This window comes from Mesoplodon mirus (assembly GCF_964341445.2).
Source record: "Mesoplodon mirus genome assembly, chromosome: 18".
NCBI lineage: Eukaryota > Metazoa > Chordata > Mammalia > Artiodactyla > Ziphiidae > Mesoplodon > Mesoplodon mirus.
Genome location: NC_138994.1, coordinates 39,131,598 through 39,258,634, shown reverse-complemented (window position 1 = coordinate 39,258,634; position 127,037 = coordinate 39,131,598). Strand labels below are relative to the sequence as shown.

Sequence of the window (127,037 nt, the reverse complement as noted above, 5' to 3'; positions counted from 1 at the left end):
TGTAGCCCAATCACTGTGACCAGGGGAGGCACAGAGCAACGTGGCATGTGTGGTGACCCAGAAAGAGCTGAGGGTTTGTGACGCTTTAACTGCAATTGTGTGTGTGTGTTGGGGGTGGTGGTGGTGGTGGTGAGGTGACAGCAAAGGAGCATCAGCTTGGCCACCACCTGGGAAAGTGTCCCTCCAAAGGAGAGCTCAGCTTTCCAGGCCTTGGGTGGGCACCTCCTCCGATAGGACTTTCCCGACCACGTTAGGAAGAGGGGTTAGGGGTCTCAGCCCTTTACCCCCAGAACCTCCTGGGCTTTGGTACAGGTCTGCCTCCCTCCTGGACTGAGAGCTCTGAGGCCAGGATCTTAGCTTTCTTCACAACTGTGTCTCAGGCTCAGAGCAGCATCTTAGCTTCCTGGGCTGCCGTAAACAGTGCTCCAACTGGGGGGCCTAATGCAACAGAAATTTATTCCCTCACAGTGAGGAAGGCTCAAAGTCAGAAGCCAAGGTGTTGGCAGGGTCCTTCTCCCTCTGAAGCCTCAAGGAAGGTCCTTTATTTTTTTATTTTTATTTATTTTTTTTGGCACAGGGATGTTTTGTGTATGTGTCTCTGTGTCTCTCCTCTTCTTCTAAGTACCCCAGTCATACTGGATTTAGGGCTCCCCTACCCCAACATGACTTAATTTTAACTAAGTACCTGCAAGGACACCGTTTCCAAATTACGTCACATTTTGAGGTTTCAGATGGACATGAATGGGGGGCACTATTCAACCCAATCCAGTGCCCAGAAAGTTTGTTGGAAAATGCCTGCCATTCCCTGTGCTCTGAGCTGGCGCTCACCCTGGAGCCTGCTGCTGGCTTTGGTGTGACAGTCACTTTGGTGGTGGGGGGGGTGTCCAGGAAGTCTGTTAGATCATGTCTGCTGCATGCAGCGGTGTCCTGGGTGTTCAGTCTATTTTCTCCTAGAATCAGCTCCCCTGGGACGGCTCTGGACGCAGTGAGTCACTACACCCCAGTTTCCCTCACCTATTCATTTCAGACATTAAAAATAATAATAAATTTATTTATTTATTTATTTTTGGCTGTGTTGGGTCTTCGTTGCTGCGCACGGGCTTTCTCTGTTTGCGGCGAGCGGGGGCTACCCTTCGTTGTGGTGCACGGGCTTCTCACTGCGGTGGCTTCTCATTGCGGAGCACCGGCTCTAGGCACGCGGGCTTCAGTAGTTGTGGCTCGCAGGCTCTAGAGCGCAGGCTTCAGTAGTTGTGGTGCATGGGCTTAGTTGCTCCGCGGCATGTGGGATCTTCCTGGACCAGAGCTTGAACCCACGTCTGCTGCATTGGCAGGCGGATTCTTAACCACTGCACCACGAGGGAAGTCCTCAAACATTTTTTCAATACACAGATAACATGGTGATTTTTATAAACTTAAAATGTTTTTGTTTTCCTTTTTATTCAGACATTTCCTTATGTATCCACAAATAATGCATGGTGATATTTTTAAAACTTTTTAACCTTTTTTTGGTTTCACTTTTCACTTCAAACATTGAAAAAAAATACACAAATAAGGCACAGTGTTGTAAAATGAAGACAAGTGCAAGGAGATAGCACAAAGAGATAGCTAGTTGCCAACCCCAGGATCTGTTATTCCCATCTTAAAGCCCCTGATTTTCAGCTGGTCAGTTGGTCACCTGGAGTAGAGCCTACACTTCTCACTTCCTAGGTGGCGGGGGAGGCCGCATGAGTAAGTTCTGGCCAATGGGATGAAACACAAATGTTACATGATGGTTTCTAGAAAGCTTTCTCAAATGACAGCTCCTGGGTGCCCTTTCTTCTCTGTTGCTTAGAAATGGGATGTGGTGCTGGAGTGCCTTCTGGGATTATGAAGTCAGGGATGCACCCTAGGGATGAGAGAGCACAAAGCGAAGTCAGCCTGAACCATGGTTGTCTGTGGAGATACTATGGCCGCCCTGGGCTATTCACACTTGGCCTCTGATATGTAGGAGACACCAACCTCTGTCTTGTTCAATCCATTTCTATGTGTTTCCTGTGGATCGCTGCACGCGGGGTGGCCTACAGCAACAGGCATTTATTATCTCACTGTTCTGGAGGCCAGAAGTTTGAAGTAAGCATCGCTGGGCCACGTCAGGTCAACAGAGCCTCTCTCCCTCCCTCCAGAGAGGCTTTAAGGCAGAATCTGCTCCTGGCCTCTGTCAGCTTCGGGGGCTGCCAGCCTTTCTTGGATTGTGGCTAAATCACTGCAATCTCTGCCTCAGTCTACACACTGCCTTATGTGTGTATGTGTGTTGAATCTCCCCCTGCCTCTCGCTTAGAAAGATATGTGACTACATTCAGGGTCCACCTGTGTGATCCAGGAAAACTTCCTCATCTCAAGATCCTTAACTTGATTATATCTGCCAAGACCCTTTTTCCAAGCAAGGGAATATTTGCAGGTTCCAGGGATGAAGACTTGATATCTCTGTGGGGGCATTGTCCAGTCTATTACACCACTGTTATCCATGTCCCTGTTACTTAGCCCTGAAGGGAGACCCCAGTGAATAGAAAAGAATACACGCAAAAGAATGTTCTGGGCAGCAATCTGTGTTGTAGCGATAAGGATGGACATGATCTCCATGATGAGCTGACTTTGGGGAACATACAAACAGATCATGGTCTGATATCATGGGGCCTTGTACAGTAATGAAAAGGAATGAGCTGTGGCTACATTTATCAGCCCGGTTAAATCCCCTGCAGGCTATGCTGAGCTCCATGCTGGGGGTTGAGGGCCAAGAGTTGAATTAGACCCAGTCCTCCCCAAAAGGAGCCCCCAGTCCAGTGATGGACCCAGACCCAGACCCAGTCATAACAGCACAGTGTATACACAACGGCAGTGTGTCCTGGGACCTGTGGTTGTGCTGGGAGCTCAGGGAAAGCTTCACTGAGGAGGATACTGGAGGATAAGTAGGTTTGCACCAGACGGGCTTGGGGGAGGGGCATTCCAAGTGGGGAGAAGTACAGGGGCAACAGGGTGGCTGTGTGAGAGGAGTGAGGGGAGCAGCTGCAGGCAGGGTGGTGCCAGGGTCGGGCAACAGAGCTCCCAACAAGAGAGGGGACTTCGTGGCCCAAGTGACTGAGTGTCACGAGTGGTGTGACCAGGCTCTGCCCACCCCTGCAAGTGTCAGCGGTCACCAGGGTGACAACCTTCCTCATTCAGTCCAGGGTGGAAAGATGTTTCCACAACCAGGGATGACAGTCCTGAATTTTCCCTGTGTGCAGCTGTTTTCCCTTTGCCATGCGCTTCCCTCCCCCAGCGACCCAGTCATTCCCCACTGTTCTCTGCACGGCTCTGCATCTGAGTAGCTACACAGGTAAATACAGAAGCCACTATTGTTGCATTTTTGGTTGGTAACTCCTCTCCTTTTTCGTATCTGAAAAAGACAAGTACATCAAGCAATAGTTAGAAATCCATGAGGCTGGGCACGTAATGTGTAAAGATGAACGTTTTGACAATAGCAGCATGAAGGGGGGAGCGAATGCAGCTACTTAGGAGCAAAGTTTTAGTAAACCATCGAAATGAACATTAATCTGGAAAACATTATGTTAAGTGAAAGAAGACAGACATAAAAGGCAACGTATTTTATGATTTTATTTATCTGAAATGTCCAGAATAGGCACATCCATAGAGACAGAAGGTAGATTAGTGGCTGCCAGAGTCTGGGATTGTGGGGGTTTGGGGGAGAGAGGAATGGGAGTGACTAACTTCTTTTGGGAATGAGGAAAACTCTCTGAAATTGGATTGTGGTGAGGGTTGCACAACCTTGTGAATATACTGAAACCCACTGCACTTTATACTTTAAATTAGTGAGTTTTACAGTATGCAGATTATTTCTCACTTAAAAAAAAGAAACCAAAAACCAACCCTACCACCCTGTGTGTAGCAATAGGAATGTACTCGGGTGCAAGTAATGGACAAAAACAAACCCCGAGAGCAGCTGCACCCGGGTGTCTACTCCAAGTGCCCCTCCGAGTAGCAGCCAGGCTGCACGGAGCATGGTGTGTAAACGTGACTGGAGGTCAGGCTGCAGTGCAGATTCAGATTCTCGGTATAGCCCAGAGAAGCAGAATTTCTCGTGCTCTCCCAGATGATGCTGGTGCTGCTGGTCTTAGGACCACACTTCCTGTAGGAAGGCAGTTCTGGTTATCTACTGCTGTGTAACAGTCCTTCACAAAACATAGAGGCATAAAACAATTGTTTACATGTCACGGTTCTGTGAATTGACTGGGCTCGGGTGGCTCCCATGGGGTCTTCTCATGCAGTTGTAGTCAGATGGTGGCTGGGGCTGGAATGCTCCAAAGGCTGCTCACCTGGGCTCACCTGTCTGGTACCTGGGCTGGGATGGCTACAACCGCCAGGGGCTGGTCAGGCCTTGGCCTCTCTCTATGCAGCCTTCTCACATGACTACCTTTCCACATTCCTTAGAGTAGTCTGCTCTGTGACATTCGCAGCTAGCTTTCCCCGGAATGAGTGTTCCAAGACAGGAAGTGGAAGCTGCAAGGCCTGCTGGCCTGAGCCTAGAAATTGGATGTTTATCATCATTCTTTGGGGTTCTAATGGTCAAAGCAGTCACAGGGCCCGCTTGAATTCAGGAAAGATCACATAACCCCTTAGTGGGAGGGATTTTAAAGAGCTTCACCTCCATTTTTAATCCTCCAAAAAGGTTCTGCTAGGTTCCTCGGGAAGAGCTTGTAGGTGCACTGTTCCCTCCTGAGTTCTCGTACCTTCATGGCAGTTTCATTGCCACCTGGTTTTGTTGTACATGTAGTCTGTGAGATTGGGTGTGCTATCCTGGCTGAACTGTTTGTATGTAGGAATTTGTGGATATTGAAATGCTATACCACCACTGACACCATCATCCAAGACTCTTCCCTCTGTGTTTCAATTTGAACCTGTATATTTTTTTCATTCCTGATACAGGTCATTACCCAGTGTGGGAGCCACAGGGCTCATAGAACATGTAGGAATATTCTGGCCAGGGAGCCCTCATCTGCCTTTGGCTGTGTGACCTCTAGAGACTTGAACTTTCTGAGTTTCTTCATTAGAAAATGAAAATACTTACTTTGAGGAGATGTATTAAGAGATGGCAGATTAAAAAAAGAGAAAGAGATAGCAGATAAAGGCATCTGGCACATGTTAGACAGCCAGTAAAGAGTAGACATGAGAAAAATAAAAAATGAGACAGTTGCCAACAGATTGAAGAGGAAAACAAAGACAGATTGGAGGTGTGGGCAGGATGCTAACTCAAGCCAATCCTTCTAGAGCAATTGGTAATATTTTACAAGAGCTGGGCAACTATTCTTTCCTTTGGCCTGGAATTTCCCCATCTGGGAATAAATTCCAAGGAAATCATTCCCAAGGGGAAAATATGCAGTTTCTCTGCAGATGTTTTTAACAGCACTATTCACAATAGGAAGTAACTGGAAACAAAACAAGTGACTAATTTAAAAAGTCTTGAAAAAGCAGAAGAAGAGAGCAAGACAGCAATAGAAAGTTGCTGTCTTGGGAGTTCAAGGGGTTAGTCCCTCCACTAAAGCAACCATTAAGCAAAAACAGACAGAACTAACTTATTTTGGAACTCTGGAATCCAACCAAGAGCTTACAGCAACCAGGGGAGTGTTTAATGAAGGAAAAAAAAATGTTAAGTTTCAGTAAGAGGGGATTGTGGTGTTTTTTCCTTCCCACCCACCATCCCCCATTGCCCTGACACAGGTGGCTGTGGAAATGGCAGCCCATGTCCCTGGTGTGACATGCTGAGCCAGGGGTCAATGTGGACTTTGTTTTCAAACACTGTGCTGGAAAGTTTCAACCAATTTGGCAGTTCCCTAAGGTACTGGTGCTGAGGTTTTGCTTGGTTTTGCGCCCCCTCAGGTTGAATCCACTTTCAGGAAGTGACTGTCAAAAGCATTTAAAGACATAGAATCCCCTTAGCCATCTGGGGCAAGGGTCAGTGGACAAGGATATCAGCAGATGTACTAAAAGACCTGGGAAGAAGGAGGCTGAGGAGGAAGATACTGGGTGGAATAAGGGCTTTGAAGGACTGTAGCATATACCACGGTATTTGGACTACAATGAACATGCCCAGGGCCAGATGCATACACAGAAGGGATCTCATAGGATCCTAGGCCTACAAGTCTAGCTGACCTGTAGGCTCTGCATAAGCAGGAGATGAAGCAGAGTCCTAGGTGGCCTGGCCAAGCATTGTAGGAGCACCCCACGTCAGATCCAATCTGCAAAGACTGGGAGAAGGGTTATTTCTTCTTCTTTTTGGCTCCGGGCTTTTATGAAAATTTCTGTCCACTGAGATAATAGAACAGAGAGTTCAGTGATGACACATGGCAAGAAATACAGTTTTTACAAAATAGTTTGGAAAAGTCACCAACAAACCCCACACAAAACAGAAAATGTCAGTTCTCCACAATCAATAGCAACAAACTCTGGGGAGAGGGAAGAATCTGATTTTCAGAGTTATCATGTTATAAAATTCAAAGTATCCAGTTTTCAACAACAACAAAAAATGACGAGGAATGCAAAGAAAGAAAAAAGTATGTCCCATTCACAGGAAAAAAAGAAATTAAGAGAAATTGTCCCTGAGAAAGCTCAGATATTCAACTTACTAGACAAATACTTTAAATCAATTGTCTTAAATATGCTTAAAAAGCTAAAGAAGTCCAGGAGAATGATGTATGAACAAATGGAGACTATTACTAAAAAGATATAAATTATGAAGAGGAACTATACGGAAATACTGGAGATGAAGAGTACAGGAGTTGAAATAAAAAGTTCGCTGGGGTATCAGAACCAGATCTGAGCAGAAAGAGGAAAGCATCAGCAGACAAAGACAGAGCAAGTGAAACCATCCAGTCTGAGGAGCAGAGAGAAAAAATCATGAGGGAAAATATTCAGAGCCTGAGGGATGCGTGGGCCATCGCAAGATATACCAATATATGCATTATGAGAACCCCAGAAGAAAGAGAGAAAGAGAGACAGAGAGGAAGGGGCAAAAGAATATTGGAAGAAATTAAGGCCAAACACTTCTGAAATTTGGTGAAATCATAATCTGCATATTCAAAACCTCAATGAGCTAAAAGTATGACAAACCCAAAAAGATCCACAAAAGACGTATTATATTCAAATTCTCAAAAGCCACATACAAGGAGAAGGATTTGGGAAAGTTAGAGGGGTAGCAAGCACCAGAAACTTGTCTCCCCACCTAGACAAGAATTGCCCAGGCAAAATCTGTCTCTTGTAACTATTTTGGAACTCTGGAGTCTATTGGAGGCTTGTAACTTCCAAGTAAAGTCTTGGACAGAAAAGGGTGGTTAATCTCAGTCAATCTTAGCTCTTAGCAGCATATTAATTCCTCCTCCTACCCCTCAGTGCCATGGCAGGCAGCTGTTCATGTGTTCTTGGAGCAGCTTGTACAAGGTTGGCAGAAGCCAGGCAGAGGGGAGGACCATGTACTTCAGATACTGCACATCTGCCCTCTAATCACTGATTGCTGCTTCTGATCACACAGGTGCAGACCCAGAGGCAGGGCTATTGTGGATCCTCCACCTAGTGTTGCAACCCACACGCTCTCTGGCTGAAGTGACTTCCAGGGGATGTAAAGGACCAGGCCTTTTTTTTTTTTTTAACTTTATTTTTCTCTTTTCCCCATTTTGGGAGCCAGACATTGAAAAATAAGACATTCAAAAGCACCTGCAATACAGAAGAAATTAGAAAGTCATTGTGCGTGACCAAGGGAAAATGCAGACTCAAAAAACAACAGACAAGGGATTTCCCTGGTGGTCCAGCAGTTAAGACCCCATCTTGCAATGAAAGGGACGCTGGTTCAATCCCTGGTCAGGGAACTAAGATCCCACAAGCCACAGGGCAACTAAGCCTCAGTGACGGAGCCTGCGTGCCACCACTAGAGAGATGCCCGTGCACTACAACGAAAGATCCCAGGTGCCGCAACTAAGACCCGACACAGCCAAAATAAATAAATAAATAAATAAAAACAGAAACAAACAAAAAAACAAAACAAACAAAGAAAACCACCAGGCAAGACTATAAGTTTACACCTCAGGCTGATCCTCAACAAAGAGACAGCTACAACAACTAAAAAATCAAAATCAAAACCAGCAAGTTCTGGGGAAGAGAGGGAATCAGATTTCCAGAAGTATCACATTATTAGGTTCAAATGTCCACTTTTCAACAAAAAATCACAAGGCATTAAAAAAAAAAAAAAAAAGGACAGTATGGCCCATTCAACAAAATAAATAAACAAACAGCCAGGAGAAATGGTTCCTGAAAAAGACCTGGTGGCAGATTTACCAGATAAAGACCTTAAAACAACTGTCATAAAGATGGTTGAAGAACTAGAGGAAGATGTGAAGAAAGTCAAGAAAACCATGTATGAACAAAATAGAAATATCAGGACTTCCCTGGTGGTGCAGTGGTTAAGAATCTGCCTGCCAATACAGGAGACACAGGTTCGAGCCCTGGTCCAGGAAGATCCCACATGCCGCGGATCAACTAAGCCTGTGTGCCACAACTACTGAGCCTGCATGCTGCAACTACTGAAGCCCGCTCACCTAGAGTCCATGCTCCGCAACAAGGGAAGCCACCGCAATGAGAAGCTGTGCACCGCAACAAAGAATAGCCCTCACTCGCCACAACTAGAGGAAGCCTGCATGTAGCAACGAAGACCCAATGCAGCCAAAAATGAATGAATAAATAAATAAGTAAATTTATTTATTTTAAAAAATAAATAAAGCTAATGGGGCAAAATATTAGCAATAGGAGAATGTGGGTAAAGGAAAGGGTACACGAGTATTCTTTGTATTATTCTGATTCTTGAAACATTTCTGTACATTTGAAATTATTTACAAATGAAGTATTTTTAAGGTATCTGTGTACACGGATAAAGTTTTCGTCACTTACTCATCCCTTCACTCCTGCAGTGTGTACTGAGTTCCTTCCATGGGCCATGCGTTGTGTCAATGCTGGGGATCCCCCTGAGCAGCCCCAGTTCCTGCCTTCGAGGCCTGTCCTGTCTCAGCAGACGTGTCAGCAACACATCGCATAGATGAATGGCTCCGTGCAGTTATGGTGTGTGTGTATATGGGTCCTAGCCGGGTTTTCTTCTCACTACATTTCTCTGACTCCAGCCTCTCCAGGGGAGAAGCTAGCCTTTTATCCTCATGGGTTTGGGGCTGCTTGGCCATTTTAGAAAAGGACCAGGGGAATGGCCTTGGGCAAAACAGGCCTTGAAACTAAAGAACAAAGGCCCTGGGGGCCTGAGTCCCAGAGACAAAAGCCAGGCTCACAAGAGTAAAAGATTAACTTTGTCTCTGTTACACTCACAAGTATACCTAGTTGCCACAAGACAAGAAGCTCAATTATCAATTTTAACCTTATCTGTTCCTGTGCTTTCTTGAAGAAAATTCTCATTCACTTCTTTCCCCTCACAGAAGCAGTCCCTATTCCCGATAGGTAGCCACCGTGGCTGCTGATCCAAGAATTCTGACGATTTCTGAAAATTACCAGTGATCATGAGACAAAACCTCCCTTTTGTTATAAAAGCAACTCAACCCTTCTGCTCAGGGAGCTGGCACTTTTTTTCCCGCCGTCTTCCTTGTGCACAAGCTGTCTCCTTTAATAAAAAGCTTTGCTCAAGAGCCTTGTGGAAGCGATATTCATTTCTAGGGTATTGCTGTCCAAGAATCTGGAAAGGGCCCAGTAACAAGGACACTTGAAATGAAAATCTTCCTGTCTCCATAGAAATTCTGATGTCAGGGAGGACGATGATGATGAGAGTAAAGACAAGGACCACATCCAGACTGGAAAGTAAGAAGTGAAACAATTTCTCTTCCCGGATGGCATCCTCTTGAATATAGAAAACCCTAAGGTATCCACCCAAAATTATTACAACTAATAAGTCAGTCCAGGAAGATTGCCGGACACAAGATCAGTGTGCAAAAATCACTTATAATTCTACACACTTGCAACGAACAATCCGTAAGTAAAGTTAAGAAAACGACTCTATGGCATTAAATAAAAAAACAATAAAATGCTTAGGAATAAGTTTAACAGAAGAACTACAAAACTTACATTCTGAAAACTACAAAACATTGTTAAAAGCAATTAAAGAGGTTCTAAATAAGTGGAAACATGGTTTTATCGACCTCAGCTGTTTCTGGAACTCTGTGAGTGTGTAGGGTAGTCATGCAAAGCAAGGAGCAACTCGTGAACTGAGCTTTCAATAATTATCACAAGACCAAAAAAGAAAAAAATGACAAAAACCTGTGCTTTATTCTGGGAGTGATTTTGTAGGATTAATCCATGCTTTGCCCAACGAAGCTTGATGCCTGAACTTGTCACGTGTGGATCTGTATGCCCAGTGGTAGCCACACAGCAAGTGCTTTGCCAGATTGAATGACATTGTGAAGATAGTTTCTTCCTTATTAGTTTCCTGTCAACATTCTCTTTTCCTTACTCTGGCTCCCTCTGCCTTCCTGCCCTGTGTGTGCAAACACAGGTTTACAAGGGAAGATGTAGGATCTCAAATGAATTGAAGGTGAAATGCAATCATGATGCAGCATCTTTCCCCATTCTATTTTGTACCAGCCTTGCTCATTTCTCTATTAAAATCATACATGTTAGAGATGGATGAGCTCGCATAGCCTCCAGCACGTGGTAGGACCTCAATCCCCATTTGTATGCAATTGAGTCAAAGACAGAATCACAGAAGACATGGTCTCAGAGGATGGGGAAGATTTAGACAAGCATATTCCATGGAGGTGACCTCTGGGAATGTCTACTTTTTTACAAAGATGTTAAGCCCACGGGAACCATACCATCTTTTCGACTTTTCACTAAAGTAATTGACTAAAACACCTGATTATCATGAGATTTGCACCATTTTAAGCCATTAAGTTTGTGGTGATTGTGTACAATTTATACACTTTAAATATGTACAGTTTGTTATAGATCAATTATACTCCAGTAAATTTTTTTTTTTTTTTTTTTTGCTGTACGCGGGCCTCTCACTGCTGTGGCCTCTCCCATTGCGGAGCACAGGCTCCGGACACACAGGCTCCGCGGCCATGGCTCGCGGGCCCAGCCGCTCCGCGGCATGTGGGATCTTCCGGGATCGGGGCACGAACCCGTGTCCCCTGCATCGGCAGGCGGACTCTCAACCACTGCGCCACCAGGGAAGCCCTCCAGTAAATTTTTTTAATGGCAAAAGATCTGAACAGACACTTCACCAAAAAAGAGACATAGGAGGTAAATGAGCAATGTCATGAGTTCGTAGAAAGATACAACTAAGAATCACAACAACATTCCTCTACCCTACTAGGAGGGCTTAAAATAACAAAATAAACAGAAAAAAACACTGACAAAACCAAATCCTGATGCAGAAATGCGACAGCTATAACTCTCAAACCTTGCTGATGGGGGTGCAAAACGATGCAGCCACTTTGGGAAACATGTTGGCAGTTTCCTATAAGGTTATACAAACACTTATCATAAGACCCAGCCATCCCATTTCTGATATTTACCTAAGTGAGATGAAAACTTATGGTCACATGAAACCTGTACATGTGTGTTTATAGCAGCTTTATTCATAATAGTAAAAAACTTGGTGCTGAATTTGACCAATGCTTTTTCTGCATTTATTGTGAAGATCGTTTTTTTCCACCTTTATTCTATTAACATGGTATTTGAGCTAGAGGTTATCAGTTTTGTTGATTTCTCAAGACAGCTTTTGATTTCATTGATTTGTCTTCTCAGTATGTTCATGTATTGGCTTAAATGGTCGAGCGCAATTATAAAAGCTGTCTTAATGTCCTTGTCTGCTAGTTTCAACACCTCTGTCATTTCTGCATGTTTCTATTCATTTATGTTTTTTCCTAGTATGGGTCACATTTTTCTGCTTCTTGGCATGTCTACTAATTTTTTGTTGGACACAGGACATCACGGATGTTATTTGTTGAGTATCTGGACTTTGTTGTCTTCCTTTGAAGGGTGTTGGACTTTGCTCTGGAAGGCAAGTAAGTTACTTGTTGATGTGTTTGATCTCTTTGAGACTTTTAACAATAGTTTATTTCAAAATAATTACGGATTCACAGGAAATTTCAAAGATAGTACAGAGAGGGCTCATGAACCCTTCACTGTTTTCCCCATGTCTACATCTTCCATAACTATTGTACAATATCAAACTCAGGAAATATATGTTGATAAAATATGTATGTATAATTCTGTGCCATTTTATCACATGTATAGATTCATGTACAGCCTCCCACCCTTACCATGGTTTTACTTTCCAGGGTTTCAGTTACCCACGGTCAACCTCAGTCCTAAAATACTGAATGGAAAGTTCCAGAAATGAATAATTCATTAAGTGTTAAATCGCAGGCCATTCTGAGCAGTGTGATGAAATCCCCCACTGTCTCGCCCGGGATGTGAGTCTTGCCTTTGTCCAGCTTAGTCCACCTGTTAGTTGCTTAGTAACCATCTCAGCTGTCAGACCAGCTGCCTCAGCATCGCAGGACTTGTGTTCAAGTGACCATTATTTTACTTAATAGGTCCCCAAAGTGCAAGAGTAATGATGCTGGCAATTCGGATATGCCAAAGAGAAGCCCTACAGTGCTTCCTTTAAGTGAAAAGGTGAAAGTTCTTGACTTAATAAGGAAAGAAAAAAAATCATATGCTGAGGTTGCTAAGATCTACAGTAAGAATGACTTTTTTTAAAATTGAGGTATAGTTAATGTACAATATTATAAGTTTCAGATGTACAGCATAGTGATTCACAATTTTTAAAGGTTATATTCCACTTAGTTATTATAAAATATTGGGTATGTTCCCTGTGCTCTACAATATATCCTTATAGCTTATTTATTTTATATATAGTAGTTTGTACCTCTTAATCCCCTACTCCAATCTTGCCCCTCCTCCCTCTTCCCTCAACCCACTGGTAACCACTAGTTTGTTCTCTATATCTGTGTATCAGTGAGTCTGTTTCTTTTCTTTCTTTCTTTCTTTTTTTAGGCCGTGCCACACGGCACGTGGGATCTTAGTTCCCTGACCAGGAATCAAACCCGTGCCCCCTGCAGTGGAAGCAAGGAGTCTTAACCACTGGACCACCAGGGAAGTCCCTCTGTTTCTTTTTATCTTCACTAGTTTGTTTCATTTTTTTAGATTCTGCATATAAGTGATATACAGTATTTGTCTTTCTCTGTCTGACTTAATCCACTTAGCATGATACCCTCCAAGTCCACCCATGTTGCTGCAAATAGCAAAATTTCATTCGTTTTTATGGCTGAGTAATATTCCATTGTGTATATGTACCACATCTTCTTTATCCATTCGTCTGTTGACGGGCATTTAGGTTGTTGGAGATTTTCGTATTATCTTCCTGTTATTGATTTCTATTTTGGTTCCATTGTGGTCAGAGAATACACTCTGTGATTTCAATTCTCTTACATTTGTCACAGTTTGTTTTGCGGCCCAAGATGTGGTCCACCTTATTTGCAGTCACTCGAAAGCACGTGTAATCTGCTGTTCTGTTGTTGGGTGGAGTGTCTGAGAAGTGTGAATCGGGCGCAGTTTGTTGATGGTGGTGTTGGGTTCTTCAGTATCCTGGCTGGTTTCTATCTGAGGCTTGTTTTAAAGTTTTGCTAGAGGAAGGTAGGTTAGCTTTCACCCAGGGGTAGTTTGGACTTACTACTCGGACATGCTGGCTCCGGGGTGTCTGCTGTGTTCCCCTGGCCAGCACTGAGGAAGCTACTCTGGCTGCTCAGAGCTTGAACATCTTTCCCTGTGAACTCTGGGAATTTGTCAGCTCACAATTCCCTGGTTGTACGTCTCTGTGAAGTTTTACTCTGTGCATGCAAGTCACACACTCGGCAAAACTCCAAGGAATTCCACACACAAAGGAATGCCTCATTCTCCCCAGCCCTGATCTCCACCCCCTCCACCCACTGAGACCACCAGCCTCTGTGCCGTCCGCTCTCTGCACCCAGGATCGCCTCTGCTCACCCGGCCAGGGCAGACCCAGGCTACCCCTTCCCCTTTCTCATGAGTCCGAGCCCCTGACCCCTGGTTGTCCAGAGTTTTCAAAGAGCTCTTTGATAGGTTTTGCCCAGTTTCCTAGTTGTTTATCAAGGAGGGTTAAATGCAGTCCTTTCTACCATATCATGCCTGGAAGAGGAAGTCTGTTCCATATTGTTAACATTCTGAGAATAATAATGTCACATGGCAACATGGGGAAGTGATGGTAGTGGAGTTTCAAGTTCTCCTTTTATTTTAAGTGTTGCTGAATAGGGAAAAAAGAAAAGGCAGTTACATAGGCAACCTGATGTCAGGGATGAAGCAGTGGATGGAACTCCAGCCGTCCTGCATGCTCCCGCGTCCTGTCCACCTCCCTTCCACCTCCTGTCGTCTGGAGTCAGACCTGTGGGTCTGACGTGATCCTCACTCGGGGCGGGCTTCCTTGCCCCCCGCAGCAGAGTTAGTGGGTCTCTTCTTTGCCACTCCCTCTGCTGCCTCATTCACTCGCTCCACCCTCACCCCAGTATTTGTCTCCTTCTCTTCCAACACCTGTGATCCTTCACCCAGATGGTCACCTCAGCCTGGGTGTGGATGAGCTGGTCTGGGGAGAATGTGTAGAACAAAGACCATAGATGGTGTCTGGAGATCCCAACGCCTGGAGGAAAGCAGAGGAAGAGAGAGGAGCCCAAAGTGGACTTGATAAAAGCTCAGAGAGGTCAATCGACTTACTCAAAGCCACACACATTCACTTCGCATGCCTCTATGTGCCTTTGTGGGAAAATCAAGGCTAACATTAGCCAGTTTGCACTGGTTTGGCCATCCTTGTTTCTAGCTGGCATCCACTCTCACTGACCTCTGTGGCCTCTCCTAATTGGTTAGATCCACTCTGCACGAGACCTGCCCCCCACCCCCGGCCCCGGGCAGGTAACATTTTGATCTGCTTATGGAAGTGTACTCTCCTCACCCAATATTGGTTGTGACTCCAAATCCTCCTCCCGCTATAGCCTCAGGAAGAGACAGCACAGCAGAAGGCAGAGAGAAGAAAGGCGTTCTTGATTTTTGAGTCATTTGGGAACTTCCTCACAGAGCAAATGGTTTGAGAGAAAAGGGTTTGAGTGGCAGAGGGGAGGCCTTGGGCTTACAAACACCTTCCTTCTCTTGAGATTTAGAGCAAACAGGACACCTGGTGAGTAAGACAATTTCCCATCCCACCCAAGCCTCTAAAATGAAAGGAGTTTCTCTGTGCTGGAGAAACAAGTGGTCTGGAGGGGAACAGCCAGGGATGCAGGGAGCTGCTGCTCCTGGCTGTGCTGTGTGGCTGGCTGCTGTGGGCAGTGGGTAAATAAAGACCCCTGATGGCTTTGGATGGGCTGGGAGTGGAGAGGACTGTGCTCGGGGAAAGGCAGGACCTGGGGGTCTGGGTCCAGTCTCGAGTAGAGACAGTCATGTGGGCTGACTCATAGCCTAGCAGGGCACTGAGGGGGTAGGCACAGGATTTCCCAACACCGTGTGGGCACAGGGGAGGTGGGGGCGTTACAAAGCCAAAGAGGCTGGGTGGTGGTAGGGTACACAGAGTGGACATGACTGAACACCTCAGGGACCAAGGCCACGAATGCACCAAGGATGCCAGTAATTTGCGTAGAAGTGGACACTGCTGGCCCAGTCCATGCTGGGCACCACATAACCCTTGAACTTCAATGCAGCAGCAGGAATAGTGGAGGAGACTGTTGCTGACTGAGCACCAGCTCCAAACACTTGGCAAGGTGAGACTTCAACGTAAGGCAGTATCAAAAAAGAACACAGCTGCGTTTCTTGTCCATCCACATTTGTTGTTTGAGATCCGCACGCGCTGCACTCCAGTCTCAAACATTCAGATGTATTTCTTCTGCACTACTACGTGTCGTGCCGGGCTCCAGGATGGCTGCAGCACTTGCCACACAGCACTGTGGACCCAGCCAAGCTCCAGAGACTGACCTCACTTTGCATCCCGTCTCCATCACACTAACCATGTGATTGTGGGTTGTCTGACTCTCAATTTCCTCATCTGTAAGTGAAGCTAATGATATAACTTGGCAAAATAGAACTAAAAACAAAACCTTCCCCCAGCCCAGACGTCTCCACAAAGGCACTAGAAAAAGAAAACTCTTACTGTTGAATAGGCATTAAACTAGAACGTGATAAGCATCACAGACCACCCGTTAAGAGTTTGCAAAGACAGAAAGGAATCCACTCCTTACACAGACAAGCGCACTCTCCATTGCACATGTGTTCTTGAGCTAAACAATAACCAGCCCTCTAGTAAGAGGAACTCAACTGTACCATCTATCACATGTAATTCATCCTAATTTTACCTTGTAACTGGGGAGATTAACTGTGTCTCCAAGTGAGGGTCTTAGGCAGGAAAGAATTCAAGGGTGAGCCATAGTAAAGTGAAAGAAGGTGAGAGCAGCCCCAGTGTATGGGGTTGTTAGTTTTATTTATTTAATTTTATTTTTGGCTGCGTTGGGTCTTCGTTGCTACGCATGGGCTTTCTCTAGTTGTAGCAAGACGCAGCTACTCTTCATTGCGGTGCATGGGCTTCTCATTGTGGTGGCTTCTCTTGTTGTGGAGCATGGGCTCTAGGTGCACGGGCTTCAATAGTTGTGGCATGTGGGCTCCGTAGTTGTGGCTTGTGGGCTCTAGAGCGCAGGCTCAGTAGTTGTGGTGCATGGGCTTAGTTGCTTTGCGGCATGTGGGATCTTCCTACACCAGAGCTCGAACCCACGTCCCCTGCATTGGCAGGTGAATTCTTAACTACTGTACCACCAGGGAAGTCCCAGGGTTGTTAGTTTTTATGGGCTGAGTAACTTCATAGGCTAGCAAGTGGGAAGATTATTCCAACTATTTGGGGGAAGGGGCAGGAATTTCCAGGAGTTGGACCATCATTGCCCACTTTTGGGCCTTTTGTGGTCAGCCTCGGAACTATCATGGTGCCTGTATGTGTGTCATTTAGATGCTAATGCATTACAGTGAGCATATAATGAGGCTCAAAGTCTAGTGGAAGTTGAATCTTCCACCATCTTGGGCTTAATTTGTTCTAACCAGTTTTTGTTGTATCCTCAAAGGCTGTGTCATTCTTCTAATGGTTGTACCCTTCCCCCTTCCCTCCTGTCTCATTCCTCTCTCAGAGATTTCACTCCCATATTCTTATCGGAAGAAGAGGAGTGACAGTCCATCTTCTGTAGCTTGTTTCAAGGCTGAGTAGGGGTGTCGACCCTGCCTGTCAGGGAGTAAATATCTCTGGATGCCTGATCCAGGGGTCCCAGGGGCAGGACAGCTCCTTGTTTTGAGTCAGAGGGCAGCAAGGGCTGGAATCCTGGCATAATCATCATCTTGATGAGGAACTGTTGTAACTGCTCCATAGCCTTCCTACAGATCTTTTTTTTTTTTTTTTTTTTTTTTTGCGGTACGTGGGCCTCTCACTGTTGTGGCCTCTCCTGTTGCGGAGCACAGGCTCCGGATGCGCAGGCTCAGCGGCCATGGCTCACGGGCCCAGCCGCTCCGCGGCATGTGGGATCTTCCCGGACCGGGGCACGAACCCATGTCCCCTGCATCTGCAGGTGGACTCCCAGCCACTGCGCCACCAGGGAAGCCCCCCTACAAATCTTCTTGATGAAGCACTTTTGCAACAGCATCAGAGTACAACGGTAACTATCTATAGATGACAAAAGACTTAAAAAGCCACAGTTAAACACTTGATTACAATGTAATTGACAAAGAAACTTGATTACTGCTGTTACACACAACATTTTAAGATAATAACCAGAGGGACTTCCCTGGTGGTCCAGTGGTAAAGAATCCACCCACAGTTAGTTGAAGGTCAATGAACTTCAGTTAGAATTTGATATTTGGGAAGTTTGTCAAAAATATCAAAAAGCTTTCAAAGCACTTTGTCAAATAGGATCACGGGTCACTGTGAAACACTTATTCACTTAACCAAAATGACAGAATATTTCAAAAGCAAATACAGATCACTTAAATGCAAAGAACCTCATACAATCTGTCATCTAAAACAGGATTCCAAGAAAACTTTGTTCTCTTAACAGAGAGAGAACTAAACTCCAGTCTTGTACTAGCCTACTCTTAATAACAAAATCCATTTACCTAATGAAATTTAATCCAATCTTAGCCAATCCTGACCATGTACAAAAGCTTTTCTCAGGGTTCCTTTTCCATGAGCCTTCTACAACTTTTTGTATCCATACTATTTTGTCCCTTATTTTCTTTTCCATTCAGAAACAACCAGCTCTAGGACAAAACTAACCTTTTTCTCTTTAACAAAATGCATTTCCTCACACCTTCTTTTACTGAAAGCACACATCTTACTTTCCTGGATATAATGAAATGTTTCCCTTCTTGTTATTTTTAAAAATATTTATTTATTTACTTGGCTGCATTGGGTCTTAGTTGCGGCACACGGGATCTTCGTTGCAGTCTGCAGGATCTTTTGTTGTGGCACACAGGTTCTTCATTGCGGCACACATGGGCTTCTCTCTAGTTGTGGCGCGTGGGCTTCTCTCTAGTTGTGGCGCATGGGCTCTAGAGCATGTAGGCTTAGTTGTCCCGCGGCAAGTGGGATCCTAGTTCCCCGACTAGGGGTTGAACCCGCATCCCCCGCATTGGAAGGCAGATTCTTAACCACTGGACCACCCAGGAAGTCCCCCCCTTATTATTTTAATAGCTTTAATTACATACATTATAATTTTAACCCTTAAAAAGCTTAATCTCCAGTGAAAATCAAGAAGCAAGTAATTGTGATCTGTTTCTCATACCAGCTTCTCCTGATTGGGAAACTTATGCTTTAGTTTTCCTCTTCTAAGAAGGCAAGCATAGGTAAACTTAGACCTGCCCAGCAATTAATGTTCTAGTATTTTATCCTATTTGAAATGACCCAGATAGTCAATGAGTTCTCTTCATTTAACTTGGTTTAGTTTCAAGTTATCAAAATCTGGAGAGACCATATTAGACATTCCCAAAACATAATTATTCCTATAGAGTTTACCTAAAAACTCTTATCTCATTTACATTTACTTTCCTTAGAAGTTTCTTGGGAGTTCCCTGGTGGTCCAGTGGTTAAGACTGTGAGCTTCCGGGACTTCCCTGGTGGCACAGTGGTTAAGAATTCACCTGCCAATGCAGGGGACATGGGTTCGATCCCTGGTTAGTGAAGATCCCACATGCTGCAGAGCAACTAAGCTCATATGCCACAACTACTGAGCTCGCATGCCACTACTGAAGCCCACGTGTGCTCCACAGCAAGAGAAGCCACCACAATGAGAAGCCTGTGCACCGCAACGAAGAGTAGCTCCTGCTTGCCACAACTAGAGAATGCCTGTGTGCAACAATGAAGACCTAACGCAGCCAAAAATAAATAAATAAAATTAATTAATTAAAAAAAAAAAGACTCCGGGCTTCCACTGCAGGGGGCATGGGTTTGATCCCTGGTTGGGGAACTAAGATCCTGCATCCCATGCAGTGCGGCAAAAAAAAAAAAAAAAAAAAAAAAAAATCAAGTTCCTTAAAAGTTTCTTCACATTGAGTTACTTTCCTTGTTGGCAAATTTGCAACAGGCATAAGGTCTTATTTCACCTCTAGTAAGCCTAGGTACAGCAGAAATAGTATACTTAACATTGTAAAGACACATCTGTATTAATCAAACCAACAAGCTTAAGCAAGCTTCAATACCAGATATAGATTCAGTATTGAGTATTTCCCAGTTTCATTCTGAAATTCATTCTGGCCAGTTTCTTTTATATTTCTGAGTATCTATATAAGCGCTTAATTTCCTTTAAGCCACTTAAAAAATATATTTATTTATTTATATTTTTTGGCCGCGTTGGGTCTTAGTTGCGGCACGCGGAATCTTTCGTTGTGGTGCGCTGGCTCTTTGTTGCAGCGCATGGGCACATTTCTAGTTGTGGCATGCAGGTTTTCTCTTCTCTAGTTATGGCCTGTGGGCTCAGTAGTTGTGGCGCACAGGATTAGTTGCCCCGTGGCATGTGGGATCTTACTTCCCGGACCAGGGATCAGGGATCAAACCTTGTCCCCTGCATTGGAAGGCGGATTCTTTACCACTGGACCACCATGGAAGCCCCCTTAAAGCCATTTAAACAGAGCTCTTTTACAGATTAATTTTGGTAAGATACATACAAATATGCAAACAAACAGAGACATCATAGTTCCCATTCCAAAGTTTTAGCCATGAATCAGGTACAACAATGTAAAATCCATCAGTTGCAAAAGAGGTAGAATTCAAATCGGGTTTCTGGTAGATGGAACAAGTCAAGGTCACCGGTCTGGATGGTAATCCCTTTTAACTAATATTTATGAAAGACACTTAAGACCTCTATTTGTCCTTGACAGTCAAGCTCCAAATTACCTACCCCCTTTCCTGAAATTTGCATTTTAAAAAGAAGGCAGAGATAAGGGTTCCAGGAGAAGATCAGGTAGAACATTTGCATCTCAAAGGCGTGAAGAGAAAGGCATGTTCCTCCTAGGATAATTTTGTTCCCTTAAGGCCAGAAAAAAATTTTTCCCTCAATACTTACAAGCCTCTTAAGATAAGTAGGGGAGGTTTGGGGAGTGGTAAAAGGATTTGTGGGTTTCGGATTATTTGGAGCCACACCTCTGGTCCTGTAAAGACTAGATTTGTAAAATAAGGACAGCTTTTTGTGTTTTCTCTCAAAGAATTTGGTGGCCACCTCAACGATACCAAAAGACTGACACCTAGGTTGGAATGTTTCACTTTCCCTCATTTACCTTAGGGGAGAAGGCCCTCCCCACCAAAATTCCTATCAGCTATGGTCAGTTTAGTCAGACTGGTGACCTCCCATTTTGTTAATCTATTTGCAAACACTTTTGAGCATCTACCCTGGGTTGAAGACATTTTCTAATTATGGCCCTCAGTTCGGCCTTTGATCTGAAGAGGCTGGCCTACAGCCTCACGTGGTCCCACTTCTAAAGGTAGCCTGACTATTTTTAGTCCATTCCACTTATCCCATGGTTACCCTCTACTACAGAGTGGAGGCATTTGTGGCATTATGTGGTTGTCTGGATTTGTCCACTCAAAGGCAAAGAGGTATCGGGAGTCTGGGTGCAGGGGGATGCTAGAGAAAGCATCCTTTAGGTCTAGCACTGCGAACCAGTTTGCAGTCTCTGGGACTTGGGTCAATATGGTATATGGATTAAGGACTATAGGGTGAGGGTGAACTGGAACCACTGCCTCATTAACTGCCCTCGGGGCTTGAACAAACCTGTATTCTCCACTCTGTTTCTTATGGGCAGAATGGGGGTATTACACAGAGATCAGCAGGGTCGGAACAGCCCATATTTTAAGAACTTGGTTATTAAAAGTTGGATACCTGTTGAGCCTTGGGCCTCAAGGGACCCTGTCTCTTCCACGGGTAATCAGCATTGGGTTTTAACGAGATATGAACTGGGGGCACATTAGTAGCTTTGCCAGGACCTCAGTGTCCCAGACAGTGAGGTTCAGTTGAGATACAATATGGGGTGGAATGGAGACCTCCTCTAGCTCGAGACTGAGGCAGGTTCCCATGGCTGGGTGCCTTCTCTGTGAGGGTCTCCAAGTTTGGAGTACTGTTTGGAATTTAGTGAGCAAGTCCCTTCACAGCAGGGGATGGGGCACTCAGACATGAGCAGAAACTGATGCGCAAGAGTAAAATTTCCTAGCAAGCAGCTGGCGGGGGGGGGGGGGCAGGGTGTGTGTGTACTGAGTCACTTGGTTTGGGCCATCCATAAACCCCCGTTATCATACAGGATTGTACAAGGGTCCAGGGAAATCGGTCAGCACAGAGTGGGCAGCCCCCGTATCTAATAAGAAAATAACTCTCGTACTGGCCACGTCAAGGGCTGCCCGAAGCTCCTCCGGAGACATGACCAGGAGTCCTTTGGGAGCCATTGAGGGTCCCAGGCCCCATCAGTCTTTGGTCCTGTCAGCCATCGTTGGTGTGGGAGCCCTGAGTCGCCTTTAGGACTGAGGGCAGCCCCACTTCCAGTGGTCCTTGTGTTTACATTTTGGACAGGGTACTGCTGGCCCTCTTTCTCATGGGTGACATTCATCTTCCTGGCTGAACTTCAAACAGATCCCTTCTTGGCAGGGCCGTGGCTCAGATCCAGACTTCCTGGATCCTGTGCCTGCCATGGGCTTTCTCAAGGGAGGGTAACCCTGAGGTGGTGCAGGGGCTAGGGCTGCAGCCAATAACTGTGCCTTTTCTTGTTGGCCCTGATATCCCAAAAATGTAAGAAGGGAGTATGCTGCCAGAGACTCTAGTGGATGGAGCTCCTCAAGGGAGTGTCACAGAGATAAATCCTGATGGCAGTGTAGGAGATAGTATAATTGGCTTGATCCATGTTGGCCCCCAACTCCAGGGTAGGGGATCACGGCAAAAGAGGTGTTTAATTAAGCAGGGGAAACTGGGCTTGTGGCTGTCAGGCCATGAGAAAGGGTCTGTTTGGCAAAGACAACAGTGAGGTCCCTGTGGGCACCTGAAATCTTTCTGAGAAAGAAAAAGAGAAACAAATAGAGCTGAAGGGTAGGGCTGGAGCTGTAGTGATAACAATGCAAGGCAAAAGCTCCCCTCAGGATATGGTCTTTGTGCTGTTGAGGAGGGGCACCTCTTCACAGAAGTAAAGCAGAGGTAACACTCCACCTGCTGGCAAAGCCTGGCAAGGAGGCTCCAGGACCTGTAGACAGTCTAAGAAATCAGGAGGGGATGAGAAAAGGAGGATATAAGAGAAATCTGGGACAGGAGGGAAGGTGTACAGCCAGGACACTTCCCAGGCCAGAGACTCATCGGCCCACTGAGAAAGGAGCTCCACCACTACCTCTGCTCAGGGGTTGATAAAGTCCGAGACCGCCATGTGTGACCAGGGGTGCAGTGAGGCCGTGAGCCCTGAGCGGCACCCAGGGAGGGCCGAGCCACACATCTAGCTGGAGGCTCCTGTAGTGCCCCATTTGGGCCCCCTGATGCAGTTCTGGCATTCTGGAACCAGGCTGAGACTAAGAACGAGTAAGGAGGCGGAATCGGGCTTGAAGAGCCGCGGACGGGAAACTCACCCAATCAAGTTGCCAATGGCTCGCCACGGTCTTAATTTGGAAGTCCGAGTGGTGGTCCCTGTGGATCATCTCGGGTCCAAAGAGATAGAGTGATGGGGAGAATGAGGGAGATTGAGGGGAGAAAAGCCCTGGGCCTGGAAGGCTCCTTCAGGGCCAGAGAGCTGCTCTCTGCCCAATCTCGCAGGCAGCGTCAGCCGCCGCCTAAGGGACAAGTCCCGGCCACCCTCCGCAGAGGGGAGCCATAGCTCAGTAGGCGGATCAAGACTATGCCCTTTGACGTCCCTTTTGTGGTCGCCACAAAAGATGTTGCAGGAGAATGGGGGAGTGAGAGGATAGTCATGTCTCAGGTGTCGCGCGAGTTCCTGGGACAGGACAGACCAGCAAGTGAGGGTCCTTGGCTTCACACAGGAAAGAATTTAAGGGCGAGCCATAGTAAAGTAGAAGTGAGTTTGTTTAGAGAGATATGCACACATTCCTCGGGCAGAATGCAGTCCCTTTCAGGTGAGAGCAGCACTGGGGTGTGGAGTTTTAGTTTCTCTGGGCTGGGTAATATCATAGGCTAACAAGTGGGAGGATTATCCCAAGTATTTTGGAGAAGGGGCAGGGATTTCCAGGAATGGGGCCACTGCCCACTTTTTGGTCTTTTATGGACAGCCTTCGAACTGTCTTGGTGCCTGTGGTGTGTCATTTAGATGCTAATGCATTACAGTGAGCATATAATGAGGCTCACGGTCTACTGGAAGTTGAATCTTCCACTATCTTGGGCCTAATTGGTTCTAACCAGTTTTTATTGTATCCTCAAAGGCTGTGTCATTCTTTTGATGGTTTTGCTCTGCTCCTTCATTCCTGTTTCAGGAGGAACAACAAACTTCTCCTATCTTTATGACAGGAGGTAGTTTTGCAACTTAGAAGGAGGCTCCTACCCACCCACAGTCACTTGGAAATAGCTGTGCTGGATCCTTCACGTTTCCGTTTCAAAGAGATGGCTCCCAGGTTCTTGAGAACGACATTCCTGGTCATAAATTTGACAAAAGACCTATCTAGTCTTCAAAAGGATGTATATACATTTCAAAGAGATGTTACCAAACTGAACTTGCATCTGCTCACCTGATGCACAGCAAAGCCAACCTACTGACACAGGGTTGTGGTGAAATAAAGTATAGCATTTACCGCAGGGCCAAGTAAGGAGAATGGCAGCTCATGCTCAAAAGACCCAAACTCCCCAATGGTTTTCAAAGACAGTATTAGGGGTGAGGGTTCAAGGGTGGGTGATCAGCTCGTGACCATTCTTCTGATTGGTTGGTGGTGAGGTAACAGGGTAGTGTTTTGGGAATCTCAATTATCAATTTTTTGGCTCTAGCTGGTCTGGGGTCTACGTGCTGGTGGGCAGCATGCAGCTAACTTCTTCCACCTGGTGGGGGTTTTAGTTTCTGCAAAACAGCTCAAGGATACTGCTCAGGATGTTATCTGTAGCCCTTGAAGAGGAACTAAAGGTTCTTAATTTGTTTATGGATAAACTATTATTATTTTATCTTGCTTGACTGCTTTCCTTTGTTTCTGCATTTTCTCACTTCTCTGATTAAATTTGCTTTTTGGAACTTGGGAAAGCTTAGGAGGCTAAAGCCTTTCTACAAACAAGAAGCAGGGGACACGGGGGTGGGGTGTCTGTCCCGTTGAAGGTCCTGCAGGGTCCTGCTTTGTTTCAAAGAAGAGAAAGCACTTACAAGTTTTCTAAAGTAAATGCTCAAAGAAAATGGAGGGGAGGGAAATCTCTTATTTAACCTGAGGAAATTAAGCCTTTTATTTAAAATTTGTATTTATCTTTACAATCTACTTCCTGCTTGATGCTCTAAATTCCAAAAATCCATGGGGGAAGGGGGGAGAATGGAGGGCAGGGGAACTAGGGGAAGGAAGGGAGTCACTAGGCAAAAAAGCATTTAACAAAATCATTCTCACTACAGTTGATCCTCGAGGAGGATGAGTTTGAACTGTGCGGGTCAACTGGTACGAGAGTTTTTTTTTTCTCTCTATAAATACTTACTACAGTACTACATGATCAATTGTTGGTTGAATCCTTGGATGTGGAACCACGGACACAGAGGGCTGATCTTAAAGTTGTAAGTGGATTTTTGACTTTGCAGGCATGGGGGCCCCCAACCCCCAAGTTGTTCAAGGATTAACTTTATATGCATTGCAGTGCATGACTCCTGGAAATAACAGTGCCTCCTCTCTGAATTGTTATGGATCCCTACTCTCTCATTGTCTTTCCCTGGACTTTTCCGAATCAGCTTTGAATCCATTCACTGTGACATCAGCGACATTTGTTGCAACATTTTGGAAGTTGCTTGACATTATAAGAGGTAAAGTGTTGTAGGTACGTTGAGAACTGAAAGATCAGGAGCTGCTAAAGAAAAAAATATTCAATGACACAGTAAGGCAAATTTTATTCAAGGGGGCAGGGATATTTCAGTAGGTGTAGGGACCACTGCCATGGAATCTTGCAGTTGGGGATAGAGATTGGGCTCAACTCTGAACACAGCAGGAGCAGTGGAAATTTATAGCCAAGGAACATGGTGAGGTTGGTGGATGGAAAATTACTAAGAGGAAACATCAGGGGGGTGGTCAGGGTTTCTGACATCACATCAAGTTTCTGATGTGATGTCAGAAACTTGATGTTTCTGGCTAAACTGACCAGGCCTGGGTGATCAGACATCACCGAGGATCGTAGAGGATGAGGATCCAATCAGATAGGGAGAATGGGGTGGGGGGTAGTCAACTGACTTAGCAGGATTCTTGCTTAATTAAATCCGACAACACAGAGACAAACAGGAAAGTCCAAAAGTCAGGCTTCTGTCAGGGAGAGAACTTTTGTCAGCTCTTTCCCTATATCGTGCAGGCCCTCGGTTTTTTAATTCTTAACAATGGTTTATATTATTGAGCCCTTACTGTGTGTCAGGCACAATGTCAAGTGTCTTAGATATGTCTATTATGAGTCCGCCCCACAGCCCTGCCAGGCAGATATAATTATCTCCAATTAAAAGATGAGAAGTATGAAACTCAATAAGTGAAGTGACTGGTCTAGGATTCTGTATGTGCAGAGTAATAGTGTCGGAGTTGGAACCCAAGTTTGTCCTATTTAAATGACCACTGTGCTAACCTGTAGGTAGGACAATGCAGAAGTTAAGTATAGCAACAGAATTCACCCCTAATCCTCGGTCTTCTCGGAAATCCCCCGCCCCTAGCCGGCAGCCCGGGCGGATGGCACCATGTCCCCTGGCCCAGGTGAGCAGGGGCACCTCGCCACCGTGCTGGGCGGAGCCCAGCCCGCTGCAGCCAATAGCGCGGGCGCCTCCGGGGGCGGGACTCTCCCGGTTTCGCGCTCTGACTGGACGCCTCGGGGGCAGGGCTCGCCGGGATGCGCGCTCTGATTGGGCGTTCCTGGGGCGGGGCCGGGCCGGGGCGGTGCGCGCCAGGTTCTGGTGCCTGCCTAACGCGCGGATCACGTGGCGGCGGGCGCGGGACTGTGGGTCTGGACTCCAGTGTCGCCGGCCGCAGCGAGGGGCGCGGTGTCCCAGGCTGCACTTAACCGCGGCTCCGAGAAGCGGGGTCGGGTGAGTGCGGAGCGCCTTGCTGGTGCCTGGAGTGAGGGGCCCGGCGGCAGTGCGCGCGCGCGGCCCCGGGTCGAGACCCGTGCGTGGGGGGAGGGCGGTGGCCTCGACCGCAGCTGCGAAGGCTCGCTTCCCGTGCTGGCGGCCGCGTTGCTCGTGGAGCACTTTAGGTTTCAGTACAGCGCGTCACCTCGCCACAGTATCCTCACGGCGGGGCTGCAGCCGAGTGCTGTCCTGTAGCCCATTTCGCAGGCGGGGAAGGGGAGGCTCGGAGAGGGCGGCGGGCCTGGGAGCCGTTCTGCAGCCTGCACAATGGCGTAGCCCGCGCGGTGCCGCTGCACGTGCGGTCGCCTTACGGGGCGGGCCTGCGCCTGGCTTCCCCATCCCTCATCCCGGCCTAGGAGACAAGCGCTGCCCTGTGGGGTTCTTGGCCCGGGGCCCTGCGCGTCGAGGTCCAGGAAGTTAAGCGACCCTTGGTCAGCTTAGGCTGGCACAAACATGCGCTTCAGTCGGGCAGAGTTGGCGGACTGGAAACACCAGTTCAGGTTCTTATGGACTCATAATTTTTTTACTTGAAGGAACATGCAGTGGACGTGGGCGATTGTGCTTTTATTTAGTGCAGTGTCACGGAAAAGAGTTGATTCTGACTCTCACTATTATAAGCCACTTAGCTTCTGAACCTGTTTCCTCCTTTATAAAGTAGGGAACACGGACAGATAGTTGTTCCCTCAGGAGACTCCTGGCTGGTCCCACTGTGTGACAAAGGCCCAGGGAAGATCTGGGGGTATGGAGAGGCTGGTAACCTTGGCAAGTGAATTCACGTACTTGGACTGTTTTGTTGGAAGCCATCCTGGAGCCATTGCACCATGACAAAGTCATGAAGCAGCGGAAGGTGAAACTGCAAGGCAGCGCCATGCCAGGAAGGTGGACTACAGCTCTGTTGTTATGTTTTATGATAATAAATTTACATATGGGGCAATTTTGGGGGGATGTTGCTCCACGTGAAAGAAAAATTCCTCTAGGACTCCCCCTCCTGAAACTACCACAGAATGGGAAGTACCCACTAAAGCCCCGGGGAAATAGGTAAAGAATTAAGAGCCTGGAACTAAGGGGATGTTTTTATGAAAAACACCCTCTAGTATGGAGTTATGGCCATGGGCCGGAGTTCCTGATGACATAGGAAATTTATGGTTCTATTATAAAGGAAGATTAATTATAAAAAAGCAAATGACTAGAGCAGAATTGGTTGCTAGGATAGGAAGAAAAACACTGTCTCAGTTGAAGGAAACAACGAGAAAGAGCATGCAGGGTATATTGTAAATATTTTCGTGGAACCATTGTAAAAGTTTGCCCATGCAAGAAGAGAAATAGGAACAAGTAGCTCCAACTTTTACAATTAAAATAATCATATAACTGCTTGGCTTGGTTACTAAGAAATAACCTGTGATTAATGGGAACTTGGGGAAATATTTTAATAGGACATCTAGAAACTAGGGGATATTTTTTAAAAAAATCTTTAGAATATTTTGAGATTTGATTGTGTTAAGATTGTTTGGCCACGTACCTGGTAATGTAATCAACTATAATATATAAACCTGTGATTGTAAACAATAAAGGAGAGGGTGAGAGAGAGAAACATGCAATGCTGATACTTTAAGAAGTGTAATAGATTTATTTCCTTCGCCGACGCTATCCATCCCTCAGGTATCCCTGGACTCGCTGGAGTTGGACTCCGGCACTGTTTCCCTGGGGTTGAGGTGAGGATCTTGCCAGAGGTGAGTGACATTTCTCCAGTGGAAGCACCAACAGTGTAACATAGTAACCGCTGCAGTGAGTTGTGGTTTCCTGGGGTGCTCAGCTGGGGTTACTGAGTGGTAGTAACAAGGCTCTAAGATCCCCAGGTGTCTTTCATAACAATAGTAGCTGCTGATTTTTGAGTAGTTACTCTGCCTGGCCCTGTCTGAGTGCTCTGTCTGGTACCTCATTTAACTCCCAATTAACTCAGAACTGTCATCCCTGAGTCATATATGAGGGGACCGACAAACAGGTGTCAGCACCTGGGGCTGCACATTAGGAAGTGGGGGCGGGGCTTGAACCCCACAGGCTGCCTCTGCAGTGAGTTCAGCACAGCTCCCCCGGGTGTGGTCTTCACCGTTGGGAAATGGAGAATGGGAGGGGTCCAGCCCGTGAGATGTCCACCTGCTCTTCCATAAGGAACCTGGATCCTCTCCAGTTGGGTTTCTCTAGTTGTTAGTTTCAGACAGTTATTTCTCAAACAGATGCACTGGGAAATAACTTGCCAGCTCTGTACTGTCAAGGTGAGACTCTGTTCTCCCATCCCAGCTCTGGCCTTTGGGCCCTCAGATCTCATCTCCTGTGTCTCTGTTTTGTTCCTGATTTGTGCCCCTCAGCAAGTGAAACCTCTTCCCATTGTAGGGCCTTTGCTCTTGGTGATGGCTCTTTCCCCCCATCTCATAAGCTTGGCTCCTTTCCGCCGTTCAGATCTTAGCTCAGACACCTTCCACGGCCGGTCTACAGAAGCCCGCCACCCATTTATTGCCCTCATAACAGTCAGTCATCACCCCCTGAAGTTATCCCGTGTATTTCTTGTTTACTTTTTTAGGGCCTGCTTTTCATAAAAGCAGGGCCTCTGTCTTTTTTTTTTTTTTTTTTTTTGGTACGCGGGCCTCTCACTGTTGTGGCCTCTCCCGTTGCGGAGCACAGGCTCCGGACGCGCAGGCTCAGCAGCCATGGCTCACGGGCCCAGCTGCTCCGCGGCATGTGGGATCTTCCCGGACCGGGGCACAAACCCGTATCCCCTGCATCGGCAGGCGGACTCTCAACCACTGCGCCACCAGGGAAGCCCAGGGCCTCAGTCTTGCTGACCCTAGTATTCTTAGCGCCTAGCTCAGTGCCTGGGATATAGGAGTCACTCAATAAATATTTGTTGAAGGAATGAATGAATCCATTGTAGGCTAATAGTAGTGAAGTAAAGCTCCTAAATACCAAAAGCTTATTTTGGATTAAACATAGAATTACTATATGATCCAGCAATTTCACTTCTGGGCCTATACCCAAAAGAATTGAAATCAGGGACTTGATATTTGTACACCCGTGTTCATAGCAGTGTTAACTCACAATAGCCAAGAGGTGGGAGCAGCCCAGGTATCAGCAATGGATCGATGGATAAACAAAACATAGTCTATCCATACGATGGACTATTACCCAGCCTTTAAAAGGAAGGAAATTCTGACACATGCTCCAACATGCGTGAACTTTGATGACGTTATGCTATGTGAACTAAGCCAAACACAAAGGAGACATATTGTGTGATTTCATTTACATGACGTACCTGAAATAGTCAAATTCATAGAGATAGAAACTAGAATAGTTTTTACCCCAGGCTGGAGGAGAAGGGAACAGATTATGTTTAATGGGGACAGAGTTTCAGTTTGGGAAGATGGAAGCGTCCTGGAGCTGACAATGGGGATGGCTGCACGACAGTGTGAGTGTATTTAATGCCACTGAACTGTGCGCTTATATCAAAAAAGATGATAGAAGTTCAAGGTGTACTGTTTTCCAGCCAACCTCCAGACTCAAAGAATAGATGGTAGGTATGTCTTCCCTAGATATAGTATCAGTTAAAAATGATCTTCCCTCTGATCTAAAAAAGCAGTCTCAGGATCTTTGTCTCACTTGTTTGCCAGCTATCTGGGTGTCCCTCAGCCCTGACAGGCTGGCACATGAACTAACCATCACATTCAGGATCTTTGCTTTTCTTACTGTAGTTTAGAATGCCCCAGCATATAATAGATTATATCTGTAATAGATAGTATTAATTTAATTGAAACAAGTCAAAGAACTTTGAAGTTATTGTTTGAATAAAGAATTCAGGCTTCTTCGTGGTTTTAAAAAAAAGCTTAATTAGAACTCAAGTTGGGTGTGGACTGAGTACTCCATTTGGGGGATGACTTGACCTGAGTGGGAACAGGATACATGGTGGAAAACTCCCCCACGGGGTTTCAGTGAGAGCAGGGGGGCACTGCCCGCCTAGGAGGGGGTGCCGGCTGCACAGAGAACCCTCCCTGGGGTCGAGAAGGACCTGGGACTCCGAGTTTGCAACTTGGGTAAGAGAAGGGATTGCAGAGAGGGCAGAGGGCCACAGGTGGTGATTCCGAGTGAGACGAGCGAGACCACAGCTGGAGAGCAGAGAGCAGTTTCTTCCTGAGCAGAGCCGGTCTGAGTGCCTCTCAGGGACGGTTGTAGATCTGACTGTCCCCGGGGGGAGGGTGGGGAGATGGGGCTCCAAACGGACTTCAGTTACTTGGGTTGAGAAATACCTGCTCTGTGTTGCTTGCCACCTTTGAATCCTCTTTAACCTTGAGTAGTCAGTATTTAAAAGAAGCTTTTCTTTGAGATTCTAGGACCAGAGGGCCTGTTTTGTCTCTTGTGCTTTTTCTGTGGGTTTGCCACCTGCTGAGGGCACGTGGGAATCCGGGCTTGAGTTAGGAGGAGCCGTGGGCAGGGTGCCCAGAGCACCCACGTCTCTCCACGTCTGGCACAACGTGGATGAGTCCCCGGCACGGTGGCCTGTGCTGCTTCTGCTGCTGAAGCATTCGTGGCATTTAAGTCCCAGCACTCACTGTTGGGTTTGTGGGAGCGGCCGTATTTCTAATCACGCTGTGCTCGTGTGTTAAAATAACGGCTGCTTCAAAAGCCCCAGTTAGGGATTTCCTGGTTAAAGTTTACTGATGGTGTCTTTTCAGTAGCTGTCCCAGAGATTAAGGAGGACCCCTGTGAGTGGGGAACTATTAGCCTATTTATTTACTGGGTATATTTGTCTAGCAAATTATACTGTCTGTACTTGTGTAGGAAAACCTGCTCTTTCTGCTGTGTCTCCCCTTTACTCTCTCCACTACCAGTCACAGCACTTCTGACACCAGACACTTCCTTACCCAGCACTCCTGCCACACCAGCTGGTGTCTTAACAATTGAACTCAGTTCTGACACTAACCAGAGTTAGCACAGACCACACAGGTCGTGTTCCGTCCCAGCAGACAGCCTCCCCCAACCCACTTCAGGTGCCGTTGCGAGTATTGGGTCCCCAGGTGACCCACAGCTTCTGTCCGGCTTGTCTACAAATCCGAGGCTCCCAGGAACCCCCTGGACTGGAGCATTTGCTAGAGCAGCTCACAGAACTCAGGGAGACACTTACGTTCGCCAGTTTATTAAAGGATGTGACAGAGGACACAGATGAGCAGCCAGATGGAGAGAGAGAGGCACGGGGCAAGGCCGGGGAGGGTCCCTGTGGAGTTGGGGTGCATCACCCACTCGGTGTGGAATGTTCACCCACCTGGTTCGCTCCCCGAACCCCGTGCTACTGGGATGTTATGGGGGCTTCTTCCTGGAGGCCCGATGGATCATTAACCCCATTTCTAGCCCCCTCCCCTCTCTGGAGGAGTTGGGGCTGGCCATGCGGGTGCTGCGAAGCTTCTCATCATGGCCTGGTCTTTCTGGTGGCCAGTCCCCATCCAGGAGCCCGCCTGGAGTCGCCTTATCAGGACAAAAGATACTCCCATCACCCAGGGAATTGCAGGGGTTTTAGGAGCAGAGACCTATATATATATTATATATATTATATATACACACCCAGTGCCCCGTCTGGTGTCCTCTCCTCCAACAGCCACTGTCCAGACTGAGCCCGCCCCCAGCTCTAGTCCTCGTGGCTCGGTTATCCACCTGCATTTAGTGCGCTTGCTCTGTTTCCTGCTCGCCTCCCCCGGTAAGCGCCATGAAGGTTTGGCCCGTTTGGTTCCCACTGTGTTCCCAATCCCAATGCCATGGCTGCTGCAGCCCTCCATCAAGTAATTGTTGAGGGAAAGAATTTGAAATGAAAACTTAACCTAATTCATGGAGAGCATTGAAAAGCTGCCAACTATTGATTAAAGGAGGTAAGTTCCTGTAAATATTTAAGCTCTCACTTGAGCAGAAATACCACTGAGCTCAAATGCTCATTCTTCGTGGGAACGCATGTTAAGACACACGCCTGTCCAGTTGGCTGTACTGCAGTGATGCCGAATCCAGGCGTGTGCCTCTGACCATGGTCCTTACGGGAGGCCTGGTTCCAGCCAGCGCGCGCTTTACCTGCAGCCCCGGCGGCGGGACACTGGGTGCGTGGAGTGTGAGCTGGGGTTTGAGTCCGTCCTTCGTGGCCAGTGGGCTCTGCAGCCCTTGGCTAAGGTACTTTTCTGAGTCTCATTTTCAGTACTTGAAAAATGGAAGGAATAATACATAAGCCAGCAATTCACTTGCTCATTTGGCAAATATTACTCCTGTATGGCTGTGCCTGGTACTGTGGAAGATTTTTAAAAAGTAACCCTCAGTCCTTGCCTTCAAGGAAGCTGGCTTAGAGCTAAGCCACAACTAGGATAAGTTCAGCTGTGAACAGGGGATGTCGGGCTCCCTGAGGCTGGTTCGGCCTCGAGGCAAGGAGGGCGGGTCTCCTGATGAACCGGTGACCAGCAGGGAGCCCTCGTGGTGGTTGTGCGACAGAGTCCTCGTGGTCTCCAGGTGTGTCAGTACTTTGGCGACTTGGGAACTGACAGGTAGTACTGAGCTGTGACTGAGGGTTTTTTACTTATTTATTTTTGGCTGCGTTGGGTCTTCGTTGCTGCATACAGGCTTTCTCTAGTTGCGGCGAGCAGGGGCTACTCTTTGTTGCCGTGCACGGGCTTCTCATTGCAGTGGCTTCTCTTGTTGCAGAGCAGAGGCTCTAGGCGCACGCGCTTCAGTAGTTGTGGCACGCGGGCTCAGTACTTGTGGTGCACGGGCTTAGTTGCTCCGCGGCATGTGGGATCCTCCCAGACCAGGGCTCGACCCGTGTCCCCTGCATTGGCAGGCGGATTCTTAACCACTGAACCACCAGGGAAGCCCCAAGCTGTGACTGAGTTTAATGTTGGAAGTTTTCCCATTTTTAGGCGACTCTGAACCAGCGCGATGGCGACTCCCGTCAATGGAGCCCCCATGGATGCCAACTTGTGGTCCTCGCATGAGAAGATGCTGGCACAGCCCCTGAAAGACTGCGACATGGAGGTGAGGCTGCGGGTCCTCTCGGGTGTTCTGATGTTGGAGGCCCTTGTTCAGACCTCTAGTTCTCACTAGAAATAAACCGTGTTTGGGACAGCCTTGTGGTTCGGGTAAGAGGGCAGATTTATAGGCAGTGGCTGCAAAGTGGCTAAAAGTCCTTTGAGGGTAAATTTAAATATTTGAGTTTCTGCGAAGTGCAGAGCACTGTGCTGGCTGCTCCCGAGGGAAGGGGGGCCGGCCGGTCATTGAGATTTGACCTTACGTTTTTCCTTACATTCAGAGGAGTATTTCAGTTTTATTTATTTATTTTTATTTTTATTTTTTTTGCGGTACGCGGGCCTCTCACTGTTGTGGCCTCTCCCGTTGCGGAGCACAGGCTCCGGACGCACAGGCTCAGCGGCCATGGCTCACAGGCCCAGCCGCTCCGCAGCATGTGGGATCTTCCCGGCCCGGGGCACGAACCCGTGTCCCCTGCATCAGCAGGCGGACTCTCAACCACTGTGCCACCAGGGAAGCCCCAGAGGAGTATTTCTAGAAGCATCTTTTATTTACGTATTTTTACAACAGCTTTATATGTGAGATGAGTGAATGCACTTACCATACGAGTCACCCATTTAAAGTACACAATTCAGTGGTTTTTAGAGTATTCACGATCACTTTTAGAACCTTTTAATCCCTTCAAAAAGAAACCTCAAACCCATTAGCAGTCACCCCATCCACCCCCCAAATTCCCAGCCCTAGGCAACCACTGGTCTATTTTCTGTCTCTGTGGATTTATCTAAACATCTTTTATTTTAAGGAAGGGGAGCAAGGAGCAAGGTTCAGGAGGGAAAACTTGGCGAACTGTAGGGATGAAAAGAACAAGATGGGGGCTTCCCTGGTGGTGCAGTGGTTGGGAGTCCGCCTGCCGATGCAGAGGACACGGGTTCGTGCCCCGGTCTGGGAAGATCCCACATGCCGCGGAGCGTCTGGGCCCGTGAGCCATGGCCGTTGAGCCTGCGCGTCCGGAGCCTGTGCTCCGCAACGGGAGAGGCCACAACAGTGAGAGGCCCACGTACCGCAAAAAAAAAAAGAACAAGATGGTATAGAATTTAAAATTCTGTGGGATATGTGTTTTAAGGATCATCTTCTCTTCCATCGTTTTGTTTTCCTTAATTGATTTCCTATTAATTCCTTGCCAGGTGCTAAAAGCTTTGAGGAAGATTTCCTCTGTTCCTTAGGTGCTGTGGGAATCACCTTAGTCTGGTTATGCTCGGCTTCTGAGGGCAGAGTATGAGTGTGTAATAGTGTCTCTTCTCTTTACTTGGTTATAGCTTTGATCAGAGCAAAACGTTCAACTGAAACGTCCCAGTGTTCATCGCCTGTTTTCTTCTCGTCAGGTGTACAGCATCATTAAGAAGGAGAGTAACCGGCAGAGGGTCGGACTGGAGCTGATCGCCTCAGAGAACTTTGCCAGCCGGGCTGTTCTGGAGGCCCTGGGTTCTTGCTTAACCAACAAGTACTCCGAGGGGTACCCGGGCCAAAGGTACGTGAGTGTCATCCAGGCCTGCCTCCGAGGCAGTGAAATCAGGATGGAGTCTAAAACTGTGGAAATTTCAGCAAACAGCTAGGTTCTCAACAGTGGGGCCTTCTGTTTCCTCTCTTACAATTCCCAGAGGGTGGCAGCACCAATGCTGTCAGGGCAGGATAGTCGGGGTCCGTTGGAACCATCCCCCTGGGGCCTTTCTGGAATAACAGCCAGGCCCGAAGGTGCAGCTGCCGGCTGTGGCTGAACCTCCAGAGGAATGTCAGTGCTTAGTGGAAGGTTGTGTGGGGAATCGCATCCGTAGCAGGAAGGGGACCCCGAAGTGAAGATAACCTCTCATACTAGAAAGCGTTTCTGCATTTTCAATGCTGGATTTACCTACCCAGTGATTTCAGTCAACTCCTTCACCCTGAGAACCACAAGAAGTCATATTCATTTTTGGTTTTTATTACGGTCATCATCAGGCAAAGATGGTGATTCCAGAATTTAACACGAGGTTTTTGCAAATTTGTACACTTGTGTCCCAAAGGACACGGAAAAGGGAGGGTCACCTTGGAGTGGAGATGCCATTCTACACTGATTAGAGGGTCAGCACTTTTGGCCCCCGATACCCAACCCCCTGGGAGGGGCAGGGCGGGGCAGCCAGAGGGCAGTGGTTGTGGCTCACACACCTCCCTTGCCTTGTCGCATGCATCTCCTTCATTAAGCTGTTCCCAAGGTGAGTCCTTCGTGATAGACCAGTGATCATAAGTAAAGCACTTTCCTGAGTCCCGAGTTGCTCCAGTGAATTACCCAACCTGAGGGGGTTGTGAGCACCCCAGAATTTGTAGCCACCTTGGGCAGCAGTGCGGGTGGCCTGGTGACCGGGGACTTTCTCCTGATGTCTGAAGTTGGGGGTAGACTTGTGGGCCTGAGCCCTCAGCCTGTGGGTCCGTGCTGACTCTGGGTGATCAGTGTCAGAACCGAGTGGAATCACTGGACACCTAGTTGGTGTCCGAGAATTGGCCGTTGATGTTGGAAAACCACACACACTCCAAACCCCAGGCTGCCCCGGGGGTTCCGGCATTTCCAGCTGACCTTGTAGAAAATGCTTAGGTGCCTCTGCAGAGAGGTGTGGTACAGAAGCCTTGCTGCTTCCTGCTGGGGCTGAGGGTGCCGTGGCCACAGCAGTACCCCCCCAGCCCTGTTCCCATGGCGACATGAGTGAGGGGCATCCGCTCTGGAGGGTCACGTCGACTTGAAGGTCGTGGCTTGGATCCCAGGCCAAAACCGAATCCCTAGCTCAGAACAGAATGGGGCGCCAGGGCAGGTGGGGGCAGGGGGGAGGAGGGGATGGAGGGGAAAGTCGGGGTGGGGAGGGACAGCAGCCGGGACCGCGTTGCCGCTCCCTGAGCACTCTCTGACTTTCTTCACCCCCGAGCCTCATTTTCTCACATTTTAGCAGCGTGAAGCGTGGTCACATGCCCTCATTTTTAGGTATCCACAGCCCGACCACAAAGTAAGCATGCTCACCCCTTTTCAGATAAGGAATTGGGGAATATGTGAAGGAGGCTGCTCCAGTCCTATGGGCCCTGTTGCCACGTGGCTCCTGCCACAGCTCCCCTCCCAGCTGCCTCTGTGGGAGACTTGCAGTGACCTCAGATCCCGTCCTGTCTTTGCTCCCCTGGAAAATGGTGCAGCCTGACATCCTGCCAGTCCACAGCTCTGTCCCTGGCGTGGGCTGCTCTCCCGCAAGCTGTGGGAGACCAGGCCCTTTGGGTCACAGAGCAGGGAGTGTGAGGCAGAAGGGACCCTCCAGATCAGTCCGCGAAGCCCCTTTCAGCTGTAAGATTAGTTCTGTGGTTCTCACTTCCTTCCCTGAACCAAATAAGACTGTTGTTAAAAACTTAAATAGGTGTGTAGATAATTAACTCATTTATTCATGGTAAAATACTCTTTTAAGAGGTGATTATTAACCATTTTCATTTTCATGTTTTGTTAGTAACGTCAGTTAACCTTTTGGAACATTATTAGTGATCAGAGTTAATATTTGAAAATAATATTGATCTAGCATTAACAGCTGCCTGATACAAGTTGAAAAACAAAGTTCTGGTTTTTATTTTCTATCACAGTTTTATTGAGATGTAATATGTGTGCCGTTCAGTCTCCCTCAGGTAAAGTGTTCAATTCTGTGGACCCCAAGAGTATGGTAGAAGGGTATCGGGGCTTTGTGCCATTCCCGACACAGCTCCCAGATCCCTTGAGCAGCTTTTGTTACTCACGATGAGCCCTCCCCACCGAACCTAGTGTGGGTTAAGGGGGTGGCACTTGGTGGCCCCTCGAGCGCTTCGGGATGGGGGCTGGTGGCCTGACTGGAGAGCTGGAGACCCAGTCAGTCGTGGCAGCCGATCTCACCAGTCAGACGTCATAGTACCCTGAGCAGCGGGGCTTGGGGACCGTGCTGCCTGGCGGACACATCAAGGTGCTGGGAGGGTGGTGCCTGGGGGGCAGCGTGGAAGCTCCAAGCCCCTTCCCCATACCCTGCCCATGCATCTCTTCATTTGTCCTGAGTTGTGTCCTTTATTTTATTTATTTATTTATTTTTAAAATTTATTTTATTTATTTATTTTTGGCTGCATTGGGTCTTCATTGCTGTGTGCGGGCTTTCTCTAGTTCCGGATAGCGGGGGCTACTCTTTGTTGCGGTGCGCGGACTTCTCATTGCGGTGGCTTCTCTTGTTGAGGAGCACGGGCTCTAAGCGCACGGGCTTCAGTAGTTGTGGCACACGGCCTTAGTAGTTGTGGTGCGCGGGCTCTAGAGTGCAGTCTCAGTAGCTGTGGTGCACGGGCTTAGTTGCTCCGCGGCATGTGGGATCTTCCCGGACCAGGGCTTTAACCCTTGTCCCCTGCATTGGCAAGCGGATTCTTAACCACCGTGCCACCAGGAAGCCCAAGTTGTGTCCTTTATAATTAACCGGGAACAGTAAGTAAGGTGCCGCCCTGAGTTCTGTGAGTCCTTCTAGCAATTGCTGGACCTAAGGGGGTGTTACAGGAACCCCAGGCTCATCACACGGAATGGGGGGGCCCGAACCTTGCAGGTCCTGTAGGTCTGGCGCTAACTCGGGGCAGCTAGGCCAGAACTGAACTGTAGGGCAATAGGGTTGTCAGAGCTGGTCGGTGTGAGGGAAAAAACCCCCACACGTTTGGTGTCTGAAGTGTTGTGAGGACGCATACCGTAAAAGTTACCATTTTTAAGTGAAAACTTCAGTGACATTAAGTACACTCTCGATATGGTGACCATCCATCTCCAGAACTTTTTCATCTTGTGGAAGCAAAGCTCTGTACCCATGAAACAGTAACTCTGGCCAACAGGCATACGCAAGATGTTTAGCATCGCTAACCATCGGGGAAATGCCAATCAAAACCATGGTGAGGGCCTCCCTGGTGGTACAGTGGTTGAGAGTCCGCCTGCCGGTGCAGGGGACACGGGTTCATGCCCCGGTCCGGGAAGATCCCACATGCCGTGGAGGGGCTGGGCCCATGAGCCATGGCCGCTGAGCCTGCGCGTCCGGAGCCTGTGCTCCGCAACGGGAGAGACCACAGCAGGGAGAGCCCCGCGTACCTCAAAAAAACAACAAACAAACAAAAAACACAGTGATATACCACCTCACACCCCCTAGGATGGCTACCATCAAAAAAACAAAATGACATTTGTTGGCAAGGATGTGGAGAAACTGGAAGCCTCGTGCACTGTTGGTGGGAATGTGAAACGGTGCTGCCACTATGGAAAACAGTATGGAGGTTCCTAAAAATAACTAAAAATAGAACTATCATATGACCCAGCAATCCCACTCCTGGGTGTTTAGCCAATAGAGTTGAAAGCAGGACTTCAAATAGATATTTGTACACCCATGTTCATTGCAGTATTATTCACAAGCACCAAAAGGTGGAAGCAACCCGAGTGTCCACTGATGGATGAGTGGATACACAAACTGGTCCATCCATACACTGGAATGTCCTTCAGCCTCAAAAAAGAAGGAAACCCTGACACTTGTTTCAACATGGATAAACCTTGAGGACGTTATGCTCAATGAAATAAACCAGTCACAAAAAGACAAATACTATATGATTCCACGTAGATGAAGTTCCTGGAATTGTCAGAACAAAGTAGAACTGTGGATTCCAGGGGCAGGAGGGGGTGGGGAGCTGCTATTCAGTGGGTACAGAGTTTCAGGTTTGCAAGATGCAAGTGTCCTGGAGATCTGTTCCACAGCAATGTGAACGTACTGTCAATGTAACACTACTGAACTGAATGCTTGAAAATGGTTAAGACAGCAAATTTTATGTTACGTGGTTTTCACTATACTCAAAAAATGTATACACGTTTAGTTTAAAATTTTTAAAGCTGTTTGTGACCACAAGGCCTAAGTGTTAAAATTTTCTTCTGGATTGAGTTAGTACAAGTATTAGTATACAAATAATAAAAAATACAAATGCATGATAAATTTTGATACGGAATTACTCAACCAAAAGTAAAATTTTATTAGAATGCAACCACTTTTCCCCACCCCGCCCCTGTGAATTGACTCCTGTAGGCACCTTACATAGGTGATCACACAGCCATGCCAGTGTCCCTAAGGTCCATCCGCCCCTCCTTACAGATGGGCAGACACAGCCCCCTGGGCACTGGCGGAAGCTGTCGCGTGGGTTCAGGGTGTGCATTCTCACCCTTGCTCCTCCGTCCTCAGTGCAGACGTGGGCTGCGTGGGCTCACGTCCCCTGCCTTCCCCGCAGGTACTACGGCGGGACGGAATTCATCGACGAGCTGGAGGTCCTCTGTCAGAAGCGAGCGCTGCAGGTCTACGGCCTGGACCCCCAGGGCTGGGGAGTCAATGTCCAACCCTACTCAGGTAATCACCACGTCCAGACAGGCCTGGGCAGACCCCTTCCTGCCAGCCTCCTGGGGATCCCGCTGGGCTTGGGGTCTTCCCTTATCGCCCTCGGCTGCTAGCTGCACGAGCGCCTCCCGGGCAGCCCCCGTCTCTGAATGTCCCCACCAGGGGCACCTGGGGCCAGAGGAGTGCATCGTGGCCAGGCCTGTTCTGGCCACCCTGGTCGATGGCCTTGTGGGCAGGAGTAATCACACCTCCCTGGTCTGCCCGCTCCAGGCTCCCCAGCAAACTTCGCGGTGTACACAGCCCTGGTGGAGCCCCATGGCCGCATCATGGGCCTGGACCTGCCTGATGGGGGCCACCTGACCCATGGGTTCATGACCAACAAGAAGAAGGTCTCTGCTACGTCCATCTTTTTCGAATCTATGCCCTACAAGGTACAAGTGCGTCTCTCCGCAGCTCCACAGCCTGTTCTCAAAGCCTCCAGCACTGGGTGCGCCCATGGGAATATGGAGCTTCGTTCCCGGGCACCTCAGGAAGTACCCATGCCACTGTCCTTTCCCTGCCCTGGGGACCCTCGGGCGCTCAGGGCTTGCAGGGGCCGGAGTGCTAGGGGCTGAGCTGAGGCGCAGGGAGACGGGCGGGGAGGCGACTGCCCAGGGCTTTCAGCCGCAGTCGGGGTGCTGGCTGGTCCAGAACCGGGGAGAGGGGGTGACAAACAGACCCCCCAGGGGTGGCCCCAGCACACAGCCCTCCACGCCGGCCGAGTCCCTGCAGCTGGGGAGCTAGAGCCGGGGCTGTGCGGCCACCCACGCCTGGCATGGTGAGAGTAGCCTGTGTCTACACCGCCGCCCCCGCCAGACCTGACTTCACCCAGCTGCACCCAATACCCACCTGTGCCCAGCATGGGACCGGCCCTCGTCATCACAAACAGTGTGGTCAAAAAGCACATGTAAGGTTGGTGGGCTCGCGGAGGCGTGGCGGCTTATCAACAGGGATGACCAGAGTGGGGTGGACAGCAGGTAACCTGCATCGTGGCTTGTGGTGCGGTTGTGCACAGGGTGCTGCTTCCTTGTGTCCGGACCCGTCTCTGGTAGTTTCTTGTCGAATGGCCGTTCTTGGTCATTTCCACGTGGCCCCCGCCCCCTCCACCGACCGAGCCACGGCAGCCGCGCAGCACTACGCTCGCTGAGCTAACTTTGCTCTTCGAAAAATCCAGCCAGCGGGTTCCCTCCTCTGCCCACCGGGCTGCCTCCCTGCCAGGTCCCTCCCCAGCCCCTGCCCTCTCTGTGGGACTGTCACCTCCCGGCAGTCGCCCCACACGGGCAGAGAGAGGAACCGCAGCAGGAATCTCTCCTCTCCACTCCCTGTTGCTGCTCTGGCCCCTCTGTAGTTTGTGATGAATGCCTGTGAATCCCTCCAGGAGCTGTTGTATTGTTGAATTTTCAAGATTTAAAAAGATACAAAAAACCTTTTTAAAAAATCCCACAAATTTAAAAAGCAAAATGTGGAGGGAGAGAGTAGCAACAGATTTTTTTTTTTTTTTGGTAATCAATCTCTTTTAAAACTTTTTTAGAATTATGTCCAATTTTTTACTGTGGGTCAGCTGTTGATTTTTTATTAAGACAACAGTTTCGGGCTTCCCTGGTGGTGCAGTGGTTGAGAGTCCGCCTGCCGATGCAGGGGACACGGGTTCGTGCCCCAGTCCAGGAAGATCCCACATGCCGTGGAGCGGCTGGGCCCGTGAGCCATGGCCGCTGAGCCTGCGCGTCCGGAGCCTGTGCTCCGCAACGGGAGAGGCCACAACAGTGACAGGCCTGCGTACTGCAAAAAATAAAATAAAATAAAAAAATCAAAATGACACTCAAGGGCTTCCCTGGTGGCGCAGTGGTTGAGAGTCCACCTGCTGATGCAGGGGACACGGGTTCGTGCCCCGGTCCGGGAAGATCCCACATGCCGTGGAGCGGCTAGGCCCGTGAGCCATGGCCGCTGAGCCTGCACGTCCGGAGCCTGTGCTCCGCAATGGGAGAGGCTGCAACGGCGAGAGGCCCGCATACCGCAAAAAAAAAAAAAGACAACAGTTTCTTCACCGAGTGCAGGTGACTGGGGAGGAGGAACCGGTTCACGCCCTTGAAACAAAGCCCCAGAGCATCCTTCAGCTGCTCCCAGCGCCGTCTCACGTGAGCTCTGTAACTGTGCTAAGCTGTAGGCACCTTTTTCATTTGGAAAGGGCACCCACCCAACCTGAATCCTACCCCCGCTGAGGGCAGGGGCTTCCAACCACCTCATCCCCAGGGGCTCCCTTGCCCCTAAAGTCTCCCTACAGCGACCCCTCTGTGGTTATACCCACTCCCCAGCACAAGTGCTTTAACACAACTTTAATAAACTGAAATTACTAAGAAATGTGTCCCCCCCCCCCACCCCGAGAAAAAAAAGTTTTGTGTTTTACATGCTGCACATGGATCCCTGGTCTGCTGGGAAGGGATTTCTGTGTGTGGGGTGAGGTCGGCACCCAGGTGACAGGTCGGCACCTATCTGGCCTAGTGCTGTGACCGGAAGGCCTCCTTCCTGCAGGGCCCCCCGTCCTCACCATGCGGGTGGCCTTCCAGCACAAGGGATTCTGCTTCTGGGCTCAGTTCTGTCCGTCAGATCATCCTGCAAGCACACGCTGCCTTAATTACTCTTTTAGGTGTTTTTAAGTTTTTCTCAGTAGTGCTTTGTGCAGAGGTCTTGTTCATCTTTTGTTAAATATTTTACAGTTTTTCGAAACTAATGTAATGATATTAAAATTTCGTTTTCTATTTTTTCCTGCTTATATATATATACACACAAATATAATTGACCTTTGTTTTTCAGCCCTCTATCCGGGGGCCTTGCTGATCCATTACTGGTTCTAAGGGGCTCACCTCTGGTGCCCAGGCCCTTGTGGTGCACAATCGAAGTGCCCGAGTAGCGTCGGCCTGGGTGGCCTTTGGGTCCCCGAGCCTTTCTTCTTTTCGCCTCATGTGTCTGGACTAGACGGACATGGGGTGAGGCGGCGGGGCCTTTGCACCTGCACACGTGCTGCGTGTTTGTCCCTCTGGTTCCTTCTGCGGCGAGTCAGGAGCAGGGCTTGCTCTTCCCCCAGGACCCCCAGGGCATCCTGTCCGAGAGCCATGATGCCTGGTTGCCTAAGCGCTTGTGCCCCGTCTCGCCCTCAAATCCTGGTTGGCCGCGAGGGCAGCAAAGGGCTCTGGGCAGGTGGAGGGAGTCCTCTTACCCTCGACAGCCAGGCAGGAGGAAGTGGCCCAAGCCCCCGTCTCCGTGCTGTCCACAGGTGAACCCCGACACCGGCTACATCAACTATGACCAGCTGGAGGAGAACGCCCGCCTCTTCCACCCGAAGCTCATCATTGCAGGTGAGGAGCCCGGCGGGGCCCCAGCCCCTGTCAAACAAGCTTGTGTGCTGTTCCCACCCTGTCCTCACTCGCTGCTGGTTTCTGCCACGCAGCTGAGCTGCTTGGGTCTATTTCCTTTTCTCTCAGGACCGTTAGTCCTGCGCTGTTCCCCAGAAGCATCTGGACATGTTGGCCCCTGCCTAGTTGGGCTGGTAATGGCCAGGGGCCGCCCCAGCCACGCAACATGGGCAGAGAGCAGGGGGTCGCCTTTGGCACAGGCGGGATTTGCAGGCGTCCCTCGTTTCCATCCTCAGGCCTTAGAGGGGGCAAGGCCGGCTTCCAGACACCGTGCCCAACCGAGGTGGCTCTGCCCTCAAGCTGACTGTGTCACCCTTGCCGTCTCAGGGACCAGCTGCTACTCCCGGAACCTGGACTATGCCCGGCTGCGCGAGATCGCTGACGACAACGGGGCGTATCTCATGGCCGACATGGCCCACATCAGCGGGCTGGTGGCAGCCGGCGTGGTGCCCTCCCCCTTCGAGCACTGCCACGTGGTGTCCACCACCACCCACAAGACCCTGCGGGGCTGCCGCGCCGGCATGATCTTCTACAGGAAGGGTGCGCTCCTGGGGGGCCGGGGCTGCCTTTCTCCTTGGGGCCCACAGTCAGTTTAGGGAGCCGGGAAGACTGAGCCAGATGCTGTAAAGAGCAGGAAGCCCTGAGCACAGCTGTCCAGGTCCGGGGGAAGGGGGAAGGGGAAGGGTGTCCTGGGGGCCAGCGTCCTGTGGCTCAACTTATCCTGTTGGGTGGAAGATGTTGGGGTGACAGGAGGGTGTGCGTGGCTGGCGGGGCTCCAGGAGACCTCGCGGTGCAGCATTATTTTGGTGAACTTACTGTAGCATGTTTCTCCCAGAGAAGGACTCAGTAATCAAACCATAAGACACTGATGTGTAAACTGTAGTTTGAGTGAGGAATTCCTCGCTTGAGTGAGGGATTTCTCCTTCCCATAATGGAGCCTACGTGTATGTGTCCCCTTATTTGGGATTCCCATTCCTGAGAAGCAGGATTAGGGTCCCATAGTCTTCAGTCCCGGTGCACTAACCTCACGTCAGCAGAGAGAACCCCCCTCTGGTGACCGCATCTCTCTTTACCCCCTGTGGGACCCCCTTGCCCAGCCGCTGGCCGGGACTCGACACACCACGTGTCCACTGGGCTTCTCTGGGCCCTGCTGCCTCTGTGCCCCTCAGAGGCCCCTCCTCAGTTGTGTTCAGGTTTCTGAGGCAGGCGGCCTTTCCCACCCGCTGGGGAGACATTTGTTTTCCCCAGTGTATGTTGGTGACATTCGATTGACCCTCCCAGCGGAGCACGTCCTGGCTCTGCCATGGATGTGCTGTGTGATCTTCGGCTAGTTGTGCAGCCTCTCTGTGCCTCAATTCCTCACCTCCAGAGTAGGGATTATAATAATAGTGCCTGTCCCTGGGGACTGCTGTCGTGAGGATCGAATGAATGAATTTAGGGAAACTGCTCAGAGCAGTTGCTGGCTCACAAGAAGCTCCATGGAGACACTGGCAGCTCTTATTATTGGTCCTTAACTTTTCTCAGAAAGGAAGCTTCTCCGTTTCTGGCCAAATGAGTCACGTCTCCCCCAAAGGAGTCATCTTGGAAGACTGGTCTCTTGGACAGTTCTTTGAGGAAATATGCCCGAGGCATATTCTTTGTTACTATCAGTGGAGGGACATTTTCATCCTTCCTTTCACCTCTTTTTTTTTGTGTGTGTGTGTGTGGCTGCATTGGGTCTTTGTTGCTGCACGCGGGTTTTCTCTGGTTACGGTGCATGGGCTTGTCATTGCTGCCAAGCACGGGCTCTAGGCACGTGGGCTCAGTAGTTGTGGCTTGCAGGCTCTAGAGTGCAGGCTCAGTAGTTGTGGCACACGAGCTTAGTTGCTCCGTGGCATGTGGGATCTTCCCAGACTAGGGCTCAAACCCGTGTCCCCTGCACTGGCAGGCGGATTCTTAACCACTGCACCACCAGGGAAGCCCCTTCCTTTGACCTTTGAAGGGTGGTTCCCCCACCCAGCCCCCCTGGGAGCAAGCACCCTCCCTGGCCTGCAGCATCGCCTCCAGGAGTGGGGCCGGGTCTGTGTCCAGGTGGGGAGAAAACGGGATCGCCTGTCCCATGTCCCGTGTTGTCTTTTGTCCAGGAGTGCGCAGCGTGGACCCGAAGACGGGCAAAGAGACTCGCTACAACCTGGAGTCACTCATCAACTCTGCCGTGTTCCCAGGCCTGCAGGGGGGGCCCCACAACCACGCCATTGCTGGTAACGCAGACCCACCCTGCCCAGGCCCCGCGGCCACACACCTCAGGCGGTTCCCCCATAGCCCGTCCCCCAGAGCGTGTGCACTGTCTAAGAGGTGCTAACGAGGCAGGGAAGGGGAGCAGTGCATGTCACCAGGGACAGAGGTGATGGCCACTCCACTGAGTCGGGCAGGCCCCACCTGAGCCCCTGAGAAACCACGGGGAGGGGACCTGACAACGGAAGACTGCACAGCTGAAGGAGCACGTGAGCGGGCGGGTGGCCCTCCCCTGGTCTCCTGGCCTCCAGCGGAGGGAACGGCGACACCTGTGTCTGACCCTCGGCCTTGACTTTGGGGCCACGCTGGTACCTCCTAGATCCTATTCCATGATGGCCCAGCAGCTGTCATAGACATACTCCTTCTCTGGTTGTACCCGAGCCTTAGAAAATCTGATGACCTCAGAGCTTTTACTCCGTCTTTGGAGCAAAGCAGTTGGTGGAGGAGCCAGGACAAAGGTGTCCCGTCCCCACTGGGAGACCGTCAGAAGTACCGGTGTGTGCAAGGGGTGCGCAGGGAGCAGTGAAGGGGGAGTTTTAGGCTCGAGTGGGCAGGGGCGGCTCCCCTTATACCCACCCACTTAGCGCCCTCCAGTGGTGGGAGGCCAGCCCTCCAGCCTCTCCAGGCCGTTTTCCACACACGGACTGGGGGCTCCTGTGCCAGGACGTGGGCACATGGTTTGCATCCTCCTCCATCTTCTGCGCCCCTTTAAGCAACCCTGGGGATCGAACAAGGTCCCAGAGGAGTCTGGGTGTGCAGGTAGATCAGGCCTGTACCTCTCATCTGGGCTCTGCTCTGAAAGGTGCATAATTTGGCATCAAAGCATCAGCAGCTAAGTGATCCGTTTACACATGTCGAGCTTAAAAAGGACATAAAATCCATCTTGCTGGGAACAGCTCTCCCCTGGTGATTTCCTTAGCCTGAAATTTCATGCTGGAGAGAAGCCGCCTCAAAAGCACTTGCTCAGAGAGAGGTCTGAGGCTTAGCCGGGTAATTGCAGGGTTAAAAGGGATCATTTTGGGAGGAGATGTAACCCACCGCCCTAGGTGACACTGAGAAGCTGGGAAGCCCAAGTGGAGACGGGTGTTTCTTTGACTCACGGTCTGTCTTCATCTCCTGCCAGGGGTGGCGGTGGCTCTGAAGCAGGCCATGACTCCGGAGTTCAGAGTCTACCAGCGCCAGGTGCTGGCCAACTGCAGGGCTCTGGCCGAGGCCTTGATGGGGCTGGGCTACAAAGTGGTCACAGGTACGACAGGAACCGAGCCCCGAGGGTGTCCTTGCTCCTTGGGGCTGCTCAAGTCTCGTCCTGGCCCTGTCAGGGTGTGGCTATAGGGTCGTGGCCTGGGCACGGTGGCCGCAGCCTTGGGGTGACTCGGGATCCCCTCAGCTCTGTATACACGACCTCGCTCAAACCTCGAGACAGCCTTGGGAATCACTGGTCTTATTTTACAAACGGGCGTCTGAGGCTCCTAAAGCCACGCTGCAAGCAAGGGGGCTGTGGGTCCAGAGCCGTGCATCCGCTTAGGCCACATGCGTCTTTGAAGCCGTGGTCATCGCCTAAGTCAGCGATGGGGATCTAGTTAACCCGGGGATTAACCAGAGTTCAAAGTGAAGATCAGGTGCTTGGAAGATTCCTTGGGCCGTTACAGAAAGTTCTTCCATATCTCTTCTGCACCACTTTGAAAATACTATCATCCTCGTAGGATTGGGGTTGAAGCACACAGTGGGCTGTCAGTGTCTGCACCTGACGTGCCCATCACCCTGTCACCTAGATCGCCCACTGCCCGCTACTCTGAGTCCCCCTTAGAGGGAGCCTTGAGGGTGGACTTAGAAGGGGGACATTCCCAGATGACGTCATCACCCCAACAGGCTTCCAGGCGCTGCCCCGGCACCTGACAGGTTGGGACGTGGCAGTGGGCCGTCTGGGCTGGCCGTTTGCCCTCAGCCCCCTCTGCATCCTCAGGTTCCCTTTTTAAACTACTCTGTGCTTCTTAAACTCTGAGGCCCTGGGGTATGTGGTCTTTAGCAGGTGATGAAATCCCCGCAGGACACGTGGTGGGGGTCACACACCCCCCATTTCTTTGGAAGAGAAAGATCCCTTGGCTCAGCACGGGGTCGGCTTCCATGTGTCTAACCTGGTTTCCAGGTGGTTCTGACAACCACTTGATCCTCGTGGACCTCCGCTCCAAAGGCACGGACGGCGGCCGGGCTGAGAAGGTGCTGGAAGCCTGTTCCATCGCCTGCAACAAGAACACCTGCCCAGGTGAGCGTCCTCAGCCCTCTCCTGTGTGCACCTCTCAAGGCCGATGGTGACTTGGCTCTGGGGACAAGATGTGCAGCGTTGGACAGGAGCCAGGCCGTGCCCCCCTGCCCGCCCCCTCTGACGCGGCGCTGACTCCGCCGGGGACGGAGAGGGAGAGGGAGGCTGGGTCCTCTGGAAAACCGGCTGCATTCCTCAGCGGGTCGTGAATAAGATGTGGGCGACGCCCCTCAAACCCAGACAGATGCTGCCCTGGTGTCAGGAGCAAGGACCACATCGCAAAAGGCGGCTCTCCTGATATTTCAAGTAGCGCAGCCGAGGTGTGAGCCAGCATCCATGGGCCTATTCCTTTTGCCCACGAGCCCCTTCCCAGTGCCCGATGGTCAGTGGGGAGATGGGTGCAGCCCAGGGACAGACCCTGTTTCTATTGAAGGTGACAAAAGCGCCCTGCGGCCCAGTGGACTGCGCCTGGGGACCCCGGCGCTGACATCCCGAGGACTCTTGGAAGAAGATTTCCAAAAAGTTGCCCATTTTATTCACAGAGGTGAGGAGAGGCATGGACACTGGCCGCGTGGGGCTGTGCGGTCGGGATGAAGGACGGCTCTGCGTCAAGGCTGGAGCAGGGCCGGGAAACAGCATCGCCCAGCAGACCGTGTGGGCTGAGAGGGTGGCGGGCGCGTGGACGGCAGAGCAGTCGGGCCCGGCCGCCGGGGGCACGTGGGCAGTGGCGTCTCTCATTGGCACAGGGATAGAGCTGACCCTGCAGATCCAGGACACCGTGGGGGTGAAGGCCACCCTGAAGGAATTCACGGAGAAGCTGGCGGGGGCCGAGGATCACCAGCGGGCTGTGGCAGCACTCAGGGCGGAGGTGGAGAGCTTCGCCGCCCTCTTCCCTCTGCCCGGCCTGCCCGACTTCTAGAGGAGTGCCCGCCCACCCAGGGACCCAGTGCCCTGGAGGCCCCACACAGGCCCCTTTTTGGACTTTGCTTTTTTTACCTTGTTCACAAACCAACATTTGTTTAAGGCTCAGTGTTAGTCGTTCTGGGACAAGTTATTAAGGAGTTTAAATATGAACCTCACTTTCTCACAGCTACGTATAGTTATCCTGGAAAAATGAAATACAATTTAGCCATTCAGCCTTAATTATCCAGACTGGTGGAGGGCAGGGTTACTGGGCTTCCCTGACTTGCTGCGGCAGCCAGAAGCACCGAAGTTCGAGCTTGGAAGAGCTGCCCGTTGCTATCTGTTCCCTGGTGGGCACCAAAGGAGGACTCAGTTATAACCGTCGCAAACGAGGAGGGAGCGTCCTGGCCCTTCTGCTGTGCTTTCAATCAGAATCACAAGTTAGACGGGTCTGTTCAGGTGCCATCCAGCTCCGTGGGAGTCCCGCTTACAGCACCTGGGCAGGAGGGGGATGTGGTCCCCTTCCCCCAGCCCAGGGCAGGCAGGCCAGGGAACGTAGTCCCAAGCCACTGAGCAGACAACCACCTCCCTCCCGTGATCAGGAAACCAGAGGTCACCTTCCCACAGAAACTTTATTTTTCACAAATCTCAAGTGCAAAACATAGATGACCATTTTTAATAAGCACAAATTTTAAACCACAGAATATCTACAAGAATTATAGCTTTAAAAAATACAACCAATTTTTATATCTCAAAAATATCTCAACTCAAATAAATTAATTTCTTAAAAAGTACACTTCTCATACTATTCGTTTGGCATGACTGGTTGAACTCTGGTGCAGCCACACCGGGAGCTGCGGACGTGTGTGGTGTGTGCAGCACGCTCTCGCTCTGGCCGCAGTGGCCACGGCTCACCCGGTGGGACTCACGCTCACACACGACGAGGAGCATGCAGTAATAAGCTTTCCAAAAAACGACAAATACGTCCTCACACACTATGCTTCTCTCCGTGGCCTTAACACAGCTGCAGTTGACGCCCCGGGGCTCCAGCGCAGCGGGCAGGGCAGCTGCCACCTCCGCAGCTGTGGAAACAGCCTTACACCCAGGAGCTTGACTCTTCCCCCCGCAGGAGACAAAGGCCACCACACAAGCACTCCCGGGAGGCTAGGGCCCAGACCAGCACTTGGTTTATGGCCAAGTGCTCCCTCCTCCCCACAGCTGAAACCAAACCTCAAAGCAGGACGGGCTCAGAAGAGCTGGCTGTGCTCCAGCCTTAGCTGAGGCTGGTTTTCCTTCCAGCCAGAAGTAGAGATGATACTTTTCTTTTGCAATGTTAATACCATCTCTCTCTCAAAAATTCCAGTTTTATCAGTTTCTATCACAATATTGGGAAAAAGCCAGAAAGCTAGCTGGTTTGCTTCAAAGCACGAGCCAAGGCACTTTCTTGAGCCTCTAGGGAGATGGGAGGTAAGATCTGATGCTGGCTTGGGGGGCTGGTGCCTCCGAAGGCTGGCCACATGGACTGATGGACCGCACCAGCCCAGGAGGGCTCCTGCCTGTGCAAAGATGACGTGGGCTATGTGGAAAAGCTGACCGGCCAGGCGCCGTCAGGCTGGGGAGGGGGGGGCCACGCGCCCAGCACTGGTGGAGTGGGTGGCGAGCTGCGTGCGAGATCTTCCAGGCCGCTGGGCCTCCGGGGACGTGTCACGAGCTGCAGCAGCCCTGATACTCGGGGGAGAATCTATCGGCCATCCTGGGATTTTGACATGGCATTTGTTACTTGTCTGGGGATGAAGTCTATGATACTTTGCACACAGTAACTGATCTGAAGCAAGAAGTTCAGAGCTAGATGGGAAATGGCAGCTGGGCTATCACAGCCCATTTCCAGATTCTACTAAAGGAGTAGGGTCCCCAGGACCACAGGTGCTATAAAAGGGTTCAGCTGATGTCTACCGTGGAGCTTCTGGAAATCACTACTGCATAAATGCCAGCCTGGGCAGGTTCTTAACTTGGACTGCTTTAAAAAGGCAGGGTGGGGGGCAGGTAATGGACTGGAAGTGAAGTTGAAACAAACCTCAAGGTTTTGGTGCCTGGGCCTTCGAGGCGATACTTAGGATTGAAGAAGTACTAAGGGCACTGACACCCTCTGATTTTTGAAGCGTTTCTCAGCATTTGGACGCTTGCTGACCTATTACCAGGGAACACCTCTTAAGATTCCTGACGAGATGAGTTCGTTGCACAGGCCCCCACCACTCAGACTCAGGTGCGTCTGAGACTCCTGGCAGGTTCCAGTCCCCAGCGTGGCAGGGCCGGGAGGGCCTGGTTCCCCTTTGAAGAGAAACATACTTGGCATCAAGCAATTCTGTGAAACTGCCACACTGCAAAGTTGGGTTTTAACCAAACTTTAAACGCTGGAGCTCAGCCACCCGTCAGCGAACACAGCTCTGCTCCTCAATGAAGCAGCAGCTCAGGAGAGGGGCTCTGGGTGCCCTCTCTGCGGCTGCCCCACGGCCAGGCCTTCTCGCACCGGCAGGGCTCGCCCGAGGTGGAGCTTCTGCACAAACACCCTCCAGAGTGGACTTTCGCTTCTAGGAGGCCAGTGTGACTGACCTGCTGCCCCCTCTGCCTTCCCAGGTGTGAGGTGTGAACCGCAGAGGCCATGTTGGTGGCCCGGGAACAAAACAGGTGGGCCCGTGATCGCTTCCCATCTGGTCATTTGGGCCCCACGGACCACTCTTCCCTCGGAGATAAGGTGTCACAAGCTCGTGTCCCAGGAGGCCCAAGTAGATGCAATTAGCCACCTACCTAGAAAACAAAGCAGCATCTGAACACAAGGGGGGCAGTGGTAACAGGAGGGCAGCCTTCCCACCAGCACACACACTGCACGTTCGGAAGCTGCCGTGTGGTCCCTGGAGACGCCTCTCTGGGGGACACAGGTGACAACACAGGTACAAAGACCCAAGGAGATGCGGTGGCAGCCCTGTCACAGCGGGCCTTGGTCACGGCCTCCGGAGCAGAATCACACTCTGGCAGGAATGGGGACCCTGACCAGAAGCCTAGGCAGGGAGGGCCATGGGAGAGAGATGATACAAAGCCTCCTTGGTCACCAGGAGGTCCTGACCGCTGTGGTGTGCTGCAAAGCTGGTGGCAGACCAGGTCTCAACAGCAGGACTCTGACGACACAGAACACGGCCCCGGCAGACACACATGCGTGCTCAGGAGCAACCACTGTGGCTGGTTCAGGTGTGTTTTACCACAACTTAGGGGAAAAAATTAAAAAGCAGTAATACCAAGAGTTCTCCCTGCTTAGGGACAAACAGCTTAAAGAAGAGAAGTATGAGATTTTCAAGATTGCAAAAAACCATCCGCCTACACACACCAGCGGTAACTGTGTCAGGAGGGTCCTGGTGGGTGAACAGGAAGTGGGGCTGGGACTCAGCTGGGGCGGAATGAACTGCTGTGAGTGCGTGTGCTCCAGGCCGGCACAGCCTTCCCGGAGGAGATCCCAGCCTGCTGGCGGCCCCGCGCCCGCGACACCCCGTGAGGTAGCGAAGTGGTAGCGAAGGTCTGCGGTGACCTCTGCCGGGCGAGCGCCAGCCCACCTGCAGACCCTGCCCGAGAGGACAGTGTCGGCGCCCCCAGGAGAGCTGGTAGCTCCTCGCCCGCACAGCGGGAAGCCTGTGCCCAGCCCCCCACGACAGCGGTTCTGATGACCAGGGGCCAGTGACTGGTCACTCCGCTGAGCCTGGGAGCCCGGCGGCAGGCCCCTCCGTGCCTGGCGAGGACGTGAGGACAGGGCAGGGAGCATCCAGGGGCCTCCCCTGGGAGGGCGGCTCCGCGAGGCCACGCGAAAGGCCCGGCTAGGGTCTGCACGAGGCAATGGACGTTCCGTCCATCCTGCTTTCGACCAAATCGTCCAGTTAACGGCTGCTCCTCTTGACATTGCTGTGCAAGAGGGCCGGCGTGGTCCTCCCTGCAGGCTCCGCCTCCCTGGCCCTCATCACACTGCCGAAGCTTTCTTCTGCCCTGGCCCCCAGTCCCGAGCCCAGGCCACTCTCCAAGGGGCTGCGAGCTGTTACCGTCCTTCCAGATGCCGCCAGGGGGCCAGTGCCCCCACCGCCCTTGCCCAGAGCCACCTGGGAACCACGGCTGCCACCTCGGTTTCCTTCCCGCCAACGACACCAGAAATCTAAACAGCTCAGAAGACCCCCCCCAGTCATGCCAACGCCCTCCCCGTACCGAGTCACAGGTCTTGGTCACAGTGGCCGGGCCTGACCTCAGATCTTGTATAGGAAACTGGGGACGTAGTCGAACCTGAGCACGGGTTGGCCGGCCGCAGAAGGCTCCCGCGTGTAGTGTAGCTTCAGCAGCTCTGCCAGGTACTGGACCACCTTGACGTCTTCGTTCACCAGCCCCAGGTTCAGCTGCAAGAAGCTGGCCCGGCGGCTGGCGGCCAGCCCCTCGGCTTCCGTGCCGCGGGCGGGAAGGTGCAGGTGGCGGCAGAAGGCGTAGAGGAAGGCCTTGGCGCAGAGCTGCGTGAGCACACTCTGCACGTGCAGGAAGTAGGTGCTGCCCCGCCTGATGTGCGTGCGGTGGTCTGCCAGCCGGGGCACCAGGGTGCCTCTGTAGAGGGGGCAGCGCAAGGTCTTCCGGTCCAGGTCCAGGATGCTCGTGTAGCGGCTGTAGCGGCTCAGGGCGTGGAGGGTGCCAGCACTGGCAGGGGATGCCACCCTGAAACACACAGGCCGAGGTCAGGAGGCAGAAGCTGGGTGGGCCCCTGCCGCGAGGCCAGCCCCCACCCGGCCCCACTTGCCGGCGCCCTCTGGAAGGCAGGTCTGGCCACCACGACTTTCAAGGCTCCTCACCCCTCTCACGACCAAGGTCAAGTGCCTAGCGTGGCCCACCAGGCCCTGACGACGTGCTTCCTGCTGCCCCTGACGCCCCACCTGTCACTCCCCAGGGACTCCCCTGCAGCCTCGCCAGGCTTTCCGTGGGGGCCCTTCTGCTCTGCCCGGAACACCCAGCCTTCCCTGACCTGTTTGCTCCTCTCGTTCTTGCTCTGTGACCTTGGTCGAGGTCCTTAACTTCCGAGCCTCGTCTGTGAGACAGGGACGATGGTCCTGCCTCTGGGGTCACAGCGGAGGCACAGGCTGTGGCGCTCAGGACAGCGCCTGGCCCTCGCCACCGGCCTGGCACTGACCGGTGTGGCGCCAGGAGCTCCTGCAGACCCAGAACCGTACCCCATGCCGTGCCCGGCACATCAGAGGCAGGCAGGCCAGGTTCACTCAGCGAGGGAAGGAGGCCAGAGTGTCGGCCTCAGTAAGCGGCCCCTGACCACCCCGTCTAGACCAGGTCTCCCAGAGGAGCTGGGATTACCCTGCAGAGTCCAGCAAATGGCTGGCTGACCAGCCACTTCACACACACTGATGCTCCTCTGGAAGTTGGGGCTTGGGAAGTACCTGTAAAAGGACTGACGGTCTCTTGGGACTGAGATCACCTAATCATACTTTCCCTTCACGGGTGCTCTCTTCTTGTAGAGTTAACACTCGTTTACTGTGCGCCTAGCGTATTCCAGGCAGTGACCTGGGGCCTGGCCTGGCCGGGAAGAAAGGACATGCACACGAGCCGGCCCAGCGAGGGGAGGCGTGGCCTCCGTATCCACAGCAGCGGCTGTGGGCTGGGAAGGCGCTGGAGAAGGGACCTCGGAGTCCCGAGAGAGGTGGGCTCTGGGGACTGCAGAGCACGGCAGGGGCAAGCGGGGCCATACGTGCGGGGCCAGGCCCCCCACCACAGGCCACGAGGAGCCAGACTTGCGGGCGGCTCCCTGCCCGCTCCTGGGTCACCCTTACCTCCCCCCGAGGGGGCTGGGCCACGAGCTAAATGCCTCACTTCACCTTCCTGCCCTGCACTCGGCTACCATCCGCCTCAGGCCAGCCTCTCCCCAGGCTCTGGCACCACCTCTTTTGTGCCTCCAAACTCTTCCTTCATTGGTTCCCCCCAAAGCTTCTCCGGAGGCCAGATGACAGGGGAGGAGGTGCGGCCGGGCCTCTGTCCCTCGGGCAGCACCTCCACCCACCCCCGTCTTGAACTTCGTTACGGCCCATGCAAAGCCAGGGTGGCGGGGGGACTCTGCACAGATGAGGACACTGAGGCCCACAGAGGGACCGTGGCTCGTCCTAGGTCACCCACGTAGAAGGCGGCTGAGCTGGGATTCGACCCAGGGCCTCTGACACAACACCAGCACCTCCCCCACCAGAATGGAGCTGTCTTCCAAACAGTCCAGGCCTTCTCACTGCTGCTTAGTAAGCAACCCGATTATCGCTGGTTTTGATTTATAATCGCGGGAAACCAACCTGATTGTTTATCCATCTCTTACACCCACAAATGTCTGATCTGACTGACAAGCATTTCCAGGCAGAGGGCCTACTTCAGTGGGAAAAAAAAAATCCAGGGCCAATGCCACCGGTGGTTCTCGGGTGAGAGTCCTGAGGAAGAGTCCTACACACAGTCCAAGTGCCTGGGGGGGAAGGGACTGTCCTAGGCCACAGCTCTCGGATCCCAGACTGACCCCAGCACCCGGGACTGAGCCCCGTGGACACACAAAGGCACCCCTCTGCTCACACCCTTAAATGCTGACCCTCAGGTGGGCCTCCACCTGCCTCTTCGTCTCAGTGCCGGATCTGCCTGCGGGGCCATCTCACCAGCCACTCGCAGCTCTGCGCACCCCCGGGGCCAGGGCTCCGCGTGCATCCCGGGGGCAGCCCTTCTCTGCTCCACGGGGTAGCAGCAGGAGCCTCCGCGCCCGACAGCTGGCGCCAAGGCTCGTCCCCTCATGGCGCCGCCCCACCGGGTCCGCTGCTCACCGCCCAGGACGCCTTCAGGTGAGCCGCAGCGAATCCAGTCCCCTCCCTCCTCCTGGCCCCTCGGCCGACCCTCCAGTGACACATGCCCTGGGGGGCAAGGCCCCTGACCCGTTGACCGTGGTGCCCGCCGGAGCAGGGCCCTCCGGGGGCAGATCTCCCGATTCCCAGCACCTGTGCGCGCTCAGGGGGTGTGGGAGGGAGGGCTTTGTGGGACGAGTCACCAGACATTCCCTAGAAAGGTCTCAGCTGTCACTGCCGACGGGCCTCCCGCTTTCCTGGAGGGACCCTCCACGGCTCCAAGTCCGGAGGCGAGGGCCCGTCTCCACCCCGGCCACCTGGCCTGCCTTCCACACGGCGATTGGCGCCCCCCTCCACTGCCCCCCAGGACGTCAGAGCAGCGCCTGCACGGAGCAGGCGTGGGTCAGACACGATGGGCCCCCGACACTCGCCAGCACGAGGCAGGTCTTCCTCGTGCAGATGAAAACAGCATGGGGGAGCGCCAGCCCACGGGGTGGTGATGCTGGGACAGGAGCGAGGGCGGCCCTGTCACGCGACGCCCCACTGCTAACGCGCCTGTATCTCGGCTCCGGGCACAGCGGCTGGCCCGTAATGGCTCTCAGTAAGCATCTGGCAAATGACCACTATTTTCCCAGGAGGGAGGAAGGCGCTGCCCAGGTGCCCACTGCAGAGGAACAGCTCACAGCCCCCTTCCAGGGACACTGCCACCTGCCGCTACCCCCGCCTGCACCCCAGAGACACCGTGATTGAAAACAGCTGGCTCCCCAGTGCAGCCACGCCGGGCCGCAGAATCCTTCTCAACACAGCACTGCAGCTGGGTGCCCAGGAGAGTGGAGCTGATGTGAAGGATGCACCTCAATTGCCTGCCGGCGCGTTCTAAGGAAGGAAGCTCAGGAGAAGCCTCTGGAAAGGGCAAGGCCATCCCAAACTTGGTGCTGGATAAACCAGGTGATGTCAATAAACTGACGTGCGTTTTAGATTCTCCACCTTTTGAGGCAAAAAAAATCAAAGGTCAGGGGTTGGGGTGAGAGGAGAGAGTTGGAGAAGTGAAGGTGTGTGTGTAGGGGCCGCCTGCCCGTCACCCCACCGAGAACAGCAGCCAAACGCAGTTCCTTAAAGGCCTCCCTCCACCCCCCACCCCGACGCCAGCTCAAACTTGGCGCCGGCAGGGGCGCGGGGGCCCGGGCACCCACTGAGCCTCGGCCCTGCGTCCACGCTCCCATGATGCCCACGGGCTGGGCTTACCCCGGTGTGGCAGGCCCGTCCTCACTGTTCCCCCACTGCGACCCCAGCCTCCCTGCCGCTCAAGCCAGAGACCCCAGACCTCCTGCGGGCACCCGTCCCATGCCTCCCATGTGAGGTGCCCCCGTCAGAGCTCTCGCCTCCCTGGGCCGCCGGGCTCTGGCCTCCGGAGCAAGAATCCTCCCAGAGCAGGGCCCCTGCCCAAGACCTCCAGCTCGTACCCCAGCCCCGCCAGCACGGCCCGAGAGTGAAGTGAACGTGGAAGCGCCGCGGGCTTGAATCCCACCACCATGCCCCCACGGGGCAGCCAGGGATCGAGCAAGTCAGGTGGCTGTGAGCGGGGCGAACACGAGGAGACTCGGGACGGTGACCTCACGGACGCCAGGGACCCGCGTAAAGGGAAACAGAACGGCGGCTGACTGCCGCGGGGAGGAAAGGCCTCCTGCCCTCTCTGTAGTCCAGAGAGCGGACTCCCACCATCACCCAGCTCGACGCGCATGAGTCTCAGGTGAGCAAAGGCAGGTGCGGGGAGAGAAGTGAGCCCAGTGCGCACGCCAGGGCAGGAGTCCCCCGAGCCAGACAAGCAGAACGTGGAAAAACCCAAAAGAACCTGCTACAGCACAAGCCGGTGACGTGGGGAAAAAGGAGAAAGCTTCCGGGGGGCGGGGGGGGATGGGCTCCTGGGGCAGAGGGGACAGGGGAGGGAGAGCCGGGGCGGCTGCCTCTCCCAGCACCCCTGCCCTCCTCAGATGGAGACCCCGCCTCAGTCATTTACCCCATAGTGTGAGTTAGAGACTCAGCAGGGACCTGAGACCCAGCAGTCCAGTTGGTCCCAAACCTCGCTGCACACCGGGCGAACTCCACGTCGTACCCTAGGCCAACCCAATCGCAACCCTGCGGCATTCTAGAAAATCCTCCCAAACCATTCTGACACAGCAGGGTGCAGACCAGGTTGGGAACCACTTAGGAACTGCAACCCCTCATGTGACAGACAAGGCAACACGTCAGAAAAGGGAGAGGATTTGCCGAAAGCAACACAGCGAGTTGGTGCTGGGGCCAATCTGGAAGCCAGGCCTCCTGGTTCTGGGGCCACCACACCGACTCGTGAACCTCACCCAGAGGGGCGGCCACCTGAAGCCTCACCTCTGACCAGCCAGGGCCCATCCCCACCACCTGTAACCAATTACCTCTGCAGACCAATAAGCTTCCACTTCTGAAAATCCGTGATATGCAAAGGAGAGGACACCCAGTGCTTCACGGGTTTGGCATGGAGGCTGTAGTTGGGGACAAAGATGGACAGCGCGGTCACAAGCTTCCTGACTACGGCCTCCTCCTCCCCTAGGATCACGAGCGTCCTCCCGCTGAGCAGGGAGTAGATGGCTGGGTGGGCGAAAGGGTACTGGCGGATGAACTTTAAGGCGTTCTGGCCCGCCCTCTTCTTATGCCTCTCGGAAGAGGGGCCAGTGGGAGGAGCAGAGGGGGGAGTCCGGTCGGAGCTGGCGGAGGTGACGCTGCTCCCGTAGCTGGTGGCGTCGGAGTGGTCATCCAGACTGGTCTTACTGCTGTCCCGGCTGGCCAGCAGGCGGCTCGGGTCCAGCTCATAAGCAGGGAAGCCTTCGGAACCGCTGTCTCGGCAAGAGGCGTTGGCGTTTTCCACTGAGAAGTCCACGTGGAACTCCTGGTCCTTCTGCCGGTAGCGCTGCGGGGGGACGCTCACTACCCCATCCTCGTCAGAGAGCGTGTGGCCCGGGGTGGAGAGCAGCACCGGCAGAGTGCCACCCTCCCTCCCAATGCAGCAGGAGTCTGTCTGTGACGGGGTGACTCCCGAGCCGCCCTCCTCGGCCTCCCCCAGCTCCGGCGGGCTGAGGCCTGCCTGGAAGTGGATGGCTCCCCCACCGTCATCTGCGTAGGACTCTTCTTCATTAATGGCACTTGGGTAACTGGCCTTGAAGTCGTCCGGGATGAGGGCCTCGGAGGGGCAGGTGCTGAGGACTTCAATACTGTCCCCGCTGATCGTCCTGTGGCTGACAGCCTTGCTCCGGACCACCTGGGGGCTCAAGGGCACCGTGAGGCTGGCCTGGCTGTCGGACTTAGACAGCACAGAGGTGGACTTCTCCGTGCCGAGAACCTCAATGCTCTCTCCACTGCTGATGCTCCCTTTCATGTCCATATCCAGGTAGTCCAAGTTCTCCTGGGGGTCAAAACTGCTTGACTCTGTCACCTCCACTTCCCTGGACCCCTCCTCCCCAAGTTCCTGCTCCATCTTGATTAGCACGGACTCCACACTGGACTTGTAGGAGCCCACGCTAATTAACACTTGAGGAACTGGACATTCTTCTACAGACCTGGAAGGCGGCCTGTCGTGACTGGGCTTAGCGGGTACGCTCTCCTGTTTCTCTTCCCCCCTGTCATCGACCTCTACCAGGTCTTCAAAGAGGAAGTTTGTGATATGCTGTTGCTTCAGGAGTGCTCTGTCGATCTGGTTGGTCAGGAGGTAGCACAGGTCTCCTCTGAAAATGTGCTCAATGTGGCTGAGCTGGGCCAGGGTCTGGGTGAAGTACTCGGTGTCGCAGAGCTCTTCCAAGGTCTTCAGCTTCTTGTCAAAACACTTGGTGGACTTTGCTTTGATGAGTTTTGGGGTGTAGGCGGGTCTGCAGGTGTAATGGTCTGTGTCAGCAGACTCTTCGGGGTCAGAGGTAGTGGCTGCCTGGCTGGGCAGATCCTGGGTGTGCTCCGTCTCCCCAGGACACAAATCGGAGCCCCTCAACTTCCGATGAGGGTACGAGCGGATCTGCCTCAGCAGGTCTTGATGTTCGATGATGGACTTCTCCACACTGGCCAGCTCATTGGCCTTCTCGATGGCCTGAGATGAGTAAAAGCCTTTGTCATTGGCTTTCTTCTGGATCTCCGTCTCGGTGTGCAGCACTGTCCTGGTGTAATCCAAGTCTTTCAGTTTTTTTTCAAGTTCCCCAGCAAATGCCTTCCTGTTGCCCGTTTTCAAGCACTCTGAAGCTTTGGAAAATTCAGCTGAGAGCTCCTGGAACTGCTGCATGATTTTGTGCTGGTCTGCTGAGATATAAGCCATACAAAAGGGCCTCACGAAGCCACGCGCCTCCAGGTCGTACAGGGTGAGGTGGTGCACGTAGGCAAAGGCTCCCTCCTTGGAGTCTCCCAGCACGACCTTGGAATCCTCCACGAAGTTCAGTTTGGGGTAGGCAGAACCAGGGGGATGGCCCACGAAGGAGGCCTGGTAATCCACAGACATGATCCGCAAAGAGAAATAATTGAGATCAAAAGTACCGAAAACTTTGGTGTCATTGGGGATGGTCAGTAAGGGCTGGGGTCCCACCTGTTCAGAGAACTCGGAAATAAGGATGAAGTCCCGAGAGAACTTGGCCCCGGACAGTTTGGACCATGGACTGGCTCCTTGGCTGGCGAAGGGGAAGAGCGGCACCGAGTACTCCTCGGGCAGGGCCGGCTCATTGTAAGGCTCCTCCTCGTACTCGTCCTCTTTGGTGAAGGCCACCACGTCAGGGGCGCTGATCATATTTCCAGGTATATGGTGAGAACATTGAGAGGAAGTGAGAAAGAATGCGGGGGTAGCCAACGCGAGGGAGCCAGGCCTCTGGGGGAGGAAGCGAAGTTCTTGCGGGCTTCTTTGCGCCCTCAGGGGTACGAGGCAGCCGGTCACACACCCGCGGGCTCGAACTCCCGCAGCCCCTCAGAGCTGTGGCTCCTCCAGAACTCTCGGAGGCCTGAGGAACTCCGCGAGTCGGGAAGACCCGGGAGGCCGGCTGCCCTTCTACTCCTCGGGCGACCACAGCCGGCGCAGGGCACCCGCAGAGAGGTCACCGGCACTCCCCAGAACCCACCGCCACGGCAACAGCCTCAGCCCTGAACAGGTGCCCAATGCAGGGGTACGGGCCGCCGCACGGACCATCCAGGCGTGGCGGCCCCCACGGCCCGAGAGCAGAAACCGTCGCGACTCCCCCGACGCCACAAGCCGGAGCGAGCTACCGCGGCGCCGCCATCTTGCTATCACATGACTCGAGACATCATGCCGCGAGACCCGGAAGCGTTCGCGTCAACTTCCGATCCGGAGAGCGGCGTCTCCCGAGGGCGGAGCGGGAAGGGAGGGAAGTGAGGTGGCCGCGCCGGGCAGCCTGGGAGTTGTAGTTCGCGGGGCTGTGCCCCTCGCGCCGACGGAAGCGGCGGGAAGGCGGGCGGAAGCGGGCTGCGCGAGGGACTGCGGGTTAGCGCGAGGCTCCGGGTCCCTGGGCTGGCGCCGCAGATGCGAGGGGCCCGGGCATGATCTTCCCTGCCGCCCGCCGTGCGCTCCGCTGGCTGCCGCGGCCTGGGAGCCGGGCGCTGACCCTCGCCGACATGGAGGTGGCCCTGCGAGGCGTGCGGAAGATCCTCTGCGTGGCCGAGAAGAACGACGCGGCCAAGGGCATCGCCGACCTGCTGTCCGGCGGCCGCATGCGGCGGGTGAGGAGGCCCCTGGGCGGGCGGGACGGGGACGAGCGGCCGCTGCTCCCACCGGGGGTCCCAGCCGTTGGGCCGGGGCCTCCGGGCGCCTCTTGCGACCGACGGGCGTTTAGAAACGGAGTTAACGTGTTTCTCGTTTGCTTGGAGACCTTGGGTCCGCCTTGCATGGCGGCGGATGCCAAGCGGGCCTGAGACTCGGAACCGCAGGCCACACTCCCCCGACTTGCTCTCGAGCCTGCGGGGTTCCCCCACCCCTGCACGCCCGGCCCTACAGTCTAGGTGCATCCGACAGGGCGACCCGCCCGAGCCCCTGTTCCGTCGCAACTAACGAATTCCGCGAGTCAGGCGAGTTGGGGATCAGGTGTGTTCTGGACACACGGAAGGCCCAAAGGAGAGGAACGGTGAGAAAGGGTTTGGGAAGGAGGTGACACGAGGCTTCAAGAGCTGTCAGGACACTCTCAATTACAAAAGTGGATCCTGAAACGGTTTTCTGGAGATTTCCCAGAGCATGGGTGGACGTTCCCTGCTCTTTTTTCTTTCACATCGCAGGGTCCTCAGGCCTCTGCTTACCGCGGTGGATGGTAGGAACAGGAGCCGAGGTTGTGCGGGTGCTGGCTGACAGCGTCACCTCTTTTCCGGCGCTGAGTCACCTGGTGACCAGCCCCAGGCTGTGCCCATTTCTAGGGCTCCAGGTTCCTTGAGACGGGCCCGTCTACACAGAGCTAACTTGTGTATCCTTCGGGCTCTGTTTGAGTATCTCTTTTTCAGGGAAACTTTTCCTCACATCCCTCTCCCCCAGCTGGGTCAGGGCGCCGTGTGATAAGCTCACCCTGTTCTACTTGGAAGGCACCTCCCAGTTACAGTTCAACAATGTGCTGTTGAATTACTCATCTCAGTCCCTGCCACCCCTCCGTGGACTCGAAGCTCCGAGCGAAAGGGCTATGGCTATTTGGGTCATTGCTGTATCCCTGGTACCTAACACGTGTCTGGAATACAGGAGGCCCTCAATCCATATTTGTTGGATGAACATTTGAGCTCAGTCTTGAAAGTTTTACCAGGCACTGGAAACACCATGTTCAAAGAACAACCCAGTGGCTTGAAAGCTTGGCAAGTTCAAAAGCTGGGAGTTGGGAGTGGGCACGGTAGGGGAAGGAGCCAGTGGGCACGGCAAGCATGGCAGTTGAAGGCACATCGTGAGAGGAGTAGAGAGCCACGTGTTTTACACGTGAGTGTCAACTTTTTTTTTTGACGATGTTGGGGGTAGGAGTTTATTAATTAATTTATTTATTTTTGCTGTGTTGGGTCTTGGTTTCTGTGCGAGGGCTTTCTCTAGTTGTGGCAAGCGGGGGCCACTCTTCACCGTGGTGCGCGGGCCTCTCACTATCGCGGCCTCTCTTGTTGCAGAGCACAGGCTCCAGACGTGCAGGCTCAGTAGTTGTGGCACACGGGACTAGTTGCTCCGCGACATGTGGGATCCTCCCAGACCAGGGCTCGAACCCGTGTCCTTTGCATTAGCAGGCAGATTCTCAACCACTGCGCCACCAGGGAAGCCCCTCAACTGTTTTGAAGTATACAGTTCGGCAGCGTTTAGTACGTTCCCAATGTTGTGCATCCGTCACCTCTGTTTAGTTCCAGGTTTTATCACACCAGGAGGAAACCCGGTAGCCATGAAGTAGTCACTCCTCATTCCCCACTTCTCCAAGCCACTGGCAGTCACTAAGCTGCTTTGTGTCCTCAAAGATTTGTGTCTGTTCTGGATATTTCACACAAAAAGATTAATACAATACGTGGCCTTTTGTGTCAGGCTTCTTTCACTTAGCATTTTTGAGATCCGTTCATGTTGTAGTATGTTAGTACTGCATTCCTTTTTACGGCTAAATAATATCCCATCGTATAGATAGATCACGTTTGGTTTATCTTTTCTTCAGTTGGTGAGCATTTGGACTGGTTCCACCTTTTGGGTCTTGTGAATAGAGCTGCTATAGACATTCATGTACAAGTTTTTACTTGAATACCTGTTCTTTGGGGTAAATGCCTAGGAGTGGAATTGCTGGGTCCTAAGTTAACTATGTTTAACTTTTTGAGGAAATGCCAAACTATTTTCCACAGTGGCTGAAACGTTTTACATTCTTACCATCAGTGTTCCAGTTTCTCCACATTCTGTCAACACTTGTTCTTTTTCTTTTCTTTTTTTAATTATCACCATCCTGGGGCTTCCCTGATGGCGCAGTGGTTGAGAGTCCGCCTGCCGATGCAGGGGAAACGGGTTCGTGCCCCGGTCCGGGAAGATCCCACATGCTGCGGAGCAGCTAGGCCCGTGAGCCATGGCCGCTGAGCCTGCACATCCGGAGCCTGTGCTCCACAACGGGAGAAGCCAAAACACTGAGAGGCCCGCGTACCGCAAAAAAAAAAAAAAAAAAAAAATTATCACCATCCTGGTGGGTGTGAAATATCTTGTTGTGGTTTCAGTTTGCGTTTCCCAAATGACCGATGATGCTGAGCACCTTTTCATGTGCTTGTTGGCCATTGTGTCTCCTTCTTTGGAGAAATGTCTGTTCATGTCTTTTGCCCATTTTTGAATTGTCTTTTTATAGGTGAGCTGTGAGAGTTCTTTATATATTCAGGATACTAGGTCCTTGTTAGATATATGATTTGCAGATGTTCTCATCCTGTGGATTGTCTTCTCACTTTCTTGATAGTGTTCTTAGATGCACCGAAGTTTTTAATGTTGATGAAGTCCAGTTTATCTGTTTTTCCTTCTTTTGTTGATTATACTTTCGCTGTCATATCTAAGAAGCCATTGCCAAACTGCAGGTCATGAAGATTTGCCCCTATGTTTTCTTCTAAGAGTTTAAACTGTTATATTTGGGTCATTGATCCATTTTGAGTTAATTTTTCTATGTGGTATAAAGTAAAAATCCAGCTTCATCCTTTTACATATGAATAGCCAGTTTTTCTCAGCTCTGTTTGTTGAAAAGACTGTCCTTTTCCCATAGAATGGCCTTGGTATCCTTGTCAAAAAGCAGTTGACCATAGATATTTGGGTTTATTTCTGGACTGTCAGTTCTGTCCCATTCTTCTGTATGTCTTTGCTTATGCCAGTACTACACTGTTTAGATTTCCTGTAGCTTGGTAGTAAGTTGTGAAATTGAGCAGTGTGAGTCCTCCTACTTTGTTCTTCTCTTTCAAAATTTTTTGGCTACTTGGGGCCCCTTGCAGTTCCATATGAATTTGCTGTCTTAATATTAAGTCTTCCAATCTGTGAACACAGATTGTCTTTCCATTTATTTATGTTTTTAATTTTTTAACGTATTTTATTGAAGTATAGTTGATTTACAATGTGTGTTAATTTATATTGTACAGCAGAGTGACCCAGTTATAGATGTATGTACATTCTCTTTCATATTCTTTTCCGTTATGGTTTATCACAAGATATTGAATATAGTTCCCTGTGCTATACAGTAAGACCTTGTTGTTTATCCATCCTGTATATAATAGTTTGCATCTCCTAACCCCAAACTCCCAGTCCATCCCTCCCCCATCCCCATCCCCCTTGGCAACCAGAAGTCTGTTCTCTGTGTCTGTGAGTCTGTTTCTGTTTCATAGATAAGTTCATTTGTGTCGTATTTTAGGTTCCACATATAAATGATATCATATGGTATTTGTCTTTCTCTTTCTGACTTACTTCGCTTAGTATGATAATCTGTAGGTCCATCTGTGTAGCTGCAAATGGCATGGTTTCATTCTTTTTATGGCTGAGTATATCTTCTTTAATTTCTTTCAACAATGTGTTACAGTTTTCATTGTGCTTTTGGATGCTGTTATAAATGGAATTGTTTTAATTTGCTGTTCAGGTTGTTCATTACTGTTGGTTTTTGTGTGTTGATCTTGTATCCTGCGACTTTGCTGACTTTGTTGATTAGCACTAATAGTTTCATTGTGGCTTCTTTAGGATTTTATCTCTAAGATTATGTTGACTGTGAATAGACAGTTCTACTTCTTCCTTTCCGACTTGGATGTCTTTTGTTTCTTTTCCTTGCCCAATTGCTCTGGTTAGAACTTGTAGTAATCTTGGATAGCAATGGCGAAACGGACATTCTGTTTTGTTCCTGATTTTAGCGGAAAAGCTTTCAGTCTTTCAGCATTGAGTGTGATGTTAGCTGTGGTTTTTTGTAAATGCCACACTTCGCTTTATGGTGAAACCTGTTGAATTTTTATCAAATGCTTTTTCTGCATCAGTTGAGATGAGCAGTGTAGGTTTTAAGTGGATCATATTTGTGTTTTATAAAGTCATTGTGGCCACAGAGGACTTGAAGAATGAAAGGCTAGAGTCCGGGAGGCAGCTGTTGGGGTTCTCCATGTGGGGGGCAAGAGGCCTGAACCCTAGGGACCCAGGAGCACTGGGTGGGAGCAGAGGGAACGGAGAGGAAGGGAATGGTGAAAGCAGTCAGGTTGTAAAAGGTGAAAGTTCACCGTGCTTTCACACGTTTTGGTCCTTCTTCCTGAAATGACATTTTCCCTCTTTTTTCCTGATGAACTCTTTACCTTTTAAAAGAAAAAATAAAGGACAACTTAAATGAACCTATTTTGTGAACTCTTTCCTCAGTGTCCTTTCCATCCATTTCCTTCTCTGTTTCCAGATACGTTCTCATCACTCTTGACGCTGGCCGCCATCACGGGTCGAGTTCTCTAGCTGCTCATCCCTCTCTCCCGTGGTGTGTCGCTCCCTAAGACAGTGACAGGTCTGCTCATTTATGTATCCCTCACACAGGGCTTGCCTCGAATGAAGCAATCCCTACCTTTAAGGGACTTAAATTCTGTGGAGGAGCTAAGACATCCACACGCAGAGCTCAGAATCAAGTGATAGTCATTGCAGCTTTGTAATAGCAAAGAATGGAAGTAACAAGGACTAGTCATGGCAGTGGATAGCAAATAAATTGTACTTTCTTATGATAGTTAGACACCTGTTATGGAAGACTTTCAAACATATATACAAATATGTATACATTTGAGAGAAATTCACCAAAATATTGACACAAGATAGAATGTCTCTCTTTTTTCTTTAAGAGTAGTGCTCAAACGCTAGTAACTTCTTCAGATAGTTGAGAGGATACAAATGTGTATCAAGTAAACCAGCCCCACTGTCCACAGTGACCACTGTTAGTAACTTATAGATCTTTGAGGGCTTTATATTCAGGAGGAGAAATCTTAAAAAAGAATCCAGTAGATTCAGTGGCAGCAATGTGATCAGTCCCTACAGAGGACTTAGAGAAGATGGGGCTGCTCTGGGGTTTGGGGGAGTTTGTTTTTTTGTTTTCTTTAGTTTTAATGGTGTGGATGGCACTGGAAAGAGATCACAGAAGCCACATTCTTGGTCTGTCTACTAGATTTTCTTCTTTCGCTAGGCTCCAAAACTCTGCTGTAATTTGGGAGCAACCCATTCCCTTGAGCACCTCACCTAAGTGGTGGAATCATACATAATTGAGTACTGTCCTCAGCTGGGAACTGCGGGGAGGCAAGTTTGAAATGCCAGGAAAAACATTTCACTTCCTCAGGACCATCCATTGGTGGAGGAGGCTGCCTGGGAGAGCCCTGGCCCCGGGTCGCACACATGCTGTTAGACAGGTCATCCACTAGGAGAGGATTAGAACAGTGGTTTCCAGACTGTTCCCGGGAGACCCAGGAGACCACGGACGTGCACCTCGGGAGCCACCTGGGGCCGGACTGGGGATAGGCTGTTAGCAGAGCTCAGCCTTGTTGCAGCCAGAGTGCTTGGACCGTGTTACATATCAGGGTCCATGGAAAAGCTTGTCTGGGAAGCTTCAGTGCTTTCTTAAAAAGAGGTAAAAACCCCAGTGATGCAACGATTTCTTTTCTCTGGTACTAAAAGGGCTTAACTAGCAACTGGAGTTTGTAGAGGGGAGTTTCCTTTCTTGGCAACACTAGATGAGTGAGCTCTTAAGATAAATTCCGTCTTTAAATTTGCCATTGTGCCTCGAAAAGAGCCTCATTCAGTGTTTGACACAGAAAAATTGTGTGAGGATGTTCTCGACATGATCCTTCTTGGCACTTGGAGGTTCCCCCAGTCCCGCTTGGCCTGTGTCTTGTCTTCTGTGCAGCGTTGGTGTGAAACTCACATGCATAGCTACTTTTTACACCTTTGTAGAAGGTGGGATCTTCTCTGAGAGGGTTTCGTTCACACGTAAGTGCAGCTGAGGAGGAGCTTTGTAGGCTGGTTCCCAGGCCTGACTGGGGCTCATAGCGTTACTGGATTTCAGAGCCAGAGGGACCTTACAGGTAACTTTACTCAGAATAAATTGAGGTTCAGAAAGGTGAAAACTTGCCTGTGGTCACCAGTTTATTGGTGCAGTTGTATGGCCAGGAAGTAGAGAGGTGTGTGTGGAGAACGGACAAAACCGTCAAGAGACAGCATGTCCTAATCCTCTCTCTGGAGTAATTGTCATGTGATCTTGGACAAGTCCATTCTCAGCTCTAGAAAGATGTTACATGGTGTTAGCTGATCTCAGGTCACCTTGCAGCCTAAAAGCTCTGTGGACTTGAGCATGTACATGCTTGTAACTGAGTTCGGAGGGGCCACTTCACAAATGGCTTTAGTGATTTCACCTTGTTTTAATCTATAGGAGGTACTGTTGCATTTTTAATATTCCCACTTATCAGGGATTTGCTTGATCTTTATGTGAGGAATCATTTGTCTTTTTTGTAATTTATAGATTTTCTTTTTGTTTTGTTTTGTAGAGAGAAGGACTTTCCAGATTCAATAAGATATATGAATTTGATTATCGTCTGCGTGGCCAGGTAGGTGCTGTAGTACTTCTATCCTGTGGCTGAAGGATGCTTTCAGATCCATGCGCCATTCTGGTGTACATTCCTTGGGTTTTTAATTATGGCTAAAAAGAGCAGCTGTTTACGACAAGCCCTCTCTGAATTGCTTGTATTTTAGAATTATTTAATCAAGGAGAATTAGCCTGGCCATTGTAGAATATGTCACTGTCTTTTAAGAAAAACTATTGTTATGACCTAAAGATCACTGGTGACAGGTGAGCATTTTATAATTCATAAGGAAGCCTCTTTTTTATAAAATAGGGTCCCAATCTTAACTCTTTATAACAAAAAAGAAGCTAATATACAATAGTTTAAATTTAAAAGGCATCACGATACCAGAATTAGAATGGTGATTGTATCGCTATAGTTTTGGCTTTGAAGAGGTATGTTTGTTTGTTTCTTCCCAATCGCCTGGTTTTGGGGTGTGTGTGTATGTGTGTGTGTGTGTGTGTGTGTGTTTTAATAGACTTCTTTTTAGAGCAGTTGTAGCTTCACAGCAGAATTGAGAGGAGGGCACAGAGATCTCCCTCATACCCCCTGCCCCGACACATGCACAGCTATACATCATAGCAGCCCCCACCAGACGGTGCATTCATTACAACTGATGGGCCTACACAACACCATTGTCACCCAAAGCCCATATTTGACATTGGGGTTCATTCCGATCATGTGCATTCTGTGGGTTTGGATGACGTGTACCTATTATTATAATATCATACAGAGTATTTTCACTGCCCTAAAAATCCTCTGTGCTCTGCCTGTTCATCCTCCCTTCCCCCCACCCCCGATGACCATTTTTTTTTCCCTTTGATAGAAGGTCCCCTCTTCTATTTGAATGATTTGGCAAAATTTAATTGCTAAAAGACTAACTTGAATTTTGTTATCATTCAGAATGTCACCATGATAATGACTTCAGTCTCAGGACACTTGCTGGCTCATGATTTCCAGATGCAGTTTCGCAAGTGGTCAGTACGATTCCTGGGGGGCGGGGGGAGCTTTCTGATTATGACAGTAAGTTGTAAAATATCACAGGAAGTGTGAGGCATGTCGGTGTTACTTTGTTACTTACAGCAGTAAGATGACTGAATCCATTGGGCTGCTGTAACGAAATACACTGGGTGGCTTATGAAGGACAGAAATGTGTTTCTTCCAGTTATGGAGGAAGGAGGTCGGAGTGCCCGCATGGTCCCTCGAGGGCCTTTTCCAGGCTGTGGCCTGCTGACCTCTCACTGTGTCCTCACATAGTGGAGGGTCTAGGGAGCTGGCCGGGGTCTCTTATAAGACCACGAGTCCCCTTCATGAAGGCCCACACTCAACGACCTAATCACTGGCCAAAGGCCCCCACCTTCTGACACCATCACATTGGTGTTGGGATTCCAGCATGTGAATTTGCAGGGAACACAAACCATAGATACCATAGCAATGACCTAGGATTAACTGGTTCGCTGTGAAGTTTTACCATATGCTTAGAATAAACAGCCACTTTCAGGTGCGTTCCCCCAAAACACCCAGACCTTTTTTTTTTTTTTTTTGGCTGTGCTGCACGGCTTGGGGGATCTTAGTTCCCCGACCAGCCAAGGATTGAATCCAGGCGCCGCAGTGAAAGCACCGAGTGCTAACCACTGGACCGCCCGGGAACTCTCTACCCAGACCCTTTTCATGCAGTCATTGGATTGCAGTTACCCTATTGCAGATACGTACGAAAGAACTCCAGAATTTCTTCTTAGCGACTCCTGTTAATCGTCACGGGGAGTGCATTGCTTGTAATCCTCTGGCATTTCACAGGGGACTCTGTCTGGGGGGGATGCACCCATGAGGGCACTGGGGCAATCTTCTCCCATCGTGTGCTGAGCTAGGATTTTGTGTGTTTTCATTTCTTTTCCAGGCAGAGCTGCAATCCTCTTGTCCTCTTTGAAGCAGAAATTGAAAAGTACTGCCCAGAGAATTTTTTAGACATCAAGGTAGGATCTTTTGGAAGACATATTGAACAACCACCACCTAATGAAACCGAGTGGTTTCTGTATTTTGACTGTACTAGAATTGAAGGATAGGTTTTCCACTAAACTAAGTACCACGATTTAAAAAAATTATTCCCACCCGTTATATGAATGAGGCCATTTCAGCTAACTGGCTGAGGGACTGAGTGAGCCTTTTTATGAAGAGCGGCTGCTTGACTAAACCCTGGGAGTAAGTGTGGTTACGTCATCAGTGTCAGCTCCCCTCCCGCCCCCCTGTTGGAGGGAAGAGACTACGATCTGCAGGTGGCCATCTGACGCTGAGGTTGGTTTCTCAGGCAGTCAGGGCACCTGTCCTTGGTTCACTGCTGACTAGCAGCGCTTTTTTGGGATGGAGCTCAATTACGGGTTGATTTTTTTTTTTTTTTTTAATTGAGGACATGATCAGAACCCCTAGAGCTGTAGGTGTGTTAGAGCCGAGTTTCAGGGCTCGTCAAGATGGTGTCGTCGTAATAAACCCCTGTCTTCTAGAAGCTCATGGGTGGGCAGGTGGGTCTAAGATGGGGGGCGGTACTAGTGACCTTGCCATCCTTACCACGCACGGCGGGGACAGTTTTCTCCGTGTCTCCTCACCAAGCTGGCGTTCTCCAAGAACCTCATTAATGCTGGGGCAGATCCGGTACAGAGCTGTTGTGCGATGCTCTGCAGATCATGCTCTCACCACTCTTTCCCCACTGGGCACTTCAGAAAACTCTGGAGCAAGAGGCTCGGCAGTGCCAGGTCCTGGTGATCTGGACCGACTGCGACAGAGAAGGTGAAAACATCGGGTTTGAGATCATCCACGTGTGCAAGGCTGGTGAGTGTCTGCTCTGGGGCCACGGCACGGGCGGCACTCTGTCCTGAGTCCCTCTGCCAGGCTCACCGGCTGCAGCCCAGGGCTTGTTGTGTGTTTGGTCCAAGTTGATTGCCAGATCCTTGAGAGCAGAGACTTGATATTCTGTTTTTAAAAATTAAATATTCACGGGCTTCCCTGGTGGCACAGTAGTTAAGGATCTGCCTGCCAACGCAGGGGAGATGGGTTCGAGCCCTGGTCCGGGAAGATCCCACATGCCGTGGAGCAACTAAGCCCGTGTGCCACAACTACTGAGCCTGCGCTCTAGAACCCGCGAACCACAACTACTGAGCCCGTGTGCCGCAACTACTGAAGCCCACGTGCCTAGAGCCTGTGCTCCACAACAAGAGAAGCCACCGTAACGGGAAGCTCGTGCACCACAATGAAGAGTAGCCCCTGCTTGCCAGAACTAGAGAAAGCCGTGCGCAGCAACAAAGACCCAACAGAGCCAAAATTAATTAATTAATTAAAAAATTAAATATTACAAAGAATGTATACACCATATGTAAAGTACAAAAAATAGTTCTAGAATGTTCTTTCTGGTTTTGTTTTTTAATTGTCTATATTCCTTGTACGATGCCTAAACATTAATAACTGTTGAAGTGAGCTTAATGATTTCAAGTAACTTAGAGGAAGTGACATACAGGCCATTCTCGGGCTTCAGAGAGTGGGGGGCTGCTCTTCTCCCTAAATGCTCTTGTGTTTCAAACTATCCCAACTCCTAGGATTAAATATATCCAGTATTGGGCTTCCCTGTTGGCGCAGTGGTTGAGAGTCTGCCTGCCAATGCAGGGGACATGGGTTCGTGCCCCGGTCCAGGAGGATCCCACATGCCGCAGAGCAGCTGGGCCCGTGAGCCGTGGCCGCTGAGCCTGCGCGTCCGGAGCCTGTGCTCCGCAACGGGAGAGGCCACAGCAGTGAGAGGCCCGCGTACCGCTGAAAAATATATATATATATACGTGTGTGTGTATATACATATATATATATATATATATATATATATATGTATATATATATTCAGCATTCACTCTCAGGGACAGTGTGCATGACCTGTGTTATATCCATAACAGGGCATGAACTTCCCCCAGGACCTTTTAATTAACATCTCCCTTTTCCCTAAAGGCCCAGGAGAGCACGAGATTGACACCTTGAAAGGCTCATGGAGAGGGTTTAGCTAATGGCTGAGATGCACTTGCTTCTGTTTCTGACACCTCTCAGCCTGGTTACAGTGAGGCTTCCCTCTTAGACAACATGTCTCTGATTTAACTGAACCAGTCAAACTGGCTGCCTCGCAGCTTCATGAACTGGTTTACCCTCCATTCACGGGGGACCTGCCCCGGTGCCCTTGTCTGTTCCGCAGTGAAGCCCAGCCTGCAGGTGCTGCGAGCCCGTTTCTCCGAGATCACCGCCCGTGCTGTCCAGGCGGCCTGTGAAAACCTGATGGAGCCCGACCGCAGAGTGAGCGACGCAGTGGACGTGAGGCAGGAGCTGGACCTGCGGATAGGTGAGGGGCGGGGCCCGGGTGGGGGGCGGGGCTCGGGCTCAGACGGCGCCGCTGGCTGTGACCTCGCATTGCACGGCCTCTCCGTCCTCTCTCAGGGGCTGCCTTCACCAGGTTCCAGACCCTGCGGCTGCAGAAGATCTTTCCTGAGGTGTTGGCTGAGCAGCTGATCAGTTATGGCAGCTGCCAGTTCCCCACCCTGGGGTTCGTGGTGGAGAGGTTCAAAGCCATTCAGGCGTTTGTGCCAGAAACCTTCCACAAAATCAAAGGTGAGGCCGCTCAGGGTGCAGAAGCTGAGGGCACGTGGGGCATCCTGGGCACTAAGGGTGTGGTTTGCATCTCTCTGCCCTTGACCCCCTCGTCACTGTGTTCAGGACCCACCTCAAGTGTCCGAGGTGGTCTCCTCTGTCTCATGGCTCTTGGCTTTCACCGTGATGGACCTTTTCCTCTGCGGGTAACGGCCTTCCTGTGTGCCCCCCACAGTGACTCACGACCACAGGGATGGCGCAGTGGAGTTCAGCTGGAAAAGGCATCGGCTCTTCAACCACACGGCTTGTCTTGTCCTCTATCAGCTGTGCATGGAGGTGAGAAGGGCTCTGAAGGTGATGATCTAGGGAAACCATCCTGTGATTTCCCAAGCCTCTCCCTCTCTGCCCCATTTCCCACCAGATTGTAGCTTTCAGTTTGCATCCAGGACATAACTTTCTGGGTGCCAGTAAGACTAGAACCCCATGAAAATAGCACTAGAAATGTGGAGGGAAAGACCTGTAGAACTTTTAGGTGAAACCGGAAATGCTAAGAAACACATAGTTAAGATCCCTCGTGAAGCAGTACACTGACACCAGAGATTGATAAGGACCAGCTGGACCAGTCCAAACCCGAGAATCCTAGAGCTGGATGGAGCTTAGATGGCGTCTGGCCCAGCTCCTTCCACTGGTCAGATGCTGAAATGCAGAGACGTGAAAGGCACAAATGAGTGAACTGGTGAATGTCGTACAGTGATAACGACAGGACAGGAAAGTAGGGTAAAGGAACGGAGAAGGGCCAGGGGCAGGGAGGGACTGCTCTAGGGCTGGGGCTCGAGAAAGGCATCCCGGGGTGACTGCTGAGTGAAGGCGGGAGTGGTCAGCATTGATGGCCACGGGAGGATCGAGACCTGCTCAGGCCTCAGGCCAGTCAGCGTCTGGTCCACCCGCAGATGTCCGCTCTGCGGTGCTGCTTCCCGTCGCTCAGCACGTGATGGCCGGTTTTAACCCAGGGGCTGCACACGGTAGTACCTGAATAAAGCTCAGAGGCCTCTAGGTTCAGTGAGTCAGGGATGCTTCTTGGCTCTGGCCCCCGGCAGGTTTATTACTGACTTGGTATTGGGGAATAATAACTTGCGCACCTGCTACAAGTCAGACGTGCTGTATGTTATGTGTTATTTATTCGGTCCTGGTGGTGCCTCTGGGGGTGGTAATGCCGACCCATGTGACAGGTGGGGAAGCTGGAGAAAGTTGAGTAACTGTGCAGACACACTCGAGCTAGTGGGGCCCGAGCTTGGACAGCTCCTGCAGACGGCGCTGCCTCCGGGTCGCCTCACCTGTCCACTGCTCTCCCCTTCGGCCCTCAAGGTTACACGGTCTGCACATTTATCTGTTGAATAAAAAGACTTGCCCGTTTTCTGCTTTACCAGGATGTGGTTCAGGGAAACATGGCAGGTGGGATGCTTGGAGCTCCTTGTCCAAGAGCACCTGGTCCCCAGTCTATTTGCAGAGAGAAATTTGGATTTTGATTTGTAAACATCCTCATGAACAAATCACTTAAGTTGAGTTCTTTATCCTTTTGCATTCCCTTAAAAATGTTAGGTTGGTCTTAAGATTAGAGTTCTCCAGTTTGTATTATGTAACTTCTCCTATTTCCAGCTCTGTATTGTCGTGAATTTAAAATAACAAAACAAAACAGTAACACTGTGCATGAGTAGACAGGAAACTAAGGAGATGCCGAGGCTCTGGAGAGGGCGCCTTGGGGCTTGTGAACTTGCCCCTCAGAGCCTTACTTTGAGTGAGAAGCAGGCGCTGGTGTCCTGCACACTGTGGGCTGCAAGCTGACGTCTTGAGGAGGGGGAGCAGGGCCGCTGTGGGCAGTGCCGGGGGTGGCCAAGGAAAGCTGGGAGGATGCTCCAGCAGGTTTAAGTGGCCTCTGCTTTTCCTGGCTTTCTAGGATCCCAGGGCGACCGTGGTGGAGGTCAGGTCCAAGGCAAAAAGCAAGTGGAGGCCTCAAGCTTTGGACACTGTGGTATGTTCTTGGGGTCTGTGCCAGCCCTGAGGAGCTCTGACTTCTGCGGCTGGGGCGGGGCTTCTGCTGCGGAGGGTGGGGCCCAGTGGCAGGAAGCACCTCTTCCCAGTGCTGCACTGGAACGCTCTTAGGAGAAGCAGAAGCCCCAGAGCGCAGGCCTGCCTGACCTCTTACATCAGCTAATAAACGCAATATAACTGCTCTGTGTGGGGTTTTGGAAACGAAGGAAGAGAAATCACCCATCACCTCTCCATCTTTAGGTAATTGCTGATGTAATTTTGGTGTCTTCCTCTTTTTTCGGTGTCCTTATTTTTTACAGCATTACTGGAATAGCTAGTGTTTTGCACCCAAGCATTTTCTTTAACGTTTTTGCATAATGTATGTAAACATCATTTTAAATATCTACTTTATTAGCCTACCCTAGAACAGGGCTTCTGAGATTTTTTTGATCCCAAGAAGAACCACCCAACGGGACACAAGTCTGAATAAACCACATTAGGGTGTCCCTTCCCAGTCAGCACTCTGTAGGAAAATTCAGGGTGTAATTACTGTCAGGGTTGCCTCTGAAGGCTGAACATGCAGAACATGCAGGGACTGGGGGGCAGGGCATCCTTTATCGCGGGGTGTGTGTGTGTGTGTGTGTGTATCTGCGTGTGTGTGCGTGTGCACACGCGTGGTGAGGGATGATGGGAGGGGGTTACGGATTGATTGTGTACAGTAGGCGTAAGTGTTTCATCCCTCACTGGTTAATACACTTTGACATGTAGCCAGCAGCATTGTTGGAGGGTCACCAAGGGGAAGGGGCAGCTGGTGATCCCCCGCGAGGCTTGGAAGAATGGCGTTCATCACCCAGGGGATGTCCCCGGGGTTCAGATGGTGTCCCCAAAGTGCGGGTCTCAGACTGCTGGCATTAGAATCAATACTTTAGATGCTTGTTAAAAGCACAGATTTTCAGCCTCTGTGCTGGCCCTCCTCTCTCAGAATCCCTAGTGCTTGGGCCCAGGAATCTGCTCGCATTCCAGGTGATTCTGGCTTTTGCACATTGGAGTCTGGGAACCCCTGGGCTGGGGCCTGGCTCTGCCCAGCAGGCCCAGAAACCTTTCCGCAGCACAGCCTTTCACACAGATGTGTGAGGGCAGCTGGAGGGACGCCAGGAAGTTCTGAAGAGGAGGCGTGTGGGCGGGTTGGGGCCTGTGACCCATGCACTGTGCCTGTGCACACATCTTACAGGAGCTTGAGAAGCTGGCTTCTCGAAAGTTGAGGATAAATGCTAAAGAAACCATGAGGATTGCGGAAAAGCTCTACACTCACGGGTAAATATTAGTCCACATTGGGGAAGAGAATTTGATGCATCTTTATCAGGGTGAAATATTTTAGAAATAGAGCTTATGAGGAAACCAGACTGTCTAGATATCACCTGGCTCTCAAGTAGAGGAATTTTGACATTGACTTCTCTTTTCTGATGGAAAAGGCATTTCAAAGTCACTTAAATCCTAAAATAACACTCCACAGAGTAAACTCAGATCCCACTCTCGACCTCTCAGCAGGCGGGGCGCCGGGGCCCCGGCAGGGCCAGGTAGCACCTTTAGGACTTGTGCGCCTGCTGTAAACCACCCTGCCTTGGGGGTCATGAGCACCCAGCGCCATCCAGGGACAGTGTGGTCCACGCTGACCCGTGTGGCAGCCACTCGCCGTAAGTGGCTGTCGAGCACGTGAAATTTGGGTTGTCCAAACTGGGATGTGCTGAGAGTGTAAACATAATGCGTTTTGAAGGCTTGTGTGAGAAAAGGATGTAAATTGTCCCCGTAATGTTTAAGTGGCTAATGGAATGTTTAAAACTACACACAGGGTCCACCTTGTAGTTCAGGGGCAGCATCGTTCTTTCTCTTCTTTAAGACAAGCCACAGAGTATGGGCCGCTCGGGTCAGGACCGCAGGGCTTGTCCTGGGGTCGTTCTGTCCACCCATGCTGGGGAGGTGGGGAAGTGCCCCAAGCCCCCCGGGGGCAGGAGGGCTGGGCTGGAGCAGGTGTGCCCTTGCATCTGTCCCCGACTGCCGGGAGTGACCCAACAGGGCGCCTGTTTCTCCTTACCCACGGGAGGGGGTCACACCTCAGGGCTTTCCCCAGCGTGGGTAACGTAGTTGCCTGGATCAGACAGGCTGTTGCAGGTGTCACCCGTGTTCTCAAGCTAATTTAGTCGTTTATAGACCAATTTAGCAATTTCTTGTTGTGTTTGTTTGGCTTTGTTTAGGTACATCAGCTATCCCCGAACTGAAACAAACATTTACCCCAAAGACTTAGACCTGACAGCGCTGGTGGAGGAGCAGACCCTGGATCCATGCTGGGGGCCCTTCGCCCGGAGCATTCTAGAGCGGGGCGGCCCCACTCCACGCAACGGGAACAAGTCTGACCAAGCTCACCCTCCCATCCACCCCACCAAGTACACGAACAGCCTGCAGGTTGGTTTCCCTGGCTGTGCTGCCGCCAGAACCCGCAAGGAGATCAGGGGTCAGGGCTGGGCTTTGAATCCAGTCTGCAGGCTCTGCCTTTAGGAGCTAAGTGGTTTCGAAATTGCCATCTCAGCAGAGAGGTCGTGTCAACATCCTCCTCTCACAGTCTGTGCCTGGCTTCCCGAGAGACCCCCATGGGGGCTCTGCTCCATCCAGCCCCCCCCCGCACTCTGTCCCCTCCCTCTGCTGCTGCCCTGACCCTGACCACAAACCAGGTGGCCTCTTCCCTGAGCCCGTGCTCGGCCGCCACCCTTCTCCCAAGACTGGGCCGGTTTCCGTCACCTTCCCGAAACTTCACCGCCACCCTCCGGCCGCACTCCGGGCTGGGGGCTTTCTCACCCAGCGCCTAGAGCCTGTAACACAGGCCAGCCGTGCTCTCAGCCAGGCACACGCTCCAGGGGCCACGGCTGCTTAGGCCTGTTTGGTGGCTGCAGGCTTATTGTTTTGTTCTTCCTTTAATAACACACGTTCTTTCTGATTCTGAAAGCCATACATGTTTATTTTAGACAGTTCACAAAATAAAAAAGATTATAGGGAAGTAAAAAATTGCCTGTAATCTCACCACTTCCTGAGAACCACGTTTTTTTCCTCTGTGTGTATATAATTCTTACAATTAAATTATAACCTTAAATAGCTTTGTAAACTAATATTTTCCATTTTATATTGCGAGCATTTCCCCATAGGCTAAATTTTTTTTTTTTTTTTTTTTTTGCGGTACACTGGCCTCTCACTGTTGTGGCCTTTCCCGTCACGGAGCACAGGCTCTGGACACGCAGGCTCAGCGGACATGACCCATGGGCCCAGCCGCTCCGCGGCATGTGGGATCCTCCCGGACCGGGGCACGAACCTGCATCCCCTGCATCAGCAGGTGGACTCTCAACCACTGCGCCACCAGGGAAGCCCCTAGGCTAAAATATTTTAACGTATGATATATAATGATTGCATAGAGGTACTGTATTTTGCTAGATCTGTTTTCAAAGGATAACCTACTGCAGTTAACATTTGTACAATAGATATTTACATGGATGTCACATTTCCTTTGAAGACATTCTTAGAAGGAGAATTTTTGGATATGAGTATGAACGTCTTACAGGCTTCTGATAGAGGGGGCTTCACTATGTCCTTGGTTACCGAAAGGGTGGAGGATCACCATCAGCCCTGTGCTCATAGGTCTGAGGCTGCCGGCACATCTTTAGTCTGTGTGTCCTACATACACTGGGCCTCTTGGAAACTGGATGCTTTCGCTTTGGTTTCTGCTCTTACTGGGTTTACATCAGAGGAGTTGCTTTCCAGTCTTGATGGCAAAGGGACTCCACTTATGAAGTTTATCGGCCTAAACCCACAAGCAGCGAGGGATTTGCCTACACTGCACGTGGGCATGGGGCTGCAGGAGCTGCGCTCTGTTGTGTGTGGAGCTTTGGGCTGGAAGGTAGCACCAGCCAGACTGAACTGCCGGCAGCGTCTAGAGGGACTAAGGCTCCTCTTCTCCCCACAGGGGGACGAGCAGCGACTGTACGAGCTCATAGTCCGCCACTTCCTGGCCTGCTGCTCCCAGGATGCCCAGGGCCAGGAGACCACCGTGGAGATTGACATCTCACAGGAGCGCTTCGTGGCCCACGGCCTCATGATCCTGGCCCGAAACTATCTGGACGTTTACCCCTACGATCGCTGGAGTGACAAGGTGACACAGTGGGGAGGGGAGACCGTCGTGTTCCCGGCCCCCACACCATGTGACAGAACGGAGCGCGGTTTGTGCCTGGGTGCGGGGCAGGGGTCTGACCACCACATCTGCTGCCCTCTGTAGACCCTCCCTGTCTACAGTCGAGGCTCCTGCTTTCAGCCCAGCACCGTGGAGATGGTGGACGGGGAGACCAGTCCACCCCAGCTGCTCACTGAGGCCGACCTTATTGCCCTCATGGAGAAGCACGGCATCGGTAAGTAGCTTGTCGTCATGGTAACCAGCGGCTCTTGCCCTCTCATGGCTGCGGGGCCCAATTCTCTGATCATCACCACAGGTCTAACGAGGGGGCTGTGTTCTCCCCACTTTGTAGCTAAAGGGAAGCTTAAGAGCAGTTAAGAGCTTGCCTCAGGTCACAAAGTGTGTGAGCTGTGAACACCTGGGTCCAGATAACTCTACAGTCAGCGCCCTGCGCCAGCCACATAGGGACACAGGTGTTTCCCATCACTCGGGAGTCTCACCTGGGACACGCTGACTGGTATTTTTGGCCAACACAGGAATTTGTTGTTTTTGTTGTATTCTTAACAAGGCACTAACATTTAAAACTGCCAGGATTCACGTAAACACTCTTTGGAAGCATCGGGAGGTCTGGCAGCCTTGAGTGGTGGCTGTTCTCTGTCGCTCACGCTCGGCTTTGCTCATCTGCTTGGCAAGTGCCGGGCCCTTCAGAGTCTGAGTCTGCCACCCGCCCTTTGCCATGGGTGGCCGTTTGCTTAGCTTCTGTTAAAGCATTTCCCATAATTGTTTAAGAATCAGAAGTTGGATTTAAAAAAAAAAAAAACTGGGCCAGAATTGTTTTTCCCAATAAGTCCTGTGGCCCAAGCTTTGCAGATGGGTCCCTTGTGACTGATCTGCTTCCCCCCTCAGTTTTCACCACTGCTCTGCAATCTCAAGGATTACCTCTGGCAGCTAAGTCCAGAAGGGCCAGCACCATAGGGCAGTGGGGAGCATGTGGAGGGGCGGCCCCCAGGCACAGCCGCCTCACTGCAGAGTGAGTTTTGTGCCCCTACCTGGAGCCCACTGGCCATCACTGTTCTACCCAGAAAGCTTGTGGGTTTAGGTACAAGTAGAGGTAGTTCACCCACCATAATTTGTTTATAAAAACTTTGGCCCACAAGAGCTGACTTTGGCCTAGACCCTGGGGACACAGTAATGAGGCCTGGTCCTTCCCTTCAAGGGCTCATCCAGCAGGAGAAATAAACCCAACCAAAACATTAGATGCATCGGGAGGGGTTCTGCAGGGACCTCAGAACCTCGTGGTGAGAACTCGTGCTGAATGAAGGCAGGGCCTGAGGAAGGACGCGGGGACCAGCAGGCACGTGCTGCAGGGGGAGGTTCTGGAAGGCAAGGCCGGAAAGATGATTTAAGCCCGACTCTGCGGGGCCTGGACACCGGGCTCAGGGGCTCGGATGTGCCTGAGGTCAGCAGAGAGCCGCCTGAGATTTCTAAGAAGGGAGCTCACAGACCTACATTGAAACAGTGGTAACAGCTTTACTGAGACATTCACACACCGAATTCACGCACCGTCCCCGTTCCACTGAGTTCAGAGGTACAGTCCCATGTTCAGTAGATTCATGGAATTGTGCAGCCGTGGCCACGGTCCATTTCAGAGCATTTTCATCACCTCAGAAGCCCCATGCCCGTTAGCTGTCCCCCTCCCCTGCAGCCCCCGCCCTCATCTTTCTGCCGCAGCGGATGTGCCTGTCCTAGACATTTCTTATCAATGAACGACATAGTGTGTGGCCTTCTGTACCTGGCGTCCCACGTTGCCTGCTCTGCAGGCTCGTCCAGGTAGTGTGTCTCAGTGCTTCATTCCTTTTCACCACCAAACCTCTTCCGTCGTGTGGATGGACCACATTTCGTTTATCCATTCATCAGCTTATGGACATTTGGGTTGTTTCTAGTTTTTGGTTACTGTGAATAGTGCTGCTGTGAATATTTGTGTAGAGGTTCTTGTGTGGACACGTTTCAGTTCTCTTGGGTACATCCCTGTTGCAGAATTGCTGGGTCATACGGTGACTCTGTGTTTAACACTTTGAGGATCCTCCAGACTGTTTTCCACAGTGGCTGCACCATCTTACAATCCATGCAAGGGTCAGGGGTTTCACCAACATTTGCCACTACCTGTGTTTTGGGTTGTACCTGTCCCAGTGAGAGTGAAGTGGTATTTCTTTGTGGTTTTGATTTGCATTTCATCGGTGGCAGAGCTACATTTCAGAAGATCCCCTTGGTTGTGGCATAGAGAGTGGGTTGGGTGAAGGAAGAGACCAGCAGCCAGGAGACAGGGGACGTTGTAATGATGTGGACGAGTGATGTGGGCTCTGACACGTGGCGGGGGGAGGGGGGCTTACAGAGGGATTTCCAAGCTGGACTTGACAGCTTGAGTGAGTGGACGTGAGGGAGAGGAGGTTGCTGTTGTGGTTTCCGCGTGGCCGGCTCTGAGTGGAGGTGTGCCACCTGCAACAGGAAGTCCAGGCAGAGGAGGGGGGCTGCGTGGGGGTGGGGTGTAGCTTAGCCTGAGTGACAAGCATGGTCTGCAGGTACCGACGCGACGCACGCGGAGCATATTGAGACCATCAAGGCCCGGATGTACGTCGGGCTTACGCCAGACAAGCGCTTTCTCCCCGGGCACCTGGGCATGGGGCTTGTGGAAGGTGAGGAGCCGGGGGCTCGAGGTTGGGCGGAGGGCGGGGTGTCACTGAAGCCCCGCGGGTGTGTCCGAGCCGCATGATGCTGCCCTTGTTCACAGGCTATGACTCCATGGGCTACGAGATGTCCAAGCCTGACCTGCGGGCCGAGCTGGAGGCTGACCTGAAGCTCATCTGCGAGGGGAAGAAGGACAAACTCGTGGTCCTGCAGCAGCAGGTGCAGAAGTACAAGCAGGTCTTCATCGAAGCCATGGCCAAAGCCCAGAGGTGAGTACGGGCCTGCTGTCCCGTGCAAGCCCGCTCAGCCCCGGTGACGGCACGCCCCAGATGCCGCTGTTCCCGCCGGGCAGCTCACCCTCGCCGGTGGCCGCGGCCCCTCCAGGCTTTCCTCCCGGGTTTGGCTGGTTCCTGCCGCAGAGCCTTGCCAGTCTGGAGACCATAACCAGAAAGACCTGGTCCAGTTTCTCTGGGCTGTTGGCTTTGGAAACGCCCTTTCCATTCCTGTCCTGAGTTAGCAGGCAGCACAGCCTCGTGGGTGGGTTCACCGGGTGCTGGTGTGCACCCCGCTGTTCTCTAGGGCACTGGGAGGTGGCTGTAATAAGTAGTGTGTGTGTATTCTGTTAGAAGTAACACGTTTCCTAACCCCGTACCAAGTTTGAAAAGCATGCGCTAGTTTAAACTTGACTCTGGACCCACATTCAGGGGTGTGTGCGTGGCCGGGCCGTCTTGTTTGCTTGCTGTGGGGCCAGTGGCGAGGTGGAAGCGTCTGCCTGCGGCTGGATCCCTCCCGGGAGCCGTGGGTCAGAGGAGCCAGCCGCTTGGCCAGCACGGCACCCTGTGCCTGGTGCTCCGCGTCAGGCCTGTGGCTGACTGGCCGGCTCCCCGGGTCATGCATGCGGTGAGCACGCAAGAACGCGGTAAATACTCTGCTGGTTCAATACTCTGCTGGTTCTTCAGGTTGGACGAGGCCTTGGCCCAGTACTTCGGGGCAGGGGCGGAGCTGGCCCAGCAAGAAGCCATCTTCCCAGCTGTTCCAGAGCCCGTCAGGAAGTGCCCACAGTGCGGCAAGGACATGGTCCTGAAGACCAGGAAGAACGGCGGGTCAGTGCCCAGCTGTGCCTTCCCCTCCCCGCCCCACCCCCCACCCCCACCCCACCCCTGCAGCCCAGCACCGGACGCTGTGCAGGGCCTATCCTTTTGTTCCCACGTTGCTACTTAGATGCAGGCCTGCTTCACCAGCCCCTGGACGGGGCGTCGGGGCTGGAATGGTGGCCCTGGGGGTGTGAGGCCCTGTGGGAATGGGCGGGGGGTGGTGGCTGGTGAGGGCAGGGCTTGTCCCCTGGGGATGGATGGTGCTCACCCTGTGTGTGCACAGCGATGCAGACCCCACTGGTTGCTGACCCACTGAGCCCGTTTTCCTTCTCACAAAGCTGCAGGGAGGGTGAGGATCGGATTCTCTGCAGCATGTGCAGCCTGGGCAGGTGTCCAGGCTGCCGGAGGCCTAGGCGGACTCAGGGAGCACCCAGGGGCCGGCGGGGCCCTGCCGTGGTCTGGGCGCTGGCAGCGGCTTGGTTGTTTTAAAGCAGAAAGAGGCTACAGCAGTGTGACTGTGGGGATGTCAGGGACATAAACGCAGGCTGGTTTTCCTGTCACACAGTGTCAGTGACCACCGTGTCTTCCAGGACCACGAGTGTCCCACGTCATCAGCTGGAGCTGTCTCCGGCATCTCTTGCGTGACCCCGGCCCTCACTCCCCAGGTTCTACCTCAGCTGCACGGGGTTCCCGGAATGTCGCTCGGCCGTGTGGTTCCCGGACAGTGTGCTGGAGGCCAGCAGGGACGGGAGCGTGTGTCCGGTGTGTCAGCCACACCCCGTTTACAGGTGAGCTGGGGGCCGAGGCACCTGCAGGATGGGCACAGGGTGGCATCCCTGGGGGCCCGCGTTCCTTGGCACCTCCTGGAGGAGCCCGGCCTCTCCCCGCCTCTCCCACTGTGGGCTGACGAGGACGCTGAGGGGGGCGGTCTCCTCTAGAAAGCCCCAGGCCCGTGCCTAGGGCTGGTCCTCAGACTTTTGGTCATGGGACCCCTTACGCTCTCAGAAATCGCGGAGGAACCCAGAGAGCTTCCGGTGTGAGTTAATGTTTATAAAGATTCTACGACATTTTCAATTAAAGTGGAGGAGGCATCGTTTAAAATGTTTATTAACGTGTTTGTAACATGCATTGCATACTAACATAAGTGAACATGTTTTAGGATAAAATGTACTTATTTTCAAAGCAAAAAAAACGAGAGGAAGATCATTGTTTTCCATTTTTGCCAGTTGAACGGTCTGGCTTAATAGGAGATGGTAGGGTTCTCAGCTCTCCATCTGCAGTCAGTCTGCTGAGTTTACTGTGTGTTTCGGAGCTTCTGGAAAACCCTGACGCATGCACACAGAAGGAGAGCCAAGCCCGCGTGCGTCCTCGTGCCGCTACCAAGTAGCGTGCCCTCATGCTGAGAGGCCCTGGGCCATGCTGAACCGGGGCACGGGGAGGTGCACCTTCCAGAGGCTCCTGGGTTTGGGCGGGTGACGGGTCTTAGAGCTCACCTCCCTCCTGCTTTGCGTGCTTGTGCGACCGCAGGGGCCGGGCTGGCTGTGCCTTGCGTGGCTTTCCTAGGTGGGGTGGGCACAGCCCTGTGTGGACCAAGAAGAATCTGGCACCCAGTAGTTAACGTGTTTTCTCATCTTCTGCCTTACTAGGTTGAAGTTCAAGTTTAAGCGAGGCAGCCTTCCCCCAACCATGCCACTGGAATTTGTCGGCTGCGTTGGCGGATGTGACGAGACCCTGAGGGAGATCTTGGACCTCAGGTTTTCACGGGGGCCCGCCCGAGCTGGCCAGCCAGTCAGCCAGCCCTCCGGCCACCTGCAGGCCAGGCAGTCACTGGACAGAATGGGCAGCAGCCAGCACGGCCACCCCCAGCCTCCTGCCACCAGGCCCTCGAAGGCTCTGGCCGGGACCCTGCCCCTGCCCGCCGCCGAGGGCGAAGGCAATTCCGTGACCTGCAACTGTGGCCGGGAGGCCCTGCTGCTCACCGTCCGGAAGGAGGGGCCCAACCAGGGCCGCCAGTTCTACAGGTGCAGTGGCGGCGGCTGCAGCTTCTTCCTCTGGGCCGACAGCGGCCACCCGGAAGCAGGGGGGCCTCCCTCCGAGGTGCCCAGACCCCCAGGCGGCTCACTGGGACGCCCGCCGGGCTCAGGGAAGCCCCTGGGCGGGCCCGGAAACCCTGGCGATGGTGGCGGTGGCACGTGCTGCCTGTGCAGCCAGCCCGCTGTCACACGCACTGTGCAGAAGGACGGGCCCAACAAGGGGCGCCAGTTCCACACATGTGCCAAGCCCCGGGAGCAGCAGTGTGGCTTCTTCCAGTGGGTGGATGAGAACGTGGCCCCAGGTGAGGGGACACGCGGGGCCTGCCTGAGGGGGGCAGGGCCGGTGGGGTGGGGGCACGGGTTGCCTTGCTCCCCCTCCCCACTCAGTCACACCTGCAAGGTCACGGACAGCTTGCTGTGTGCCCAGCGCCGCGCCGTTGTGTCTGTGTGTCTTCTCTCACTTTTATCGGGTGGCGGTTGTGATCGTGACTCACAGGAGAGGAGGGCGAGGCCCAGACGGGTGGCAGGACCTGTCAGGGTCACACGGCGACACAGCCCAGGCCTGGCTCGTGGGTCCGCCTGCTCCTGTAGCCCTGCGCTCCTCCCGCCTTTGTAAACCTGGTGGGCTCTGTATCGGAGCCTCATCCCGTAAGACGGAGGCCCTGGCCCTGATGTCTAGTTCCTGCCCTGGGTTACACAGCTTGGGTTGGCGCCCCACGGATGGGTGTGGGGAGGACCGCCGCCGGACGCTGGGTCAAGGTAGATGACGCACCTGAAAGCACCTGGCCCCTCCAGGACACACAGAAGCCTGGTCACGTGTCTAAGGGAGCCTGGCAGGAGCTTTCTCTCGGGGCCCACCTGTGTAACCTTGAACCATTTGGTGCGGCTTCTCAGCCTGTTTCCTCCGTAAGATGAGCACCTGCCTAGGGTCTCTGTTAGCCTGAAGCTGTGACTCTAGCACACATGCGGCAGGTCTGCACACACACGGAGAACCCAGAGGCTTGGGGCAGGTGGAGGCTGGAGACGCTAGTGCCGTGCGGGACGTTGTCCTTCGGTGCACACGGCAGATGCACAAGGGCTCCCGGTGGGCGGAGGTGGTGTCTGATCTCTCGCCGCCTGGTCATTTGTCCTGGGTAGTGGGGCGGCCAGTTCTTGAAGGACTGGAAGGATCCAGAGCTCAGGCTCTGCACGTGCTCAGGGGGCTGCTTGCTTGGTCCCTGCTTCTGCGTGTGAGGTGACACAGGCCCCCTCACCAGGGCTGGGGCTCTGCCATCCACACTCATTCCTCCCCTCGCTCTCTCTGCAGGGACCTTTGGAGGCCCCCACTGGGCAGGAGGCAGAGGAGGAAGCCAGGGGCCGGAGGCCAGAAACAAAAGGGCCCGGGCTGGTTCCTCGGACGCAGGGTCCATGGCCAAGAAACCCCGGAAGTGCAGCCTTTGCCACCAGCCTGGACATACCCGTCCCTTCTGTCCTCAGAACAGATGAGGGCAGGGTAGGACCAAGGGGGCCACTGCCTCCACCTGCTGCTTTTGTCTCGGGAAACGAGCTGTTTCTCCAGGGCCAGGTGGCCCTGCGCTGCCAGGGCGGCTTTGAGGAAAGTGGCTGCTCTTAGAGTGTGGCCTGTGTTCTAAGGAGTCCGGGTCCGGACCGCTCTCTCAAGAAGGCCACGCCTGGTGGACAGTGGCCCTGTGCCTGGGGCTCAGGAACGGCCATGGCCACAGCTGAGAAGCCATGGAGGGCTTCTCAGACTGCGCAGACTTTCGTCAGGGCTTTTTCTGCTTAGTAGTAGCACGGCCTGATACTACTGGCTGGGTCAGCTCTGCGATCCACAGGGGCTGTGCTGTCAGCGCCCTAGCGGGAATCAGCCCGGCCCTTGAGGGGCCTCCCTCCACAGATGTCCTGAGAAACAGTAGGATGGCAGGGAGTTCCCTGTTCAGAAGTTGTGTCTACAGAAGGTTTATCCCTCTTTATCTCGAAGCTGCTGCGGCCAGGACACCCCACAGCTCGTGTGCCTCAATAAAGGATTCTACCCCTTGACCCTGGCGGGTGATGGTGTAGCGTCTGGTTAGAGTTGGCAGGCGTGACGGGTACTTGCAGGACCCCGGGCAGTGCCTGGGTCCTCTGGCCTCCGTGGCCTCCCCCGGCCGTACTGCTGTCCTCTGGGGCAGAGAAGAGCCGCTGGTGTAAGATTCCGACGCTTCCCATCTCCACACCCTGCAGAGGTCGCCGTGCGCCTTGCCCACCTCCTGAGATCCTTGGGAGCCGAGCAGAAGCAGGTCGGCTTAGTTCCGTGGTTTAGACAGCAAGCTGGAGGACCGGCTGCCAGAGTCACACTGCTAGTGAAGAAATGAAGTGTCCTCAGGTCTTGGGACTCCCAGCCCCAAACCCTTCACTCAGACCAGTCCTTGTGCCCTGGCTGGATGGTGGGATGCCCGGAATTGCCCCTGGAGCATCCGGACAGTGGGTGTGGGTCGGCCCCGCAGCCCAGTCTATTTTATGGTTTTACGTGTACCGGACATTTCATATAAATGGAACCATGCGGCACATGGGCCCTGTGTCTGCTTTTCTCTGGTGTGTCTTCCAGGGTCACCCCTGTGGTTGCGTGTCAGTGCTTTGTGCCTTTACATGGCTGAACTAGTCCGCTGTGTGCATGGGCCCCGTTTTGAGCAGTGTGGCTGTAAACCTTCACGTACAAGTATTTGAACGCCTGTTCTATATTGTTTCAGATTTACACCTAGGAGTGGAGTTGCTGGGTCATGAAATTCTATGTTTAATTTTTTGAAGAACCACAACAGCTGCACCATTTTACATTCTCACCAGCAATGTACGAGGGTTCCTATTTCTCCACATCCCTGCTAGTACTTATTCCCCCCCCTTTTTTTTATAAATTTGTTTATTTTATTTTTGGCTGTGCTGGGTCTTTGTTGCTGTGCGCGGGCTTTTTCTAGCTGTGGTGAGCGGGGGCTACTCTTTGTTGCGGTGCATGGGCTTCTCATCGTGGTGGCTTCTCTTGTTGAGGATCACGGACTCTAGGTGCACGGGTTTCAGTAGTTGTAACTCGCGGGCTCTAGAGCACAGGCTCAGTAGTTGTGGCACACGGGCTTAGTTGCTCCGCGGCATGTGGGATCTTCCCAGACCAGGGCTCGAACCTGTGTCCCCTGTGTTAGCAGGCAGATTCTTAACCACTGCGCCACCAGGGAAGCCCCCCTTTTTTTTTCTTTTAATTGTGGCCATCCTCGTGGGCCTGAGGTGGTGTCTCATGGTTCTGACTTGCATCTTCCTAATGACCACTGAAGTTGAGCATCCTTTCATTGCCCATGTGGCCTTCCACATCTTTGCAGAAATGCCTTTTCAAGTCCTTTGCCCATTTTTCAGTGTTTGTGCTTTTGTTGTTGAGTTGAACGATGCTAAACGCATCTGTGGATTTTAGTCTCTCCGCAGGGTGCTCCTGTGCACATCAGGACCAGAACTGCCAGGTGGGACTGGGGTCCTGCTGGCCACCCCTTGCTGTGCTCCCTTGGCTGTGCCTTCGCTGAGCCTGGTGGCCTCTCTGGGGGTGAGGGTTGCCATCGTCCTGGTTACAGTGATGGAAGCTGTGAGGGGGTTTTCCACTCAGGCCTCTCAGGACACTGGGTGGAAGACCCACTGTCCTCAGGGTGGATCAGCCACCTTTCCCTCCAGGACTGCAGATTTGGGGTCCTATGCCTTGTAACGGGTGGAGGAGATGGTGAAGCTGTAGGTCAGTGAGTGTCTATTTGCCCTTCTGTGCTACTCTTCCCACCTGCCCCAGCCGTCTGTTCACTCTGGCAGGTGGAATCACCGCCGTGCTCCTGGCTTCGGGTCACTTGGTAAAGCCAGGGACGAGGACTGCCCAGTTCAGCCGAAGGGTCTGCAACTCCCAAGTCAGAACTGCCCTCATTAAAGGGGTGAGAGCGAAGCTGGGCAGCGGCCACCGTGGAGGCCCCAGCACGACCGCGCAGCAGATGCTGGCCTTGGCCGGGGGACGTCGCCCCGAGCACCTCGTTTCTCCTTAGTTAATTCTGGCTTTTTCTTACTGAAATCACGGTATGAGGGGAAACCGAGACCTACCTGAAGCAGGAGGCCGCCAGAGGGCCCGCGAGTGGGGTCGGGTCGTCTGAGAGGGGCCTTGACCCGCTCGCGTCCCAACCGCTCCCAAGCCACACCTGGCCAGCCCTTCACTCACTGGTGCCCAAGACCCCCAACCTTGGTTGGACACAGGCCTGCAGAGTTCTGGCGCGCTTGGGCTCGGTGATGCTGGACCTTGTGTCCGAGACCTCTGGGTCGGGGGTGCCTCGCTTTGTGCTGGGTTAACGCTCCCGCTGCTGCCTGTGAAGCAGGTATTCTGGGACCCCTGTTTTATAGGGGAGGGGGCCAAGGCCGCCCCCGCCTCCAGCCTGCCCCCTTGCTGTCCCTCCGCTGCCATCACGGCTGCTCACCGCCGAGAGCACTCAGGCCAGGAAGCTCCTGAATCAGGTGACCTAACGGCTCTCGGGGAAGCCAGTCTCCTGCCCCCTGGCCCTCTGCGGAGACCGAGCCTATGTCAACACCCACGAGGCAGAGGCCACCCGTGGCCCTGCACCCAGGGGTACACACTAGCACCTCCTCTGGCCCTTGTGCTGGCCCTCGACCAAGGGAGGCCTCTGAGCCTGTCCCCACTTCTTGTCCCTAGTCCCAGTTGGAAGGGGGACACGCACGGGATGGGAAGGAGAAGCAGCACAGGCCTGGCACAGCTGCAGTGGCCCCACCACCGGCGCACATGGCCCCAAGCCCTCTCCGGCCTCGTGTGCCATGTGTGGTGACAGGAAGTTAGCCACGGCCACGGCTCCTGTGGGGACACTGAGACGCGCTTCCCAGTCTGTACGACGCGGGGTCCTGCCCTCCACTTCTGGGGCCACGTTTCTCTGCACACTGACAGTGTTGGCCGAAGGGCTGTGTGGCAGCCCCGCCCGTCCCGGAAAGCACAGGGGGCTCCAGGGGGCAGGCTTTGGGGAAGAAACAAAACCCTAGCCACCTGGTTCCGTTACTAAAGCAAGACATCGCTCCAGGAATCTTGTAACGTCCTCCCTCCACGTAACCGACTTTTCTCATTCGATCCACCGCCTCCAGGCTGATCCCAAGCTCCTCTGGTCGACTTTACAGAGCCTCAAGTGGCTGCATGTAAGAACCGAACATGAGTCCCGTGGACGTTTGAATTTTTCCTTTTTATTCTAGTTCACAGTTCTTGAGGCATAGCTTTGCTTCAGCAGAAAGGATACCAGAGAGAGGAGAGACACCTGGGAGGGGAGGCAGACAACGCCCCCCCACCAGCCAGTTTCAGGGAGAGTGCAGGGTCAGCTAGTGCAGCTGGTGCCAGCACCGCGGGGGCTGGGCCCAGCAGCAGCCAGGGGACACCCTCAGCTCCGGGCCAGGTGGGCAGCACACAGAACCTCAGCTCCCCCAGCGAGGAAGGGACTCTCCCAGGGCCCCTGCTGCCGGAAGAGAAAGTGCCCCCAGCTGGAGGGGAAGGGCCTTCCCCCAGGTGAGTCCCCGCTGGCCCACGTTAGAGAGCAAGCCACACACGCAGCATGGAAAACGCCAGCCTGTCAGTCAGCCAGCCAAAAGCTGCGTCCCGAGGGTTCCAGGCGACTCCGGCTCCTGGGGGACCAAACGCCGTGTCCACCGCCCAACACCAGCAGCCTGGAGGTGCCTGCACCTGAGGGAAGCATGACTCACCCTTGGGACAGAAAAACAGAGGCAACCTTACCCCTGCCCAGGACTCACTGCGGCTACCGCGGGCCGAGGCCCTGGGATCGGCCCCGAGGCCGAGGGGTGAGTGGGAGTGCGGGCCGCCCAAGCTCGCGCTGGCCCATTCTGGGTAAAAGCAAGGGCAAGGTGCTCCCGACGCCATGGAGGGAGGCGTCCGCCTGGGCCCGCGCCTCTAGAGCAGCCCCTCAGGGGCCTGCAGGCCCCAGTACAGCGTATAGCCCATGTCGTTGATGTCCTCTTCCCGCAGGCCGTCCAGGAGATTCACGCCACGGCTGAAGTGGCAGGGCAGGCTGGCCCGCTCCAGGCTGCCAACGAGCAACTCCAGGGCCTGCAGGAAGTGCTCCCCCAAGGCCTCCTCACCCCAGTCCGCTTCCTGCTCGCCCAGGTGCAGGACCACCTGGGTCAGGGGGCTGCGGCCCAGCCGCCCCAGCGCCGGGTGGCCACGGCAGACGCCGCAGAGCAACAGCAGCAGCCGCCGGCGGGTCCCAGCGTCGCGCTCATCCAGGGCCCGCAGCTGGGCAGCCTCTGCTGGGTACCAGTCCTGTAGCCAGAGGTTGCCAGCCAGCCCCTCCAGGGGCCAGGCCAGCAGGAGGTCTCCGGCCTGGGCGCCAGCAGTGGCCAGGAGCACAGCCACGGTGAGCTCCAGACACTCGTGCTGCACCTCGAGCAGCAGTTCCTCCGAGGCCACGCGCGGCCGGATCAGGCACCCGAGGAGGCTGCCGATGACTGGCCAGTTGACAGAGGCGGTCAGGGCCTTGCGGAGCAGCTCCAGCAGGACCCGGGGGGAGAGGTAGCTGCCCACCAGGAAGCGGTCCCAGGGGCTGCTTCCGCGGGGGTGGAACTCCAGCTGAGTCCTGCGCACGGCCCAGCAGCGAGGGTCCCGGGCTACGGTGTCCACACCAGGCACCAGGCTCCACAGGCCAGGCTCCAGCACCAGGGGCACCAGGAGACGCACGGGGTCGGCGGCCCCCGCCTGCAGCCCGTCGTAGAGCGGCCCGCCAGGCACGAGCGCCCCGAAGGGCAGTTCTGGGAACTTGTTCCGCAGGTAGGCCTGGAGCTCCAGGGCAATGTCGCTGGCCAGCTGCTTGGCCAGAGCCACGTGGGCCACTGGCATGGTCACGTGGTCCCGCTCGAACGCCAGCAGCTTCTCCTGGAACGTCAGGCGCACCGATGGCGCTGGGGAGCAGCGCTGAGGTGACGTCGGGGGATCTGCGTCTGCGGGCCCCTCTGTAGAGCGGAGGGGCGGGGGGCCGTGTCAGAGGGACTGTAACGTGACCACCTGAGAAAGCACCAAGCTCAGGTCCTCACGCACAGCGAGCGCTTGATGACAGATTCCCATCCAACGCCCTGAGGCTGAGACGACTTCATGCAGAGTGGGAAACTAGCCCCCACCTGAGGGCCCCCGCCGTCCTAATGCTGCCACCTTGCTCCAGTGCCACCCGCCACGGTCCACGTGTTCTGGTGGCTGGAGCCTCAGCACCACCCAGGAGGGGGAAGGACAGACAAATGCGTCATTAAACACTCAGGGAGCCCACGGCCCTGGGGGAAGAGGGACCCAGATGGGTCACACGGTCAGTCAGGGGCAGGGCCTGGCTGCATCTCCTGAACCTGACCACCAAAAGGGGACCCACCCAGGTCAGAGAGGAAGGGGTGCCACTCACCTGGGGCTGAGGGTGATGGGGCCGGGGGCGGCACGGGCTGGCTGAGGGCTGCAGGCGGGGGCCGGGGCTGGAGGCGTGGTGTGGCCTTGAGCAGGCTCAGCTCCTGCCAGCCGTCCTCCAGGCACGTGCAGTCCAGCTTGGCGTCATCCTCATCCCGAGGGTTGGTGGCCCTGTCGATGAGCTGCAGGCAGAGTGACAGAGGAGACAGCTGAAGCCCGGGCAGGAACGGCAGAGCCGAGGGCAAAGCCAGGCTGGTGGGGGAGAGGCAGGTGCGGCCTCGGGCAGTCCCACCATCGCCGCCCCGCTCTGGGAGCCCTGGGGTCACCGGTCCAGCCCGGCCTTACCCGCTTCACAGCCAGGGTGGCAATGCCCAGCACGGCAGCTCCGCCCACCCCCAGCACCAGGCGGGCGTTGGCCAGAAGGAAGTCCACAGCACCGCCCAGCACCTCGCCGTCTCGCCGCTTGCCCCGACTCTGGGAGAACTCCGCCATGGTCAGTCTGCCTGTGAGGGAGACAGGGTGTAGGGACCGCTCAGCGAGGGGGCCAGCCTGGCAGCAGGGCAGGGGCTCTGGCTGCCATCACGCTGGGATCACTGAGGTGAGCCCACGAGGGGGCTTCCTGAGAAGGGGCCACTTACAGAGTTTCTTAGGAGGAGAATGGCAGCTGCAAACAACCCCCCCCCAGACAGGGGAGCTCACGGAGAAAGGCCCCAAGGCCCACTGCAGGTCAGAGGAAGGGGACGATCTCCCCCATCCCACCCTCCAGGCCCCCTGACGTCGCCAAAGACCATGAGGTGGATCTTATCGACACCACCCGTTCTACAAGGAAATGGGCTGCTGGCCCACACAGCAAATGCTGGGGACTCAGACCCACAACTGCAAAACCTCTGGACTCTTGCCCACCCCTATGGCCAGGTCCTAAGAGCGGCCTCATCTTGGTTCCTAACTAGGGCTGGCACTGCAGGAGGAAACCAAAGCCCAGAGAAGACCACGGCTTGAGGTCCCAGGCAGCCTGCCCCAGACAGCCACTCAGGCCTTTGGGGGGACCTCAGTGAAGCTCAGGGGGCCAGTTGCCCCCCAAATCTCAGCAAGGCAGCCCCCAGAGACAAGGCTACCAGGTCAGAAAACAGGACAAGTGAGACGGCCCAGGCTGCCCTGGGGGCAGAAGCTTCCTGTCAACAGGTACACGCCAGACAATGTTGAAGGCCCCGCTGCAGCAAGGTAACTCTAAAGACCACAAACAGGGCTAGTCCAGTGTCCTGGACAGGGGCCTCTCGCCTCTCAGGCTTGGGACAGTGGTGGATGGGAAGCCGACCTCAGCTACTGGGAGCCCAGGCAACAGAAGGTAAGCTGAGGGCCGGAAGGCCCCAGATGAGGTTCGCTCATCTGTGAGATAGAGCAGGTGCGGTGAGGAAAGTTCCAACTTGAGGAGCCCCAGTGTGGGGCTGGGAAGGCAGGTGTCCCTGCCAGGCCAGTGCGCTAAGCCCCAGCTCGATTCTTACAGGGGGACCTGCCCTCAGGTCCCGAGCACTGAGAAGATGTGACCAGGGGACAAGCCCAGGGGACCAGTCAGATGGCCAGGAAGGACTGTCTCGCTGAGGACGCCCGAACAGATGACCCTGAGCTCAGAACCAACTCAACCCCAAGGACTTCTGCCGCCCTGCTCGCGGCGGGTGCCCGGGCTCGTTGCCAGGTGGGGCCGGCAGCCCCGCACCCCCACCCCCGCTCCCAAGCTAAAAATAGGCAAGAAGGCCGGGGGGTGACCCAGCGTGGCCCCGCGGCGTCTTCCTCGTGGGGGATCAGTATTGCCACCCGCCTTCAAGCTGTAAAGTGCTCAAAGACCCTGCCTGCCTGCCTGAGCTGGGTCGCGCAGACCCCAACCAGGAAGGGGAGAGGGAGAGGGCGAGGCCGGACCTCCCCTCCTCCAAGCCCCGACCGCGAGGGTCACCGAGGCCCTGGGAACGCCGGGATGGACCCGGGACGGACCCAGGACGCGACCCGACCTCTGCCCGGCCCCGGCTCTTCCCCGGTGCCCCCTTTCCTGGCAGGGACCGCGCGGCTGGCGGAGGCCACGCCCCGTGCTCCAGCCGTACCTGCGTCGCTGCTTCGGCGCCCCGGCCGGGGGACGCAGGGGGCCGCTGGGGCCGCGCCACTGGGCCGCCTGGGAATGGAACGTGGAGGACCCAGGAGCCGAACGCCGAGGCCGGGGTCGGCCGAGAGCCCGGCGCTCGCAGACGGGCAGGCCTCGGCTCCAATCGGAGCGCTCGAGGCCCGCGCCCACGTGCCACCCTGAGGCCGCCTCGGCCAATGGCGGACGCGCGCTTTTCGGGGCGGGGCTCCCCGGCGCGCTCCGTCTTAAAGAAGCAGGGCAGCGCTCCCCGCCGCGGCCATTGGAGACGCGAGCCTTTTCCGGGCCAGGCACGCACCCAGCGGGGCTCTTGGTCACTGTGGTCTGCAGCCGCCTCTCCCGTGAAGGGAACACCGGCTCTGTCACCTACTGGGGTCGCCATGTGCCGGCCCTGGGACGCCTCCTTCGGGGGGCGAGCGGGCACGTAACCGCGCACCCGGGGGTCGCCTCCGAGCGGGGACGCCGAGGAGCGCGGGCGCTGCCCCAAGCGAGCGTCTCCCGGAAGGAGGCCCGAGGCTCGAAACGAGGACCCGGGCATCCTGTTGCCGCTTCCCCCACGCGCCCGAGCCTGGGCCCGAACCACCGGGGTCCTGGGCGCCGGCCAGCTAAGGGGACAGAGCCGCGGGCCGAGAAGGCCCTGCGGGGCACAGGCGCGCCGTGCTCTTCGAGGCCCCGCGCCCCACGGGCCGGCCCCGGGCGCGTCCGGAACTGAGGGCTGGGCAGGCGCGGGCTGAGGGGTGGGGCCGGCGCGCTCCCCGCCCCGCCGGCTCCACGCTCCCCACCCTGTGCGCCCCGCCCCACCCCGCCGGCAGCCAGCTCCCCGCTCCCAGCAGCCAAGCGCCGCCATGGAGGCCACCGGGGTGTTGCCGTTCGTGCGCGGCATAGATCTCAGCGGCAACGACTTCAAGGTGAGCCTCGGGACGGCGGACGGGCCCCCCAACCCGCCCATCCGCTTCCTACGCGCCCGGGACCGCGGACGGGCTCGCCCTGGCCCCGCCCCGAACCGACCCCCCCAGGTCTCCGTCTGGCGCCCGCGAAGGAGACCCAGGGCGGGCTGGGCGGGCGCACGCGGGGTCTCGGAGCCGCGTCGGGGTGCGTGGGGAACCCCCACCGGGCCCCTTCCTGGCGCCTGGCCCCGCCCGGCCGGCCGGTGGCCCGGTTCGGAGCTCTTGCTCCCGCCTCCCCAGCCCTCCCTCCCCTCCCCTGTGACGTCACACTCCCAAACCGGGCCCTGACTCACGGCCGCGCCGCCGGCTCAGCCCTGCCCCCGCCTGCCTCCCCCATCTTGTGTGGGCTTGGGCACGTCACTTTCCTTCCTCGAGCTTCGCTTTCTCGTCTGGTGAAGGGGCTTAAAACTAGCCCTCTGGAGGCAGGGGTTAGTTGCTGTGGAGAGGGTGGTGTCGAGCAGCTGGGCGAGGGCCTGGGTGGCAGTTGTCTGAGCAGCTGCAGCACTGATTGACCCGGGCCACCAGGAACCCGAGCGCAGCCCTCCAGCCAGTGGGGGGACGGGGGGGCACAGTGGTTCTGGAGGCCCGAGAATGAGACTGGCAGGGTTTGGGCTGGTGACCAGAGACGAGGCCCTGAAAGTTGTTGGCCTGGCTCCTGGAGGTTGATCCCGGCTGCAGGGTGGGGTGTGAGCAGGCTCAGGCTGGGCGCAGTGTAGCATGAGCCTGGGTCGTCAGCGTCCGGCGGCCCCGGCTGTAGCTGGGGTCGGGGGTTGGGCCAGGGCCGAGGAGACAGGCCGCCTTCCTGCGTTTAACCCACGTGTGCACACTTGACCCCAGGCACAGGTGGCCACTTTTCTCTGCCCCCATCCCCACCATGCTCACCTGGGGTCCCCGTGTGTCCTCTCCAGACTGGGAGAGTCTGAGTCACCTGCTGGGAATGTGCCCGGAGGGGGAAGGGGATACCAGCCAGGGGCGCTGAAGGCACACGCTGCCCCAGGTTCACTGCCACAAGGGCTGGGGGTCCCGAGGTGGGCGTTTGAATATGGGGAGTGAAGGGTTGAATGAACTAACGAATAAGGCTGTGCCTGTGCAGGGTGGGGCGCTGGGGCCTCACACGGGGAGTCGACCTTGCCACTAGCGGCCATATGCTGATGGCAGGGTGGGAGCACAGGCAGGGCCTGGACGCCAGGCAGAGGCATTGAGCTGATGTAACCACACAGGTAGGTGTGCGGGTGTCACCTGGAATAAGCTTTTTTGGGGCCGAGAACACAGCAAGAGAGACAGAGTCTAGATCAGCAGCCATCCTGACCATTAGTTGTTCTTTACGACGCTTTTGTCATCAGGGGGTTTTATTAGTTCTATTCTATGGGGGAGGAAATTGAGGCACAGAGTGGCAGAGTGACTTGTCTAGGGTCACACAGCTAGTGAGAGGTGACTGCTGCTCTCAAAGGCTTCCGTGGGCAGTGGGGGCCACTGGGCGGTAGAGCAAGGGTACCCTGTCCCAGACTAGCCTTACCACGACATACTCCTCAGGGTGGCTACTTCCCTGAGAATGTCAAGGCCATGACTAGTCTCCGATGGCTGAAGCTAAACCGCACCGGCCTCTGCTACCTGCCGGAGGAGTTGGCCGCCCTGCAGAAGCTGGTAAGAGGCTCTGGGCAGGCAGGGAGGGTCCCTGTGGATGGGGCTGGCCAGGTGGGGAGAACCTGCACAGAGCACAGACGTCACAGAGGAGGATGTTGACCACAGCAGAACTGGTGGAGAGGGAATGAGTACCCTATCCCGGGAGGTGTGCAAGAAGAGTCTGGGTCTGTGAGGGAGGGAAGGTGCAGAAATGGACTGGGCCTGTGTGGCTGAGGGCCCCCTGGATGGGGCAGCGTTGTGGTGGCAGATGGGGGCTCCGTGGATGCCCCACCGCCCAGCTGAGCCCCTCTCCCTGTCCCTGCCCAGGAGCACCTGTCGGTGAGCCACAACAACCTGACCACGCTCCACGGGGAGCTGTCCAGCCTGCCGTCGCTGCGGGTGAGTGCCGCCCGAGGCTGCAGACCTCGGGCCGGAGCCTGAGGGCCGGGCCAGCACCTCTCTGCACCCGCACACTGCGGGGGGAGAGCATGCAGTAATGCCCTGTGTTGAGTAACCGTGGGGGAAGCGCTGAAAAACCCCAAATCCCACCCAGTTTGAACAATAAGTACTCTAGCAACTATTAACAGCTGAGTGCCATTCCAGCTGTTTCACGAGGGCTTTTTATGTGATCTTCATCTCCTCCAAGTTCACAGGTGAGGACACTTGGCCACGGAGGCTGTGCAGGTTGCATAGCCGGCAGTGGTAGAGCTGGGGTAGGGCGGGGTCGGGCAGGTGGGCGGGGCAGTTCACTTGGGCCTCTGCTCTCCATGGAGCCCCCGTCCCAGACCCTCAGGCCTCCGCGAGGGTTATTCCCATCCAAGGTCGGAGCCCTGAGATGTTAAGGGCACAGCCTCTGGACTCGAGTTTAAATCTGAGCTCTGCCACTTCCTGGCCGCATGACCTTGGACGAGTTCCTTCCACTTTCTGAGATGGTCCAGCAGTGACCGCCGTGAAGCAACATGGTGGCACCACATAGACGCTGGGGCTGAGGGGAGCAGCAGCGGTGGCTCTTGTTAGTGTTTTTGTCTCTTGCAGTCATGGTGCCATCACCTGGCCTGTCCCCTCCCCCTCAGCCATCCTGCACTAACTTCCTGCACTTTTGAAGCGTGAGCAAGTTTCAGCCCTAAGGGGAGAGAAAACAGACTTGCTTTGAGTCTACGCTCTGACCTGTCTTTGGTTCAATCTTCTTCTGTACTAGAAGCTCTGACTCAGCTCTATCCCTGTCTTGCCCTTTGGGGTTGAGAGGAAGAGGGATTATTCCATCAGGAAAGGTTCTCTGAGATTCCGTGTGCTGGGCTCTGGGGCACATTTGAGTTGGGCTTTGAGGTATAAATAGGAGCTCATTGGTAGTCTAGAAAAGGCTTGCCAAGTAGAGAGATTACGAGTAAAAGCCAGAGTGGGAGAGCACTCAGGCCTGGCCTTGGTGGACTTCCAGAGGTGGTGTCCCCCAGATCCCTGTTTCTCCTGGAGGGCGGAAGCTAGGAGTCACAGACTCTCGTGTATCCCCAGGCCATCGTGGCTCGAGCCAACAGCCTGAAGAATTCCGGAGTCCCCGATGACATCTTCAAGCTGGATGATCTCTCGGTTCTGGTCAGTGGTTCCCTGCCACCTGGCCCTGTGCCAGCCCCACGGTCCAGTGCCCACCCACTGTGCTGGACCCTGGGGCCGTGGTGATCCCGTTCTACAGACGCAGGCACCTGAGACTTACAGGGGGTGGTGCCTTGTCCGAGGTTGCTGATGGAGTCAGATCCCTAACCTAGGCCCCCTTCCTCCCGGGGTCCCACTGTCTCTCTCTGCCCTGAAGCCCCTTCCTCTGCTCCCCTCTCAGTGCCTGTCCTGACCCTCGAGCCCGGCGGAGGCCTGGCAGGGTGGGACCAGCCCTGACGCCCCTGACTCGGCCTCGCCCCTCCACCCAGGACCTGAGCTACAACCAGCTGACGGAGTGCCCTCGGGAGCTGGAGAACGCCAAGAACGTGCTGGTGCTGAACCTCAGCCACAACAGGTGCCTGGAGGGCGGGCTGGGCGGTCGGGGGCCCAGTCTCGGAGGTGGGAGCACGGCCCTGACCCGGCAGCCCTCCGCCCGCAGCATCGACGCCGTCCCCAGCCAGCTCTTCATCAGCCTCACTGACCTGCTGTTCCTGGACCTCAGCGAGAACCGCCTGGAGAGCCTGCCCCCGCAGATGCGCCGCCTTGTGCACCTGCAGACTCTGGTGCTCAACGGGAACCCGCTGCTGCACGCCCAGCTCCGGTGGGCGCCCACCTGGCCCTCCCCGCCGGGGCCCCGGCCTTGCTGGGGGTCGCGTCTCGGCCGCCGTCAGCCTCGTGCTGTGGGCCCACTCGGCCCCGGGCCCCGGGCCCCAGCCCCCGGCCTGAACGCTGCGTCTCCCCACAGGCAGCTCCCGGCCATGACGGCCCTGCAGACCTTGCACCTGAGGAACACGCAGCGCACCCAGGGCAACCTGCCCACCAGCCTGGAGGGCCTGAGCCACCTCGCAGGTTGGCAGTCCCTGGGGACCCCTCAGCCCCTCACTTCCTCACAGAGGAGGGGATGGTACCTTGCTTCAGTGAGCACCTCTAGGGGAAAGGGGGTGCGGTTCTGTCACATCTCCTCCCGTTGTCACCGTGACGATTGGGAGTAACACCAAGTTACGAGTAGGCTTTGTGCATAGACACCCTGCTCTGAGAAACCAGGAGGTGAAATCTTGTACCTGAGGCTACAGAGCCAGGAGGGGGAGCCGGGGTTCACACAGGCCCGCTGCCCCTGGAGCCCACCGCAGGGGCCCCGGCTGACGTGCCTACCCCACGCCCAGATGTGGACCTGTCCTGCAACGACCTGACGCGGGTGCCTGAGTGCCTGTACACCCTCCCCAGCCTGCGGCGCCTCAACCTCAGCAGCAACCAGATCGCGGAGCTGTCCCTCTGCATCGACCAGTGGGTGCACGTGGAGACCCTGAACCTGTCCCGCAACCAGCTGACCTCACTGCCCGTGCGTTGGGGCCCAGGGAGGGCGGGGAGGCTGCAGGCCGCCCCTGACCCGCCCCTGACCCGCCCCTGCCACCTCTAGTCAGCCATCTGCAAGCTGACCAAGCTCAAGAGGCTGTACCTGAACTCCAACAAGCTGGACTTCGATGGGCTGCCCTCGGGTATTGGCAAGCTGTCCAGCCTGGAAGAGTTCATGGCTGCCAACAACAACCTGGAACTGATCCCTGAGAGCCTCTGCAGGTGCCGGGCCAAGGCTGGGCGGGGAGCATGGCGCAGAAAACCCCAGAATCCCAGCCCCACCCTTCCACCTGCCTCCGTGGTCTTCGTGCATCGTAGGAAACGGGAGGGCTTGAGTTGGCTTTGCGGTGCAATCCCCAGAGCAGTCTCTGGGGGCATGCCAGTAGGGATGAGGCCAGAAGGACTCCACTGCCACCTGCATTTGGGACACAGTGCTCTGCTTCCGTCCCCTCCTAGAAAAAAGCGTCCACCAGCGTGGTCCCCAGCACTGAGGACGGAGGGACCCTCGGCAGCTTCTGGGTTAATTTGAGGGCAGAACGTGTTTTTTGATGCCTTCTTGTTCGCACCCAGGGGCCTTTAGTTCTTGGAAGGTGCTGCCCTGTAGAAGCCGCAGAAAGACCCTCCCGGTCACTCAGCTGTGAGGAGACCCCGGCTGCTCCCGTCTTTGCTGGCACCTTCAAATTGGCTGGTTTCCTAACTAGCCAGACTGCTTAGTCTCTCTGGCCCTACTTGCCTCCCCAACCCAGGACTGGAATGCCCCCGGCTCCCTGTCTGTCACCCCCCTGAGGCCTAGCTATGTTGTTACAGGTGCACGAAGCTGAGGAAGCTGGTCCTGAACAAGAATCGCCTGGTGACCCTCCCGGAGGCTGTCCACTTCCTGACAGAGATCGAGGTTGGGCAGGCGGCTGGTACTGGGGAGAGGGAGGGACGGGAAGGGTGCAGACAGACCCCAGAGAAGACCGAGCACAGGGCTCCTGGAGGGGTGGCTGGTGCCAGGGTGAGGAGCGGGTGACCCACGTCCTGTGTCCACATCACGCTCAACAGCATCGCTTCAGCCTCATAACCAGCCAGTCTGCGAGGTCACACTTCACAGACGGGAAAGCCCAAGCCCACGAGGGTGGCTGCAGGATGAGAACCTGGGCCCTTTGGCCCTGGAGGTTGCAAAGAGCAGGGGTTTGGGGTGGCCGTGAGGTAGACCTTGGGCTCAGCGCGGGCTCTGCTTGCCCCACGAGGCAGGTCCTGGACGTGCGGGAGAACCCCAGCCTGGTCATGCCCCCGAAGCCCATTGACCGCACCGCCGAGTGGTACAACATTGACTTCTCGCTGCAGAACCAGCTGCGGCTGGCGGGAGCCTCCCCTGCCACGGTGGCCGCGGCGGCGGCTGGTGAGCAGGGGAAGGTCTGGCCTGGCAGTGGGGGCTCTTCCCTGGGCCTCAGCTTACCCATCTGTAAATTGGGTGGGATGCGCTCTCTGGATGCGGGGCGTGGGGTTGACCCGATTGGCTGGACGCCCCAGGCAGGGTAGGGGGCAGTCAGGTCAGCTGTGTACCCCTCCCCTCAGCAGGGAGTGGGCCCAAGGACCCCCTGGCTCGCAAGATGCGGCTGCGGAGGCGCAAGGACTCGGCCCAGGATGACCAGGCCAAGCAGGTGCTGAAGGGTATGTCGGACGTGGCCCAGGAGAAGAACAAGAAGCAGGAGGTAAGGCGGGCTGGGGCTCAGCCTCTGCTCAGCAGTGCAACCTGGGCCCAGCGGGAGGGGGGGCCCTGAGCGGACCAGCGCGAGTGGCTGCACAGGGTCAAGCCACTATTATACCTGCGATCCTGATCCCAGGAGAGCATGGACTCTGGAGTGCCTGGGGGCAAGGTGCGGCGCTGGGACCAGGGCCTGGAGAAGCCGCGCCTCGACTACTCCGAGTTCTTCACGGAGGACGTGGGCCAGCTGCCTGGCCTGACCATCTGGCAGATGGAGAACTTCGTGCCCGTGCTGGTGGGGGAAGCCCTCCACGGCAGGTTCTACGAGGCCGACTGCTACATTGTGCTCAAGGTGCGGGGCCAGGGGCTACGAGGCCCGACCTGGACGGCTCAGAACCGCCCGCTCCTAGCTGTGTTCTGGGGGGGGCTGGGCGGCGAGGGCTCTGCCCGGAAGGCTGCCCAGCAGAAGCCTTGGGGGGGCTGACCCGGCCACTGCCCTGGCCTCCAGACCTTTCTGGATGACAGCGGGTCTCTGAACTGGGAGATCTACTACTGGATCGGCGGGGAGGCCACACTCGACAAGAAGGCGTGCTCTGCCATCCACGCCGTCAACCTGCGCAACTACCTGGGCGCTGAGTGCCGCACCGTGCGCGAGGAGATGGGCGACGAGAGCGACGAGTTCCTGCAGGTGCGGTGGGCGGGGCCGACTGAAATGTATCAGGTGCTGAGCCCCGCGATGGCAGACAGCAGGGATGGATGGGCTGAGGTCAGGGAAGTGAGGTGAGGCCACCGGTTGGGAGCCTGGGTCAGTGGAGGCGAGTCCTGGCTCAGGTGAGGATAAGGAGACCAGGCTAGTTTGGGAGCTGGGAACTGGGTTGGCGGCGGTGTAGGAGACCAGGAGAGATGGGGAGCTGGGACCACAAGCTGCTAGAGGGTGGCCCACCGGCCGGCCATGAAGGAGGCGGGGCCAGGGGCAGGGCCAGAATCCAGTGAGCTGGGTTAGTGAGAGGTGCCGGCCTACCCGCCCGCTGGTTACACGTAGGTACCTACACGAGACGAGATTTTGGGCACTTCCATCTAAGTTTGCCTTCTTCCATAAACCCGCCTTGTCCTGTTCCCTGATACGCGTGTATCTAAGCTTGCCGTGTCCGGACACGAGCAGACGCGTTCACAGTTATGTACATCGCACCACCCCGTGTGTGTTTACGTCTGTAGACACACAGACCTTGTATTTTTAACATCATCGTGGATTCGCAGCGTCTGACTTGGTTGCACGCAAGTCCGCCCTCCTGACAGGTGGTGTTGGGCGGGGGTGGGGGGACAGCTCGGTGAAAGTCGACACGCCCCGCACGCAGGTATTTGATAACGACATCTCCTACATCGAGGGTGGAACGGCCAGTGGCTTCTACACTGTGGAGGACACGCACTACGTAACCAGGTGAGGGGTGTGTGGGCGGCACTGACCTGGACTCAGCTGGGAAGGATGGGGGGAGGGTATTGGGGTAAATCTGCCCCTTGTGCCCCCGCCAAGCCACTGTTGCTCTGGCCCCCAGGATGTACCGTGTGTATGGAAAAAAGAACCTCAAGTTGGAGCCCGTGCCTCTTAAGGGGGCCTCCCTGGACCCAAGGTGAGCCCCATGACGTGAGGTGGGGTGCTTCACCCTGAACCTTCTCCCCACCAGTGGGGGGCAGGGCTTGGCTCTAGCCAGAGAGGCCTTCCAGCCCTTGTCCTGCAGCGCTTGGCAGAAGGTCCAGCAAGGAGGGATTTGGGGTGGGGTCAGGCAAGGGGGCAGCAGTTGCCCGTGGCCACTGGCAGCCCCTCCCACCCCTCCTGTCCAGGTTTGTTTTCCTGCTGGACCAAGGGCTGGACATCTACGTGTGGCGGGGGGCCCAGGCCACGCTGAGCAGTACCACTAAGGCCAGGTAAGAGGACTGTGACCTGCCCAGGCGTGCTGGGCTGTACCGTGCAAAGGAAAACTGTCACCCAAGGAGGAGGCGTGGGCTTCATCACTAAGGCTTTGCACCTGCCCTCAGGCTCTTTGCAGAGAAAATTAACAAGAATGAACGAAAAGGGAAGGCAGAGATTTCGCTGCTGGTACAAGGCCAGGAGCCCCCAGAGTTCTGGGAGGTGCTGGGCGGGGAGCCCTCCGAGATCAAGAAGCACGTGCCCGATGACTTCTGGCCACCGCAGCCCAAGCTGTATAAGGTAAGCCGGGGGTGCGGGGCTGGCCTGACTTCACTGGCGGTCAGGCGGCGGCTGCGGTCTCCTTCGGGACCTCGGTGGGGAGAGGGTGCCACCTTCTGGGCAAGGAGTAGCTCAGCACGGGTCTGAGGCTGGCTCTGAGTGGGGCCGGGGGCACTGGTGTTGGGCTCTGTGCTTCCGGGAAGGCGGGGCTGGAGAGGGAGGCCAAGAAGCACATGGGTGCCAGACCTGGGGACCTGGCCTTCGTGCTGTAGGTGACAGGAAGGCGGGCGTGTTGTGGGCGGGAAGAGGACAGGTTAGAGAAACCCATAAGGACCTGGAGAGGATGGGTCTCCCCACCGTCTGCCAGCCCTTCTTCCACCGATAGGATTTTCTAGAAAGCATCTTGGGGTGGAGGGAGGAAGCCGGCCCGGAGAGGAGCAGGCTGTGGGCCTGGGTGCAGGGGCTGTTGTGGCCGGGGCTCATGTTCCCCAGACCCAGCCTGGTTAAGCCCACCTCTTGCTCCTGCCAGGTGGGCCTGGGCCTGGGCTACCTGGAGCTGCCGCAGATCAACTACAAGCTCTCTGTGGAACATAAGACGCGGCCCAAGGTGGAACTGATGCCTGGGATGCGGCTGGTGAGATGCACAGGGAGGAGGGCGTAGGGGCTGGATCCCTTCTTGCTGGTGGCCCTGGTCTTGACCTCCAGCCTCCGGGGCCTCACAGCTGCAGAGCCTGCTGGACACGCGCTGCGTGTACATTCTGGACTGTTGGTCCGACGTGTTCATCTGGCTCGGCCGCAAGTCCCCGCGCCTGGTACGCGCTGCCGCCCTCAAGCTGGGCCAGGAGCTGTGCGGGATGCTGCACCGGCCGCGCCACGCCGCAGTCAGCCGCAGCCTGGAGGGCACAGAGGCGCAGGTGTGCGATGCGGCGCCCCCGGAGGTCTCCTCCCCCAGATCCCGCGGGCACGTTCTTGCCCTGATCCTCTGTGGACCAGTTGGTTACCAAGCTCCACAGCTTCCCGAACCCCCCGCCCGGGCCCCACTCCCCCACTCCTAGGCCCCCTAGGTTGCTAGGCCACACCTCTTCCAATTCCTAGGCCCCGCCCTGCTTCTCCAGGCCCCACCTCTTCCACCTCCTACTCCAGCTGTGCCTTCTCAGGTGTTCAAGGCCAAGTTCAAGAACTGGGATGATGTGTTGACCGTGGACTACACGCGCAATGCAGAGGCCGTGCTGCAGGGCCCGGGGCTCGCGGGGAAGGTGAAGCGTGACGCCGAGAAGAAAGATCAGATGAAGGCCGACCTTACCTCGCTCTTCCTGCCGCGGCAGCCGCGCATGCCTCTGGCGGAGGTGGGCATGGGGCTGGGGCGCAGGGCGGGCGGGCTGGGCTGGGCTGTCCCGCCGTGACGGGTGGGGTCGCACGCAGGCGGAGCAGCTGATGGAGGAGTGGAACGAGGACCTGGACGGCATGGAGGGCTTCGTGCTCGAGGGGAAGAAGTTCGCACGGCTGCCCGAGGAGGAGTTTGGCCACTTCTACACGCAGGACTGCTACGTCTTCCTCTGCAGGTGCCTCCCCCGCGTGCCCCTGGCCCCCCCCACCCGCCCCTGGTGCTGGGGGCTCAGCCCTGCCCACTGCCCTCTGGCCCCGCAGGTACTGGGTCCCCGTGGAGTATGAGGAAGAGGAGGAGAAGAAGGCGGGGGCTGAGGACAAGGAGGGAGAGGTGGCGGCGGCCGAGGCAGAGGAGAAGCAGCCCGAGGAGGACTTCCAGTGCATAGTGTACTTCTGGCAGGGCCGCGAGGCTTCCAACATGGGCTGGCTGACCTTCACCTTCAGCCTGCAGAAGAAGTTTGAGAGCCTCTTCCCTGGCAAACTGGAGGTGTGCTGGCCACACCCCCAGAACCCGGGGAGGGGGTGTCCCTGGGACTCACCCAGGGGAGCCTTGCCCCACCCGGGAGCTGCCCCTGACGGCTTCCGTGCTCCCAGGTGGTGCGCATGACACAGCAGCAGGAGAACCCCAAGTTTCTGTCCCATTTCAAGAGAAAGTTTATCATCCACCGGGGCAAGAGGAAGGCGGCCCAGGGAGCCCTGCAACCAAGCCTGTACCAGATCCGCACCAATGGCAGCGCCCTCTGCACCCGGTGCCTGGCCGCGGGGCGCAGGCGTGGGAGGCCAGTGGGCTGTGTCCCGCCTGGGCTCCCTGCTGACCTCTCCCTCCCCCAGGTGCATCCAGATCAGCACCGACTCTGGCCTCCTTAACTCCGAGTTCTGCTTCATCCTCAAGGTGGGGCCTGGCGCGGCAGGGAGCGGGGCAGGGCGGGGCTGCGGGCAGGGCGTGACCAGGGCCCTCGCACACCCAGGTTCCCTTTGAGAGCGAGGACAACCAGGGCATCGTGTACGCGTGGGTGGGCCGGGCGTCGGACCCCGACGAGGCCAAGCTGGCGGAGGACATCCTGAATAGCATGTTTGAGGCCTCCTACAGCAAGCAGGTGAGCAGGGTGGGTGGCGCACGGTGGGTGTCTGGGGGAGGGCCTTCGGCCCCGAGCTGACCGACCTTTCCCTCAGGTCATCAATGAGGGCGGGGAGCCTGAGAACTTCTTCTGGGTGGGCATCGGGGCACAGAAGCCCTACGACGACGACGCCGAGTACATGAAGCACACGCGGCTCTTCCGGTGAGGACGGCCCCGCCCCAGCCCCCAGTGTCCCCCTCAGTCCTGGCCCTGCTGCTGTGACCCTCAGCCTCTCCATGACCCTTGACCCCCAGGTGCTCCAACGAGAAGGGCTACTTTGCAGTGACTGAGAAGTGCTCTGACTTTTGCCAAGACGACTTGGCAGATGATGACATCATGCTCTTGGACAACGGCCAAGAGGTGAGAGCCCACCACCAACCCTGCCCGTTCGGGGAGCCCTGCCGTCCCTGGATGGGAATTCTGAGGCCGGCGACCACCTCCCCCGCTGTCCCCACAGGTCTACATGTGGGTGGGGACTCAGACAAGCCAGGTGGAGATCAAGCTGAGTCTGAAGGCCTGCCAGGTGAGTCGGGGAAGGGGCCGAGGCTGGGCCTGGGGGGAGGGGCTGAGGCTGCAGGTGCGCGCTCACCCATCCCACCCACCAGGTGTACATCCAGCACCTGCGCTCCAAGGAGCACGAGCGTCCCCGCCGCCTGCGCCTGGTGCGCAAGGGCAACGAGCAGCACGCCTTCACCCGCTGCTTCCACGCCTGGAGCACCTTCCGCCCAGCCCTGACCTAGGGCAGCTGCCTGCGTGCCCTGTTGGCCACCACAGGCTCTGCGGAGGGAGGGAAAGGGCCTGACTGTCCACCACCTGCCCTCAGTGCCAAAGTCCCCAGCAGCAGCAACGGGAGTAACCCCGACCAGTGCCCCGAGGGGCCTGGGCAAGTGGAGCTCCGCCACTGTGAGCTCACGTGTGATGCCCCCTCGTCTGCCAGGGATAAAGCAGGTGTGGTTGCCCTTTAAGAGATATTAAATGCTTTTATTTTCAATATTAAAAATCAGTATTTTTAATATTAAAACTGCTAATTTTAACAAAATGACAAAAAAAAACCCCCAAGGTACAATCTACAAGGAAACCCATCCTGATCCCCGCTCCACACACACACACACACACACACACACGCGCGCGCGCCCCAGTCCTGGTTGCCCAGTGGAGCTCAGTCAGAAACACACACACACACACACACACACTCGTGCACAGCCTGGGGGGGGTGGTTGGGGTGCTGGCCCAGGAGCACGTACCAAAATAGTTTTAGAAATGACTGTGGTGCCTGGCACAGGCGTTAGAAAAATACTCTTTGCAAAAGGAGAGGGAAAGGACGGTGTTGTCACCTGGGAGGTGACGGGCCGTGAGCCCCAGCTGCCCTCCCCTGTGGCACCTGACCTCCCCGGGTGGCCTCTGGGGCCAGGCTGGGCAGGTCCTGCTGGAGCCTGAGATTAGCAGATGCAGGTCTACGTGAAGGGCCGGGGTCCTGGGTCCCAGCTCCGAACAGGGCAGGCCTGGCAGTTCTGGCCTTCCTGGTGGATGAAGGAAAAAGGGATCAGCAAAAGGCCAGGGAGGTCCAAGGGGGCAGGCGGCCCGGCCACATGTGTGCCACCGCTCAGTCTCCTGTCCAGGACGAGGGCAAGGGCCCTGTAGTGACAGCCTTAGCCCTGACCACGTCTAGGCCCCTGAGGCCAAAGCGTGGCCCTGGAGGGGGCAGTGGTGACCCCAGCAACAAAGAGGGAGCCGCAGCATCTGTGCAGGGAGAGGCGGGGGGTGGGGGCAGACCTACGGCCTCAGATTCAGGCCTGGGCCGCACCGAGACCAGCGCGGGGACCAGTCAGCCTCGGGCAGCACCCAATCTCGCACACCTGGGTGATCTCACCTGCTTAACAGGCTGGCCAAAGCCATCGGAGCCCCAAGCTGCCGTTCCCCTAGGTGGTTTGGCCTGGTCTCGTTCCAGACACCAGCCGTGTTATCTGGGGGCTGACGGGCTGGCCCTGATTTCTAACAGCAAACTACGAGAAGCACATCTGCATGGGCTGGGGAAACGCCTTCCCGGGCCTGCCAGGGTTTCAGGTGCAAGACCGGTGCGGGGGGCGGTGAGGCCGTGCCAAGGGGACCAGGGAGACCCAGGGCCCCACACCTGAGGGCCTCATCCGATCAGGATGGGGCAGGCTCGGGCCTCGTCCTCTGACAGGTTCCGCAGGTTCTTCTCAGATTCCTCCGAAGAGCTGGGGGGAGGAGCAGCGGTCAGCGGGTCTGGGGTCAGGCCCTCCTCGGCCCTCTGTGCCCAGTTGGGATGAGGCTGGCTGAAGGGTGGAGGGAGGGAGCCTGGGAGCCGACCAACCCCCCCTGTGGACCCATCCACCTCCTCACCCCAGGAAGTCCTTCACGTCCTCCACCGTCACGTCCCCCGTCGTGTCCAGCGTCGTGTCGGCACTGGTAGCCGAGTCCACGGACATGGGTGAAAGCGTGGCCTCAGGCGGATCCGGGGTGTCTGCAGAGAGGAAGTGATCAGGCCCGTCCCAGGGCCCAGGGACAGACTCCACACCTGGGGCCCTGGTCCTGAGTCCAGCGCACAGTGGACCACGGCACCAGCACACGGACCCCCACCCTCTCGTGCCCAGCACGCCTTTCCCCCGGCGCCCTCAGTGGCCGCATCCTGCAGAGGCCCGCCCTGAGGCTGAGCTGCCGCACTTCACGCCCGCCCTCCTCACCAGCTCCCTCGCTGCAGGTGGGATCGGGGCTTCCGCCGCGGCTCTGTGGGCCCAGGACGACGCCAGGGGTCCCGTTAGCCTGGCTCAGCTTGGGCGACTCTCGGGTCCTGTAGCTGCAGAGATGGGTCTGTGCTGGGGACCAGGGGCAGGTGCCTCCTGGCTCGAGGGCCAGGTTCCCACACTCCCACTCCTGAGTCCTGGGACAAGAGGGGGGTGACACCAGAGATGGCGACCCTGCTCCTTCCTCCAGGCCCCACCCCTTCCACGCACCTGGCACGCATGGCATCACAGGGCCAACTGACGTCCAGAGAGCAGAGCGGCTCCGTGATGTTCCGGGCGCTCAGGGAGAAGCGCTCAAACTCCGACGGGGAAATCAGGTAGAACCCTGGGGGCGGGTGTGAGGGGAGCAGAGAGCGTAGTGAAGGGCCTGCCCCCCTCCGGAAGCCCTGTGAGCGTCCCCTCCCCTGCCATCCGGGGCCCTCACCCTGGCCGTGTCGTGTGAAGACGCAGGAGGCGATGCCGCTGATGTCCTCCTTGCGGATACAGGCGTAGTGCACCTGGGGCCGCAGGCTGGGCACCGAGAACACGTGCACGTCGCCCAGGTTGGTGAGGCAGGCCAGGCAGGTCTCGGCGTAGTCCTCGCAGGCCACGCTGGCAAAGGTGGCCAGGGCCACCTTGCGCACGCGGCAGCCCTCATGGGCCGTCAGCTTGAACTTGGTCTTGGCGCTCACTTTGGGCAGCGTGAACACCTGGAGGCGGGCAGGGGATGGCCGCTGAGCAGAGCCCGGCCCGTCCTCACCCCCATGCCGCCACCCAGCCCGGCCCTCCAGCCCCACCCGCTTCTCTGCCCAGAAACCTGCCAGGCCCCTCCCGCTGTGGTGGAGCCGGTCCCGCTGGTTGGAAGGGCCGGGGGCCAGGACCCCCCACACCTGGAGCTCTGGGGGGGTGGTTGAGGCCCTGGGGGCCCCCGGGGTTCCCTAGGGCGTCTCTGCCGGCTGGGGGCTCTCGGGAGGTCTCAGCAAGCGGGCGTAGGCGGGCAAACGTCGTCGAGGGTCTGGCGGTGTCCAGGAGGCGGAAGCCCCAGGGGTCTCTGTGTCAGCTCACCTTGAACTGCTCCTCAGATGCGATAAGCACAGCATGGCCGCCCTGCATGTCGGGCGCCTGTGCCAGGTCCCTTGAGGCCTCGTAGGGCTCCGGCAGCGGGCGGCCGCGTCCATCCAGCACAGCCACGGCCACCACGGGTGCGCGGTGCATCAGCTGTACCTCCTTGCCCAGCACGGCCTCCACTGCCCGCTCGGGCCGCCTGTCGCTGTTCGCTGCTGCCGCCGGCACCTCCAGCGCGTAGGCAAACACGGAGCCCGAGTTGGTGCCCGCCCACATGGTGGGGCCATGGTGGGCCGCTGGGGGATGATGGGCTGGTGAGGCAGGCATGTGCCTCCCCTGCCCACCACTCCCGATGCCCTGGGACCCTGGACTGGTTCTCTCCAGCCCACACCTCCCTGGTGCCCTCGGCCAGTCTTCCTGCAGGCACAGGAGTGACCTCTAGGGCACCTCCGCGGTGATGTCAAACTGGACCCTGACCTCACAGACACTGCCCCCAGCATCCCGGGGATGCGACCCCATCGCGAAGCCCCAACTCCCCTACGTCCATCACTGGTCCTGCCGCAGACACCCAGCCTGCCATCCCGTGCAAGCTGACCCCTCTCAGGAAGAAGTGGAAAATCAGCTAAAAACGCACAGGCGTGGATGGACCGGGCAGTCACCACTGTGCACCCTTGATGAACTAGTGACCTCAGCAGCAACCATGGGGGGGTGGGGTGGGAAGACCGGAGCAAAAAATTAGCGAGCAATCTAAGCCATGCTTGCCAAAGCCCAGCTGGCTTCTCAGGGACACTGGAGGCAGGCCAACCAAAACCCCGGGGCTGCCGCATCCAGACAGTGGGAAGATCCACCGGACAGAGGAACGCTCCACAAACACCACCAGGAGTGGGGGCTCCCCTCCCAGATGGAGACAGAAAGATGCATCAATGATGGCGCCACGTGCAGACCAGCTGGACGCTGACCCAACCCCAAAAAGGCATTTCTGAGATGAACAGAATCGCCTGTGGGCCAAGTGTGACAGGAAAACTCCAGCATCAGCGTCCATGCTACTGCGTGTGACTCGGGCACCCTAGCTGTAAGTTACGTCCACCAGACGCACACTGAGCTGCTCACACGGGCTTTCACTTAAAATCCCCGAGACACGACGGAGAGCAGGGGCGGGCAGCGGGTGTGAGGTTGAACAGGACGTGCCCCATCATCAAGTTAAACCAATCAGCAACTCCGTCCGTAAACCCGACTGCATCACTGCCCTCTGCAGGACCCTCAGGGGCTCCAACCGCTCAGGGTCAAAGCCAGCTCCTCGGGCTTCCCTGGTGGTGCAGTGGTTAAGAATCCGCCTGCCAATGCAGGGGACACGGGTTCGAGCCCTGGTCCGGGAAGATCCCATGCCGCGGAGCAACCAGGCCCGTGCGCCACAACTACTGAAGCCTGTGCTCTAGAGCCCGTGCTCCACAAGAGAAGCCACCACAACGAGAAGCCCACGCACCGCAACGAAGAGTAGCCCCCACTCACCGCAACTAGAGAAAGCCCGTGCACAGCAACGAAGACCCAATGCAACCAAAAATAAATAAATAAATTTATATTTAAAAAAAAAAAAAAAACCTTACTATAAAGCCAGCTCCTCAGCTAGGCAGCCGGAACCCACACCTCCCGGGCCTGTCCTCTGCTCCAGCCACGCTGCCCGGGGTCTCCTGACACACGCCCACCTCGGCCTCGGTGCTGCGGCCCACACTCCCCGCCAGGCCCCGGGCTCCCGTCTCCACTCAGGTCTCTGTTCACTAACCCCACCGTCGGGCTGTCCCGGGGACGGCTGTCGGCCGGGGCACCCTGTTGCCAGCGCAGCCCGGCACTCAGCAGGCAACACTTTCCAACCTTCCGGGAGGCGCCACTCCACGCCTATTTCCCAAGCAGTTGACTGGAACCCGGGCGACGCCACCTAGGGCCACCTCACCAGCACACCCCTCCCGGCCTCACCGTCGCGAAGGAAGGTGTCGGCGAAGTAGAGGCAGCGCACAACGCCTGAGAGGGAGTCGTCAGCCGAGCGGGGCTCAATGCGGCGCTGCACGGGTGTCACCTCCACGTCGTGGGGGCCGGCCTGCTCCGCCAGCTGCGTGTTGGCCTCCTGCAACTTGAAGGACACGAGGCTCGGGAGCCCGGTCTTCCCGCCCCTGCTGCCCCGCCCGGCCACCCGGCCACCTGGCCCACCTTGCTGCCCACGGCAGTCAAGCGCTTCTTGCCCGAGACGCGGCTTTTGCGGATGCGCCGGAAGGACTGGCGCAGTGACTTCTTGAGCGACTTCACACGGGACAGCGGCCCCTCCATGGCCAGGGAGTCGTTGGGGTGCAGGGTGCACCTAGGGGCACAGGTGCCGGGCATCAGGGAAGCCCGAGCCCCAAGCCCACCCTCGAGCCCAGCCACCGGGGGGCCTAACTTCCACCAGCAGTGCTTCCCGCGAGGCTCGAAAACACCCCCCACCTGCGCCCCAGCAAACCTCGGGAGGGGCCCGCACGCACCTGGCCAGCACGGGGCTCCTGCGCAGATAGTCGAAGAGGCCGAAGCCGTGGCTGGTGCCGAAGGCCACAAGGCCCCACTCGGCGTGGAGCGTGACGGCAGTGACGGCAGCCGGCGGCAGGCACTGGACCAGTGCGCGGGGCTGGAAGCCGGCCGGCCAGGGCAGCGGCCCTGTGCGTGGGCTCAGCCGCTCGTGACCCTTCCACGTGAAGCCCTCACGGTCCTGGAGGAGGTCCACGCTGGCCACGCCCACCGCCTGATCCGACGGCTCATCACTTAACTCCAGCACCAGCACCTGAGGGGCAGGGGCGGGCAGGGGCCGGTCGGTACAAAGAGGGGGCCACCCGCGCCCCGCCCGAGCCTCCGATGCCTCTGCCAGGGTGGTCCCAGGACTGTCTCCAGTGTGTCCTCTGAAGAAACACTTACTGGACGCCCACTGTATACCAGGGCCCTCACTGAGCAACACGGTGGCGACCAGGACCTGCCAGCCCTGCCCTCCCGGGGCTCACCTGTGCTCCCACCCCGGCCCCAAGCCTCTGTGGGTCCCCACAGCCCTGGCTGGCCCACCTGGAGCCCTGTTCCCACCTCTGGGCTTTTGCTGCTCTGGTCCCTCTACCACCCCACCCGACCCTCCAGAAGGCCCCCCAAGGCAGACCTGGGGACGCCTTGGCCCTACCTGGCCCGCGGTGCCGGCCACCACCATCTGGGCGGTGTACTTGCAGAGCGCCACCTTCTGCACGCCAAGCCGTGGATCGTCACTGTAGGGGTCGAAGCAGCCCACCTGCAGGGTGGAAGGACTGGTGACACAGGGCAGAGCCCGGACCAGGCTCCCCGGAGCCAGGGGAGGGGCCCACCTTGCGGAAGGGTGGCCAGTCGTCCTCGGTGGCCTGGGCCAGGCTGTCGGCGTGCTCGCAGTCCGTCTGAAAGAGGCCGGCGGTGCTCAGCTTGTAGAGTGGCCGCAGGGCCACGCCGGAGGCGTCCCAGAACCGCACGGTACCATCCTCGTGCCTGCAGGGGAGGTGAGGTCAGGTTCCAGGTCCTCCAGCCCCCTGCCCCCTCCAGTCATCCAGCGACCATACGCTAGGCACTAAGTGCCTCAGCCAAACACTGACTAGACTCCTGCTGCATACAGCAAACAGTAAGTACCAAACGCACAGGGCACATACTGAGCACCGACTGTATGCCAGGCCGCATACATTAGGTGCTGGGCCCCTCCCTGCAAAGAGAGTGAGAAGGTGCGGGAATAATCACCAGAAATAATGACCAGGAGGTGAGGGGCGGGCGACACAGGGAACAGAGGACTACGGGGGTTCTGCCCCCAGGGGAGCCTCCAGAGAAGGTGACCAGAGATGCAGTCACAGAGTGGAGGGGTTGGCTGGGGCAGGGGCAGGAACAGGAAGCCTGGGGAGGCCGGGAGGAAGCAGAGAGGGAAAGGGGGGAGGAGCAGACCAAACTGGGGTGCAGCCTCAGGACATAGCTGCAGAGTCCAGGTCACAGGCGCCTGGGCGGTAGGGGGAGCCCAGAGCCAGGGCGTGAGAAGGTGAGTGAGGCCGTGGGACCAGTTGGGACGGCTCCAGAGGCCCTGAAAGCCACGGTGAGGAGTTCTCACTGGGGAGGGGGCGCTGGAGTCAGAGGCCCGAGGGTCACAGCACAGGCGGATGGCAGGGGCTGGGCAGGAAGTCGGGGCCCGAGTCACCGGGCACGTCAGTGCCCGCCAGGCCCAGGCTGGGCTCTCGGGCACCTGCCCTGTGCAGCTCGGCATGGGCCAGCCCAGATTTTCCAGTCCCAGGGCAGGCTGAGTGGGTGGAGCCCAGTTTCGGGCTAAAAGAGAGCTGAGCCTTAAACCAGAGTCTAGGGAGGCTTCACCCCAGTGCACCCTGCGGGAATGGGGATGACCTGGTCCCACCAGGGGCCGGGCCTGAGTCAGTGAGCAGGTCAGCTCCCGCCAGGCCCAGGATGGGCCCTCCCGCACCCGCAAGGGCTGCGCCAGGCCCTGCTCGCCCACACACACACACACACTCACAACACCCGTCACAACTGGGCTGAGCCGGGGATACGCATTCGCCTACCCGGTCAGCAGCAGCCCTCGCTGGGACGGCTCCTGAGCCAGGTTCCGGCCCCCGGTGATAGGCCAGCTCTGAGAGACGGAGACAGAGACGGAAGCAGGAGGTCAGGACAAGCGCCTTCCTCCTCTCACCCCAGGAGTGGCATCCAGAGCACAAAGTCCCTCCGAGTTCCCACATACACCTGCCACATCCCCATCTCAGGCGCGTGCCCAGGCAGCACCCTTCCCCCGGGCACACACCGAGGCACCGGAGGCCGGCTGGGGGTTCTGCTGCTCGCCAGCGCTCACGATGCGGGCCCACAGCTTGGCGGGGACGTTGGCGACGTGGGCTGAGCAGGTGATGGCGGACGAGTGCAGCGGGGCCAGGTATGGGGCGGGCACGGCCGGCCAGCCGGGCGTCTGCAGGTCCAGCACCACCAGCTCCTCTTCGAGCAGCACGGCCAGGGCCTGGGGCTCGTCGAACTCTGCGGGACGGGGCGGGTGAGCGCGGCCGCAGACACACAGGCACGGGGTGGGAGGGCAGGTACGCACCGTCCTCGGGCCGCGTGCTGTGCACCGTGAAGAAGTCGATGACGCGGGAGGTGAAGTCCAGCGTCACCAGGGTCTCGGCCTGGAGCACACTCACGCAGTGGCGGTCACCATAGCTGGCGCGGGGCATGCCACCGCTGAAGACGACGAAGTGCTCGCTGCTCGGGGCGGGGGAGCCACGTGAGCCACCGGAGGGGCCCCATGGGGACCAGGAGAGCCTCCCCCACCCCCGCCCTACACTCCCGCAGCCAGGCTTGGCCCCGGCGCCCCACCTACCCAGACGCACAGTTTCGCCACAGGATCTTGCTGATGGCTTTGCAGGGGAAGGGGCCTGGAGGGGTAGGACAGCGTCAGACCCACCGAGCCCCAGGCTGCATTTCTCACCACTTCTCCATTCTCCTCCTGCCTCCATCACCCCCATCTTCCGAGGGGAAGGCACGCTGCCCGACAGCCCCGGGGGGGTCTCATCTTTGCGGCTGGGCTCAGCCCCACCGCCTTCTACAAGTCCTCCCAAAGCCCCCCACCAAGGCCAGTCTGAGCTCGGGGTCACTGCCGACCTCGCACAGGCCTCCCCAGCACTCACCGTAGGGTGTGGTGGCCACGGTGGGCTGTGTTGTCGGGGAGTCGCCGGCGTCTGTGGCCCAGACGGCGTAGCTGCCATCGCTGTGCGAGCTGACCAGCGTGCGGCCGCTGCGCTCCCAGCACACGCTCTCCAGCTGCTGCGGGGCAGGGTGGACGGGCGTGAGCACGGCGGCTGTGAGCTGAGGCCCCGGCGCAGCCGCCGGCCTCCGCCCTCTGCCACACACCTGGTTCCCCAGGAAGACGCGGTCAGCACACCGCGCGGCCCGGTTCCAGATGACCAGCAGGCCTCGGCTGTAGCCGATGAGGATCTTGGTGGGGTCCCGCAGGTGTCCCTGGAGTGACTCCACGGGGCCCAGGGCCTTCCCGCACCGGTAGTCGTCAGGCACGCTGCGGGGGCGGACGGGAGGGGTGCGTGGGGGGTGAGCCGGTGGACAGGGCACCCGGCAGACGGGGTGCAGGGAAGCCGGGTGGCCTCTCACCTTCGCAGAACCTCGTCCGGACCAAGGGTCTGCCCCTCGAGCAGCGTCAGGGTGGGAACATCCAGGAAGAAGACGCTTCCGCCCTCAGTGCCCAGGGCTGCCAGGTCACCGGCAGCCACCAGCAGGACCACGGTGATGCGGGCGAGGCTGGGCAGGCCACTGTGGGGGCCAAGGGGAGGGGGGTGAGGTCGGGAGCCCATCCGCCTGCTGAGGAGGGCGTGGAAGGGGCGGAGCCGCTACCGTCAGCTCGCTGCAGCTCCTCTGCACTCGCGGCAGCCCCAGGAAGGCCACAGTGGTGGCTGCGGACGTCGTAATTAGCTCGCTCGGTTATTCATCAGGATGTCGGAGGGGAGAGGGATAAAAATAGGTCCCCAGGTCTTGGAGGAGGGCCCCTGGGCTCCTCCCACCCACCAAGAGGGGAAGGCAGGAACCAGGCCCCACCTGGGCCAGGATCAGAACCTTCAGGACGCACGGCCCCCTGAGCCCCACTCAGGAAGTCCCGCCCCCAGCCCATGGATGTCTCCCTGACTTGCAGGAGGGCCCTGGATCGCTCCCCTGCAGAGGCTGGGAGACCCCAGGGGTCCATCCTGGGTTAGGGTTGGACATGGGGGTGGGGGGGAGGGGGGTCACCTAGCCCCAGTTCAAGCCCAAGCAGGACAAGCCTCCCGCGGAGCTGGACAGGCACCTTGCAACCTGAAGGACTCACCCGCTCTGGTCATTTCAACAAGGGCTGCCGGGCCAGGAACCAAGAGGCCCCTTACTCTCTCCCCAGGGGTCCAAGCCCATGCTGTCGCCCCCCCTGGGGCACCCTGCCAGCACCTCACAGCCCAGCGGGACCCTCCTTGCCCCGACCCGCCCTTTCACCCAGGCACACTGTGGCCCATCGCCCCACCCCCAGTTGAGGGCCCAGGGGACCTGTGATGTCAGTTCCTGCCCCTGACACCCCTCCCCGGGCTCTGGACACACTCTCCCATCCCGTGTCTCCTGGGGCCCCAGTGGTCCTGGAGCACAGACTGTCCCTGCTCACCTCAGACTCTACCAGGACCCCCACCTGACGCCTGCCAGGCCACCAGACGTGCCCCCTGAACCCCAGACCCGGGGCAGCTTCCTGTCCCCCTGCCCCTCCACAGGCTCGCCCCACGTCCAGCGGCCGTCCCTGGCCGAGTCCCCCAGTACCTGGCACCATCAAAGCCCGGGCGACTGGGTGGCTGGTGGTGGAGGGCTTCCTCCAGGTGGGCGCAGCCGTTGTGGTGGACGACCTCCCAAAGATGGAGGCTGCTATCGTCCAGCAGGGTCAAGAGGCGGCCCTGGCAGGTGAGTGAGACCAAGACTGAGCCGGCCTGGCGCAGGGGGTGGGGCGGAAATGGGGTTCACAGGAGCCAGTGGCAGGGCCGAGGCTCACCTGGCCGGGCAGGAAGTGCATCTGCGTGACGGTGGCCGCGTCTCGATGCAGGCCCGTGAACTCCACGCCAGGGGCACCGTAGCTGAGGGTGACGGGTCAAGGGCGAAAAGCAGGCACAGGCCGGGAAACCACACCTCCTGCTCCCAGGACCACTCTGACGGGCCCTATCCAATGGGCCTGCCTGTCCAGGGGCCTCCCCGCCGCAAGGAGCACCATCTTGCACCGCCACGCGGCATGCAGGCTCGCTTGGTCCTGCAAGTTGGTGCTGCTGCACGACCTTCACTTCCTCATCTGTAAAAGGGGCTGGCGACTTACCCTCCCACCTCGTGGGGCTGACACAGGGCACATGAGAATAAAAGTACCCCCCGCACACACGGCCCAGGCCCGGCTCACGGCTCTGCATCAGCCTCTCCGGGCTGTGTGCACAGGAGCTGGCCCCGCACGTCAACATCACACAGGCGGAGATGCCAAGCCAGGCCCGGGAGGCTCAGCCATAGGCCGACGCCAGCTGCAGGCCATGAACCCCACCTCCTTCTGGGGCAGACAGCCCCCACCGCAAGGAGAGAGGCCACAGAGGCTTGGAGAGCTTGGGTGACCTGCTTCAAGTGCCCAGTGTGAGCGCCAGAGTCCCAGCAACCCCAGGCTTCACAGTGGACGGGCAGGCTGAGGGGCCCCAGGAGGGAGGACCGGGCAGGGGTCAGGGACGTTGCCTGGAGACAAGGCAGGAGCCGTTGCCTGGAGCTGGAGTCGGGATTCCCTGCAGGAGCCGGGAGGACACAGACAAGGGGACAAAAAACAGGGCAGGAGCACTGGGAGGGAACCAGGGTCGCCAAGGAGACGAGGCCAGACCCGGGAGGTGGGGGGTGGGGGTGGGCTGCGGCCCCTGTGGCCAGCCTCAGTTTCCCAGCCCAGGACTCAGGCCGGAATGATCTGGGAGGGGTGGGGGGCCTCGTCCCCCTCTGAGGCTGTCTGCCTGCCTGTCCTTTGTGAGCACGAGAAAGGACGTGCCACCAGCAGAGACTCCGCCAGGACACAGAGGAAGGGGCTCCGGGCCCACAGCACACGCGGGGCAGGACAGCACCGTAAGACGCGGAAGCAGCAGGCCAGGAAGTGGGACCCCTCGGCAGGCGGCCAGGGCACCAGCCCCTGCGTACCCACAAATGCCTCAGGGGCCCACGGGAGGAGGGGGCACCCAGGTCCAGCCTCTCTCCCTGGAGTCGGCAAACTCACAACTTCCCGGCCAGTGCCCCCAGTCCCTGGGTGGGGAGACCCCGTGCCACCATGCAGTGGCCGGCCAGACCCTGCCCCTGGGGCCCCACCTGAGGGGCTCACCCCGTGCAGCGGGGCTGGGATCCCCCACGGCAGGAGGGAGGCGTCCAGCTGCCAGCCTCCCCCCGCACCCGCCCTGCACTCACAGGAAAATGCCCCTTTGTGCGGCTCACAGGCCCATTGTGTGGCACCAGCATCCAGGTGCGGACCGCACTGCGCCCACCATGCCGAGCCTGGTACTGCCCCCAGCGCCTCGGCTGGACACACGTCTTCACACTGGCACACGTGTGTGAGCCCGGGCACCAGGGCAAGGCCCGCCGTGACCCTGGCCCACCCACCACCCTTGCTGGGGACCGTGTGCAACCAGCCCCGGCCCACCTCCCCACTCACAGCTGCTGGGATGGTAACTGCCAGGTAACTGGCTGGCTGAAAGGCAGCGCGGGGCAGCCGAGGCCACCGCAAGCTGAGCCCCATCGTCTCTGTGAGGAGGCGTCTCAGGGCAGCAGCTGCACCAGCCTCCACCAGGGTCTGGGCAGCTCCCATGGCCTCCCAGCCGGGGTCCTGCCCCAGGGGCCCGGCACACGGGGAGCTGCAACCAGGACATTCTGACGGGCCCCGAAGGCCGCGGCCCGCAAAGGATACATCTTGACAGCCCCAGACCGCGTGCCGATGGCCATGATGCGAAGCTCAGGGTCGAAGGCCAGGGCGCTGGGCTGGTTGGGGAAGCCATGCTCCACAGTCTGCAAGGAGGTGAAGGCATTGGCACAGGCACGGCCCACCCACTCCAAGGCAGCCGCCAGGCTCTGCCACTGCTTCGCACCCATGCTCCGGGCCTCAGTGCCCTCAGCTGCGAAACGGGTAATCACACCTCCGGTGAGGAAGGGCCTGAGTCCCTGGCCCCGCCACAGAGGCCCCCCTGGTAGAGGCCCCGTCCCTCTCTACACTCGGGTCCAACCCACTGTGCACAGGGCTCTGAAAACAAACAGAACGGGGCTCAAGAGGAGGTGCAGGCACAGAAGTGAACCCCGGCTGCCCCACGGAGCAGGGCTCCGCACCCCACTCCTCCAGGCAGACTGAAGTGGGGTGCAGTCCCAGGCAACCCCCAACACAGGCTCTGGGGGGTGGTCAGAGGCCAGCACCCAAGGCCAGCTAGGCAGAGGCTCTCGAGTGCCGCCCCAACCCGGGGCTGCTCCCCACCTCCAGCCCCAGAGACAGGGAGACTGGTGGCCAGAGAGAAGGAGCTTCCTGCCCAGGCCCTGAAGGTGTCACACACCTGCCAGACTTGGGTTCCCACCTGGAAACTGGGAGACGTGACTCCCTTCCCGTCCCTGATTGGGACGGTGGGCAGGGGGCTTGTGCACTGGGGGTGTCAATGCAACGGCTCCCACCAGGTCCCCAGCTCCCGGCAGGGCCAGCCCCAGTGCAGATCAGCCCTGGCTCCCCACCCCCACCACCTACCCAAGGAGCCCCTACTCAACCCCGAGGCCTGGCTGGGGGCCCTCCCTGGGAAGCCTGCACCCCTGGGCCCCCAGCCCCCTGCCCTCAACACCAAGGTGGGACACCCCATGTGGGTGCCGGTACCCCCTGACCACTGCATCAGCAAGACACAAGTTTTATAAGGAACCCTGTCCCCAGGCCTGTGGCCCCAGCCTGCCTCCAGCCTCATCCCATCCGGGCAGGGACTGAGCCCTCTGAGCAGCTGGCTTGGCCTTGGGTGAGTCACAGCACTGGCCAAGCCTCGGCTTCCCATCTGGGCACTGGTGAGCCCACCTGAGGACAGCGTGGCCCACTTGACCGGGGTGGGGTGGGGAGCACCAGCACCGCCGTGCCCACACTGGACCTGACCGAGTCTGGAGGCCCACTCCTCTGCTCAGAACCCTCCGGGGCTCCCGGCTCCCTCCGAGTCAAAGCCAAGTCCCCTCCATCTGGCTCCTCCCACCGGCCCCCGGCTCACTTGAGACCCTCCGCCCTCCTCCAGTCTACTAAGACCTTTGCATCTACGGTCCACCTACCTGGAACGTCCTTCACCCAGCACTCTCCACGGGGGGCTCCTTCCCACGGCTCAGAAGACAATTGCTCAGAGGCCCCGAGCTGGCCCAGCAGCCATCGCTCCACACCCTCACCTGCCTGATTTCACCCACGGCACTGACCACCATCCAAACCACTGCAGGCCGCACACTTCTCTCTCTTCTTTCGGCTTCTCACTATCTCCCCAACTAGTACATCAGCTCCCCCGAGGCCGTATCCGTTAAATTGACATAGAGTGGACATGCCACAGGCAACCTGTGGGCAGGGCTGGGATTTGGACCCAAGACCGAGTCCAAAGTCCAGGCTCACCCTGGACCACACCCCCCTGCCCACGCCCCACCACTCAGGAATCTGGGCCTATTTTCTAGTGATCACCTACCAGCCCCTCTAGTAACCCTCTGCCCAAGACCACCCCCGCCCACCACTGCTGCCCACTCAGAACGGGGCCTCACCCTCCTTGGCAGGGAGACCAGCTTCTGCCACCAGGTGCCAGCCAGGGGGAGCAAGCCTCCCCTCCACCTGTCTCAGGTCCCCACTTCACACCCTGACTCCGTGGCTGAGGAAGTGACACCTGAGCGCTACGCCTGCCCTACCATCATTGTCTTCTCATCTCGAGGGGGCTCACCCTCGGCCACTCAGCACAGGAAGGGGGACACCTCAGAGCCCCTAGGCACCAGCCCCCTCTCTGGGCCCCTTGGCCACCAAATCTGAGGGTCCTGGCAGCCCCTACGCCACCTGGAAAACCCCGCCTACCCTGAGAGATGACCCGGCCTCGGTCACTGCAGGACCGGTCACCCCAGAGCTTCCTCCTGGACCAGAGTCTCCTGGCAGCCAGCTGGGGACCACAGCACCCCTCCCGAAGCCCCTGGCCCTCAAGGCTAAAGTCAGATCCCACTGACAAGGGGACCCAAAGACCAAGTACCCCAGCTCACTCTGACTTTGGGCACGTGGTCAGCCCTGAACCTCAATTTTCTTACCGGTGTGTGAGCATAATGACCCTAAGCCCCAAGAGCAGCAAGGGGCCCTGCGACCAAAGGGCTTGGGTGTAAAATTGAGGCCAAAAGTGACACCCCTGGGGAGAGTTAGCAAGGGGCAGGCTGGGGCCTCTCTCAACCACACACCAGCGCAGGGGAGGCGGGGCTGAAGGCAGCCCCTTTCCCGTGGCCCCTCTGGCCCTACCCAGGAAAGAAAGGAAGGAGCAGCCCTCCGCCCCCACCTCCGCCTTGGCTCCAGAAGAGGCGGTGGGTCGGCTGCCCCTGTGACAGAGCCCACAGCAAGGAGGACAGTGGCCCTATTCCATAGCAAGGGAAACTGAGGCCCCGCGATTCGAAGTGCAGTTAAGTACACGGTCAGGCGTCCCCCGCTGGAGCCCCCGGCGGTGCCGGGCAGAGCGCAAGCCGGAGCCCCGGGCGGTGGGGGAAGGGAGGAGAGGAACCGGGAAGGGATTTCCCAGCCCCACCCCCCAACATCTGCCTCCACTCCGCACCCCTCCCCACCGGCCTGTGTGCGAAAGCAAAACAAACCGGGCCCAAGGGCTGCGCAGGGGCGCCGAGGGGTCCCCGAGAAAGAGATAAAGAGACAGAGAGTGGGAGCCGGAGCGAGAGTTGAGAGCCTCCCGGAGACCCACGGAGGCGGAGAGGCCCGCAAGGAGAGGCCGGCGGAGTCCAGGCGCGGAGACAGGAGCAGGGGAGCGGAGGGCAGAAATGGAGCGAAGCTGGCGCGCGCCTCGGGCAGAGCAGAGCGGGGCGGCCGAGCCCAGCGTGCGCCCCCTCCCCCGGCCCGACGTGGCTCCGGCCCGGTCCCCGCCCCCGGCCAGCCGCCCCCGGCCCGCCGCCGCACCTTGTGGAAGGCGAAGAGCTCCTGCTTGAGCTTCTCGCGCTGCGGGTCGGCGCCCTGTCTGCGGAACCGAAACTTCATCATCTTGCGCCCGGCCGCCCGCCGCCGCCGCCCGCAGGATGCGCCGCGCGGCCCCGCAGCTCCTGAGGCGCGGGCGCCAGGCGCGGGCGCGGCGGGGCGGGTCCTGCAAGGGCGGGCCCGCCCAACGGATGTGCCTCCTGGCCAATGGGCGGCCCGCACGCCGCCCGCCCCGCCCCTGCCCCCTCAGTGGGCGCCCGCGAGCACGCCCGCTGCGCGTGCGCCACGGCGCGGGGCCTTCCGGAATTTGTAGTCCACGAGCAGAGCTCTGGCGTGGGCTACTGGGGACGAGTTTTTGAGGGGAGGCGCGCGTTCCCCCATTCGGAGGAGCCTTTTCCCTTCTTGCAATGAGCGAGCGACGCCCACACTCAGGTAATGAGGCAGTCCCGTCCCGAAAGGCAGGAGAATTCTGACCGGGGCGACTCCCTGGTCCCCGGCCTCAGTTTCCCCATCTGCGCCATTGGCCCGGTGATTGACGAGTTGTATTATGTTTGACCAGTTTTACGGGACACCACTTGGACCATTCCCCAGCGCGCCAGAGCACCGTCCACGCCACGCTCCTGGTCCCTCTGGGTGGTCAGTCAGGATTGCCCTCCTCCGCCCACAGCCCCCTGGGGAACTCCTATACATCTTTCAGGATCCGACATAAAAAGCTCTGGTGGCAGCACGGGGGATTCTTAGGAGCACCATCAGCTAAAGAGAGGGACAGTGGGGCTTCCCTGGTGGCGCAGTGGTTGGGAGTCCACCTCCCGATGCAGGGGACACGGGTTCATGCCGCGGTCCGGGAAGAAGATCCCACATGCCGCAGAGCGGCTCGGCCCGTGAGCCATGACCGCTGGGCCTGCGCGTCCGGAGCCTGTGCTCCGCAACGGGAGAGGCCACAACAGTGAGAGGCCCGCGTACCGCAAAAAAAAAAAAAAAAAAAAGAGAGGGACAGAGACCCAGTGGGGAGAAGAGGCCGTTCCTGAGGAGCTGGGAGCTGGCATTTGGTCCTGAGATTGGATCCGGGCTTCTCTGACATGGGGGGAGGGCCTCCCTATGCAGGGAATGGTGTATAAACAAAGCTGCACCGCCTCCACATCCCAGGCCTCCTTTTCTCATCTGGACAGTGGCCTGGAGGCTGAACCTTTCCTTCCAAGACCGAGAATAGGCTGCCCTGGGCTCAGCGTCCCAGAAGCTTAGGTGGGGCAGGTAGGCCTGGCCCAGACCCCACCAGCTGTGTCAAGGGATGCGCCTGACTTGTGACCCCAGGCAGTTGCCAAGCCACAGGCCTGACCACCACCACCACCGCCCCCCGTCAGCCCTGCTTAGCCCTTACCTGGCGTTGGAGCTGGATCTGGAAGAGGGCCGAGCAGAGGGGCAGGGAGGTGAGAGGAAGGAAGATAAGAACAAGGCTTATGAGTGTCTACAGGTGTGGCAGGCACCAGTCATATCCCTTTCCTGGTTTCAGCTGATTAAGTGCTCTCAACAGTTCTGTGAGGGAGGAAAGCCCCGAGGTTCTTGATGAGGAAGCTAAGACAGGTGGGTGCAGGCAAGGGGGCTGAGCTGGCTGCACTGAGAAGGGTCAGGCACCTCCAGCCTCTGCCCACGCCATGCCCAGCACAGGCAGCTCAAGCAGGTCTGAAGCCTGGGTTCTGGTCCCTGCCCTGCCACCCATGGCTGACTTTCACAGCCTGAGCCTCAGTGGCCTCTTCTGCAGAACGAAGTCCTCACACGGGGAAGCATTAGGAAGGTGTTAATTCACATCCCTATGTCCGTTGCCTTTAGAAGCTGTGCAGCCTGGAGCAAGATGCTTAAGCTCTCTGTGTCTCGGTTTCCTCACCTGTAAAAACATGGGTAATCCTAGTACCTGCTTCAGAGGGTCATTACGAAGATGAGATGAATTAGCACTTGTAAAGCCCTTAGACCAGACCGCGCCAGGCAGACTCAGCTGTCGTTAGAGTTCTTGCTAATTGCTGTTTGAGCTCTGCCCCTCTGTCACCCTGGGCAAGTCCCTGCCCTTCTTCAGTCTCCACTTCTGTCTTTGAAAGGGGACCGAGTCAGCAGGCAGTAAGCAGCCATGCCTGCCCCACCGCACACCCACAGCTCACAGTCTAGGGGAGCACAGAACCGAGTGGAGACCACAGACACCCGGAGTTCACTGTGCTGTGATGGGGACACCAGGGGGCGGTGGGAGCCCAGAAGAGGCATCTGACGCAGGGTAGGTGCCCCTGGAGGGAGGGGGGCAGTTCAAGCTGGGCTGTAATGGGTGAGCAGTTCAACGGTAGAGCGGGCAGGGGGTGGAGAGGGGGGGCCCAAGCTAGCAGGGGTTCTCAGTGTCAGAACTCTCCCCACACCTGTGCGAATGCCCATGGAGTAGGGCCCCAGAGCCTGGATTTTAAACCAGTCCTTTCCCAGGTGACTCTAAGGCCCCAGCTTGGCCCCATCTGATCAGGTTCAAGGGGTTAAATGGGTAAACTGAGACGTGAGCAGATAGGCCCAGCCCATCCACACGTGGGGCAGGGTTAGGAATGGCACGGGGTGAGTGTGGGACACCAAGGACTGCTTGTGCTTCCCTTCCCCCGTGAGCCCGGGCCCAGGCGTATGATTACCATGGTCACAGGGCAACAGGGTCACGCCTGCTCATTGCTCAAAGCCGGAAACAGGCTCTGGGGAACCCGGGCAAGGGCATGGACACAAAGTCTTCAGTGACCTCAGGCGGCCCCGCACCTGTCCTGGAGGTTGGGGGGATGATGGGGGCAGGAGGGCACCTGAGGCAGCGCTCGAAGGGAAAGCCTGTCCCTCTTGCAGCCTCCCAGCCTCAGGTCAGCCTCAGGCCAGGGATGGGCTGCTACCTTCTTGGCATTTCCTGGGTGGGGTGGCCTCTCCCCACACCCTCCTCCTCCTCCTCCTTCTCCTTGGCCACCCCAGGGCCCTCGCCCAGCTCTGAGGTGGGACCCAGGTCTGGCTTCAAATCCCAAGACATCCCCTTGCTAGCTGGGTAACCTCAGGTAAGCCACCTGTCCACCTTGGGCCTCAGTTTCCCCATCTGTAAAATGCAGTAAGGACTAAATGAGATGATTCCAAACAGGAGTGGAGCCCAGGGCCTGGCAGGCTCTGTACCTAGTGAGCCAGCCATTCCTAGACTCTGGCTCATAGCTAGCCACCTCACCATTCTTCAAACCTACCAGACAGGCTCCTCCTTGGGACCCCTGCACTTGCTATTTCCTTGCCTGGGATGCTTTGCCCCCAGGTTTTCACTTAACCAAATCCCTCCCCTCCTTTTGGTCTTGACCTGATGACACTTGCTCAAGGAAGCCCCCCCGGCCTCTCGATTCCTGATGCCTCCCTTGCCTTGTCCCTCTCTGCCTGCCTCTTCTCACCCACCGTGCACCTGACTTCTGTGTATATTACTTGTCTTCCAGCTTGAGAATGTGCTCCCCAAGGGCTCAGTTTTTAATGCTGCTGTTCACTGCTGTGTCCCCAGTGCCTAGAACAGTGCCTGGCACACGGTAGGTACTCAACACATTTAAAAAATAATGTACGAATGGATTTTAAAAGGTCAGAAGCAAATGTAACAAACTGTTAACACGTGTCGGTGGTAGTGTGGCTTCTCTTAAGTATTTTTCAGTGTGTTTGAAATATTGCATTAAAAATACAAAACGCAGGGGGCTTCCCTGGTGGTGCAGTGGTTGA

At 55.8% G+C, this 127,037-nt stretch overlaps 6 protein-coding genes across 15 annotated transcripts; 3 read left to right on the top strand and 3 right to left on the bottom strand.

Moving 5' to 3' along the window:
* Positions 1-26,667: 26,667 nt before the first annotated feature.
* Positions 26,668-49,647, top strand: SHMT1 (serine hydroxymethyltransferase 1). 2 transcript variants are annotated; one of them, XM_082605278.1, is made up of 14 exons: positions 26,668-26,805; positions 27,535-27,726; positions 33,780-33,894; positions 35,268-35,413; positions 40,186-40,301; positions 40,560-40,720; positions 43,600-43,681; positions 44,066-44,278; positions 45,862-45,978; positions 46,394-46,507; positions 47,136-47,258; positions 48,159-48,275; positions 48,706-48,816; positions 49,019-49,647. In XM_082605278.1, exons 3-14 carry the CDS (start codon positions 33,799-33,801, stop codon positions 49,189-49,191), a joined length of 1,569 nt encoding a protein of 522 aa, XP_082461404.1. In that variant the 5' UTR covers positions 26,668-26,805; positions 27,535-27,726; positions 33,780-33,798; the 3' UTR covers positions 49,192-49,647. The 2 variants fall into 2 exon arrangements, with proteins under 2 accessions (XP_082461404.1, XP_082461405.1); XM_082605279.1 differs by lacking the exons at positions 27,535-27,726; positions 46,394-46,507 and adding an exon at positions 28,507-28,577.
* Positions 49,648-49,788: 141 nt separating this feature from the next.
* On the bottom strand, positions 49,789-61,333 carry SMCR8 (SMCR8-C9orf72 complex subunit). Its single transcript, XM_082605268.1, has 2 exons — positions 58,486-61,333; positions 49,789-53,906 (listed from the first exon to the last, which is right to left on the bottom strand). The coding sequence occupies exons 1-2, from the start codon at positions 60,843-60,845 to the stop codon at positions 53,453-53,455; spliced, it is 2,814 nt and encodes a 937-aa protein (XP_082461394.1). The 5' UTR covers positions 60,846-61,333; the 3' UTR covers positions 49,789-53,452.
* Positions 61,334-61,508: 175 nt separating this feature from the next.
* Positions 61,509-87,819, top strand: TOP3A (DNA topoisomerase III alpha). The gene is made up of 19 exons (XM_082605260.1): positions 61,509-61,786; positions 68,543-68,602; positions 69,521-69,594; positions 70,515-70,590; positions 71,332-71,440; positions 72,837-72,980; positions 73,076-73,246; positions 73,461-73,561; positions 75,180-75,254; positions 76,485-76,567; positions 77,506-77,713; positions 79,260-79,445; positions 79,569-79,698; positions 82,043-82,156; positions 82,252-82,417; positions 83,108-83,251; positions 83,908-84,030; positions 84,889-85,577; positions 86,582-87,819. Exons 1-19 carry the CDS (start codon positions 61,607-61,609, stop codon positions 86,758-86,760), a joined length of 3,012 nt encoding a protein of 1,003 aa, XP_082461386.1. The 5' UTR covers positions 61,509-61,606; the 3' UTR covers positions 86,761-87,819.
* Positions 87,820-90,478: 2,659 nt separating this feature from the next.
* On the bottom strand, positions 90,479-95,040 carry MIEF2 (mitochondrial elongation factor 2). 2 transcript variants are annotated; one of them, XM_082603511.1, is made up of 4 exons: positions 94,795-95,040; positions 93,047-93,204; positions 92,703-92,883; positions 90,479-92,268 (listed from the first exon to the last, which is right to left on the bottom strand). In XM_082603511.1, exons 2-4 carry the CDS (start codon positions 93,191-93,193, stop codon positions 91,214-91,216), a joined length of 1,383 nt encoding a protein of 460 aa, XP_082459637.1. In that variant the 5' UTR covers positions 93,194-93,204; positions 94,795-95,040; the 3' UTR covers positions 90,479-91,213. The 2 variants fall into 2 exon arrangements, with proteins under 2 accessions (XP_082459637.1, XP_082459636.1); XM_082603510.1 differs by having other exon boundaries at positions 91,439-92,320; positions 94,795-94,877.
* Positions 95,041-95,061: 21 nt separating this feature from the next.
* FLII (FLII actin remodeling protein) lies at positions 95,062-107,778 on the top strand. Of its 4 annotated transcripts, none has more exons than XM_082603500.1 (30): positions 95,062-95,737; positions 97,310-97,420; positions 97,727-97,798; positions 98,909-98,989; positions 99,316-99,401; positions 99,486-99,647; positions 99,792-99,895; positions 100,210-100,385; positions 100,464-100,621; positions 101,207-101,291; positions 101,636-101,783; positions 101,963-102,096; positions 102,229-102,441; positions 102,598-102,777; positions 103,445-103,527; positions 103,643-103,717; positions 103,929-104,012; positions 104,124-104,295; positions 104,804-104,908; positions 104,997-105,188; positions 105,432-105,620; positions 105,697-105,836; positions 105,922-106,147; positions 106,255-106,409; positions 106,492-106,552; positions 106,629-106,757; positions 106,834-106,940; positions 107,033-107,138; positions 107,236-107,301; positions 107,384-107,778. In XM_082603500.1, exons 1-30 carry the CDS (start codon positions 95,675-95,677, stop codon positions 107,516-107,518), a joined length of 3,798 nt encoding a protein of 1,265 aa, XP_082459626.1. In that variant the 5' UTR covers positions 95,062-95,674; the 3' UTR covers positions 107,519-107,778. The 4 variants fall into 4 exon arrangements, with proteins under 4 accessions (XP_082459626.1, XP_082459628.1, XP_082459625.1 ...); XM_082603499.1 differs by having other exon boundaries at positions 95,063-95,737; positions 101,960-102,096; XM_082603502.1 differs by lacking the exon at positions 99,486-99,647.
* Positions 107,739-123,442, bottom strand: LLGL1 (LLGL scribble cell polarity complex component 1). 5 transcript variants are annotated; one of them, XM_082603504.1, is made up of 23 exons: positions 123,288-123,442; positions 120,063-120,160; positions 118,152-118,233; positions 117,926-118,056; positions 116,750-116,908; positions 116,495-116,657; positions 116,272-116,407; positions 115,965-116,019; positions 115,692-115,846; positions 115,401-115,624; positions 115,165-115,232; positions 113,950-114,103; positions 113,772-113,876; positions 113,098-113,390; positions 112,790-112,937; positions 112,559-112,712; positions 110,588-110,883; positions 109,968-110,232; positions 109,754-109,868; positions 109,484-109,680; positions 109,143-109,263; positions 108,910-108,997; positions 107,739-108,298 (listed from the first exon to the last, which is right to left on the bottom strand). In XM_082603504.1, the coding sequence occupies exons 1-22, from the start codon at positions 123,366-123,368 to the stop codon at positions 108,919-108,921; spliced, it is 3,279 nt and encodes a 1,092-aa protein (XP_082459630.1). In that variant the 5' UTR covers positions 123,369-123,442; the 3' UTR covers positions 107,739-108,298; positions 108,910-108,918. The 5 variants fall into 5 exon arrangements, with proteins under 5 accessions (XP_082459630.1, XP_082459633.1, XP_082459632.1 ...); XM_082603507.1 differs by having other exon boundaries at positions 109,484-109,596; XM_082603506.1 differs by having other exon boundaries at positions 112,559-112,706.
* Positions 123,443-127,037: the final 3,595 nt, after the last annotated feature.

Coding starts and splice junctions, on each gene's coding strand:
- SHMT1 (XM_082605278.1), top strand. CDS start 33,799: ATGGCGACTCCCGTCAATGGAGCCCCCATGGATGCCAACTTGTGGTCC. Junction 35,414..40,185: donor GAGGGGTACCCGGGCCAAAG/GTACGTGAGTGT, acceptor CCTTCCCCGCAG/GTACTACGGCGGGACGGAAT. Junction 47,259..48,158: donor GGGCTACAAAGTGGTCACAG/GTACGACAGGAA, acceptor CCTGGTTTCCAG/GTGGTTCTGACAACCACTTG.
- SMCR8 (XM_082605268.1), bottom strand. CDS start 60,845: ATGATCAGCGCCCCTGACGTGGTGGCCTTCACCAAAGAGGACGAGTAC. Junction 53,907..58,485: donor AAGCTTATTGGTCTGCAGAG/GTAATTGGTTAC, acceptor TGTGTGTTTCAG/GGTGGCATCCCCTGCCAGTG.
- TOP3A (XM_082605260.1), top strand. CDS start 61,607: ATGATCTTCCCTGCCGCCCGCCGTGCGCTCCGCTGGCTGCCGCGGCCT. Junction 79,699..82,042: donor CATGGAGAAGCACGGCATCG/GTAAGTAGCTTG, acceptor CATGGTCTGCAG/GTACCGACGCGACGCACGCG. Junction 85,578..86,581: donor GGATGAGAACGTGGCCCCAG/GTGAGGGGACAC, acceptor CTCTCTCTGCAG/GGACCTTTGGAGGCCCCCAC.
- MIEF2 (XM_082603511.1), bottom strand. CDS start 93,193: ATGGCGGAGTTCTCCCAGAGTCGGGGCAAGCGGCGAGACGGCGAGGTG. Junction 92,884..93,046: donor CCACCCTGGCTGTGAAGCGG/GTAAGGCCGGGC, acceptor CTCTGCCTGCAG/CTCATCGACAGGGCCACCAA. Junction 92,269..92,702: donor CCCATCACCCTCAGCCCCAG/GTGAGTGGCACC, acceptor TCCGCTCTACAG/AGGGGCCCGCAGACGCAGAT.
- FLII (XM_082603499.1), top strand. CDS start 95,675: ATGGAGGCCACCGGGGTGTTGCCGTTCGTGCGCGGCATAGATCTCAGC. Junction 106,758..106,833: donor AGGCCTCCTACAGCAAGCAG/GTGAGCAGGGTG, acceptor CCTTTCCCTCAG/GTCATCAATGAGGGCGGGGA. Junction 107,302..107,383: donor TGAGTCTGAAGGCCTGCCAG/GTGAGTCGGGGA, acceptor CCCACCCACCAG/GTGTACATCCAGCACCTGCG.
- LLGL1 (XM_082603503.1), bottom strand. CDS start 123,368: ATGATGAAGTTTCGGTTCCGCAGACAGGGCGCCGACCCGCAGCGCGAG. Junction 115,233..115,400: donor AGCCGGCCTCCGGTGCCTCG/GTGTGTGCCCGG, acceptor TCCGTCTCTCAG/AGCTGGCCTATCACCGGGGG. Junction 108,998..109,142: donor GACGTGAAGGACTTCCTGGG/GTGAGGAGGTGG, acceptor TCCTCCCCCCAG/CTCTTCGGAGGAATCTGAGA.